Source organism: Phalacrocorax carbo, chromosome 5 (genome assembly GCF_963921805.1).
Source record: "Phalacrocorax carbo chromosome 5, bPhaCar2.1, whole genome shotgun sequence".
NCBI lineage: Eukaryota > Metazoa > Chordata > Aves > Suliformes > Phalacrocoracidae > Phalacrocorax > Phalacrocorax carbo.
The window spans coordinates 59,063,238-59,207,222 of NC_087517.1; the positions used below are offsets into that span (position 1 = coordinate 59,063,238).

General features: G+C 38.9%; 4 protein-coding genes, 1 long non-coding RNA gene and 1 other non-coding gene across 13 annotated transcripts; 5 read left to right on the forward strand and 1 right to left on the reverse strand.

Annotated features, from left to right (window-relative positions):
• Positions 1-859: 859 nt before the first annotated feature.
• TMEM41B (transmembrane protein 41B) lies at positions 860-12,369 on the reverse strand. Of its 2 annotated transcripts, none has more exons than XM_064452685.1 (7): positions 12,230-12,369; positions 10,476-10,593; positions 9,210-9,338; positions 7,358-7,451; positions 6,389-6,493; positions 4,628-4,766; positions 860-3,786 (listed from the first exon to the last, which is right to left on the reverse strand). In XM_064452685.1, exons 1-7 carry the CDS (start codon positions 12,306-12,308, stop codon positions 3,617-3,619), a joined length of 834 nt encoding a protein of 277 aa, XP_064308755.1. In that variant the 5' UTR covers positions 12,309-12,369; the 3' UTR covers positions 860-3,616. The 2 variants fall into 2 exon arrangements, with proteins under 2 accessions (XP_064308755.1, XP_064308756.1); XM_064452686.1 differs by having other exon boundaries at positions 3,768-3,834.
• Positions 12,370-16,023: 3,654 nt separating this feature from the next.
• LOC135313503 (uncharacterized) lies at positions 16,024-27,621 on the forward strand. The gene is made up of 2 exons (XR_010373137.1): positions 16,024-16,180; positions 24,809-27,621. It is a non-coding gene; the product is annotated as an uncharacterized LOC135313503 (long non-coding RNA).
• Positions 27,622-34,535: 6,914 nt separating this feature from the next.
• IPO7 (importin 7) lies at positions 34,536-72,320 on the forward strand. Its single transcript, XM_064452687.1, has 25 exons — positions 34,536-34,793; positions 43,824-43,905; positions 45,551-45,704; positions 46,040-46,198; positions 48,332-48,488; positions 49,114-49,203; positions 49,625-49,719; positions 49,820-49,904; positions 53,573-53,707; positions 54,261-54,360; positions 55,457-55,533; positions 55,907-56,023; positions 56,811-56,900; positions 57,423-57,588; positions 58,299-58,459; positions 59,372-59,500; positions 61,074-61,140; positions 61,224-61,349; positions 61,663-61,760; positions 63,245-63,340; positions 64,332-64,552; positions 64,658-64,863; positions 66,013-66,219; positions 66,577-66,693; positions 69,393-72,320. Exons 1-25 carry the CDS (start codon positions 34,710-34,712, stop codon positions 69,488-69,490), a joined length of 3,117 nt encoding a protein of 1,038 aa, XP_064308757.1. The 5' UTR covers positions 34,536-34,709; the 3' UTR covers positions 69,491-72,320.
• Positions 57,091-57,272, forward strand: LOC135313722 (small nucleolar RNA SNORA23). Its single transcript, XR_010373251.1, has one exon. It is a non-coding gene; the product is annotated as a small nucleolar RNA SNORA23 (small nucleolar RNA).
• A 2,635-nt stretch (positions 72,321-74,955) lies between the features above and the next one.
• ZNF143 (zinc finger protein 143) lies at positions 74,956-117,180 on the forward strand. 6 transcript variants are annotated; one of them, XM_064452694.1, is made up of 17 exons: positions 75,009-75,077; positions 84,837-84,981; positions 88,652-88,770; positions 89,568-89,660; positions 90,119-90,202; positions 90,429-90,509; positions 91,627-91,823; positions 95,764-95,838; positions 100,184-100,303; positions 102,452-102,527; positions 104,452-104,577; positions 107,493-107,672; positions 108,809-109,036; positions 110,285-110,433; positions 111,825-111,986; positions 112,812-112,958; positions 115,188-117,180. In XM_064452694.1, the coding sequence occupies exons 3-17, from the start codon at positions 88,659-88,661 to the stop codon at positions 115,269-115,271; spliced, it is 1,914 nt and encodes a 637-aa protein (XP_064308764.1). In that variant the 5' UTR covers positions 75,009-75,077; positions 84,837-84,981; positions 88,652-88,658; the 3' UTR covers positions 115,272-117,180. The 6 variants fall into 6 exon arrangements, with proteins under 6 accessions (XP_064308763.1, XP_064308764.1, XP_064308765.1 ...); XM_064452690.1 differs by lacking the exon at positions 75,009-75,077 and adding an exon at positions 75,451-83,973; XM_064452691.1 differs by lacking the exon at positions 75,009-75,077 and adding an exon at positions 75,451-80,188 and having other exon boundaries at positions 83,811-84,981.
• Positions 117,181-124,500: 7,320 nt separating this feature from the next.
• WEE1 (WEE1 G2 checkpoint kinase) lies at positions 124,501-135,354 on the forward strand. 2 transcript variants are annotated; one of them, XM_064452688.1, is made up of 11 exons: positions 124,501-125,303; positions 127,355-127,563; positions 128,066-128,132; positions 128,216-128,388; positions 129,332-129,453; positions 130,139-130,285; positions 130,654-130,749; positions 130,831-130,916; positions 131,169-131,339; positions 131,432-131,577; positions 134,042-135,354. In XM_064452688.1, exons 1-11 carry the CDS (start codon positions 124,746-124,748, stop codon positions 134,190-134,192), a joined length of 1,926 nt encoding a protein of 641 aa, XP_064308758.1. In that variant the 5' UTR covers positions 124,501-124,745; the 3' UTR covers positions 134,193-135,354. The 2 variants fall into 2 exon arrangements, with proteins under 2 accessions (XP_064308758.1, XP_064308759.1); XM_064452689.1 differs by lacking the exon at positions 124,501-125,303 and adding an exon at positions 127,223-127,243.
• Positions 135,355-143,985: the final 8,631 nt, after the last annotated feature.

Consider the following 143,985-nt stretch of genomic DNA (forward strand, 5'->3'; position numbering starts at 1 on the left):
ACTGTTATTACCTACAAGAATGAAAGAAAGAAAAAGTGACTAAAAAAGAAAGAAATGGATTTCCTGTTTTGTTCCTTTTTAATGTATTTCTAGTGCAGAACACTAGAGGTATGAATTTCATTCCTGTAGCAACAGCTCTCACAAAGGCGTCTATTTCAGTTAGTCTTTACATTTGTAAAAATGTACCTGCAGTAGCTGCTGGGTGTTTCAGTCCTTGATCAGCTACATGGCTGAGTCGATTCTGCTGGTTGTCCAGCTTAATCCAGAGTAAACTGCACAGTATGAGACAGGCAGCATACTTCGGTTCTAATGCAAAGCAGAGCAATCCACACTGTATTTCAGTTACTCTCATAAAACTGGGTTATCACAGAAAATATACATGACGAATATTCTCGGGAACAACACGCAAAAATCTTCTAAGTTACCTGACAACAAAAACCATCCTTTGACTTTGCATAATAGTATACTTGACTAACATTATAAACTTATCTTTTTAACTTTTACTTCGTCTTAACCTTTCAGTGAACTTTCAACATCAGTTTTCTATACAAGGAAAAAAAAGATTTCCATGAACTGGACATAGCAGAACATTAAGGGAAGGTGAACGAAGCTGTAATAACTTGAGCGCAAAAGCCTTCCATCAGGAATTCATTTAAAAAAACAAAACCAGCAAATCAGGCAAATGGTTCTATCTGAGGAGATAAAACAAGTTAGACCCAACTGCCTTCTACTGCAAAACACAAAACTTTTCAAAGTTACTATTGTACATAAGAAATTAATCTCAGATGGATAAGGAAGTTAGTTTACTTAAGTGTTCTGAAGTAAAGGTAGAACAGAATGAATCTCATCTACAGATGTAGTCAGTTCAGTTTAATTTTTAATTAGTCATTAAAAATACCATTTAAGAAGAACTTATCCCTTTTAAACAGATTAATAAAAATTAAGCTTAGTGGGAAGTTCAGCATGCTTCATTGTACTCAAACATACAATGTTTCTTATTTTGTATAATAGCTTTATTACCAAATGGCAAGAGACATTTAGTAATGATGTCACACAGGTATCACAAAAAAAATCCAAAAGATAAACAGGTCACCTAACAGCTCAAAACTCCTTGCAATTAAAAATCCAAATCTCTATCTTCCTGATTTCTCACTTTGTTTCATGGTAGACACTGTTTTTCTGTTAAAACGTTATGGCTATCTCTTGGATCACTTGCTGCATTCCCAAAAGGCAAGGGTAGGCTAGCACAGCATTCTACAGCACAGGGCTTTTTTGCCTTTTTCATGAGGCCTTCCTTACTCTCCATAGCCCTCAGAAGCAGCCCTCATAGGGCAGGAAACCGGCTGAGGCCATCAGCAGCTGAAGTGACACATTTAAAAACCACTAAGGTTTTACAAAGGGAAAGAAACATATTTTCAACCTTCTTAAGGTCTTAAGGCTTTTAGCTACTGTGATGGGAACCCAGTCTATGGCTGAAACAACAGATTTTCAATTAACGTAGCCTGATCCCATCCACACAGTGAAATATAATGCAGTGAAAATGTTAAGTGATAGCACGATTCACATTAAATTAAAACATAGTTCAGTTCCTTCTCTAGTGTCAAGGTTCCACCAAAGTATTGGCTTTACACAGAATAGAAGGGACTTTACAACAGTATGTTATCGACCAGAAACTGAGAAGTTTTGAGAAAAGCCACTGCACAATAAGTAGTAGGTAATTTATTCTGAGATTCCATCTGCATGAAAAATTAACTATGTAAAACAGCAAGCTGTAAATCTACAGCAGCTTCACACCCAACAGCCCAGGGGACACTTGCTCACAACAGCTAAATTCACACTGAAGTTTACTATGGAATAAGTCCCCTGGGTATATCACCTCTGAGATTAGAACTGCAGCAATTAAAATAATCACTGTTCAGTTTTAAATGCCAATAAAGTACACTTTTAGAGTAAATTCTAAATAACAACTGCTGAAGCTAAATGATCTTAGCATAAACTTGCAAACAGAAGTGATATGAATTCCTTTATATACCTACGTAAGAAATACCATTTACTGTGCAGCCCAGATTTAAATGAAAGACAAACAGCATATCAGTAATATTTACTATATAATTTACATGTAATACTGTGATGAAACAAAGGAGTCAATTAACATTATGTTACAAAAAGAAGAAAACTCTTTAAAGGTACCAGTACCTTTCACATCATCACATTTATGTTCTCTTACATCTCAAATGATCTATCATACAATGAGTTAACATGAGGATACGGACAAATAAACCCTTAAACTGGAGCACAGGCTAATGTGTCAACTCCCATTTCAGCAAGATATTTCAGGGCACAAACTTAAAGCATATAAGCAGCATTGGTTTCAGCAGGATAAAACTTAAATATGCCCCCCGTTCCTTGCTGATCAGGGCCTCATTTTATGGGATTCCACTGACAGTACAACAAACTACAACAGTTTTAAGTATACAAGGGGAGGTATCATATACCTTATTGAGTGAATAGATATACTTTTACTTAAAGGTGAATCACAGCTGGTTGCCCATTGCCAGTTCCTGACTTACCAGACAATGGAATCATCCTTTCAATTTTATATATACTGACACATGAGCCTTCTGTTACGTGATGCTTTGAACATTATTTAGAATCAGCTCCGCACCAGTTTGTGTACCTGACATTTCTAGCTAATGGAGCTGCAACAGAAAATTTTATACTCTTTACATATAGCTTGAGAAATGGCAATATTACACTGCTTAAAGTTATACATTTTTAAAATCACTTGAGAACTGAGACTTTTATATAATCATACGATCATTTTCTTAAATTGGCAGGATAAATATATGCAAGTGAAATATTGGCAAAATAATCAACATTCAAAAATTAAAATTAGAGCTCCAAAATCATCAGCCAGCCACAATAAAAATTCTAACCTGCTCTCTCCCTTCCTATATCCTCGCCCAGTATAAAACTTTACAGAGGACAAGAGGGAATGATGTGACACTTAGCCTTTGTTAATCCAGTTAGTAAAGCAGATGTAGGTTCAAGTATTTAAATCCACACAGCGCTAATAAATAGAAGTAAACAATCAGGATGAGAATATCAGTGTAGTTAAAGTACTGCAAAAAAACCTTTGTTTGAGTGAGCACCATTATTATATTATGCTCGTATTTTGGAACTCCAAACAGAAAAAAATATTGTTGATGGGAAATGTACTCAGACCATGTCACATGCAAGCCCACAGAGAACATTACAAAGTTGGACTGAATAATTAAGGGTTAGAAAGCATTATCTGTAGTATATGTCTACACTACAATTTTTGCTCTGCAGATAATCAGAGCAAAATGTTACATCTGTGTTTTCACTTCCCTCATCCTGAGGGCCCCACAGCCCCCTCCCAAAGTAAAACACTGATGGTTTGGTTACAAAACTAGATGCAGTACGTTTCTGAACACAGTTCCTTCTATTTAGGCCATGTGTTCATTTAAAGACATTCTTATCAATTACAAGCCTCCCCTTCAACTGCTTAAGATCCAATAGAAAAGCAAATATACAAGTATCAGAAGTGCTGATCCTGAGATGAAGAATGAGAAATTCTGGTCCAGTTTGATCCTTATTCAAACTTCTGTTTTAGTTTCTTCTGGAAGACAGCTGGTAAGATGGAGAGGATGGCTAGAATCATGAGAACAAAAACAGAGTTCCAGGAAACAGCTTCCCCTGCTGTTGTAAGTTGGTACAGCGTTGTTCCTGCCTTAATGGCTACAAAAGATGGCGGTGCCACACCTGGAGTGGAGAATTAGAAGGGTAGGATAGCACAGGAAGAAAAAACAGCTTGTTAGGGTGGGGTGGGGAAAAAAAAAAAAAGGAAAACCCACAGAAATTAGTCTTCCAACTTTTAATACCAAAATTCATACTTTGCTGCCTTGTACTTTGTTTTAAAAAAAGGTGTGTAAATACAAAATTCAAAGACAAAAAACCCTTATCAAAAGAACAGTTTTGATGCCATTTTTAATATTTTAACACCAACAGCTCAAACAGAAGACTAAGAAAACAATCTCTGCTCTTTAGACTCTGCAATTTCAAGTTGTCTCTCTACAAAGAGATTTTAAATTCATAAAAGTAGGGATTGTTTACTAACCAGATTAAAAAGTATTTGCAAAAATATGTCAATTACAGAACTAAAGTGATTAGCACTACATTAGTTAAGTTATTAATTCACTCCTAGGAATATATATTATGATGAACAAAATGGAGTGGGAAGGGGAGAAACAATCCTTCAGGTCAAAGCCACATACATCCTCAAACAATTATGCTGAGCTCAAAATAGGAGCTTATAGAACTTCACAGAAGTATTACAGTCATGGAACGGAACAGAAAGTTGCTTAAGCAAGTAATTAGCCTGGGCTGGTTACCTCTCATCCAGTACATCAGAATAGTCCTGACTACTAACATCTTTTGATGCATTAAGTTCCACAAATCGAGAAGTACAAAAACAATATTCTTGTGTAATCTTTCAGTTGTCCAGTAGGTGGTGATCTCTGCTGAACAATGCATAACAGAGACACAAGTAATATCCCTTTTCCTGCCTACCTCCAAACTGCAGTTCACTAGCCAGAATTCTTACCTAGAAAAGTGCCAATGAAAAATACTTTCAATGGCACATTAATTACAGGAGACGTTATATTGATAAACCAGTTGGGAAGAAAAGGTGTTATTCTCAAAAATATTATGTAGTTAATGAGGTGTTCTCTGTGTCGTTCAACCTGCCAAAACAAAAACAAAAAATTCAGTAAAAAAAATCCTTGCCTTGAAAGTACAAAATTATTTTACTACTAGAGGTTTAGTTAGGGAGTTTTTTGTGTATCTTTTGTAGAAATTTAAACGTTGCAAACATAAAAATCAGTTAAAACATAAGTGACTCAAGGAAGAGGCATCAATGAATCACCTGTTAAGTAGTACTGAAGTTAATCTGGAAATACGAGTCTGTATGAACATAGTGATGATGCGTCTGAATCAGCCAACTTAAACAGCAAACAAGTAATTCGACACAGCAACAGGCCTAACCCTAACTTTAGTGCAGCGACCTCTGCTTGTCTAACTGTAGCCCAATCAACACAGCCAGCTCATCATCCTATTCCTAAAGCTTTTGCAGGAACTAGGAATGAGGTTTATTCCTCAACCCATTCTGTCTTAACTCACAACCAAACTTGAAACATAGCTGTACTCCTCACTTGGAAATTTACCCAGGTCTTGCCCCTGGAGCCCATCAGGTAGCTGCTGCCAGCACAGTTGCAAAACCTACCAACCCATACATTACTCATTACCACAACAGCCCCAACTTTATTTACAGTCTTAATTATAAGCTCAAGTCTAGCCCAGCTCCTTACACTAGTACTACCTCAACACCTCTTCTCCTTCCAGCCTGGCTTTAGCACACCAGGCCTTTCAAAGAAGAACTGTAACCTCAAACCAAATTATAATGATAGCAAAGCATCCACCACTTCTGGCTTATCTTGGCAGACCTTCACTAAGCCTAAGCCTAAACACGGTCATCTGGCTCAAACAGTTGAAATCAAACCTGCTCCCATTGCAATTCCATCCGAAATCTCATGTAGCAACTCACCCCAGACACAACCCTGTTTTTTCCCCCCCAACTTTAGCTTTAACTGCAACACTAAAGTCAGTAACCCCACTATTGTTCAGTAATACCACTGTGGGTTTTTTTTAATCTTAGTGTATCCTAGTGAAGGACAAATATTTAAGCATTGATTAATCCTGTGTATAATATGTCTCAGCCCTCAAAATGCAAGCATGGTATAGTCCAATTAACCTGAAAACTGAGATATGAGCTGCACATGTAATTACAAAATTTTAGATCACATATCCAGTTCTACTAATGGAAATAGTACCATTTGTAATTCATAGAATAACCTCACTATTATACTGCAATATTAATATTTGCTTGGGTCAAAATACTACTATATTATTTAGTAAGGTCAATTGTGCAGGACACAGTTCCACATCTTACCTTATGAGGAACAAGTTTAAAATATTTTGTATGATTCAAACACCTTCAACAGAGTATGGTAGTAAGTTGTGCTTCATACTTGCCAACAAAAAAAACCTGTCTGAACATGTTTCAGAGTATCAAAGCAAGAGACACGAGGTCAAATACTAGTCACACTATGATTTTGTACTGCATAATCTTTAACTTCGTCTGATGATTAACACTTGCTGAAACCAACGTCACCAGACAGTGTAAGAGAAAGTTTCTAAATGTTCCAACCACAACATCATCTTCAAATTAAGGTTTTGCAATCAGACATACAGCTATAATTTTTATATACATTTTTATCACAGATTTCAGCATCTCTAGAAACTTTACCTGTTCTGACCATTTTACTGCTTTTTCTGTTAAATATCTGTATACAACAGGACGTCCCACTAGGTATGAAAGCATATAGCAGAATGATGCTCCAAGTCCTGAGCACTGGAAAGGGAAAAAAAAAAGACACCAAACAAATGAGCAGAAACTCTATAATCTTAGCCTTATATCCCTATTGACTACACTGGCTGGATAGAGTCTGCTTCTATGCGGCCCTCCATTGAGGCTGAAGGGCTCTCCTTCAGCAGTATGTACACACTTCCTAAGAACAGTGTTCACCCAAACCAGTTCCTTTATTTCCAAGGCATTCAGATCAGTCTTAACATTCAAAGTAGACAATGTTGATTACTTATCAGTTAATACTGAGGGCTTCTGCAGTTTTATTTTAAGATTTTGAACAGTGAAAGCTTTACAAATAAGGGGCATAATGACATTAAAGAGATTCAAACCTGAAAATTCATCAACTTTGTCCTCCATACCTACTCAATTATCTCATTCGTAAATATTAAGGCTCATTATGACTACATCTTTTGTAAATTACTTTACTTGAAGCTTGTCAATAACATACATTTCGTATCTTAAATTAAGCTTCTTGGGTATTTGAGCCATTTAAAAACAGATGTGTTTTGCAGTGTGATAATAAAAACGTAGTAATCGTGTTCCGAAATTACAGTCAGGTTCTGGTGGATGCCAGACAATTTTAAAGTAAAGGAAACTCTGGCTGATTCACACCCAGCTGCCTCCATTATTAAGGAAACTTGGATAACAGTTTCAGCTTTTGGTTCATCACCCAATGCTACAGTGCATTTTGTGGGCAACGCCATTCTCACAACAGAGCTGAATGACAACTCATTCATACCCCTATTTCACTCAGATTCTGATCATTTCAAACAGGAAGCTGTTTAGATGTTTGGCTGCATTCCAAATGCATATAAAAATATGCCCTCACAAACTATTTTCCATACCTACCAGACAAACAAGAAATAAGGCCAGTGGAAAGGGATAAAGAAACCCTGAAAGGATACTGAGAAATATAGACCCAGGGATAGCAAATGTTTGCAAGCTGGATGCATCTTAGTTAAGAAAAAACACCCACATTTTAAGAATTGGGTAGCTTTCTAAATTTCAAAAGCAGTCAGGATACATATTGCAATCTGAAAAAGCATACATATAAATAGGCATAGCCTCTAAAGATCTTAACTTCCAAATTTATTTGCAGAGTAGCACAAGAAGCCCAACAGAGAAACAAGGGGTCAATTCATCACTACACGTACAAAAATAAGTCACTAAATAATAAAAGCTGTACTGTATTTTTCTCTTTATCTGTGCTACAATTGACATTGAGTATTTATTGCGACAATACAGGAAACACGTACTTCTGATTCTACACTGCTGACTAGAGAAATGCAGATTTCAGCCATTCTCTCGGAAAAGTTCACAGAACTTCTGTCCAAGCCCATAACAACTACGAGTTTCATGGAAGACTGACATGTATGAAGGCAACTACTACCTCCTTACAAATAGACATGGTGCAATCACTAGATCACTAGGATATACGATCATTAGTTTCGGTCAGAATTTTTCAAAAAGTCAAAAAATCCATTTCTGCAGCATAGGGATGTTGAGCTTAAGGCTTGCTAGGCATACCTGAGACTATGATGTATTTGCCCACTTTGGACAGAAATCTTACAGAGTAAAAAAAAAAATTAACACACTATTTTATCCGAGTTGAACTGACTGAAATAAAACAAAGGAAGATTATTTGGCTTTTTCTAAGTGTATTAAAACTAGTACAGCTTTTTCTACGCAAGTGTCAAGGTTCCAAGGCAACTGTAACATGCTTGTCAGCTGATCACAGTCTACTGCTGAGACAGTAAGTGTCGTCACATCAGCTGCTACAATAGTTCAATGAACAGCCAATTCTGTTCTACTTCCTGTTAATATATAAACTAACACTCTAATCTTCTTCATAAATCTATTATTTGTGAGCTACACTTAGAAAGAATGAGCTAAATTATAATTACTAATGGCACATGCAGCGCTGATTTTTTTCTGAGTTATGAAAGCCTCCTGCACTAACCTATGATACAGACCTCTCATAGAGCTTTTAAAAGTTATTAACCTTTAGTTAAGTGTTCCAGTTAAGAGTGTGTTTAATGATTAATTAATATAATCAGCACTCAGGAAAAAAGTTAACACAGAATACAGGTAGCCTTTGTGTCTCCCTAGGCAGAAACTACTTCAGAAATTTAGCACTCTCTAAAACAAAAGAGATTTGGTTTTCGAATGTGGGCACTGCAGAGGTGAAAGAAGGCTCAAAGCACTTTCCTCAAGAAATGCTGTAAAATATTCCATGAATTACCCTTATACAGCACTTTTCAATGTCTCAAGGAAGAGCAGTGCAGTAGTCTGTTTTTCTTTAGAATGAACACTAATTGCTAACTGACAATTCAGTCTGTAATTTTAAAAGTTAGCATAACTATAAAATGAAACCAAGTCTAATATCAAAGCTAATAATATTGTCCATAACAGACAGTCAAGGTGAAGCTTCATGCAAATCCCCAACAGCATTTACTACTGTACATGCATGCATCCATTTCCTTCTACTCAATCCCTTCTTACAGTCCAAAAAGCATACTAAAACACATAAGAAATGCTTTTAAGTTCAAAGATTTTGGAATATCTGTGCCTATTTAGAAACACACCTAAATATGTTAGCACCCTCACCCACGATCAAGAATTTATAAGTTTGGATTTTTCATTTCTTTTTCAGAGACATGTGACCATATCAAAATAGCCATTTATATCAGAAAAAGGATACAAAACATATGTGGCAAAATAAGCCACTAATACTTGAACATAAAATGTGTCCTTATATTTGGACAGGACTTTTCCCAAGGCCTTTGCGTCACCCATATCTCTAGGAACCTTTATATATTCTCTTTCTTCTCTGGAAAGAAAACAAAAACAAAAATGCAGGAATGGTGATATATATAATCCAACAGTATAGTAAAATTACTTACTGAATATATAGATGAGATACACTACCACCTCAAACAAGCCACATGATTATTGTTGTGATAACCTTCTCAGACGAACACTTAAATACTAACAGCATGTTTTGTATTAGAAAATCCTCAATTTTAGGTATTTGCAAACCATAGTTTTTTATTCATTACAATAATCAGCTTCATTTCTAGGGCTCTGGGATATTATCTTACCAAGCACTGATCAAAAAGAAATAATTGCTCAAACCAAACCTTGGCAACTGAACAGCAGCCAACATTTCAGCCAAAAACAACTGTAACTGCCTCAACACTAGGGTCATAACATTTGAAGTGAAGCAAGAGTGGCAGAGCTTTACCTCACAAACAAACAAAGCTTTAAGAGCAAAATCTCATGTCACACCTTAATCTGGTGCAACCTTGGGCAGCACAGTTGAGTGTCCTCTCTTCCTCTGTATCAGACTTAGTGATTGGACTGTTGCAAACTGAACTTGTTGAGCAAGTTAATCAGACAGAAAATTAACTACTAAAAGAAAAAAAGAAAACTGTCAGACAAGCAGGCTTCCATCTTGTCAAAACCATCTACCCTCCCAGCATGAGTACTAGACGCAACACAAAGCAGAGAAAGAGAATGTGAAGCTTCACTATGAAGGAAGAAGTATGTCCCCTTTTGATGACAGCCTGCAGTTACACCAGTGCACAAGGGATTTTAAAAGAAGCCTAGCCATAACCAAGCATGTTTTGACTCTCAACTGAAGATGGTTAAGAACATAGTGAGTTACCATTGTTAATGTGACAGGGCGTAACTTTTCAAAACATGGTATCTCAACTGTCCAACAGAAACCCTAGCTCAAGTACAACTCTGTTTACACAGGTCCTGTGGGTTAGTATTTGAATATTAAGCTTTGTACCTTGACATTCTAGGCTACACTCTCAAATTCCTTTTAAAAAAAAAAAAAGGTTCTATCTATTATTAACTCATGTCATTTAAAAAAAAAAAAAGCACTTAACCCCATGTAGGCTCTTCTACAACTTGATCCTGAATGAAAAGCAAATAAAATAATCTTTCCTGACATACTTACTCACTAAGTTGCGGGAAATTTTTATATACCAGGAACATAAGGAAAGCAGCTGATAAGAAGATTGACACTAAAATAAGAAGTGATGTCCGAGCTGATCCACCTTCTGCCTGAGCTTTCCCTGAAGTTAAACAAAAACAAAGTTAGAAACAAAACAACAGCAAAACCCCCTCATCTCTTAAAACAGATTTCAGACTTATACTTTAAGGAAATGTTAAGGTAAGCTCTTTGTGGGCATAATCTTCCCACCGATATTTTCAATATCCCATACAACACGTTGCTTACATTCCCTGAAAGCTTTCAAACAAATCCGAAGCTCTTACACTGCCAAACATCCCACAGAAGCCAACTTTAATTATCTGTAGTAATTTAAGCCTCAATTAATAAATGTGTAAAGAGAAAAATAGAGCAAAACAAAGTAGGCCATATATATTTTTCCCTTTCTGTCAGAAGCCTTCTGCCACTCTAGTTAACCAGAGCTTTAACTTGAAGTTAAACCTTCAGTATGTACAATGCAACTTTGAAACAACGTCATGAGCAGCTTTGTAATTTTTCTGCCTCCTAAGAATGAACACCGAGCACAGGCCCTAGCCAAATAGGCAAGACACACTTAACAGGGGAAAAATCCATAAACATGCACACACCCACCATCTGGGATATAAAGATCACAGTTCTCAGACTGGTGAATTAGACATATTTTACACTCACATTAAAAAAAAGACTCCTCTTGGATAGGTCCATGTAAGTTTTTATTAGCTTTTTAATTCTTGTGTAAAGAAAGTAATGGGTGTGCAATAAGTGATACAATTACATTTTAGGCTTCTTCTATACTTTAGATTTTTACCAATACAACCATGCGTATACAATACTCTGATCAGCACAAATGCAGCTATGCGCACGGAGAATTTTGAACAGAGAAATAAACAGCAAGAACTCTCTGTATCCGCGCTAGGGTGCATGTGTATGCGTGCATGTATTAGAACTCCCTCTCCTCATACACTGCTAGGCTAGCACAACTTCGCAGGGAGCGCCAGCCTCAGTCACCTGAGCAACACAAAAAACGCCAAGGCTCTATTTTCATTTGTAGATGCCGGTGGCATGACTACAATGCCAACGCGCAACATTCAAGCGGCTCGTACTGCCACCTCACTGTTGTGAAACGCAGCGAAAGGATGACGAAACCCACGGAAGAAACAGCCGGCAGGACAAGCTGGCATTTTTACTCGCTTTAACGTTTTTTTGCTTTCAGGTCAGGGTGATCCCACTGGTGTGCAGGGGCTGTGCGAAGGCCGCAGGGGCAGAAGGCAGCATCCGTGTAGCAGTTACAAGCACGAATACCTCACTGGTGGTTATTTTAATAACATATGCTCCAGAGAGAAAATAAAGAGCAAAAAAAACCCAACAACCTAGAAGACGAAAACGGAACATCCAGCGAACTTGTCTTTCTGCCACTGCCTGCTTTTTGTACTACTGCCACCACCACACCCCCCCACACACCCGTGTTTCCTCGTTAAGAGCGCGCGTGGGGCGGGCCACTGCCCCATGTCGGCCCCCCGCCCTGAGGTAGGTAGCGGCTTACAGGCCCCACACGCACCGCCCCCCCCCCCCCCCCCCCCCCCGCCCGAGAGGCGACGGCGCTGCTGCTCTCCCGCCCAACCGTCCGCGCGCGACGGGGACGTTGCGCGGGGACGGTTGGGCGGGCTGTTGACCGTTGGCAGGACGAGGTCGCGCGCTCCCGCCGCCCCAACCCCCGGCACCTTCTAGAAGCTGCCTCTGATGCCTGGCGCTCTCCGCCGCTTGGCAAGGCCCGCGCTCCGCCGCCCTCCGCTGCGCCATGGCTCCCCACTAAACCCCGGGGCCTCCCGGGCGGCAAATCGACGCCAAGGCAGGCCCCGCCGGTACCGAGAGCCGCGGGAAGGAGGCGGGACCAGCCGCTCCTCCTCACCCCACCGGGTCGCGGTCGCGGTCGCGCTCCCGCCCCTGTGGCCACACAGCGCATGCGCTATTCCAGCGTGCCGCGTTTATGAAGAGCGTTACGGGCTTGCGCTTCTGCGCTATGATATACGGGAGCACGTGTTGGGCTTACACGTCTTGAAAGGCGGCGGTGGGTTAGTGACTGTAAATACGGTAGCGGCGTATGGGTGTATATATGGTAACTGGGCGTGCACTCAATGGGGTAAATGCGGTGCGGTGGCGTCTCCTCAGCGCCCGGCCCGGCCTTCTCGGCTAGAAATAAAGGCCGATCGTGCCCGCGGGAAGCGGGACAAAACCTGGCTGCGGGGTCTTTCTACCTCGGGGACGGCTTCACATCTCGGGGGGGGGGCCTCCCTCAGAGAGAGGGCGGCGAGAGCCCCGGGGCGGGGGCGGGGGGGTCTCGCTGGCGCCCCGCCGCGGCGGCTCTGGCGGGGTCCGAGCGGCTCCGGAGCAGAGCAGAGCGCACCGAGGGGCTGGAACAGCAGTGGGCTTTGAGGAGAAGGGGAGCTCTTATTAGATTTATACAGTTAGGTTTTTAAGGTTTTCGAGACAGTTTGTACCTATCTTTTAGAGAAGAAAGCTTCAGTGCGCTGTTTCAAGGGAGCCGGATTGCTCTTTCCCGGGAGGAAAGAAAACCCTGTGTCAGGATTTTCTTCACGTCTCTTCCTGTCAGTACGAAGGTTTGAAATCCCTCAGAAAAGCTAGAGCGTCATGTCCCAGTGTTCACAGATTGCTTGGCATTCAAGCCGCAGCTGACCTCGAAGCACCTATTTCCTCACACAGTCTTTTGGCAATAGGACGTCTCTTAACCTTTCAACTCTCCCCACCAGCGAGGAGCATTACAGTAAGTGTCCTCCAAAGAGAACACTCTGAAACTGTGCAGATGACACACGTTGCATAAATTTCTGGGCAGACTTGTTGGCTGAGAGAGATAGCATGTCACCCTCTCTCCCCTTTTTCCAGCTGTATCTACTTACATGTCTCTAGCCCTTCTTCAGGGTCTTTTTTTCTAGAAAGGAACGCTCGTGAGAGAGCTGGGCACCATTCTAAGATTTAACTTCAGCCTCATCTATCTGAATGCTCTGGCTGCAACTAACTTTATACCATGACTAAACATATCTTTTAAAACTGCTTGTACAGATTACAACAGATAACTAATTTTATAGCAGTAGAATTTTACAGATTGTATTTCCTGAGATCATAGATCTTTATAAAGCAGTGAGGAAGATGCAGTTCAGCACACAGCAGACCTCTTAAAAGCATTGCTTTATTGCTACACTGTACAAAAAACACTTGTGTTACAGTATAAGTGTCTGCAGGAAGTTGATGATTCATTTAAGATCTAAAGTCTAATATGCTATTATACAAGTACAGCCCCTGCCAAATCCAGTGGGAGGAAATAATCCAAAATATAAATTGTGATCAGATTGCAAATAAAACTTCAACTCATGAGCAGATTCCACATGAAGCTTTAATTTACTCAGAATTTCTTAATGTTTAGAATCAAATTATCTAAAATTATTTAATTAAATCATGTAATTCACTATTTTAATATTTTAAATTGATATTTCAGAAATGCTAGTGCCCTGAGGAGCCAGTCAGGTCTATGAACTTGTTGCTCTGGGCATTGGTGCCAGATGACAGAATCCTTTGTTTTTTCAAACCCTTTCTCTAGAAAATTGTACATACTAGCAAGATAGGAATTGCTGACACCGTAGCAGACAGAATTTTTCTTCCCCTATTGTAAATGCACATCATATTTGTCATCTCTCTTTGATTATCCCATTGCTTCTGGTACTCCAGGTAAAATGATTCAAACACTGGGACTTCTTTCTTGTCTGGATAACTTCTGAAGAAACATCAAATAGGTACTAAACTGAAGAATATTGGAAGTAAAATTGTAGATCGGATTATTATGCAGAAAAATGTTTACCAAGTCATCCTGAAACAGAGGAGAAAAAACATGTAAGCAATGAAAGATGCAAATAAAATATGTACCACAATTTAAAAGCTGTAGGGTAGATTCTGAATGCTGCCAGGGCTATCTCTTGTTATGGTGCAGCGGTTTGTACGGTGGGGCATGAATCCCAGTTTGGCATGTTTGTCGTTCAGTAATCACTCAGAGCCTGCTTCAGTGGATGTTTGACTTCTAATTAACCTGCTTTGTATCCTGTAGCCCCTCTGTGTTACCCAAATGCACGTAACCTGACAGCACATTAGGCTAACATCTGACTCTTGCTCAATTCTCTACAGTTCCCACTGTCCAAGACGCCACTGTAAGACATACAACAAACAATCGCAGCAATACAAATTTGCTCCATGTTTCCCCTTCTATTTAGTACAAGCACATGGCCTGCAGATGGTTCCCAGGACAGTGACTCTGCTGTAAACTCCCAGCATTGGTGTATGTCTCATTAAAAATAGAGACGATAACTCTAATCAGCTGAGTGTTACAGCGCTCCAGCTTTCTGAATCACTGCCAGAGTGAAATTTAAGGATTCATTAACTGGATCACTTTGAAGGTGAATTATACTGTGTGATATTGTTAGACTAGATTATCAGAAGATTTTTAGACTGTCTGCTTTATGATGTTCTTGGTTCCCCTTGGAGGGGACACCATTGTTGTGAGTGTGTTGGCTATTTTACTAAATGTTGAAACTGTCAGTGGTGTTTAGTATCTGCTGACAATTTAGTCGCCTCCAAAGATGTCCATACCTTACATATCAGCAGAACCTCTTCATTCACTCAGGAAAAAAAGGGGACATGTCTGGGGAATGTTCCTTAGGACTCACTCTGTAAAGAAAATAACTCAGAACCTCTTCTTAAAACATTAAATTAGATTAATTTACTGGAAAGAAAGCAAAGAATGAAAAACACCACCATAAGCCAAATCCCTTATGTGTTCAGAGGAGAGAGAGTTTTGGTAACTGGAGCTCAGTGAGTGATCAAGGAAACTTTTGACACATGGTTGAGATCAGCACTGCCGGAAACAGCTTCACTCCACAGCATACTGAGAATGATGGCTGTGGACTGAAAATAGATTTACTCTCTTCATGTATGAAGTATCCCCTATACATAACGTATAACTTCATAAACAACGTAAAACCTCCTTTGTCTTTGGAGCTTCTTTCTAAGCCCCTCCTGATACAGATCATAGGCTGCACAATACTTTGTTCAGCAGAGGGGGAATGGTAGAAGTGCTCTGGTTTCCAGCTGGAGTTTGCTCGGTGGCTTTACCAGTGGGAGCAGCACTCTGTACATAGAGGCTATACACTGAATGAGGCATTAACCCACAAGCTTTATATGAATTGTTTTTTGGAAAATATACCTTAAACTCAGAATATAAGTTCTTTCAAATTATATGTGAACCAAAAGGAAAAATGCTTTTTTGACCCTCTGGAAAGAAACAAATATATTTACAATTACTAGGCTGGCAGCTAAGTGGTCAGCAAAATGAAGTCACTTCCTTCTGTGGGTGGTTGGATGGAATGTTTTATTTTTATCAAATTGAAAAAGCTGTCTTCCCACAGCACAAAAACTTGTATTTGCTTCTTTTTAAAATCATGCCTAGGTGGACTGATAGAGCACATGTCACATGGCTGAGTCATTGACACTGCCATGCTTTGTAGACTGAGTCATACTAATTGTCAGCAAGAGGAAGGAGGAAGAAAGACTGAGAGTGATCCTACTCCTGAGAGGTTCTAGCTGAAAATTATCCAAACCAGTATTAATCAGTAAGTAAATCATACGTATGATTTCTTAAGGAGGAGAAGTGCAGATTTAAAACCACTTTCTCCTGCTTTCCCCCATTGTTGTCTTCTTTCTGACCACCAGAAAGAAAACTGCATTGTTTTAACATTTTTATTATGTATAAATATGGCAAGAAATTACTCTAGTCCAACTAACAGTTTAAACTTTAGAATAAAGCAGCTGATTTTGCTTTACACAGAACAGGGAGCTACTTTGCTGGCATCTCAGAGAGGCAGTAGCTTGCAAAAAGCAGTTGTACCAACCTGAAAGGCAGGGAGCTCACTCCCTGCCTGAGACCGTTCCCAGGAAAGTGATGGAGGGCCCAGCTGTACCATTTAGCTGGGCAACCTCCCAGGTTCAGAGTGCTTGCTGTTGCCCGTGCCCCCTCCTAAGCCATCAGAGAGCCCGAACGCTGTTCCAGCAGAAACATGTGTAGAGATGGCATGATGGGCCACATCATTCCTTATATTTCCTGAAAAGGACTTTGCACAGATGCATTTTTCCTGATTCTTCCTCCCTGGCCTGGTTAGGATTGGGGTGGAGAAAGCCTGAAGTTTATGAGCACTCAGCACATTGCCTCTGGTTGGTTTTGTCTGTCATGGCTCAGTGATGGTGTCAAGTTGTCTCTCAGCACGGGTGCTGGGTGTTGCGTGCAGAGGTAATGGTGACTTCCCAAATATAACAGTGATCCCAATGAAAGAGAAAGTACAGTGCTTGAACCAATTCAGAAAGGAGGTTAGCCAGAGGCCTTGCTCTTGGAGCACAGATGTGGAAAGAAGCTGGCAAAGAAGAGTCTGATACAGTCATTCTGAGGTAACTAGAAGAGGTCTGTAGTACAGCAGTACATACATGCAATACCCAGGAGTCTGCTGGACTGAGGTTGCCTTTTCAGAAGTTTTGAACAAAATTATACCAGCAGATCCATTTTTATTCAACAAAGGAATTTGTATTCTGTGACAGATGCATTTTTTTAATTCCGCCTTTGCCTTAAAAAAAAGATTTACAGTCCTATGAAACCTGTATCTGGGGTGTAAGTGTTAACCAATGGAGTTACATCATTGTAATTCTCCAAGCTGTGCACATGTTCTTTTTATATTAGAGAAAGATCTTTGCTCAGCTTCATTTATATCACTTGGGAAGGAAATCAAGACAACAAAATCAAATACACAAGTACATTGATGGAACTGGTAAACTAATCTGCAGTACAGTTGGCCTTAGTGATTTTTTTAACTTTTTTTTACCAACTTCAATTAATTTGTTTAAAGATACTATCAGTATGGTATATGGGCATTGTTCCAAGAAGTTGCCATTAGTGTAATTAACGGACATATAAATTAATTTAGCTATATGGACACTATGTTTGTATATAAACAAGTAACAGAGATAACATTTTTTTAAAAGTCCACTTCTCAGTGCTCCGAAGTCTGGTTTTGCTGGAGCACAATTAAAATGCTTGAGTACTGTGTAAACTAAGCAATACCTGTCAGAAATTAAACCTCTAACATTTATATTTTGTCATTTTATCCAAATTCTAATTTAAACCAAATAAAACCTTTGCAAGGAATAGGGTTTTTATGTTTTGACGAGTTCATATTTTCATTAGTTACAACAAAGAGTTTGAGGATGTAACTGGTGAATAAGCATCTGCACAAAAGACAAGTTAGGATGGAATGCAAAGATTAAAATTAATAGAAAATGTCACCAACAAGTGAGATAAATAGAAATAAGCACATATTTGAAGCTGGATAGCTCTGTTTGTGTGAATGAAGGATTAAAAATGTCTTGGAGCCAGAAGGAGAGTTCATGAAAGGTTTTTTAACAAAAGTCAGCGCTCAAGGACAGAAGCTGCAAAATTAATTGACCAGCAAGCAAGAGCAAAACTTGTAAGTATTAAAATGAGTTGAATCTGAACTCAGGAATCATAAGTGTTCAGATCCATTTCTCTCCTGGTATTTTTTTTATAGAAGGTATGTTTCTTAACTCCTATTGTCCGTTTTATGTGTAATTGTACATTATATTATATATATGTGTTATGCATTACATTTTATATATAATACACTATGCATATTTATGTACAAGTGTCCAAAATACACATTTTTAATAGTGTGTACCTATTTTCATTGCTGCTTAATTAATTAGAAACCCAGTAAAATAGATAGCTATGAAGTTTCTGTCCTGAAAGGTAAAAATAAAAGCCAGATACTTAGTTCTGATGCAGCTCTTGTTCCTAATTAATAGTTCATAGATCACCTTAAATAGCCAGCTACATTTATTTTTCCTATTGCACGTACCAATGGCATGCATGAAATGGGGAAAGAAACTTCTGGTTAATCTGCTCATATCTTGTATTTGAATGCAAGAAGACAAGAATTAAAGGTTATTTTGTCTTGCTGCAAATTAAGAGTGAAACATACCCTGTAATAAGCTTCTGCTATCCCAACTAAGGGTCATGAAAGCTCCATCAGATTCCTTAAATGTAGTCCAACCTTCATGAGCCTTACTTCTGATTCTTTGGTATTTTTTCCCCAGACTCATAAAGCACTTTCTCTAAAAAGTTAAAGCTCCAACTAAAAATACCAGGAAAAGAGGGAGTTCTCATCACAGTACAGGGAATCTCAACTGTCCTCCCGACAGAAATAACTAATTTACTGCTTGTAACAGGAAGAGGGCTGAACACTGTCAATTACCTCATCCCAGCTCTTAGTCTAGCCTACAGCATCTGAGTTCTGGGAACAGGGTTAGGCAGAAAATATGTTAAACAGTTCAGCCAATGTCAGTTCTTTAAGACAGATAGTAAGGGAAGTAAAACTGTTTCCAAAGCAAGAAAATCTTCCTGGCACATTATTCTTGCTCAGTGTCTCCTTCTTCAGAGGTCTCTGCAGGCACCTGTGAAGCACAGCACAACCACACATAATGGAGCGCACTGTGGTAGGGGGAGACCACCATGAGCAGCAGTCCAAATTGCAGACAGATAAAGAGGGAGGCAGCACAAGAGGAGAGTGAGTATGCAGAGCTGCAAGGACAGTCCTTGCTTGACTCAGAAACAGCTGCACAAGACTTCAGCTATGGAACACTTGTCTGCAGGTGAGGTATTTATAATCTGGCACTTATCTCCTGTGATAACTATCACATTTGTAACTTTCTGTAGAGGATGTATATGCCCTTATTCTGGAATACACCCATTAGTCATGATTCATATTTAATACCAGGTTAGGATTGAATGTAATGATCAAATTTATACCCTGTCTGCAGCTGAGTTTACACTGACATAGCTGAAAATGCAAATATTCCTTCTAAGGAGGAATGTGTTCCTTCAAGGATTCCTTCCAATTTATAGCAATAAGATAGCTGGACATACCTGTCTGCAGGGCAAAAGTTCGTAAATCTAAGTTATTCCATGCTGATAAGAACACTGTATTTAATCTGATCAAAGACCCGTTTTAATTTCTCTTTAAGAGCCATTGCATGCTTTTCAGACTGTTTTTACAGATTCTGCCTCTACAAATGTGGAATTGGAGTTTCAGCTCAGTTAAACTGAGACTTAGGATATATATTGGGGTGTTGGCAGAAGTTTCTGTCTTTTGATTCTTGTTCTTGGGCACACAAATTCAAGAGGGACGGGGTGAATAGTGAATCTGAGCAGGGACTGAATAATACTCTGTGGGATTTTTTTTGCTGGTTTATTCTTTGTTGGACTAGTTCCTGAACTGCCTCACTGCATAGCCACAAAGTTGTTAAAAAGTAACACTGGGAATGGTATACTAGCAGGAAAAAAAAAAAACAAGCGGAGATTTCCAGTGCCCATTTAAACAGCCTGTGTCTCAGGCTTGTTCTATCCAGTCTCAATCCCATCATTTACTGTCACCTTTTTGTGGGCCAGGTCACTGTTCCTGTTGCAACCACATTGCGCTGTCTGGCCACATGAGCCCATAACATGCCTTATTAGGAAAGCTGGGGGCTCATGTGAAGGTAGCTCACAACCATCATTGGTCTAGACAGACAGCTTCAGGCCACCTCCCAGTGTTGAACACATACTGGGGTGTGTAGCTTTGACAGCGTCTAATCTGCTGGAGTAATGACAGGAGTTAATGCTGCAGAGTGCAATCAAGTTTTTTTAAGCTGCTTTTTCCACTATCCTCACAGAGGCCCAAATGGAACCACCCGCTGGAACTCACTAGGACCTGAGTGATCTCGTTTTGCTGCCAGGTTCTTAAAAAGCAGACAAGGGGTCAGATCATTGTAGCTGTCTATTGACATTTCCTTTCTGCATTTTGCTTTCTCACTCTAAGTAGGCTAAGCAGGTTATGCTATCACAAAAGAAGCTTCCTTTTATTCTAATTTGTCCTGAACGGAGTTCCTAGCTAGTCCCTAATGCTAAGAAAGAAGCTAGAAGAGAAAATGGGTTTATAAAAAATAACTGAAACTAAAAAGATACAAAGCAGCGAGTAAATACTGTGAAACATAAAAAATGAGAACTTCACAGAATCACAGAATCACAGGTTGGAAGGGACCTCAGGGATCATCTAGTCCAACCTTTCTAGGAAGAGCAGTCTAGACAAGATGGCCCAGCACCCTGTCCAGATGACTCTTGAAGGTGCCCAACGTGGCCGAGTCAACCACTTCCCTGGGGAGATTATTCCAGTGGTGACTGTCCTCAGTGTGAAAAATTTCCCTCTGGTGTCCAATCGGAATCTTCCCAAGAGCAATTTGTGTCCATTCCCCCTTGTCCTCTCCATGTGTCTCCATGTAAAAAGGAAGTCTCCATCTTCTTTGTAACTACCCCTTAAGTACTGGCACATTGTGATGAGATCCCCTCTGAGCCTCCTTTTCTCAAGGCTGAGCAAACCCAGTTCTTCCAGACTATCCTCATATGGCAGCTTCCCAGTCATTTGATCATCTTGGTGGCCCTTCTCTGGACCCCTTCCAGCCTGTCCAAATCCTTTTTGTATAGCGGGGACCAGAACTGTACACAGTACTCCAGGTGTGGCCTGACAGGCGCTGAGTAGAGCGGGATGATGACTTCTTTATCTCTGCTGGTGATGCCCTTTTTGATGCAACCCAGCATCCTGTTGGCCACCTTGGCTGCAGCAGCACGCTGCTCGCTCATGTTGAGCTTTCCGTGCACCAGGACCCCCAGGTCCCTTTCCACAGAGCTGCTCTCCAGCCAGGTGGATCCCAGTCTGTGCTGCGCTCCCAGATTATGTTTTCCCAGGTGCAAGACCTTACACTTGTCCTTGTTGAACTTCATAAGGTTCTTGCTGGCCCACTCTTCCAGCCTATCCAGATCTCCCTGCAGAGCAGCTCTCTTTTCTGGAGTGTCTACTTCCCCACTCAACTTGGTGTCATCAGCAAACTTCATCAGGCTACACTTGATGCCGTTATCCAGATCACTTATAAAGATGTTGAATAACATTGGGCCCAATATCCATCCCTGGGGGACTCCACTAGTGACAGGTTGCCAGTTTGAGGAGGAGCTATTTACCACCACCCTTTGGGTGCGGCCTGTCAGCCAGCTCCCCACCCACTGCACAGACCACTTGTCTAGGCCATAACACATTAATTTCTTCAGGAGGAGACTGGGGGGGACCATATCAAAGGCCTTGGAGAAGTCCAGGTAGACAGTGTCCACCGCCTGCCCCATGTCAACCAGGCAAGTCACTTTGTCATAGAAGGCCACCAGGTTTCTTGCTAAGATCTGAACCGAAACCAGTTCAGCTTCCTCATTTATTCTACAGCTGTCTTGGAATGTGGTCTTTGCACAACACGCCACTTGGTTACCTGAACTGGGTTACCAGCAGAAAGAGTACGTCAATAGCCAATTGCCTAATGGTACTGCAGAGTCAAATGGTTAAATTATCAGCAATATTCTTCCATGTTGTGCTCTGAGTGCAGTTTTAATCATCCTTTGGGGTTAAGTGGTAAATGCACGTGGCTTGGAAAAGGAGCAAATCAGCAGCACTGGCACATAGCATTGAAAAACAGACCAACAAAGCATAGAATTAACACCTGCTTCAGTGTTAGAAAGGTTTTGCATGTATTCTCATTTATTACCTAAATAAGAGAATGACCTTAAGCAATGTGACCCAGATTTTGGTGAGCATGCCTGGCAAAGGAGAAATTATGAAGATGGAGCTTTCCAGAAATGCTATCTGACTTCTGACCTCAGCTTCTCTGAAATTCAGGCCCAGAATGTCTCAATGTAGAACTGAGTCATATGACACTGTGTTCCTAGGGCTTTATGTTCCAGGAATACATTTCTCTCTTACCTACAGAACTTGGTAATCAATGTTGTGTCGCACAGGGGGAACACGGTTCTGGTCTGAAGGCAGAAGCAGCCTTTTTTATGTGACACAAGGCCTTACACACCGTACTAGGTAGTGCTGTGAGTGACAGGGTCACTAGTTTACTCATCCTTCTTGCAACCCCCATGAAAAAATTAGCTTGAAGTTCTGCTGCTTTTAGTGTTGCTTCTGAATCTGTTCTCATCACCAATGAACCCACAAATTGTAGCAGGTTGGATGATCAAAGCCATTCACTGCTCATGCTCTGAGACAATGTTGTTTTCATTGCTGAAGAGGATTGTTGCAGAGACATTATCCTGGAAAGTAAGCGTGTATATGTGTGGGATAAGAAGGGAAGAATATGCTCTTTCTCTGGATCACAACAGGCTGTTTCTCACAGCACTGATGCACAACATACAGAGTGATCAAAAATGGCTGAAAATGGAGGCAAGGCCCCTACTCAGGGGAGAAAGTGGGTCATCTCAGAGTCTGTCAGAAAGCACCTGCTGAACAGAAATACTGCAGGATAGCAGTATGGTCAGGTAGCTGGAGGTTTATTTCTGCAGTTTTTCCCAATTTGCAATGGAAACCTGAATGAAGATTTTAAAAATTAAATGTACCTTACTTTTCAGAATTAATACTTTTCAGATTTAAATAGCCTGACCAGCAGTTATTTACAGTCGTTAATGAACTGTTCGCTGGTGGCCGCAGGCAAAAGACTGCAGGTTAGACTGATCCTTTCCTTTATTTCCAGGTGTTGCTCAGGCGTCCCAGAAGATCTGAAGAGAGAGGTCAGAGTTTCTAGTTTGATTGCAAATTTCTTCTCTCTTAGAGGAGGAAGAGAGGAAGAATCAGGGATCTTTGAATGTGGAGACCAGGCAGACAAAGATTTGCAAAAGTTTTATAGTGGTTAGACACAAGATTCAGGAAGAAAATGTGGCACAACAATTCTCATAGGGGAAGGAAGATGGAGAAGTGTGTTAAGGTAATATGGGAGTGTAAAGCAGATTGTAGAAGAAAGAAGGATAAGAAAAAAGGAAAAGTAGGAAACATGGTATTCCTTTTTCAAAAAAGAAAAAAGCAAAACTTCCAATGAAAAAGTTTAGAAATTCTGCATATTTCCCGTGTTGTAAGGAGTCCCTGCAACCTTCAGGTAAAATGCATGAATTGCATTTGAGATTAGGAGGGGGAAAATTAATACGATTTTTTTTTCCTGCTACAATGTGTTTCACAATTTAAGAATGCATGGTCTAATCAGAATACGTGCAAATGTCATGCCATATTTTCTTCTGGTTTGCTTTTTCTGTGAGATACAAAATGTCTGCAGTGACAGTCCCTAGTATTTCTCCTGATCTGGCCTCTAAGGTCTAAGTTCTTCCAGAACCTAACTGTTCATAATGAGTGGGCTGATAACCAATCCACATGGAACAAACCTTTCACCCTTGCTATATGCATCCACACATGTAGTTAGTTTTTAAGGAATATATTCAGGTCATCATTAAAAGAGTATTCTGCAATGGAAAATAATTAAAAATCAGAGCAACATCAGAGGGGTCAGAATGTGTTTAACTGAAACATTTCAGAAAAGCTGCCAACGTTCTGAGAAATTAATTGCTGTACATGTATTCCTATGGGAAATTATTAAATTAATTGAAAAAGCTATATGACTGATAGCACTTACTATCATAATAAATGAGCATCCCAGAGTCAGTTGTTAATCAGGATTACAGATTAAATGGGGACAGTCTGATAAGTATAGACTGTTTTCAGTTAAGGCAGTTCTGTGAAGGAAACCTCTTCATTTCAATCTTGAACATTATGCACCCGGTCCTAGACAAGTTTCCTATCAAATAGCTCTTCTGAATGCAGAAATCCAGATCTACAAATATCTGCAATAAGGAAATTCACACACTTTTTCTACAGCACACAGTAGTAGTTTCCTTTTGCCTGTGGACAGACTTACAGGATCAGCTTTTTGGTCCGCTTCCCGCAACAAAATAGGCTAAAGCTAATGACTGCAGAAAAGAAATGTCAGATGCTTGTGTAAGACATTATTAATTAATATGATGTAATAATTTCTGAAAAAGCAAGGCTAGTCCAGAGAAAATAAAAGGAATCCACAGGAAGACTGATAAGTGGTTTTATAAGAACTGAAAAAAGCTGGTATGCCATTATTCTGTAGAAAACCTTATTGCAGCTGAACCGGCATGTTTGCTTTTTTATGTGGAATTACTTGCTGTACTAGTGCTACAATTTCATGCAAATACTTTAATAAACTTTCAGCTTGATTTAGCTGCAGCAATTCATTATTTTATCTTGTCAACCCTGCAGAAACATGAATGAAAATTCATTTCACATTCCAAAGCAAGGAATCCTGCTTTGGAAAGGCTGAATGCTGGCAAGCAGGAACCAAGGTGTACGAGGAGAGCCCAGGGAGGAAGCTGACACAGCTCTCCGTTATCCTGAGAACACGATGTGGCCCTGCATGCATCATTCACTTGCCTTCAAAAGGTGAAATGAGGGGCAAGTGTTTTCCACTTTGTTACTTCACAAAACACATGGAAAAGACACAGTCTTGTTCAGCCAAAGACATGGGCTTTGGCAGTATGGTTCTCTTGTTTCCACACACGCTCCCTGCCTCACTGTGGCAGCCACTAGAATTAGCATGCAGAAATCATGGGGGTGTTTGTCCCACAGGCCAGGCTAACTGACCTAATTTTAATCTAGCTGTTGGCTACCGAGAGCCTGGAAGCCACAGAGTGTGAATTTGTGGGCCAGCCCTGTACTAACTCAGCTCACCTCAGTTAAAGATAATGCTGATACATCTGGGCTGCTGCCTATGCAGTAGCTAAGACAAAGCTGTGTCCCCTGTATATTTGTATGTCATAGGCAGATACCCAACTGCAGCACGTATACACCCCAGCTCACCCACCTATTATTCCACATAAACAGTTAGTGGTGCACCGACAGTCATCAAAAAACATACCTGCGCCCACAGGTACAGTATAAAGTTGAATAATACCAATTTCATAGCTTGTTTTAATATCCATATTTCTTTAGCAATTTACATAGAGGTCAGAATGGGTCCTATGTTTACCCTTCCTCAGCATTAGAACCGCTTTTGCTAAATAAGAAAACACTAGTATTTAAAACAACATAACCTGATAGAAAACATCTTCATCCCATCTGGGCAGCAATACCGAATTGTAAAGACTTGCAAAGAATAAAAACTATGACTCACTAATATAAGTACAAATCAGATAACATCTAAAATGCAAGTAAAAGAAGGAAATTAAAATAATTTGGTTGTGGAAAAAAAAGTACTTTTAATACACCCAGATTCTGATATTTATCTTTGCTCTATCTAGGAAATACAATCACTTTTCAACCCTAATTTTGTTATTTTTCACTCTTTTAACATAATCAGCTATCTAAGGCTTAAGATCTATAGAACTATTTCTAATACAAAAGTAATTTGGTGAAGGAGTAAAGTACCATTGTGAAATATTATGTATTTTAAAAATATGTATCAAAAGTTGTGTTTCACTTAGTGCAGCAGGAGTCGAACAGAGAGGTAATATGTTTCTTTTAGTACTTGCAAGTAAACTTTCCAGCTTATTTGCTGTTCACAAGCTCTGTATCTAATCTTAGTTTTTCTCCCAGCCAGCTGTAAGCACTTCCCTGCCTGCCTCTGGGTATTTCTTTGATGCCTTTATTATGCTTCCTGTCAAACAGACAGGGAATTCACCAAGCAACAGTCAGAATCCTTTTGTAGTCAGACCCAAAGAAATGCACTTGGCCACGTAGCTCCAATTCTTCACCTGCCCTGCGTTTAACACAGCTCTGATTATTTCAGCTATATATTCTACAAAGGAACAGAACTGTTTTTACGGTTTTCTGGCATAAAAGGCTCCTTCTCTATCTACATGCTCCCCCTGTATTATGCAGAAATCTGGTAATTGTACTCTCCACTTACTTTACTTTTCTAAAAGAAAAACTGTTTATATATCAAATGGGAAAGAGCATAGAGACTATGCCTAATCACCTGGCCTAAATTTTAATCTTAAAATTTTGGCATAGATTGGATTTTAATGGTATCTATTTGGCATTGGACAACTGTCATCTTGAACTTGCTATTTATGAAAATGAAACAGAAAAGTTTTAAAAGGTTCAATTTAGTCTTTTATTTAAAGATAAACTGTTGTTCATTATATTGACTTAGTAGTCTACATAACTGTCTCAAGTTTAGAAAGGGAAGAGGGAAAAGTAGATCCGAAAAGCTGGAAAAGTAAGAAAAAGGAATACTGTACCATGCCAGCAAAAACAAAATATGTTTTCTTTTTTAAAATAAATATACAGTAAATCCCAAATGTGCAATTAAGACTGTGGTCATCACTAAAGGCCAATTATATTTACTGATTTCTCATCCTTGGATGAATGTTACCACAGCCATCTGATGTTACTCATATTGCATAATGGTCATAATAGACTTCTTTCTTTATCAACTTTATCCATTTAACCTCTACCTCTTTTCTTATTCCTTCTTTCCTATATCACTTCCTTCTTTTCCACCTCTGATGTTCTTTCCCTCTCTTTTCTCCTTTTGCTGCTTCCATATTCTTCTCTCCCCTCCCATATACATCCTCACTGCTACTGATGATATCCATGCTGCTCACTATCTGTGGAAAACTGCATAGTCTAAATACCTACTGGCAATTTAAGGTGCTTGAAGGAAACCGAACTTCCCAGAGTACTGGCTGGTGGCATCACCTCACAAAACACTAGGACCGGACGGCCAAGGGTGTGGGCAGCCCTGAGCACACCAGAGGCTCCTCACCATGACCTTGGCCACCCCTGGCTGCCGCACAGCCTCCCTGGCTGCCAGGACTCTAGAAATGCTTCACAGGCAATTACGTCTGCTGCTGAGAAGCCACGCTGGCACACTTTCTAGACACAGATCTTTCATGGAAGGAACTGCCTAGAATTGTACAGACTGCAAGGAGTTAATAAACTGAATGCTATGCTACTAGATTACTAAAATTCTTAAGGTGTGTATGTAGTTACTTGCAAATGAAAAGCTTTTCCTAAGTGTTGAGAAAGTACTCTGAGTGAAATTTTGATATAATAAAATCCTAGTCCTCTTCTACTGTACTCATTGTTATTTAATAAATGTAAATGGAAACAGGATTAGATTGTAAAGACTAAAATTATTCTAAACAGGACAGAGACTAACTCTGTCTTATTAAACAGAAAGAAATATTATATTTTGATAAATGTACATATAGCTTGCATAAGTCTCACTTGAACACATATTTAATAATATGGCTAAAGTTACAGCTTAAATGTACTTTTTTACTCTTAGGAAGTTTCAGAAATTTTTGCCTGTTCCCCAGCTTGAACATTTTCACAGCTACTTCTGAACAATTTCAGTTTATTGCTGTGTCTTGGCTGTAAAACTGCATTAGAAAGCTTGTGTTTTAAAAATCAGCATCTGCTTGAACATAATAAATTATGGATGCACATTCCTCATACTTAGATTTTCTATAAATTTGCTTCCTCAAAATCTCAAGTCCACCTTACATTTGATCCACAGGTGTCCATTTTAGGAACAATCATAAAAATAAGATGAGCTTGGGGTCCTACTTAAGAAAGGGTAAGGAAAGGATATACTTGTTTTCTTGCAAAAAACAAAAAAAACCAGGCCCATAATGCACATAAATAGAAAACATTAGTGGAGAACACAGTGATCACAGTCATTATTCTGCGGACATGTTGTATTCACTTGCAGCAATTCTGTGACCTTCAGCATGCGTTTTCATTTCACAATAATGCAACACATTCCATTCAACACATTTGCTAACTTCTGTGGATATGCAACTGAATTAAAAACATGAGGAGCATAAACCGTTAGTGCCATCTTAGTGCCACAAGTACCAGTTACTGTCTCCTGTTTATCTCCCCAGTGTGTCACAGATCCACTATTCTGCAGCTTTGTAAGTTTGGCATTTTCCTGAAGGACCAGGAAATTAAAAGTTTTTGCACACAGAATTCACTGCTTTCTAGTGTCTGACATTCATTGTCTGCACCTATGTGCCACTGAGGCTTATCTGAAACTGCCTCTTTGTGTTTCATTTTTCCTGCACGTAATTATGTTTCTTGCACAGGTTGGCAGGGGGTGGTTACAGAGCTGGAGAGGACCCTGTATCACGATAAGGGAAAGCTGAAAGTATAGATGTGTATACAAATACAAACATACAGGCTGTAAAAACAGTGCATCACGTAGGAGGAGATACTGCTGTAGCTACAGACACTCTTGCTCCACCACTGCCTTGTCGCACAGAGCCTGAGCAGGTTCTGGGCTGGGTTAACTGGACTTACACATTGTGGCAACTGAGCCTTCAGGAGCAGATACATCTAACTTGAAAGCAAACAGCAAAACCCAAACCAAAACCCAAACCATTGTGCAGTTCACGATCACATCATCTAGTCCAACATCCTGTATAGTACTGGCAATTCCAGTTTTATGCATGTATTTTTTATTAAAGCCCTAATCTTGTCAGTTTGACTGAAGCACAGCTTGTGTTTTTACTAAAACGTGTCTTCCAGAACAGCATCCAGTCTCAGTTGGAAGCCCGCGAAAGACAGAGTACTGATTACTGCCACTGGGAATCTGTTTCAGTGATTCTCTAGTTTCATCTGTTAGGTATTTGATCCTGTTACATCTTTCTTCCCTAAAGAGCTGTTCAGCACCCAGTATTTTCTTCTTGAGGAGATACCGTCGCTCTTTTCTCCCAGCTTGCTGCCCAGAGTTAACTGTTAAAAGTAAGGATTGATGAGAGAATCCTGTACCTTTGAAGAGATGTTTATTAAAAAAATACTCCAGTTTTTCCATACTCAGATCATGCATCAGACCTTTTCCTTTATTTTCACACTCCTCAAGCTCTTTTTTTTTTTATTTTTTTTTTTTGAGGCCATTGGTCCCAAAGCTCTATAAAAGCTCAAGCTCTATCTCCTTGGCATCTACTACAGTGAATGTTTCTTTGCTGCTTCATCTCAGCATTTCTACTCCTGCTGTTCCATGTGCATACACTTCCGCCAGCTGATGACCAAATCTTGTTTTCAGCCTCTGTCCCCTGGGAATCCTGTCTGAATACCAGGTTTAGCATCTGCTCAAGCCTTGCCACCTGGCTGGAGGGGGTGGAGGGTGACTTGTGCTTTTTTTTTATCAGGATAGAGTGACTGTTGAGCTCATGGCTACATAAAGGGGCTTAGCGGCTTCTTTACATCCACCCTGAACAAAATTTCAGAAAAGTTTACCTTGGGGGTGAAGCCAACTCCCAGGTGAGATGGGGGGATTAAAGGGAGCTGTGCAACCACAGGATGGGCATGCTCTAGCATCTTGCTCACTTGGCTAGAGCCAACCTCAGAGCAGGGACTCCGTAACAAACCTCCCTTATGCTGCCCACTAAATCTCTGCTTTATCTCATCATTATAGTAGTAAGATACAGTAATCAAGACTCCTCACAACTTTTGTCTTAAACCTAACTTGGACATTTCAAATAGGTCTCTCACATGTGTCTATTTTATACAATCCAGTTTGCAAATACTCAGAAAATGTAAATGCTAGAGGTATTCTCTGGCAATGTAGTATCTGTCTCTCCAGCACCAGAGGAAGAGACAATCACTTCCCTACTCCCCCCTTCAGGCCTCTGTTTTCAACTCGAAAATTGTACCAAGTCTTTTGCCACAATGTCCTATTGGGAGCTCCTGTCAACCTGTGTGCCCACAGTATCCCTGACAATCCTTTCAGCCTACAGAAACCCGCCTGCATCTTCTGTTTTTAAATGTATAACTTTACATTTGGCTACATCAAAGTGCATTTCTGTTTGCTGTTCAGGTTACTGGCTTGTCCCATCCATGCAGGATTGTTTTGCTAATCTTATGGGACCTGCAGTGATTTTTATATTTATTTCAAAACTGCTTAAAGTATCAAATAGCAAACAGTCAGCCAATGGTATCAGTAGAAATCCAATAGAAACCTGTCCCTTAAATAATCACTCTTCACTTATCACCATTTTACCAAGAACTGTAATTTAGCCAGTCCTCAATCCCTTCAATGTCAGCTCAGGGTTACAGCCTACTATGATATTTTAAACCAAAGGAGTCTATTTATTCTACACCATTTCCCCAGCCAAATGAGAGAACTCCTCAACAATAACATTTTTGATTATTTTATACCAAATCCTCTTGACTATCATTAGTTTCGTTTTATAGCTTCATATCTGAATCCCATTTGAGCTTTTTCTTTAAAGACTAATATAAATAGTTACTTGAAAACTTTGCATATTGAAACAATATTTCTGTGCATATGTTTTCCTTCCTATTGCCATCTTTGATTTAGCAGCAGTAGCTCCAGGGTAGCTTTGGGTGCTGGAGATTCATCCACTCACTCCATGTCCAAACTCCCTTGGGATTTGTAGGGTAGGTAGATACCTTCATATGGAAGTATTTTTTTCTTAATTCTGGATTGATATTTTGAACGCTGTTGATGCAGGAATACACTGTCTTTGCATAGCTGGAGTCAATCTGGCTGCTGACAAATCTGCTCCAGCACAGAACAGCTGATAGCAGCATTTATCAGTTACTACGTTTTTTGGAATATGTAGGTGGCATAAACAATTCTGCAAAATTTTTTAGAAAGATCTGGTAAAAGCACCCAAACATGATGACACTCAAGAATGATCTTCAGTATCTGTGCTCCCTTTATACACAATTTTTGGCTTCTAGCTTTTCATTCACCGTAAAGAGAATGGTACCCCAGAAAGGCATACGTGCTAAGCAGTGCTCTGCAGTCAGCTCCAAGGGAGTATACTACTTCATTAAAGCTGACAAATATTGTCTTTGTTATTGTTCCAACTTTCCAGAGAAACTATATGTGGCTGTTAAACCCAAGACAGTCTATGAGAGCATGTTTATCTTCAGGATTAATTGCAACTGATTTGTATCCAATGTTTGAGGCCTGCGCAATACCACATCTGCCGTTTATGAGATAATTTGAGAAGCTCAGTTCTCCCACAGCGGCCTGAGGTTGTCTATAAATGTTCACATACAACAGAGAACATTATCGGGCAGCTAACCTCTGCAGCACGTGTACATTTTTTTCTGTTCTGAGACCAAGGATTTGGTGACGCTTACCTGGCAAAGGGCCACATCTCTCTACAACATTAATTCCTGTGATTTGAAATTTGACTTAAAAATTAAATTCTTACATCATCTCATCTTTGCATCTTGCAAGATATTTATTTATGCTTTGGTAGGATATTTTTCACCTCCTTTGTTTGCTAAACACTTTCAGCCAAAGTCCTCGCCAATTGCTGTGCTGTAATAGCTAGGGTTAAGTCTCTTTTGTCCTGCTAATACTCTTCAAAGAAAGTATCTGACAAAAGCAGGAATATTTATTTAATCCTGACAAAATTTCAGAGTTTGAGATACCACAGCTCACCACTCCCTTGTACTTCAATACCAGTTGTCATCTGTTAGGCTGCTCAACTCAAACTGCTAGTATGTCTGTTTTCTTTGGTCTTCACTATTTCATCTCCCTCTTTAACACTAAACTACACATGGCAAATGTAATCCACCAACATATTGCTCAGATTTGTGATAAATTCTTTTTTAACCTAATGGATGTTTCTTCTTTGTGTACATGAAATGTCCACCTTGACTGAATTTTGCATTTATTCTTTCCTGTGAATCATTTATGCAATTAATCCTGCTCTGAGGTTAGCTATTGTTATTACTTCTTGGTAAGCAAAGATGTGAATGTGAACATCCCTGTGAATGCAAATATTCCTTGACGTACAATGTTTTTTCTTTTTCAGAGTACTCAAGATTCTGGACAATCGCTTACATGTTCTCCTGCAAAACTTTTTTTTTTGTATACAAATGGTAACAGCTCTAGTGATAAGCTTTAGCCCCTGCACCTCTGCTGACAATCGTTCGCATCCTGTTGTGCTTTTCTTTGCAGCCTTTTGCATCTATATATCTGACAAAGAGTATTATGTATAAGGGCACATTGTGATCCCTTTGTCCTTTAAAGTACTTATTTTTCTTTTTAGAGAAGATATATTCTGTTTCATAAGTTGTTGGATCAGCTTAGTATCCATGTTCTCTCTGGTAGAGGCATTATTGCTTTGCTCCTTTGATAAAAAGAGCATTGAGATTTGGTCATATTATCTGTGCTGAGACACAAAAGCACCAAAAATATTTTGTTGTAGTGTTTTTTAATGGTATTGCATCTAGAGTATTTCACCTTCTTTTACATTTTGGGCAACATCTACAATTGGAGTGTGACTGCAGATCTGGGCAACTTATAGAAAAACATCCTATCACATCATGTCCTGAAATTATGCTGCATTGCCACTTGGCTCTGTATGTCTCCTGGGCTTGTTTAGGAAACCAGCCATTCATTGCTGCTTCACTGTTTAGTTTTATGAAGTACTCATTTTCATACTTGCAATAATAAAAACAAACAAACAAAAAAGCTATGTAGAGTAAATCACAGTTTTTAGCATTATGTAAAAAAACCCCACCAACAAAGCAGTAGCAAGAGGAACTGAGAAATCTGGTTTTCAGTCCAGCAACAATTATGGAAAAGTTACTCATTTGGAAAATTTATATACAAAAGCAAGTCTGTAAAGCTGTTTCATAGATGAAAAGACACTCTGGATAAACCTGCCTAGTGCAGATTTTGCCAGCCGAGATGGTACTGGTTAGCCTGCCTTAGGCCATTCTCCGGGACAGCAGACAACTGAGAGAGGGTGGCCTTCAAAACCAAGCTGGTTCCATCCAGGTTACATGCTGGGAATGGCCTGTGGCCCACGCCAACTCCATGTATGGGCAACATCTGTAAGACCACTACACTGTGGGGTGGTAAACGGAATCAAGTTTTAATGTGGCATTTCCTAAAGCTGTTTTAACTTAACTAGTAAAGAGATAGTGTCCTTTATCAATTTTTTGAACTGCATCACTTTGTTATTTTCTGTATGTATTTGCATTTCTGCTTTTCTATTTGACATGCAGTTTCTTTGCTAATGTGCCTTCATTTCAGAGTTGTTGCAGGATGGGCTATTTGTGAAACTTCTTTTCTTGACTGTATTATCTGTTTGATGAACTCTCACAAAAATAACTCTCAAAAATAACTCTCAAAATTTCAAATCACCCCCCAAATGAAGACACGACAGTGAACGACTCTGTATACTACCAATTAAATTATACAAATCACTATGTACCTAACTCATAAATAGCATTGCTTATTTTATGACTACTCACACTGAAATGACTTCAGTGCCTAAACGCTTGTAGGATAAAGCCTGCTGAAGCGACTTATATAGAGGACTGACTTAAGCAGTCCAGTTCTGATTTTGTGACAGAGCCAACCCCTCCGGAAATGCCAGCTCTTCGTATTGATTTTCTGACAAATCTCTGACACATCTTCGAGACTTTTTTTCTTCTTTTTTGCTAAAACTAGCAGAAGAAAACGCTGGATTATCCCAAATTCTTAAGAAATGTTTGCCCCCGAGCCCATTATAAAGCAAGCGCCTTTAAAGGAAACCCATGCGTCCACGAATCCCTCCTTCCTCACCACTCATCCGAGTCACTCCGAAAACGGACAGCGTACGTGGTGAAAGGAGGGAATTTCGGTAAAACAGCGGATTCCACTTGACTTTAAGGCGGCCGATGAATTCGGGGCAGCGCGCCTGCCGGCCTACCCCGCCCTCAGGCCCTCTCTGCAGGCCGCCGCCGCTCCCCCGAGCACCACACGCCCCCGGGGTGGCGGGCCAGGCACCGAGCTCTCACAGGAAGCAGGAGCCAGGCAGCGGACACCCCTCCGGCCATCCCTGCCATCCCACCCTTCCCCTCCCCTGCCCTCCGCCTGCTTCGGGGCTCGGCGGGGCGGGGGGTAGTTGGGCGCGCGCCGGCGACCGTTGGGGCAGCCGTTAGACTACAGGTCCCGTGGCGCCCCGCGGCGCGAAGGCGGGGCGCGAGCGGCGGAAGGGGCGCCGCTCGGTGGTGGTGGCGGGGGGCAGCTCTATCCGGGCCTTTGGCGCTTTCCCTTCCTTTCGCGCCGGCGGCCGCTGCGAGGCGGCGGGTCCATGTGCGCACGGCGCGGCGCGGCCCCGGCCCCGGCCCCGGCCCCTGCCCTCCGCCTCCTCCTCCTCTTCCCCCCGCCGCCATGGACCCCAACACCATCATCGAGGCCCTGCGGGGTACCATGGATCCGGCCTTGCGGGAAGCCGCCGAGAGGCAGCTTAACGAGGTGAGGGCGCCGGCGGGGCCTGGGCCGGGGCCGCAGCGATACTGGAAGGCGGCGACGGGGGGGACGACGGGGCGGGCGGTGGGGTTGAGGCAGGCCTGTGTGAGGGGGAAGCGGGGCGGGGGTGGCGGGAGGGGGTCTCGGACGCGGGGAGACGGGGCCGGGGGGTGCGTGTCTGTACCCTCGTCGTTCCCCCCCGCTCCCTCAGCCCCGTCTCCCCGCGTCCCTCGGCCCGTTCCCGCCGCCGAGCCCCGCCTGGTGTCACGGCGGCCTCAGGCCGGGCCCGGCCGCCCGACTCGCATTGTCCCCGCACATGGCAGCGGGGCCTCCGGCCGGGGCCGGGCCAGGCCATGCCATGCCGTACCGGGCGGGGCTGCTTAAGGAGAGCGGAGCCGGGGTATTTAGCGGGAGAAAGCGGTCGGCGTTGGGGAGGAGGCCCCCATTGCCTTTCCTGTCGGTAACAAATTGCCTCCATTGTCTTTCTGCTCAGCCGGGGAAAGGGTGATCTATAGAGGGGTGTTTAAAATCCTCGGTGGCGCAGGCCTCCGGCGGCTCAGAGGCTGGACCCGGTCCTGCCTAGGACTATCTAAGGGCAGTCTTTGGATGTGGAAGGCAGTAATTTGTCAGAAGGAAAGGAGGTAGCAAGACCCCCATCACTTCATAAGTAGTGCAGCCTATTAGCGTAAGAGTGGCCTTGTCTGAGTTCAGAAATAAATCTGATGGCCTGGCGTTATTTGCTGTTCATACAAACTCTTTGGACTCCGGGTTCGGCAGCGCTATTGAGGTAGGTGTGCTTTCTGGGTGTAGTATCGACACGTTCCCAAGAAACAGGGGAAGGCAGGGTTACCAACCCAGATATGTCATCCACTTAGACTACACTCATGTGTCATATTGGGATATAACGAAACTAGCAGGTCCTAGTTCCACAGGTTTCAAATTTGGAAGAAAGTTGTAGTTTTGTTCCACTTAACTCCACCCGGTAGGTGAAAACTTTTATTTATGGATGAGACACAGCCACGGGACTTTTAGGTATTTGGAAGAAAAGCTGTTCTAGTGTTTGACTTGGAGAAAAGGTGATAGCTTGATGAAGGAGGTAAAGGGTAAGCCTGTATGGTGGCTCTCGTGGTGCCTTTTAGTTGGCCTTTTCCACAAATGTTTTTCTTTGTTACTCTTAAGCAGACTTTAGGCCTGACAAAATACATCTAATGCAACAGATGTTTAGTAGAGCTTAGATAAAGGTGGGCCAAATGTTATGCTGGCGGTAGAGGAACTTTCAAAAACTAGAGGTATAGCTTCTCAAATTATATTAAAAAAAGTAATTAAGCTGAATTCCTGTGTAATTTAGTAAGTGAATGGCAAATTAATAATTAATATTAGGTACATTTAAAGTAGCTGTAAAACTACTTAGTGTTTAATTGAGTGTACGAAGTGATTGGCTATCTACCATATATTTCAGTAAAAAGTATTTTAGTGTTTTGTCTTTAAACCAAGTGAAAATAATGTAGTTGTCTATAAAGACAGTAATACATATGAAATCTTAAGCTGGCTCCAAAATGCAATTTTTAATGTTCTATGCATGTCAATATATATAGTAACTTGCTTGAAATCTATTTTAGCTGTTTTCTGCAGGTATTGAGTTGCTGAACATGCAGGAAATGGCGTTCTCTGCCAATTTGGGTCTTCAGCAAGTGGCTAACTTTGTTGCATGAAGGATCGTGCTCACCGGCAACTGGCTTTTGTTCACGATTTTGAATCAAAACATCATGGCCTATCATGTACTACACAAGTATTAAATTAGTATAAAATCCAAATATCTATGCCCCTTTAAAAACACCAGACATGATTGAACTAGTGCACAAGAGTTCTTTGTTATTGGAAATGTAGCTTCACTGATCTTTCACAGACCTTTTGTGATAAAAATAATTGTTAAACCCTAAATCTGCAAATACTCATATGTATATGTAGTTTTAGTTGCATGGTCTTGGTTTTGCATAGGTTTATTGAAGTCAGTTTTGGATTTGCTTGCAGGATACTGGTATAAATTTGTTAACTGTTAGGGCAATTCTGTTACCTGTTAATATAGTATTTCAGGTATGGGGTTCTCTTTATCTGTAAAGATGAAGTCATACATCAGCAAACACTATTCTTGCATGTGGCCAGGCATGCCAAGTGTTCTTATAATTTAAGTTAAAGAGTTGTCCTTGGTTGACCTTTTAGTTTACCTTTAATTTTTCTGAAGTGCCTCTGTTGAGCTGATGAGACTGATTTTCAGTAGAATGGTCATTTTACCTTCTTAGAAAAGAACATGCTTCAGTCAGTAATTGATATTCCTTATTAATAGAATAGTTAAGTATCTAGATCTGTCTTCATCATAATCAACAAAGTTTCCATTGACTGGAGCGGGGAACCAGGGTGTATTATTATTGGTTTGTCCAGGCTTTGTTATTTTTCCTTTGACCTTGGCTAAGTAATGAATTCTTTGCTTTATTTCTTCTTTCACAAAGTTTATCAGGTTGTACTGCCTGCACTTAAAGTACTGTGAGAACTTTTAGAGTTGAGATATGCTTTAAAAACAACAAAAAAAAGGCATATATCTCTGTCTCTTTGTCTTTACTTTCCTCACTGTGAAAATAAGTTACAGAGAATGATACCACTAGCTCTTGTGTCTGACAGCTTCTCATGTAATTCCCAGCTGATGATGTACTCTGAGGTGTTTGCCTGCCTCTATCCCTGTATTACATGGGAAAGCTGTGTTTTACAAGGACTTTGAACCAGGCACTTGAAGCAGGCTACTGGAAAGCAGCAAGAAGATGTTGTTGCCTTTTGAAACAGTCTTCGTACTGTGTGTATAAAGTGTTTCCCAGAAATGGTGATGAAAATAGATATTTTTAACTATGCAGCTATGGAATGACACTCTGAAAATAATACACAGTATTGTTTCATCTTTTAATATCAACATATTTATAAAGGCGCAGTTGCTAGATAATACTTTCCATGCAGGTTTCTTCTTTGTAATTCTGGGGAATTCATAACTGTTACGTATGTCTTGTAAGTAGCAGAGATTAACTCCAGTACATATGAGCTACCAAGACATCTTTTTAGACTAACAACCCAATTTTTGTGTGTGAGAATGTTTTTTTAAAAAAAAAAGGAAAACCAATCCCCAGTAACTCAAATTTTTTTTTTGTTTCAAGTCAAAGCTTAACAGAGTTTGTTTAGGAAAATGTTATTCTGTTGCTCTACTGAGAAAGTTCCTTTCGGAAGTTATGTTTAAGCTTTTTCACGTTCTTATATAAGTGAAAGGGGAGAAAAAATGCTGTAGCTTGTTGACTAGTTGCCATAGCGCATCATCAGTTTAACGGAATACAGTAGGGCCTAGTTCAGTGTCTTTCATTGCCTACTTAATAGATACAAATGTCAGAATGATGGAGTGATTAAATTAAATTATTGGACTCTTAACTACTGGGAGCTTTAGAGTGGAAGGTTGTCAAAGGGGGAAAAGCAAGCTGCTTATTACCTGGTGCCTTTCACCCAGGAATTTACAAGTGCTGAAATACTGTGTTTTGGATACTTTGGGTAGGTATTTATAGCGCTACCCCATCTTTAATTTTTTTAACCTTTTCTAACATGGTCTTCATTTATAACACCTACAGCTATATGTTGTAGTGTGAGTAAGAACAAGAACATAGCATGAGTTTCCTGGCTCTGGTTATCAGATAATGGGTTCTCTTTTAAAGTTACCAAAATTTTACCAGAAGTTCTTAATTATTTCACTTCTCTTACCTTCTGTCTATAAATTTTGGTGTGTGCTAGATGAGGGATGCTTTGGGAAAGGATGGTTTTAAGTTTTATGTATGAAGGCTGGCCGAACCCAGAAGTCCCCTTGCAGGCAGTAAGGAACCAAGGAGCTTTGTCTTCATTGGGAAGAAGTTACATTCTTGATGCATGTTAATCAGTACAAGGTAAAATCCTAGCAGACAAGGGTGACTTGCCACTTTCTCATGACGTGGCAAATAGTTACTGTGTGTGCTTAGCTAGCCTATGTTAAGAGCAGATTCCTTTTTCCTCTGAACAGAAGAGCAAATAGGCTTCAGAACTTGCAGACAGTATTCTGATGAAATGAGCATCAAGGATGTTTGCAAGATCTGATAAGTGTGCATATATTTTTTGTGGACCTTAAACTGGATTTATATATACATTGTAGCTGCATAAGAGGTGGCAGAACTAGCTTGCAAAACCTGAGGTCAGAATGACTTCCACACCTGCTGAGTTCTTAAAAAAGAATTGAAAGAGTGCTACACGGCAGTTTGCTGATTCAGCATGGCCTAATGGTTCCTGACCTTACCTTTCTATAAAAAAACCAAGCTGTTTCATCTCAGTGTAATAGTTGTGTTCACTCTAGTCCTGTTATGGTCTAGATCAAAATTGCATGTAGAATTTTAAAAAAATTGGAATGGGGTATATGCATTGTATTTGTGTTTTTTTCAGCTCCTTTAAAAATAAATTTTAGCCTTTAGTAAACTGTGTGCTACTCCGAATAACTATATAAATAACCTAGGTTCTAGTTCAGCAACATATAGTAAGTACTGTTTTGCTTTTTTGGTAACAGTAAAGGAGGTACCTATAGTAGTGTGACTGTTATGGTACGTTAAATTCTTAACGTTGAAGAAGAATGCACAGAGGTCTTTTTATCTGAGATGAAGCTTGTTGTTTTTATCATTTAGTAGCATGCAGGCTTTGTGTGAGAGATGAATAATTCTAGTATTAAAGATTAATGTAACTGACTTTATCGAGTATCGCTACTGAGGAGAAAGTGCTTTTCTGTATCATAATTAACTGTTGATAGTTCATATGCCATGAACTGGTCTCTTTAATGTTAACTTCAAACTTTGTTTATGTTTCGGATTATGCAGCTGGCATGACAGCTTTTCTCAAAAGTGTGTTTTAGCACATGGCTAACAAACCAACTCTGGCAGGAAAAACTGCAATGAAATATGCAAAAAGATTGTGTGTTCTGGAACAGTGATTGATATTAACGGACAGTGGTGCAATGTTTGTGGTCTGATAGAATACATTCCTCAGCTAGCAAGGCTGCATAGCAAAGATTGCTCTTGGGAAAAGTCCCTGAATTGTTTGGCTCTTAGACAACGAAGTCATACCAGTGACACGGCATGTTGGAGGGTTTGTAAGGGGGAAGAGCTTGAGATCAGTTTTGGTTTTGTTTTTTTCAAATGTTGAGTTACATGTTGGGAAACAGACTTTGACAGAGCCTTTTTTTTCAGTTATTGTAGTTCTCTGAATTTAATGTTTCTTTAAAAGTAGTATTTGTAAACAAGGAGCAAGAGAATAAAAGACAAAGTTTTATGGATGTCAAAACTTTAAAGTCATAGAAATTGTTTCTATTCTCCATGCAGTTTAGCGTATGTGATAGCAACCATTCTGAAATCCTGATCTTGATTCTTGCGTGCTGGAGCTGTGGGACTTCTGTGTAGAATGACGCTACTGCCAGTGGCTTTTCCTGAAGTGGCATCAGTGCACCCAATTCGTCTGGAGATTGGGGCACGCACGGGCCAGCAGAATCCTCTACATTCAGATAGTTCCCTGACTGACCTTTAATGAATCTTTGCAGCTTGCCTTTTGTATAGTGAAGTATTCTGGTTAATTACATGCACTAAAATAAAAAGCTAGTATTTATATAGAATATGTACCTAAAATAGGTGTGTTCTTTCTGGATGGGTTTTTTTAGCAGTGCTGTCAGTGAAGAGGAGCAAGATGTCCTGAGAGGAAGCCATCTTTGGCAAGTAAAAATACTAAAGATTAAAGTAGCTGAAATGGATGTGTCCAGTATTTTTTAATCCTGTAGATACAAAATTGGCACCTACGTTGTGTCTTATATTAAGTGTAGTTGTTTCTTCTGGGTGCCAATAAAACGTTGAATGTTCTTCTTAATAGTAAAGCCAAACAAGGGAGCAAGTGACAGGTTATTGTAGTACCTGGATTTTGGTTTGACTATTCAGTACATACATGCTTTCACGTAGCTGTCCTTAATCCTCCCCACACTTCAGTTTCTCTAGGATCACTTTCCTTTCAGTGGCATGGGAAGGGGGTCATTGTAAAGAATTTGGAAGTCCTTTATATTCCATATAGAACGTGTAGAAGTGGTAATGTAGTTATGAACTGAATGGATTAAGAGGAGGCTTTGTTTGGAAAGTACAAGGTATTTTACTTATGCTACCTTGTGTTAAAAGCACAAATTATTTCTAGTCTGAATCTCTGCTTTGAATCACTAAAAGTGATAAAGTAGCACATCGTCATGGTTGGTTGGTGTCTGATGCTTGAGATGTTAATAAGGATGAACCTGTAGATTTTTAAAAAGAGCAAGGTAATGGTATAGATGTTTTGGTCCTATCCTTTAAAACTTGTTATAGTTCAAAGAATCCAGTGAAAATATATTAATCCCACTTACGAATAGAGTTGACATTTCTAGGGAGCTTCTGTAGCTTGCTATAGGCTCAGACCTGGTTTATTTAATGAAGAAAAGATCATTCTTTGGTATTTTATTGAATTTCAGTGTGTGGCAGTTTTGTACACTGCTGTCTATTTTTATTGCTTTTTGCTTTAAAGCCACAACATTTTTGTATTAAATTTGTTTTGTTATTCCTATTAGTTCCTTGATAGTTCTTGAGCACTTTCCATATTTTTATTAGAAGGGTAGTTGTCACTTATCATGAAAAAGGCAAAGTAATCCTTCATTTTTAAAATTCTAGGATTAAATGCTTTTCAATTTCCAAATATGAAATACATTGCAAATTTTTACTATTGAAAAGGTAGCTGTTAAGTTTATCATAGTCATTGTGGAAAGACATCAGTTTACACTTCTAAGTCCATTTTATGCAGACTGCAATATGGCCTTACTTGTAGGTGAATCAAAGCTTATTGAAACTGAAAGCTTTCTTCAGCAAGTTCATAATAACACATTTAAGTACAGGAGTACTTCCATGGACATTAATATTAGGCATATAATTGAATACTGTGCTGAATTAGGGTCTAATGTCAGTAGGTATGTGGTGCAGGCGAAGTATGTCTATTAATGTTACTTAAGAAAAGAAGGAACTTAACGGACTTGGAACTTTAGAAATTAATACCAACAAGTGAATTTTATTTTAAATGTATTTATTCAACCATTACTTGACAGTTGACAACAAAACCTTTTTTTCATTTGAAAGTGTATTTGCTTCTTCAGGACTTTGGGGATATCAGAGGGACATTTCAGTTGGACCAGATACGAGTGTTGCTTCTGTGGTGTTTCTGTAGCCTGTAGGCTTTTAGTGCACTGGATGAATATGTACAATGATGCTGTAATGTTTTGGGGAGACTTTAAGTTCATTCTTCAGTTAAAATCAGTTTTAAGTAAGAGGAGATAGAAAACAAGCTACAATAATCAAATCTTAGTACAAATGTGTGAGCAAATGTCATGTCCCAGGCTGTCCCTTTTACACATGTTTATACTAGAATGTGTAGGAGATATTTGGTAGGGAAAGTTGAAGTTGGAGAGAAGAACCTGTTGCTGTAGGAGTGAGCTGGGTGGTGTAACACACTTAGAAGGAATGTTGATGTCGTTTCATACCACTTTTGCTCATACTGAAAGAATAGAAAGATAATTTCTGATTATTTCCCGTTATGATATTAATTTGCTCTACCACAGTAACTGAGACAATCGCTTGGTTTTGATAAATGAATAGTGTAATTTCAATGGTTTTTCAAAGTATTAATATATTTGCTTTATGTAGGGAGTAATAAACTGAGTAACAAGTAGATAAGAGGTTTTCCTAGGAGCTTAGTAGGTTAAGTTATGTAGATCTATGCAGATGTTTTTGATGGAATTGCTGCAAAGGACATATGAAACAATATTGATGTGTTGGTGAAGATAAAGCAGAAATATATCATGGTAATTTGAATTATGGAGTAATTAGGTTAGAAGGGACCTCTGTGGGTCATCTGGTCCAGCCCCCAGAAGCAAAGGTAGGTTGGGATTTGTCCAACTGATTTCTGAATATCTCAAAGGATGAGGTCCCACAGCCTCTGTGGGCAGACTGTTCCAGACCTTGGCTGCCCCTATGAATTTTTTTTTTTCCCTTTTGTAAAATAGGAATTTCCCTCACTGCAGCTCATGTGCATTGGCTCTTGACCATGAGGAAAATTATGGGTTTTTCCAGTTGTAAAAGGTAGAGTTCATTTTTTAAGGATCGCAATTCACTCTTCCCAGGGAAGTTAACATCTCAAGCTTTTGATATTTAGCAAAGGCAGGTAAAAGACACTAATAAGGTTAGTTTCCTCGTATTGAAAACACAATATAGCATTTGGTGTACAAATGACATTTCTCTTACTATTGTAAGGAAAACCATGTTTTGTTTTGCTTGTATGTCAACTCTTGGAAAGTTGTTCCTCTGTGGATGTCACTCCATTTAGGTCTCCGTATTGTTGGTTTGCTCTTGTACAGGTACAGGTATGCTGACAGTTGTGGTGGTAATGCATAAATGGTCACTTGAAGCTGTTTTTTTAGAAAGAGGAACTATGAGCTGGACAGGCTTGCTCAAGGCTGGGCTTAGTTTTAAAACATAACTGCATCTGTTTCTTATACTATTATATAATGAATTCATACCTTCTTAAAGGTCACTGTAAACTTGCTGCACTTGGGTTTTTCTGGCTATTTAGATATTCTTCTTTCAAGTAAGTTTTTGTTCTGAATCAAGAACATGTTTGGTGACTGCAAAAGGCTGATTCCTGAAGCCTGTTTAATGGTTTCTTCAACTCTATTACCTTAACAGTAGGGTTTTTTCTCCCCCATGCTGTCTTCAGAATACACCGAGCATGAAACTTTGGAATGATTTGGCTGGTTAACTGACTACTGTGAAACTGTCTGAATTGCTTGTGTTCTATTGATTGCATTATATCATTATAAAGATATTGTAAAACCTAATGGGAATATTCTAAAACTATGACTAAATAATATTCTTTTTTTCTCCTCTACAGGCTCATAAGTCAGTGAACTTTGTTTCAACTCTGCTTCAAATCACTATGTCCGAGCAACTGGATTTACCAGTGAGACAGGCGGGCAAGTTTTCAAATCTTTTTTCATTGTGTCTACTTTAATGGTGCATACACACAAGCATATATGCAGATACTGTTAACAAATTCTAATGTTTTTAATCTCAAATAATCAAAGTTGTGAGTCACTCGAATTACAGTCTTCATGAGCTATATCTGGCATCATACACTGAATAGGGAAGAGAGAAAGAAAGGATGGCTGCTCTTCAGTGATTGCTCCCCTTTATCTCTAGTGAATAATGATCTTTGGGCAAACAGAATGGTTTATGATGCTAGTGCACTTGGTCCAAGGAGGTAATTTAACCTTGTACTAGTAATGCTAATATTTCTAAACATTTTACATAGAAGAAAACAAATTGTCTTTTGGAGCCCTGCTGATGTGCATGAGCCATCAGTAAAATTGAATATTGAATATTAGCAACTCCAAACATCACCTTAAAGCTCCTATGATTACTTGATAGAGGTTTCCAATACAATACTTCAGTGGTTTTTCTGACACTTCAGGAAGTGTGATCTTGATCACCTATTTGGATCTTCCACATAGTGGACTATTCTAAGTTGTAGCATAAACCTAACTTGCATTTTTATTTTATTGCTTGGGGGTACCATTCAGATAATGAATCAAAAAAGTTACTGCTTAACATGTATAACATGCAAAAAAAAAGGGGAAGGTTTGAAAATAACCTCTGAAAATTCACCGTCTGTGTAAGCTCATTAAAAACCAAAGCAGTCTGTAGAGAGTGGACACAATTCATACGATCATAGCTTACAAACAGTACACGTTTTGCATAGCAATTAATGGCATGATAAATCCTACTGAGGACAGACTGAAGTCTGCATCACTTCATTCATGTAATAGCACGTATCTGCTGAGTGTTTCTTACCCTTGCAGACCCCTTCAGAAACCCTTTGGTTTCTGAATCTTCAGAAGGTGCATATGAAATTTGGGAAGAGAAGTTGCTTTATAGATTTGCACATAGAATTAGATTAATAGTAACTTTGCTATTAGTTTGTCATTTCAGATTTCCTGTTGCATTTTGTAAGTCCTTTTCTTTCCCAGTGCTGTAATCTATGTTCTGCCACATAAGCAGTTTGGATTTCGTTGTCAAATGGTAAATGCAGGCATTTGTGCCAGCAGCCTGATTGCTACAAAGTGTTGTGGCCCATAACCTTTGTATAAAGGAGCTCTGTTTCTCTTTATCATTCACTCCTGTATCACAAACTTAATTAGATTTTTTTTTTTTTTGCTTACAAGGGACATTTTAGATAGTCATTAGTATTGATTAGCTCTGTTTTAATGAAAATACTGAGAAAGTTCTAAAGGATTTTTCAGAGGTGTATTGCTAAAATGTTCCACAACTATTTATCTGTAGCACAGATAAAAGTAATACATTTTGTGCTTTTATATGAAAACACATTCTTTGCAGAACTAAAAATGCAGACATCCAAATAAATGGGTAAAAGAGTATCAGCCTAGCCAATTATTGGGTTAATAATTTGCATGGCTTATGTATTTTCATTTACCTACTCAGAAGTGGTCAATGAATTAGTCATTTCAATCAGTTTTGTTCTAAAATAGATTTGTTTGCAAGATGTGTGTTTGTTTTGTAGTTTGAATGGCTATCTGCTGATTTGCCACTTCTGTCTCACAGGGGTTATCTACTTGAAAAATATGATAACTCAGTATTGGCCAGATCGTGAAACTGCACCAGGAGAGATTCCACCTTACTCCATCCCAGAAGAAGATAGACACTGTATTCGTGAAAATATTGTAGAAGCCATTATTCACTCTCCTGAGCTGATTAGGTATGCAGTTTTAACCTGTTTGTGAATTGGCTGTGGTTTCTGACTTTTGTTTGTTTTCATAACTAAGATCACCTGTGTGGTAAGCATTGTTGTCATACACTGCATCCTAAGCATAGAATTAGTGTAGATGGCAAAACGGTTTTCAGCTTGTGCAGCATGTAGAATTTTCAAGTTCCTCAAATGGAGAATATTAAGCAGAAAGTACAGAACCTAAACCTTTTAAACCACACTTGAAATAAGTCAAAGTTTGGGCAATATTAGCTGTTTCAAAACCAGAAGAATATTATTAAAATAATAGTAGTAACTTACTTAATCATTGTGCATTTCATTTCTAGAGTACAGCTTACTACTTGCATTCACCATATTATCAAGCACGACTACCCTAGTCGCTGGACTGCAGTTGTGGAGAAAATTGGGTTTTATCTTCAGTCTGACAACAGTGCTTGTTGGCTTGGAATTCTTCTTTGTCTTTATCAACTTGTGAAAAACTATGAGTAAGTTTGTTTTTTTTTTCTACTATATGAAACAGCAGAATTGATATATTTGTATTTTTTCTATTCTGTGTGTATATTGTAACCATGTAGAATTGTGTGTGGGATTGCACAAAGGTGATAGAAATCTAATTTTAGAATATATTCTTGAATACTTGCTGTACAGATGTTAGCTCGTATATCTTCTCCACTAAAATTACAGAAAAACTGCCTTTGCAAAAGGTTTGAGATCAGAAAAAAGTGGATGTTTTAAAGCCTTAATTTGGTGGTAGTTTTTAATGGATTGATAGCAGTAAAAAAAGTCTGCTCAAAATAATGACTTTCGCACAAAATTATTATTTATTTAAACCAGGTTTAACAACAACAAATTGTACTCTAGGTGTCAGTGGCAGTAAACATATAAAGGTTTCAAAGTGTGAAATCTTGAATGTTAGGAAGTTCAGAATTAGTTGATTGACTTTGATATGATAATTTTGATAGCCTCATCCAACCTGTTGTAAGAAATCTTTATCAAAGGCCACTGTTCTCCTATATGTAAGGCACTGGGCTAGGATACAGGTGAATGTTCTTTGCTCTGTATCTGGTGTTATGCTCAGAGCTTTACAGTTCAGGTTGCACTCTGAGAAGTTATGTGGAGCTTAGCGGCTGCTGCTGATGTGTAGGAAGCTCATTTGAGCTGGATCAGAGGAAAGTGCAGTCCTGGAGTCAGGGAATTGCAGTGGTGGAACTGATGGAATCCACAACTTATTCTTTCAAAGCACTGTCGTGCATAACACTTATATTTCAGGTACTTGATTTAAAATGTTGCATTGAAAAAATGTCCTTTGCACAAATCAGAAACTGAGTTTTCCTGAGCAGCATTTAATCCTTATATTTTTAGGTTTCTATTTCAGAAAATACACGGAAGTTATATAATTGGTCAGGATTTTGGAGCTTAGTGTTATGTAGTAGTTTTTTACAGAACATGCCATCTGGCAGCAGATTGAGTAGGCTTTATATTATATTTCTGCAAAATGGCACTGTTTGAGAGGCTGAGCATTGATCTTTAATATTAGTGAAAAGTCTTCCAAAATGTATTTAAAACAAACAAACAAAACCCCCCAAACAAACAAAAAAACCCACAACAACAACAAAAAACCCCACAAAACCCCGAAAGAACAGCAAACCGAACCAAAACCCAATCTCCTAACCCAGAATCTCCCACAGGAGTCCAAGAGTGTGATAGTATTAATTGCTTAATCAAAAAATAAAGCTGTACAGTCTTAAAGTGGTATTTTTACTTTGTTCTTATTGTCATCACCAGCATGGACAAGATCCTCTTCTCCTGTGATAACTCTTGAGTCAATAATAATGTCTTTAGTCTTTGTAAGTCAAAAGTGGGGGGGAAGATTTCAAAATGCGGCTTCACTTCCCTTCAGGAATTTTGAAATATTTTGAGAAAGGGAATGGAGCCTTGTTTTCAGTATAAGCAAATAGGTAGACTGTCACCAGCGTGGAAAGGTCTGAGGCACTATTTCAAGGGGTGTTGCAATCAAGGCCTGCTCAGAGTCCACCACATAGCCTTGAAGCATACATTCTCTATCAAGTTAGATTTGGGAAAACTAAATGGTAAGATGTGAGAGACGTCAGTGGTAAACTGAGAGAGACTTCACAGTTTGCTTTCTTGAATGTCAGTGACGTAACCTAGCTTCTGGAGGTACTTTGATAAATTGGAAACTTGAATAATTTACTCACTAGCCCAGCACCTACCATTCTTGGCAATAAATGTGTACCTTTTGCTTGCGATTTCTGTAGTGCTCTGATAGCTTTTTGCTGTAGTAATGGTGTGGCTGAACATGATGTAGTAGTATTCAGTGAGTAAGTTGGCAGGAGTGCATTACCAGCAGAAAACTAATGTGGATATATATTGGAGTAATGGACACTCAGCGGTTTTCTAACTTGCCTTTTAACTGTAATGTTGTCTGGCTATGGCTTTATTTCAGATTCTGTAACAAGAAACGGCTAGGGATTTTTTAAAATCACATGTTGTTATGAACTGTAATATAACCTATTGGTGTCTACACCGGGGAAAGATGGACTTCTAAAATTCAAAAGCTACCTGAAAGGTCTACAAAACTTGTTTGTTCTTATCTAAAGGTACAAGAAACCAGAGGAGCGGAGTCCTTTGATAGCTGCAATGCAACATTTTCTACCAGTTCTCAAGGATAGTTTCATTCAGCTCTTGAATGATCCATCTGATCAGTCTGTCCTCATCCAGAAACAAATCTTCAAAATCTTTTATGCCCTTGTCCAGGTAAAAAATATGCTTTGTGTATACTTGATCAGTAATTTAAAGTGTTATGCTTTTGCTTAAAATAGTAAATAACAGAAATACTAACAATATTAGATTTCATCTGCATCATTTCCCCTACTACTGAATCGGTGCTCTGAATTGCAGGGTTTTGGAACGCTTGATTGAGCTGTACTTCTACTTTTGTACAGTGCTATTCCTGGTTGGCATTATATAGAACTTATGCATGCCGTCCTCTAAGGTAGAATGTTTGCTAGAAAACCAATTAGAAAATCAGTTTTCTAATGACAGGTTTAGAGGACAGCCTTCATAGAATTGCCAGTGTAAATACAGCAGCTTGGAATGAGTGTGTTAATTGCTTCAGAAATTAGTGTAACATCCATTTAAGCAGTGTCTTAGCATTGCATAAATGGAATGGAGTAAAGACCTCTAGCACCTTTGAAGATACTGGGGACATAGACTAGGTTGGTTTAAGTTCTTTAGCCTGGTTTTCAGAGTCATTTGCTAATCTTTCTTGGTAGCTAAATGTAGACAAAGATTTGAAAGAGCTAGAATTCAAACTGTGAAAGTAACACTATTTTCAAATTGCTTTATAATAAACTTATTTCCCCCCCTTTCTTTTTTTAAGTACACCTTACCTTTGGAGTTGATAAATCAGCAAAACCTGACTGAATGGATAGAAATCTTGAAGACTGTTGTTGATAGGGATGTACCAGCTGTAAGTGGCTTTTGGCTGTTTGTCTTTAGGCTTAAATACTTTTAATTCATTCAAATATTGAAAAGTTTACCTTTTATTTCTGCAATCTTTTTTTCTCAATAGGTGCCAAGAAAACAATTTTTTAAGCTAAATAGGGTGTTATAAACAGACTAGACACATTTTGAAAATATATAGCTTTTATGGAAGGAGTTCTGTTTTCAAATTATAGCACAACTTATTTTGGTTTGTTTCAAGAATTTGTTGACCATTTATGCAGCATGTATTATGGGATTTATTTGTAGATATGCTGTACTTTTAATAAGATAGAAGTACAAATGGCTGGTTAAAAGCAAAATATGCTATATAGTTGTTCAAAAGACACATAGTTTGAACTCTTTGGGAGTAAGTGGTAAATAAACTTTTTTTTTCCCCCTCCATAAAGGAAACCCTTCAAGTTGATGAAGATGACAGACCTGAGTTGCCGTGGTGGAAATGCAAGAAGTGGGCTTTGCATATCTTAGCTAGACTTTTTGAGAGGTATTTTCTTCTGCGTTATTACTTTTTAAAAATCCAAACAAATATTCAAGTTGATAATATTGCTGCACCCTTGAATTTGCATACTTGTTTCTAATTCTAGGTATGGAAGCCCTGGTAATGTTTCCAAGGAGTACAACGAGTTTGCTGAAGTGTTCCTGAAGGCATTTGCTGTTGGTGTTCAGCAAGTAAGAAACGCTGAATGTGGGGGGTGTTAGGATAAATTTAGTTAGTAGTGTTTTCTTATTTCATTGGTTTTTTTGAAAAGGCTGCTTCTTTACAATTGGGGTTTTTAAAGCACATTGGTATGGAAAGCACTGACATCTGTGGGTTAAGTGAAAAGAATGATTTAAAAAATGATTCGTTTTCTGCATAGGACAATCCACTGAAAATAGCCTATGCAGCATTGATAATCTGTAAACAGAGTAAATACTCTCATATAACAAGCCCTCAGATGAGCCTCAGATAAATGCTATCAGTTTTTCTCTTTCTGGAAGAGATAGGTATAATATTTACGTGGTGTAGCTGACCTTCTTACCTACCCTTTTAACTCTGATGTTATAGTAGTTCTTTGACTCAAAGTCAGTAAATATTGAGCATTCTAGTCTTCTGGAAAAGCCTGATCAAACAGAGGCTCTCTTACAAACAGGTGAGTCTGGTCACTTTCCACTCAACTCCCTGCCTGGGAGTTGCCACTTAAACAAAGCACCTTCTGAACTATAGCAGTTTCTAACCTGACATATTAATGTTATGCCAAACTATCCTTGATTTACCTTTATTGGAGTAACTTAATGATTCAGGTAGTCCTACCACATGGCAGCAACCTACAGGTTTTCCTGAAGGGACAGAATGGATTGGTGGGGCAGAAATTGTCATCTGTTTGTCTTATACTGCGCATGTTTAAAGTCAGTAATTTGAAATTTTTGAACTAGCAAGAAAATTCACATGAATATTGGGAAATATTTTGATCTGATTCTCAGCACCAGGCTTTACTGCTGACTTCTGTTCTTTTGAAACAAATTTGTTTATAAACAAACTTCAAGTAGCTTTTTGTAAAACTTCATGTATTGGCTCATAAATCCCTTTATATTAACGTGAATAGGCTGTAAATGTAAGTAGACTAGTCATTGATGAAAATCTCAGGGAGCGGAATGTTTTCTCCGAAGCCTTTGTTTTAATCAGGAGAAGAACAGTTCTTAGTTCAATTTCAGTTTTCTTAGTTTTCATTCCTAATGAAATTATAATTAATTACAGGACTTTAAAAGAGGAAAAGTAGGGAAAGTATCTCTTAAATACATGATTTTTTGAAGGTCACCTGAAGTATTAAAAAGGAAAGAGCATTTGTCACAATGGGTGTTAGGAAATAAATCCCAACATTCTACTCGGATAAGTGGAGTCAGCTTCACCTTCTGAGGTGCTCATCTGTCACCTGTAGGTGATATCAGATGTATATCATTTGTGTCGTCGTCTCCTCCCACTCCCTCCCCCCTCCCCCCCCCCCCCCCCAAAAAAAAAAAAAAAAGAAAGAAAGAAAAAATCCAGTACATTTAACATTAGTTTTTGCTAAACTTTCTTAACATTCACCAAAACAGGCTGGACTGCCTAGGTGGAATACCTTGATTCTTATCCCTTGCGTTAGGAGCTGTTTTGCTCAAGATATATCTCATTTTGAAAGACCTGATGAACCAGAACTAAGCCCTGGTCGAACACTAATGCCTGGTTGTTCCTTGGCACAGTAGCGCAATTTTCTTTATTTGCCCTGGAGCCTCCATCCCACTTCCTGCTTTTCCTCACTGCAACTCTTAAACCTTTTTTTAATCTTCTTGATTTCTTTACTTATTGCATCTGAATCATGAAACTCCTTAGATTTGTGAAAAGGCAAGACCAAAATACTTGTCCTAAGTAGCGTGGCTGCAAAGACCATTTGTTAGACCTCAGCTTTGTCCTCATTCCCAAAGACTATTCCCCATCTCTTCACTGACTATTGATGAATTTAGGCTTTTCTGTGTGCTGTCCTGTTACATTGGAAAATCTCTCTTTCAAAGAAAAAAAAAAACCCCAAACTTCAGATCCTTCTAAAATTCAACTACACCAGCAAAGTGGACCTTCTTGTGTAAGCTTTTCCCCAGAGAAGATTATATTTGTTAAGTTCCAGTTCGCTGAAGATCCAGGATTACTACTTTTGCCTAGAACGAAGGACCCCTAATTTATATTTTTTAAATCTTTCCTGAGCTGCTGTCATGGTGTGACGTAGGCCATAGAGCCAGTCTCAGATCCATGGATTCTAAATGTTCAGTATATAATACAGTGATGGTTGTTTCTTTGTTGCTTGTGTTGAAATTTATAAAGGAAGCCAATCTTTAGATTGTCATGTACTCTGTAAAACTGCAAGAAATCCCAGTCTTAATTAGTTTCCTAATTACTTCTGGAAGGACTGTATTTAAAGCATACCATCAAGGAAGTAATATATGTTGCAGAGTTTAATCAATTTTTTTACCAGTTTCTTAGACTCTTTTTAATGATTAACATTCTTATTAATTGTTCTAACTTCAAGAAGCATGTTAGTCTTACCACGTAGTCATGTTTTACTGATTTTTGGAAGTTACAAACATCTGTCGCTTAAGGCATGGTTTTTGTAAAGAATAATTTTCTATTTTAGTTAGTTCACAAGAGACTAAAAAGGAATTTTGACATATGTATTCTTGGATAATCCTTGAAACAGCTGCAAGTCTGAACATTTGCTCTCTTTTCCTTTCCTATCCTAAGTCAATACCAAATGCCATCAAAGCCTTTTACTCAGGTGAGGGTAATAACCAGTAATTTCTTAAGTCCAAGAGGCTTTTAGACATGAGCAGTTAAACTTTTGAGGACTGATAATGCATCTAAACCATAAAATAATTTGTAAAGCTATCAATTTCATGGTGAATTAATGCATCCTCTTTAAACTCAAGTGCAAGGCGTCTCCTTTGGGAGAAATGCTTCAGTGCTTGTGTAATAAGTGTTATCAATGGAATTACTTTTCAAAATAATTAATCTCATTTTCCCAGAATGTTTTCTTGGTGATATTACAGATTGATAGATATATCTTCAGTTTCTTCAGTTCTGGAATTTTTTTTTTAACGTTATATGAAGAATTAAATGAAACCCTGGAAATGGGATTTGTCATTTCTCTCCAGTTGGTGCTGCTGCTCTTGAAGGTGCAGTGTTGCCACTGGGCTACAAAGAAACCCCCTTGCATTACCGATACCAAACTTTCCAGTGAGCTGGAATTCAATTACTAGTAACTGTCCTATGTGCCTTTAATGTCCTTATTTGTGGAGAGCCATGGACTTTAAAAACGTAAATCCCTGTCAATAGTTCTGAATGCCACCTCAGGAAAAGAATTGAGGCCACAAAGCCAAGGTTCATAATTCTTCATACACATACATTCTTCATAGAGCATCACTGCCATAAGACAAGGATCAGTAGACTGCATGAGTAGAGTATTTCACCAACCCTAGTGTTTGGGCATGAATTTCAGCTCTCAGAGGGGCAATATGGAATAATAAACCTTGGAGGGAAATGTGCCCTGGGCTATGTTGGTGATGAATTAGCATGTATGTTTTGTCTTATTAAAGGATTGTATTTTTGAAAGACACGCAGCACCTGGTATGAGCTGCAAACTGCCTTATAAAATTAACAGTGACATTTAGTGGAAGGATTACTCGGTATCCATTTTAGTCTAATAAATAAACAGGTTGGTTTTTTGGTTGGATTAGGAGGGGTTCTTACATAGGATTACGAGGGAGAGTAGAATTCTTCTGGTTAAAATGGTCTGTGCCCAGTATAAGCTATTGATGAGACCTGTTTTTTCTAGGTGTTGCTGAAGGTGTTGTATCAATACAAGGAAAAGCAGTACATGGCTCCTAGAGTTCTGCAGCAAACGCTGAATTACATCAATCAAGGAGTGTCACATGCAGTCACCTGGAAGAACCTGAAACCGCATATTCAAGTAAACTATTTTCAGGGTTTAATACTTATATGACTTGGTAGTACATAAAGTCAGTCTGTTGTATGGTATTTCTAGCCTTGGTTGAATTCAGGATTTAGGGACCTCTGTTATCAGTTGCTGGTAGAAAGAGTTTAAGCCTTTTTGGTGAAGGTTATCTTGATACATGAGCAAAGCTAGCTAATTGCTTTTTGCTGTCAGTCCTTTGTGCTGTAATATATTAAGGATTACAGTGTAACACAGCAACACGGATATTGGTACTGTGTTACTACATGTTAGATGGTGTTAACTACTGAATTTATGGCATTGAATTGTCTCCACATACAGTTATCCAAAGCAGGTCTAATAGCTTGCACTATATTGTAGCTCTACCTTAAGTTAAAAGATCTCTTTTTTTGTAAGGTACAACATAAAATCTGCTATATCCATATAGTTTTAGAACGTTACCATTTTACATGAGAAGTGGCAGGATGGACAAAATCTGTGAAATACAGGACAGAATAGAGAGATTGATTTAGTAGTGCTAGCCTGTTTTCAACTTTTTTTTTTATTGCAGGGAATTATCCAAGATGTTATTTTTCCATTGATGTGCTATACAGATGCTGATGAAGAACTTTGGCAAGAAGACCCATATGAATATATTCGCATGAAATTTGGTGAGAATTTGAAATATAGTCACGTTAAAATATGACTTCACACAAAGACAGGATTTCTCTAGTTTTTTCTGAAAATTGAGATGGCTTTAGTCTTTAAAAGAAAAAGAGAAACAGTTTGTATTATCCAAATAATATAACTTCATACAGTTAACTCTTGCATATACTGGTGGAAATGACTGAAAACATATGACAGTATCAGTCAACAATGACACAAGTGTTTCTGCACTTAAGGAAGTAGCTGATTTTGACAGTTAGAAAGGCTTTGTTGCTAGTCAAATAGTCCAGGTCTTGCTAACAATAATCACATAAGTTTAATGTTAATAAAAGTTTATGCTTTACAATGGCTAATATTTCAGGCCCTCAAGTTTTGATGATCTTAAGGAATTTCACACAGGGCACAGTTCACAACAGACTTACCGTAATGGTAAATGAAACATTATGAAGTAATCCTAGCATTCCAGACTTGTTTGATTTCACCTCCTGTGTCTTGCTGCTTTGTTGTTGGGGTTTGCTATAAGTCTATGCAGTCCTTTCAGGCTGGGGAAAAGAGAAGATACGTCAGACTTCCTGAAGAAATTCTTCCCTCCACTAGGACTTTTATGTGGCTAGAACAAGGAATCTTGATGGATTTGAGAGTTTCTTATCCCTCAAGTCAGAGGCAGAACTGTAAACAGTACAGGTATTATACAAGGCTCAGATAATCCTCTTCTGCAGAGAAACAAGAAACTGAGCATTTTAAACTAGAATCAGCTGTGTGCTTGCCTGTACAGCAAATAACATAATTGTCAAAAATTGTCCGCTATGTCTGCTTCTACTGTTAAAAAAGATTTATCTTAAAAATAAGAAAGACATACAACTTCAAATTAGACATGTAGAGCCAGTGGTCATGAAAAAGGTGAAACATATGTATCAGGAGTCTCCAACCATGTGTTAGTGTTGTTTGGTCTTGGAATATGTGTAGTAAGAAAGTATGATTAACCACCTGGAAGGGGAAAAAAAAAAGAAAAAATTGTTCTTTTGTTTCATATTAGATTACATTAGGATCATGAACTGTAGTAAAGGAGCAAAATTTATAGCTGTTATGTTTACTTAACAGATGTATTTGAAGATTTCATTTCTCCAACAACTGCTGCTCAGACATTATTGTTTACATCATGTAGTAAAAGGAAAGAGGTAAGCTATTCAAGAATTTTACTTAAATACACCGTTAGCTAGGTTTAGTTTATAGTTTCCTTTTGCTGAAAGAACTACTAATAAAAGTTTTACTTCTCTGCTCTCTATTGTATCATAGAACGCTAAAATTTATCATTTTTCTCAAATTAATTTTGCACTGACCTATTAGTAATTTTTGTATTTGCCAATTCCTCTAGGACCTATCTATCAAGAATGTTGTATGTTCATAAGAGAGACATAAAACATTATTCAAATAAACATCCATATTCCAGGCTTGGAGCAGATTATTAGAGATTTAAGCGTTTCAGAGCACTGACAATGGTACCTGAGACGACTGATTGAAAAACCTTGACTAACCTTACCTGTAATCTAGGTTTTGCAGAAGACAATGGGCTTTTGTTATCAGATCCTTACGGAGCCAAATGCTGACCCTCGTAAGAAAGATGGTGCTTTACATATGATTGGTTCCTTGGCTGAAATTCTCCTAAAAGTAAGCCTAACAAATCTGGTGCTGCTTCTTCCCCTCCCCCCCCCCCATCTGCCTTTCCTTTCTTTCACATATAGTGTCTTAGAAGAAATGAGAATAGCTCTCTGAGTTTGAGTTTATAAGTTTTTGAATCACTGCCAGTTTATTTAAAGCTGTTGGACCTTTTTGGGGGGGTTTGTTGTCAGATTAATTACACAAGTCTTATTAGGTCATGTTCAAGTTCAGATTATTGTTTTAAGTTCTCTGCTTCTAGTAAGAATTGGTACACCATTTCCTGTGCTACGCTTAACTACGTTTCTTTTTTTTGTGGGGGGAAGGAAAAAAATTTCATCCAGTGAGAGGCTGTTGATTTAATGCTGTCTTTTCTGTGTATAGAAGAGAGGAAATAAAGTGAAATTAGCAACCTTGCTGAATTAGAATGGTAGCAAAAAAGATGCAGGGCCTGGCTTGTATTTAGACCATGGCTCTGAGAAGTTTCCCTGACCACTTTTGCTTTTGATACTAGAGTAATGTACGGCCAAGCAAAAGGAGTCTCTAGGAGTCAAAAAATGACAGGGGAAAAGTGTCACTATTTTGACTGAAAATTATAAAAGTCCATGTAGGATCCAAGTTTAATTACTAATATGGGATTTCATTGCTCCTTAATGGACTTTTATTAAAGGGCAAATTAAAAATATGAGGGTTTTGTTATGCCGTTCACACTTCTATATGTAGCATTTTTTTAACTGGATTATATATGCATTTTTATTTAAAGTTTTAAATTGATGTGTTTCTATTCATATTCTGACAGAAGAAGATATATAAAGATCAGATGGAATATATGCTGCAGAATCATGTGTTCCCTCTCTTCAGTAGTGAGCTGGGTTACATGAGAGCACGGGTAAGAAAGTGTAAGATCTACTATTAAGATACACTGTTCCAACTGAAGAGTTTGGGAATATTCTTCAATATTTTCCCTCTAATATCTCATTTCTGCACCTTTTCTGTAATAAATTGTATGCTTATTTCAGAGATTAATATCAGTCTTTATGTGTGATTATAGATAACTACTGTGTAGTTTTAAAATGGCTGCAGAACTGTGTGCATAGTTTTCCATCTGTGTCTGGTGGTGCGGTCTATTTGTGTTTTGCATTTAGACTGTACTGCTCACACAAAACCTGTGGCCAAAGATGAACTTGAGATCATAGTACTGGTCTAGTGATGTCTGAATGACAAGCCTCCCACTGGCCAGCCTCCACACTCTCAAACATCTTCATCTGTTAAGAAGTTTTACAGTATCTTTATTCAACAGTAATTGTACTTCAGATTTTAAAATTTGTATAGGTTATGGGTATATGAGTAGTTGATAATCCTGTCCGTAGGTTTTGTAACTCTGAATTTGTTCAATGTCTCTTTTTTTCAGGCTTGTTGGGTTCTTCATTACTTTTGTGAAGTCAAATTTAAGAGTGACCAGAATCTCCAGACAGCCTTAGAACTGACAAGACGGTGTCTGATAGATGATAGGGAAATGCCTGTGAAAGTGGAAGCTGCGATAGCGCTTCAAGTTCTGATCAGTAATCAAGAGAAAGGTAGCCGTCTTCTCTTAAAGCTACACCAAGCTTCAATGAAATAGGCATTAATATTGCAATGTTCGGGGAGACTTGTTCTCTTCTTTCCTGATGTTAATTTACTTCTTGCAACTGTAATTTTTAATCACTTATTGTAATTTTACAGCTGGAAAATGTTACATTTTTAGAAATAACATTATCACAATTTCATGGTACAATAAATCCAGTTTTACAGCACCTAATCATTGAATCAGAAATACAGTGGCAATGTAAGCGTATCTGTCTCTGCATACATTCATTCATGTCAAAATTTATTCTATTTTTTAAAAAGTCATCTTTATCCTGACAGGTTTTACATTGCTTAGTATTCCTGAAGCTGGCATAAAAGCCACAAAGTAAACGTAAATTCTATATCAAATACTTCGGCTAATTTGACAAAAATGCATACATTCCCATTCCTGTTCAATTAAAATTTGCATTGATAAGTAATCTTGCATTCCATAAAGACCATAGAACTCTGGTTTTCATACTTCAGTTGTCATCCTCTTGGTATACAATTTTATTTAAAAATTGTTCTGAATGTTGATATTGCTATATTGATTTATACTACCCATGGTTTTGGCATATTAAAGCAAAAGCACTAAGTATTAATGAAGTATATCTTGACTTTCTTATACTGATACTGTAGTTTTGTAAGAATGTAAATTCAAATAATTCCACTTGTTTTACAGCTAAAGAATATATTACTCCATTCATTAGACCTGTAATGCAAGCTTTACTTCATATTATAAGAGAAACTGAAAATGATGATCTTACTAATGTGATTCAGAAGATGATCTGTGAATACAGTGAAGAAGTAACCCCAATTGCAGTAGAAATGACACAGCATTTGGTAAGACTTTCTGGTGACTTGATATTTAATATGTGAAAGACTGGTATTTAAGATAGTTGTCCATCAATCAATAGCTGTTGTTACTCCAGTCTGTGTAAATGCCTTGATACAAGTAATTTTCTTCTGCATTTAGGCTGTGGGTTGTTTTTTTTGTGTTTTGGTTTTTTTTTTCCCCTCAAAAGTGGCTTCATAACTGGAACTGAGTAGAAATCTTTAAGGGTGATTGTAGAAATGTTTGAGAAATCTTCGTGTGTATTTTCTCCTGATAGTGTTAATAATCAATTTTGGAGCACGTTTTAGGTAGTCTCTACAGTGTGACATTGGTTTTCTGTTTTAAAATGGGAAATTAAAGAGCAGATTTTTAATAAAAAATTTGGTGTGAAAATAATGTTATGTTGTATGTAATGTGAAAATAAAATTGAATCTGCAGGAGAAATTCAGCATTCATATGGCCATATCTGGCAAGTTGTATTAATAGTTTCAAAAGCAGAGCTCAGCTCAGTGCTTCCCTGTTAAAGGTCTTTGCCTTGGAGTTAACACTAAATTGTTTGCATGTCATCTCTGGGAATGCCTGCGTAGTAGTCCAGTCTAGTTCAGCTATCAATTAAACCTTCTGTCAGAAAAACTTATTCATAGAAAATGTATTCTTTTGCATGGAAAGTAATGCGATGTCTATCTTTTTATTCATGAATGGGTAAAGGATGACAGCTCAAATGGCTTAATATGCAAATTTTATCTATCTTGAAAACAGACTCTGGAATGGAGCAGACACCTTCTAATATTCATACACATCTTCTTAGCAGAATTCCTCCTTAAATTGTATGGAATACCAGACTTGCACATTTGTTCTTCATCTCCAAGTGTGCCCTCATTAAATGACACATTTATGGGTTGTTTTGCTACTACATGCAGGCAATGACATTTAACCAGGTGATTCAGACTGGACCAGATGAAGAAGGCAGTGATGACAAAGCAGTGACAGCAATGGGAATCTTGAATACTATTGATACACTTCTCAGTGTAGTTGAAGATCACAAGGAAGTAAGTAAAAATTACTTTAAAGCTAATGTGTTGTCTAAGACACTGCAAGTCTTCCGTAGTTCCAGGGTTGCTGACAGTGTTATCTGAAGAACTGTCCTTTCAGCCAAAAAATATCTTAAAAGCAGACAACAATGAAGTACTTACCATGAAACAAAGTTGTAACAGAGTGGGTCACATTTCTAACACAGTATGTGTAGTAATAGAGCAAAAATGTTGCCACAGTATTTCCCATAAGAATTGAGGTTCTTGTTCAAATAGGTCGAAGCAACTTCTCTAACAGATGGAACTGTCAGCTCAGCTGGAAAAACCCATCTGACTTGATGAGGTCTGCCCTTCAAAGAAAATAGATAAAACTTCACTTAGCTTTGAACATTGACTCTGCTGACTTAGTTTGCTCTCTGCAACAGAATCAATGTCTGTAAACACAGCTGTTGTGGCTATGCTAAATGGCAGGGTTTTTACCTGCCTAATCTGCACGGTAGAATTCTCCAGTGTGATGAAAACCTTAGTTCTTTAGTTTTGTACTGAATGGACTGACTTCCATCCAGAGTACAGCTTGTTCAAAAGATGCTATTGCTGATTAAAATCCTTCTTGACAAAGTCAGCTACTGTTTTTTGATAATATATCAGTTTTCTAGTAACTAAACAGTTGTACTCTCAAGGCTCTGAGGCCTTCACTAAGGGAACAGCATAACACAAATCCTGAACGCCCAAGGGCAGAATCCAGTGCTGCCATGCAATAAGCCAAGGACCAGTCTGGCTCATTTGCTTGTTGCTAAAGCTGCTCAGCAAGCTTTTCATGTAGTTGTTTTTGTCAGCAAATTCTTGCTGTCTAAATGAAAAGTTTGTGTTAACAATATTCTAGTCTTGAGGAACTGACTTGTAAAACATTGATCAGTAAACATTTATATTTAAAGACATCTCACACAGGATGACTAGTGTTCCAAGAGGTAAGGTATTTAGCTGGTTAGTTTCAAATCCAGTTCTGCATAGCTAAGACTAGAAATTCAACGCTTATTTGTCCCTATGCAAGGTAAGTGCCCTAAACAGGTTAATGACTGTTTTGTTAGCTATTCCATGGACTAATTGAAAAGAGCGTCTGAATCTACAGACCAGCATTTAGACTGATTGTCCACATACCATATGAACATCCTAAGCTAGGTTTGGGGGGCGGTTTGGTATTTGTTTGGTTTCGGTTTTGCTTTTGAAATTTCTCTTTTATGGAACAGCAAATATTTCCTGCAACTTCCATTGCTTGCTTACTGTGTTTTAATAGGACTGAACTGTTGCATAGGGTTACTGTCAGGCTTTTTTAAAGGATACCCACCCTATAATGAGATTCTTCCAGTATTCAAAGAATATTTCAAAACACCTTGTATTAATAGCTATCTTACAAATCCTTAGCTAAGATTGCTGCTCTTATACATTTAGTGCTCTAAAATGTGAAAAATACTAAATTTTTTTAGAAGATTATAATGTATAAATAGAAACTGCTTTGAATAATTTTATTTTAAAATGTGTGTAATTTCAACTCCGAAGTATTGAAAACAGTCATAAATCTCCTTTTTTTCAGATTACCCAGCAGCTGGAAGGGATCTGTTTGCAAGTGATTGGAACAGTTTTGCAGCAGCACGTATTAGGTAGGTATCTGTACTTTTGTTGGCTTATTTTTTTTAAGTGTATGGGATTGGCATTAAATTTACCTAGATTCTGTTTGTTTTAGAGTTCTATGAGGAGATCTTTTCCTTGGCTCATAGTCTGACCTGTCAACAAGTTTCTGCACAAATGTGGCAGCTTCTTCCTCTTGTTTTTGAAGTCTTTCAGCAGGATGGCTTTGATTATTTTACTGGTATGTAATACAAATAAATCAGCCAAATTGTTTCATATATATGACTTCAACCATACAATAACTTGCATCTTGATTGAAATGTTAGGAGAACACTGAAGTGAGGTTAAAATTGAAGTATTTTATTCTGCAGTTGCCGCAACCAGACTTGTTTTACTAAGGCATCTGTGACTAGATACATGCTCATCTTGACAAACACTAAGCAAGAAATGTAGTTATCTTATTAATACATAGATTTCAACCTGATTTTAACAGCTCATCTAATAAAACATGTAAACCGTATCTTCTCTTAATCATCATTCTTCTCTTAATACAGACATGATGCCTCTCTTGCATAATTATGTTACTGTTGATACAGATACACTTCTGTCAGACACAAAATACCTTGAAATGATCTACAGTATGTGCAAGAAGGTAAGTAGATTCCTTTGTGATAACAAAACCTGTGATCTCCAAAGTAATAGGCCGTTACACTGGGTACTTTTTTCCACAACAGCAGACTGAAACTGAAGAGGTTTTGTCTGCTCTTAAAGCATTATGCTATTTAACACCCTCTGTGGTACCACAGATTATTAAGTTATTGCAGAGAAATTTAAAGAAGTCGCATCAGATTTCAGATCTAAGCTTTTGCTAAAACAGAAAAATTAATCTGCTTTTGTTGTGTATGATTTAACAACCCAGGCTTTTGTGCACACATGTTTTGTGTAATATACTCTGCATACAGGCGTACAAAACCCATGTATGTGTATTGCAAAGGTAGATGGTTTCTTTTATCTGAGATTTGTAGCCTCGCTATGGCTAGGATACCACATACCATACATATGTTAAAGGTCTTAAATCTATTAGCTAAAAGAAGAGTAGGGATGGAAAGTAGAGGGATAGGAATAGGATGTTATCTTCCCAAGTTCATGCCAAGTCAGTGATGAAAGCTGGAAGCAGAATGTAGCTATTCTGACTCAGTCCAGTTGCTTTTGGGCAGTCTTTCTGTATTAGCTTCTCAGCTCCTGTGTATTATAGGTAGCTGCCAACAGGGCTGTCTTTATCCAATCAATATGTAGAATACAAAGCTTTCCAGATAGTTAGCCCTATCTGAAGAAATTAATACTACTTTGCAAGATGGTGTTAATATTTTATAATCTCTAATAGAAATCTGGAGACTTCTGCTTTTCACTGCTGGATGTCATGTGTTCTGTCCATATAAGAACTATGGTGAACTGTCAAATGTCCTGCCCATGGTTTGGTTTTTTTTGAGTAATTCTTACATAGATGTTTAAATAACATAGTGAATAACTCTTGACAGCCTTTATTTGAAAACAAGTTGCAGCCAGGCTGGTCGTAAATACTTGAATGTTTCACATCTCTCTATCTATATCTCTCTCTCTCTCTCTCTATCTCTCTCTCTATCTCTATCTCTCTATCTACCTATCTAAAAGAAAATTAGCCTGTTATAACCGCTTAGTGGTTAGTGGTTTATTGGCTGAGCACAGTGAATCTTCAACACAGAAGGTTTAGGTATTACGTAGTCTCCCACTGGATATCCCAGATTTGTAAATATAATTTTTACAAAATTCAGTACATAAATGTGTAAGAAAAATTTTTGTGTATGGAAATAAACCTTTGCAAAATGGCAGCTGATGCTTATACAGTTACTTTTGTAAGCTCTGCATCCATAGAATTATTGAATACTTTCATGGGTAGATTAGTTCTACCTGCATTCAGCAATGTTTCGGTTTCTAGTTGTGATACTGAGCCATTGCTGTAGATTTGGCTGCTGCACAGATGGATATTTGTGCTAGCATTGTAATAGTGGGTAGACTCACATCAGCTTTTCAAAGCAAATCAGTGTACAGAAAATACTTCCTGAAGGGGTATCATTAACAATAATTGTTATTTTTCAGGTCCTCACAGGAGTTGCTGGAGAAGATGCAGAATGTCATGCAGCAAAGCTGTTAGAAGTAATTATTCTTCAGTGTAAAGGGCGTGGCATTGATCAGGTTGGTAATAACTCTGGTTGCTATAACATTTAAAAAATATTTTATTCTCAAATATGAATTGATGATATGTTAACATGAGTTCTGAGAAGTTTGCATAGTGTGACTAATAATCCTGTCTTCTACTTCAGTGTTACTCAGTTAACAGCACTGCAGAGATAGTTATTACACACTTTGTCTCCAGAATTTAGGACACTGCAAAAATCAAGTGTTTTTGTGAATCTGGAAGAGTACTGTTTTAGGGGCTTCTTGGTTCTAAAAGTTGGTTAATTATATTCTAAGTTAATTCTAGTAAATATTTCATTAAAATTATTCAATCTGTCAAGTTAATAGCCTTGAAATAAATATGAATGAAAATGAAGTTCCTAGAATCCCAATTAAATTCATCGAGGAACCAGGGACTTCATTATGCATGTATGGAAGTTGGAATTTGAGAGATGAATTTGTGTGCTTCAGCTGTGTATATAACAGGCCCTGTATAATAGCTGTTTAAACATTTTTTGCAAGCTTTTTAGTATTTCGGTATATAGTCCCTGGAAACTTTCATTTTAAATTTATTTGAAAGAAAATCTACAGTGAATTTTTTTCAGCGTGGCATCTCTGAAGAGATACTCTTTTGAATAGCTGTTTTCTTGGAATGTTAGTAATATCTTTTGACTTTGTTGTGAATATTAAAAAAGACTAAGTTGATTTTTCTCAACTTCCTAGTGGTATACACATTTTGTCTGTTTTTTCATTAGAGATTATAGAACCAGGAGTTGCATCTACTGTGTATGATGTCACAAAATCCATGTGCTTGGAGTAGATGAAATCTTTTCAGATTTTCATTTCATCTTTGTATGTGACTTCTGCTGGCAATTAAAAATTATTCCTATTTTATGCCCTCTGTATTTCTGTGCCAGAATTTTTATGCCATTTCTCTACTTTAGTGTGAAATACAGAACTACAAAGTTTATTTTTGATCACTAAATTTGTAATGGTTCTCGCTCATCAGTGCATACCCTTATTTGTGGAAGCTGCATTAGAGAGGTTGACCAGAGAAGTGAAAACAAGTGAACTGCGAACAATGTGCCTCCAGGTTGCCATAGCTGCTTTGTATTACAATCCTCATTTACTATTAAACACATTGGAAAATCTTCGCTTTCCCAATAATGTGGAGCCTGTCACCAACCACTTCATAACGCAGTGGCTTAATGACGTGGACTGTTTCTTGGGGTAAGTGTTTCTAATTTTGCAGATTATTTTCTGTGATACACCTCTGTATTACCTGCTTGTAAATCATAACAAAACTGGCAACTGTTTTACTCTTTTGTTTTGTAGACTTCATGATAGAAAGATGTGTGTGCTTGGCTTGTGTGCTCTTATTGATCTGGAGCAAATACCACAGGTTTTAAATCAAGTTGCTGGCCAGATCCTGCCAGCTTTTATCCTTTTATTTAATGGATTGAAAAGAGCATATGCCTGTCATGCAGAGCATGAAAATGACAGTGATGATGATGATGAAGCTGAAGAAGATGAAGAAACAGGTATGGAAACTAAAACATCACTATTACTTTGTATTTTTCTTTTTTTTCTGATGGAGATGCTGAGTTCCTTTGTGGAATTTTTCAGAGTTCCCTAATTCCAAAAATCAAAAGCTGTGGTAGAACACTGGACATCTTTTAAGAGGGACCAGAAAGTCAGATATAGTTGAAGAGACTCAGCCTAGGAAGTTAGTTTTTAATGACTCTCAAAATCACATCAAGCTAGCTTTTGTGTGTGGATGCTGTCATTGCTGAAAGGAATTTTTACTGGGGCATGTTTTCCATTTGAGTGAGGAGTAAGAGTCAATAGGAGTTTCCAGGAATCCTTCTGTATACTACAAACTGTCCCATGAGCTCCTGGTGTTTTAGCTGTGTATTGAAAATGAAAGTTCTTGTGATACTCTCCCCCCCGCCCCGCAGCCCCTGCTTTTCTGGACTAATGTAATCTCAACTTGATCAGCCTTTATAGCCTTTCTTCTTGATAAAGTAATTTCACAAACTTTGACATCTTTTGCCATCTTCTTTATATGAAGTTTAAAATTACCTACAACTTCCCCGTCCTCCTTTCTTCCACCTTTCCCTGTAATCTGCGTAAGCTTTTAGTTCTTGTTGCCTGCCTTTGTGAGTGATGGTTTGGAACAGTTTTCTACACTCACAGGAGTGTCTGTTGGTTTTCAGCTATCTAGTTAAAGCCCAGTTTCTTTTTGATCTCTGCTGTTGAATTCTGGACTCTCCAGACTGTTGTCATTACACATCATTCATACTACTACATCTTGTATTTCTCAAGCCTTTTTGAATGTGCCTTTAATGGCATTTTCATCAAATTATTTCAAACCTTCTTTGGAGCACAAATTTTGCTCTGCTTAAAGTTTTTTTTCGAGTGCTAGTCCAAACTATCTGTATATACATTTTTTCTATATATGTTTTTGTGACAATAAAATTTTCTCACTTACATGGTTGGTTTAAGTGAGGGAAGAGTGTCAGGGGGGAAGACCATGGCTCTGGGGGAGGAGTTGAATGAGCTTCCACCTTTCTAGTCTGCACTATACTTATCAGTTCCATTGCCTGTTTTGCATAATTGGCCATCTGTCTGAAGAGTTGTTCTTGCTATTCCTGAGATAAACTTTTTTGTGTGTGTAATATTTAACTCAGAGGAACTGGGGAGTGATGAAGATGACATTGACGAAGATGGTCAAGAATATCTAGAAATTCTAGCAAAACAGGCAGGTGAAGATGGAGATGATGAAGACTGGGAAGAAGATGATGCTGAAGAGACTGCTTTGGAAGGTTATTCCACAATTATTGATGATGAAGACAACCCTATTGATGAATATCAGATATTTAAAACAATTTTTCAGAGTAAGTAACTCTTATTTCTTTTCCTGCCCAACAAGTTATATTGTAACTTAATTTTAGTGTACACCATTGTAAACTCAAACCTGTTGAAAGCTTCCAAACAGCCTTTCCAATATGTGCTTTGAACAAGTTCTTTCTTTGGAAAAGGGAAACCAACATTAAACTTTCAGAGCAGGGGAGACATTTGAATGAATTTATGGTGGGAGGGAGGAGGTCAGAGGCTGTGTTTTTTAAATGTCCTGAATTATGTAACCGTAACAGAATATTATTCTCATTAAAATGGTAGTGAGTTAGCAAGCTTTGAGTTATGGAACGTTTAATGAACACTTTCCTTTTGCTTATGTTTTCTTTCTCTTACAGCAATTCAGAATCGTAACCCTGTTTGGTACCAAGCTTTGACACAGGGTCTTAATGAAGAACAAAGAAAACAACTGCAGGACATAGCAACTCTGGCAGATCAGAGGCGGGCAGCACATGGTATTTTTCCCCCTTTATACCACTAATTGCTTCTTTCACTGTTCAAACGCTGTTTATGTGCTCAAGAAGCATAATACAGAAAATGCCTATAGTTCAAGGTTGATAATGTCTTCATCAAAGCAAGGTTGCTTTACACTCCAGAGATATGTTTGAAATCTCTTTTAGATTGTCAGGTCACAAAGCCTCAATGCACAAAATGTATGGCATACCACAGGTGTAAGGAATGACAGAAACATCTTAATCACAGAATCAGAATCACAGGAGCATAGGGTTGGAAGGGACCTCTGGAGATCATCTTGTCCAACCCCCCTGTTTGAGCAGGCACACGCAGAGCAGGGGGCACAGGAACACATCCAGGTGGGTTTTGAATGTCTCCAGGGAAGGAGACTCCACAACCTCTCTGGGCAGCCTGTTCCACTGCTCTGTCACCCTCAAAGTGAAGAAGTTTTCTCTCATGTTTAGCTGGAACTTCCTTTGTTCCAACTTGTGCCCATTGCCCCTTGTCCTGTCACTGGGCACTATCGAAAAAAGTCTAGTCCCATCATCCTGACACCCACCCTTTAGATATTTATAGGTATTGATGAAATCCCCCCTCAGTCTTTTCTTCTCCAGGCTGAACAAACCCAAGTCTTTCAGCCTTTCCTCTTAAGGGAGATGCTCCAGTCCCTGATCATCTTTGTATTAATGAAGTAGTCAAGGAAATAAAAGCAAAAAATAATTTGTCATGATTGCTTAGATCTGAAAACAGTTCATTTGATTACCTGGAGGTGGGTGAACTCTAGGAATGCTAACAGACACACTAAGCGGCTGTCAGAAATTTTCCTGATGTGACCTTGTCCAGCTGGGATAGACAACGATTCTGTAGGTGGGAAAATACCAACTTATGGAATTAGTATCCATCTGTAAAGCTACATTATTAAGCCTATTAAATATTTTAGATTGTTATTCTTCAATACAGATAATACAGATTTAAAAATATAGGAAGTGGGCAGATCTTCATTTTTCTTTTTTTTTAAAGTTTTCCCAGGTGTTTGAGAGTAAGTCAAGATATCTCAATCTCTAAAGTCAAGGCTGAAGTTTGAGTGATCTGTTCAGTCTCATATCCTGCATCTTACTGAGCAATTACTACAAGATGTTTCACAATAGAAGTTCAGAAATCTTTCAGTAAAAAGATTGGTAGTAAGAATGCACATTTTTAAGTAGTTTTTCTCAGAGAACAGCCTAAATTACCTCACAAAGCTTCTAAGTGTCCCGAATGGTCCACTTTTAGTGGTTATAAAATATAGTTTCACTGTGACCACTGTCAAGCACTAGACATCATACTGATGAGTTTATGTACTACTTGTGCATTTTATGAAAAAGAATGTTCTTCTGCATTTTTTCCAGCTGCTTAAACCAAGTAAGGTTCAGATTTTGAAGTTTAACTTAAGCAACTAGATCCTTAGAGGAAATTCTTGCGTCCTGTTGGAGCATACTGATACTCCATTTAGGCTACCTACCACACATGGGGACATCCTGTTAGAAGGATTTGTAACATAATTATCTCTCATTAATGTAGCTAAGAATTTCCATAAGCCAAGAGATTTGTCTTTTGTGCATTATGGAGCTGGGAAGGAAGAAAGCAATGCTCCCTGGGTCATGTTCTCTTTCATCAGCCATGGCAAAATTTTTCTGGCCTGTTTCCAAAGAAACAGACAAAATGCGGATCCTCTGTATAATAGGAGCTGTCCTGTATTCTCAGAAAAGGGAGAGATTGCAACTATTCTGAGGTAGGAGACAGCTCTTAGACTGGAAGTAAGGCATGAATAAGCATTGTTATCTTGAGCTGGGAATAATATAAACCTTCTTCTGCATTGTCTAGATTGTAGTATTGTAGAAATGTATATTTCTATCTACCTTTACTATATGCTCTTTAGCAACGAAATTTTCAGATGTCTGTGTATTACAGTTTGTAAAAACCAGTCTCACAGTAATCTTCAAAGGACAGAATATGCAGCTAGTAGAACCAGACAGCTTAACTATCACTGTTAGTTACAGCGATGGTTATGTGGACCTCAGATACCTAAAGATCTTAAGATTTGGCTGAAAATGGAAAGTGATCAACTTTACATTTTCTCTCAGAATTATATTATATGATGTAGAAAGCTAAACTCCACATTATCTGCTTGGGTACGGGGGAGAAATGCGTATATACTAAAAAGTCTGTTTCTGGTGCTTCGGTAGCTATTTCTGCTTATAATTGAGATAGGAACACTGAAAATGTAGTGAATATCTGTGTACTGCTTTTTTGTATGTGTGCTCTGTTATTGATTTGGCTGAGAAGTTTATTAATGTTAATCAGAACAAATCAGGTGTCTGTTAGCTAGTTCAGAAGTCCAGCATTCATTTAGGTCTTTTTTCTGAAATATGAAAATAACATACTCATGTCCAAAAATTGAAGTATGGGCTTTTAAAAATATAAATTCATTTAAGCATAGCTATAACAATATTGAGAAATTAAAATAAAGAAATAATCAGTCCATCTGTTGTTTGGGGCCTGGCACATTTCCACGTTGTGGGTGCTGATTACTTGCTTGGGTAACCCCAGGTTAAGCCTGTTTCTCTGAGAGACTCAGAATGGTCAGTCACAAAATCTTAATCTGTCTTTCCCCCCCTACACATGCACTAAAATACCTTCCTTCTGTTTTGTTTTGTTTTAGAATCCAAAATGATTGAAAAGCATGGAGGATACAAATTCAATGCTCCAGTTGTGCCAACTTCATTTAATTTTGGAGGGCCTGCCCCAGGAATGAATTGAATTTATCACTTTTCCTGCTACTGTGTGATTGTAGTGAAGAGCTTGTGTTCCTCCCAATAGTGGTTCCAGAACTGGTTCATGTTATCTACAACTCACTCTAAACTAATTGATAAATAGATTGGACAAAAGCCCCAGAAGTGGGACCTGATCATGCAACCTAATACTGGAAAGCAAACCAGAGTTTTTTTGAAGATAGGAAGAATCTGAATTTAAAGCTTCAAATGACACACTTTGGAAATCGGAAATCAAGAGGGGATGTCATGAAGGCAGCTTTTCTTTTTCTGAGGAAAAAAAAATAGGCATGGGCTGCAGGACTATTTAAAACTTCTCATTTACAGGACAAGCTAGAAGGCAGACTTAATTTTTACACCTATGGCGGTATGAGTATTTGCCCAATTTATTTCCCTTTTCTCTCTCCTATTGGGTGTCTATTCTTTTAATGTAAATAAGATAAGGTAATCAGATAGCCTTACTTAATCTTCATCATTACCATTTATCAAGATTGTTCATATGTAGAATATTGGACACTTAATGTAGCACTACATAACTGATAAATCTGTAAATGAATTAGCACTTTCATATTGAAACAAGCCTGCTAGCCTATGTACAAAAATAGCAAAATGTTTGCTGTTTATAAAAAATAAGGGATGTATTGGGGAAAATAATTTCAAGTTATTAATTTAAAACAAACTAGCAGTTTTGTACCTGGTGACTTTGTGGTGCAGTCACCTCTGGTTGTGACTTGAATTCGGTTATGTAAAAAGGGGTTAGTGATATTTCATTGCTGCTAAAAAAAAAGAAAACCACCCTCCGTGTCCTTTGTTTTTCTTAAAGATCTCACTGTACAAGGTGAAATTTGGATACAGTTGTATACTGTAAGCACTGAGGAAAAAGTTACCTTCTCTAAAGCAGGTAAATGTGAAGTTCTGCTCTTAAGAGTTGATTGAAGGGTGTGGATGAAACATCTATATATGCAGTCTATTAAAAACACAACAGTTGAATTTGGCTAATCTGGGCTATGATCTATGAATGCAATTTCCCCCCCTAATTTTGCAAAATATTCCTTTTCCAGCACATGGTAGTGCAGGCGCACTACATTTGCGTTTCATTCCCCCTCTTTTTGCACTCCCAGCATTAATGTGTGCTGTCGTCTGCCTGATCCAGACAGTGTATTTGAAGTTTTGCCAATCTTTCATTTTTGAAGCCACAATTTTCTTCCTTCAAAGTTGCTATAGTAACTAGTATTTTAGCTACAGAGGCAAAATACAGTTCCCTCTGGGACCACTATCAAAACCACTGTATGAAGAAGCCAGCAGGGAGATGCTGTGAATGGGATGGCTTAAATGCCCCCTTTTTCTTTTCTAAAAGCGAAAATCCATAGGTTTTTGATCTTGCCTTGAGATCGTTGGTGTCAGGTCTTTTAAATCAAATGTTTGGGTTTTTTTTTTGGCTGTTTTTATATAAAAATGTCACCTGCTGTTACAATTGATATTAAACAAGCTACCTTAATTTAATGTAAGCCTCCAAAATTTAAATACAGTTTAAAAATAAACTGAGTTTATATCTGTAAAAATGAAATGCACATATATATATTATGATACTCAAAATGCAGTCTTCAGAAAATTGGTTTGTGTGGTGTGTTTTTTTGCATCAGCAGAGTAGCAGGAATTCGTGGTTTGGGGTTTCCTTGACGAGGTGACCAGCACCATGCTCTGCCTTCCATTTGTTGCACAACCGCTAGCGCTTCTCTGGGCAGGTGTAATGAATTTTCCAGTCACTCCTCTCTGGTCTGCCTTTCTTCGGCCAATACAATTCCCTGCACACAGAGTGCAAATGTGAGAGACTGAGCCAGGACTATAATGCCATGTTGCCCTAGCCGAATACCAAAGGGATACTTTAAAAGCAAGTCGTGGACTTAAAAGGATGGATGTTGCACCTGATGTGAAAAAGCCTAAAAAAATTATGCCTTGAATCAGAGTATCCATTACAGTAGTGGTATGAGAACCACAATAGTACTTTTGAATCTTTAGCTGACTGGCCAAGTATGTATAGCAGAACTGGTTTTTTTGTAGATGTGTAACTCATGAGCGCATTCAGGTGTACTCCGGCCTCAAGATAATCTCTAGACAAGGTTTTATTTTTGTAGAAAAAGGTGACACGCATAATTACAGCATGCCTTTTCCTGTGCATTCCTTGACCTTGAAAAATGCCCAGTTTGACATCAATAATTTCTGAACATCTGCTTATCTTGTTATGAATCCCCAAAAATGTAAGAGAACCTTTTAGAACAGGTGAGATGGTTTTGCCTCATGGCAGAAGATCCGACAGAGCGGCAGTGAGGAGGTTCAATATACAAAGCAGATGGAAAAAAAATTAGTGCAAAATCACCAATTTAGTGCCATTGTCATTTCTGGAACAGCTATATTTTTCAAGTCACAAGTCAAGGGAAAAAATTTATCTTGGTGTGAGGAATACAGTCTTACTTCAAGGGTGCTTTTATGTATTGCTAGACTGGTTAGCAAGGAGCATCTTTTTTAAGAATGGATCTAGAACTTTGCTTTCCTTTGCTCCAAGAAATGTATTTATATAAATTGCAAAACAATTTTGCATTGTTGTTGGTGGTGATAGTGCATTTTGTGATGCAATATATCAATTTCAGTGATACACTTATGTCAAATTTAAAATTGATCTTCCTCTTAGAACTTGCATTTATCCTTTCCATTTTCAGGGATAATGCAACTCTAAAGGAAGAGCTGGGAAATTTAAAGCCTCTGTTTTTTCTATTATGGAAGATCTCCTTGGATTAATAAACATCTAAAGCAAATCCTTATCTTCACTTATTTCAGTGTGGTGTTTTGAATGTAGCTGTATTCTTAGAGTACTTGGGAATCCTGTTCTAGTTATATAGCTCTAAGGTTTATATTTTTCTCTCAAAAATGTTTCTTCAGAGAGCTGTGGTTGTGCCTAACACTTCAGCGTGAACTGTTAAATACAAAAGGCTTGTCATACACTTTTTTTTAATTTTGACATACTGGATAAATTTAATACACTTTTTTCCTGTATCACTATCTTAGAAGAATTAATAGGTGTCAGCATAGTACAGCAAAGTGCAGTTCAAATCCCTTGTGGCCTAGAAATACTAATGCAAGATTCAAGAAGTCTGCAGTGGATTAATTACAGAATACCCAATAACAAACATGCAGGTGGCTTTAATTGTGCCTAGTAATTGAAACCTGGTAAGTTTTATGGGTTAAGCGGTATTTCTCTAAAGGAAATTTCTTCCTCTCATGAATATCAGTTCTCAGAGTAGAAACATCCTGAAGTTTGATATCACACTTTATCTTTGCACATTTCTGTCTGGTTCCCTTTTAGTCCTTCCTCATCCATACTTTCTCTTGCTAACCATTTTCACTGCCTGGACCTGAATTTGTCCCCCTGTAACTCCCTTGAGATGCTGCTCAGAAACTATAAGCACTTTGTACTCAAGCAGTTCATACTGTAGGCAATCATACCCTTGCTGACGCTCTGTGTGTGTATCCAACACCAAGATACACGGCTGCAGCCTTCACTGGAGTTCCAGCAAGTGGGCTGATGCTCACTGATGGCTCGGAGCAATACAGCCAAGGGGATGGCTCTTCAGTGGGTGCTGCAGGCTCCCAGGGGGGGAGGACATGGTTCCAAAGTCAGTGGTAGACCCAACATTGTCTACGTATGGGTTTTGATTTAACAGATGTGGCCAAGTTCTGCTAACATTGGTCTAAACTTGGTATGTTGAATAAGACTACCAGTCTTTGATGGCTTGGGCTACTAATTAAGTTTTTATCTTTGATATACTATAAGCAGTGGATGAACACTGCTTCTGAAAATCTGTGCAGAAGTAGGCAGCTGGCTTATTTTTAAAAATGTACAGTTCTGCATTTCTGCTCAAGCCACTATTCCAGTTTTAAGCTGCAGTTGTTAAAAAAAAAAATTTTTATAAAAATTTGAGAAAAGCTTGGAAGGCCCAAGGCTCTATGTATGGTGCTGTTATGGACTATAAAAGCCAGAGTTGAGTCACCTGAGCTGATTTCTCTCCCTGGTACTCAGTGGGGCCTTCCACAGACTCAGAACCAGGAATGTGGAAAAGCTTTGTCTAGTGTTGTAGCACTGACTATAAATGACTTTGCAATCAATATGTAGCTTGTTTAACTTTAAATGGTGTGTCATTGGTTTGCATATTTCTGCTTTTTATAACCAGACATTTTCAGATGTTAATGCTAGAAAGCACTTGAATGGGAAATACTGAGTTGCAGGATTTGACAGAGACATTAACAAGTAATCTATTGTAAACATTAAGGATTTGGTAAATCCATAACAGGATTTTATTGTGGGTATTTCAGTTACTGCACCTCAAATCAAACTGATGGCTCTAATTTGTATTTTGGGTGAAAGTTTCCAATTAAGAAACAGGAAGGAAGACTTGAAACTAAGAAGGGAAAATTGCTTTGCATTAGGCCTATTCAAGAATAAGCTATTTTCATCTGTTTGTATGACAAAGAGTTTACAATTATTATTCTGCAGTTTCAGGCAAAAGGTCTTAAATGCTTTTGTATGTCATGTTCAGACACCTCAAAGAAGCCCTACAAGGCTGGGCACATTGTCCTGTCAGTGGTGATAGCTCACGGTAATTGCAGTTGGGTTTTCTTGAAAAATCGTCTACCGAAATAATTGTAATACCCTCTAATTGCATGTGGACCTGTACTTCGACTATTATAAGAACAGAGTCCTTATGCACAAGAGCTGGGCCGAAATGGCAGCAGGAGCTCAGTGGGCTGGGGTAGGGCACGCTGCTCGCTCCCCACTGCCGTGCTCCGAGCAGGCCCACCGCGAAGCCACCACGCCCCGGCACCCTTCCAACGGCCTTCCTCCCTCCGGCAGCAAGGGACGGAGCCCCGGGGCCCAGCCGGATGCGCCGGGGCCGCCCGCGCGAACCCGGCTACGGCGCCGGAGCATGAGTGCGGGCTACGGCCAAGCCAGCAGTCCCTGCCCAGTGGTGCATCTCCATGCGCCCGCCTCCTCGGGCCGGGCCGCGCTGCGCCATGCCATTCCGTCCCGTCCCCAGCACAGGGGGGCCGGTCGCGCTCTCTTCCCTCGCTTCCTTCCTTCCTTCCTCCCTCCCTACGGCCCCCGCCGAGGAACCCGCGGCCTCCCTGGACGCCGCCGCCACCGGCGATCCCTCTCCCCGCGGCAGGAAATGGCGCCTCCTCTCCTGCTCCCCCGCTGGCTCACAATCACTTCACTCCCCGCGGTACAAAATGGCGGCGACGGCGGCCCCGAACCCAGCATAAACCGAGACGCCATGAAGCCGCGGGGCGGGGCCCTGGGCGCCTAGCCAATGGGTATTGGCGCGGGGCCTGGAGGCGCCCAATGGCGAGCGGAGACGGTGACGTGCCGCGCGGCTCGCCCAATGGGAGCGGCGGTAGAGCGGGCGCGAGGCCCGCCCGCGGGGCTTGGGGCGGTGCTGAGGCGGGCGGGCGCTGAGGCGGCCGTTTCCTGTCCTGGTGCATGGTGGTCGGACGGAGGAATTGTTGGAAAATTTCTCGGCGAGGTTAGTATATAAATGTGTTTTTACCCAGTGTGCCTTATTCTAACCACCGCCATCTCCGGCTGGGGCTGCCGCGCTGGGCCGCCGCGCCGGGCCTGGCCCCCCGCCCTGCGCGCAGGGAGGTGGCGCGGGGCAGCGAGTGTGGGCAGCCGGGCAGCGCCGGCACCGACCGGCACGAATAAAGCCGCGGCTCCGTCGCCCGCTCCACGCCGTGCCGCTCCGCCCGGCCCCTCCCCTCCCCCTCCTCCCGCTGGGCCTGCCCGCCGGCATCCCACGCTGCGGGGCGCGCTGGGCTGCCCGCGGCCCCCCGCCGGCCGCCCCTCGGCGGGCCCGGGCGCGGGGGTGTCGGCCGCTGCGTCACGGGCGGGGGCTGCCGGCGGCGGGTGTGATCGCCGCGCGGGCAGGCGGGGGAGGGGACGGGGGGGCGGCGGCGGGGGGATGGGGTGGTCCCGGCGCCCTCCGTTCCCGCTTCCGCCGCGGGCCGTCGACGTGCATTAATTTTTTATTTTTCCTAACGTGATACTTAAATTTTGACGGAGGGCAAGCTCGCAAAACGGCTCTAAAACAATTTCCTGCAGAGCTCTCTCGGCCTAACGTGCGGCTCGGTGCGCGCGCGTTTGGGAAGGAGTCATTAACTGTTCTCGCCCGAAGTTGCTTATTTTTAACGTTGCCGTATCTTGGTTCCGTGAACGGGGCTGTTGCCGTGCTAATGCAGGAGAAGGTCCTTGCGCGGAGCTTGTGAAATCATCTTATTTTAGTTCGTCTCTTTCGGCTCGCCAAAATACCGTACAAAATAATTTTGAGCATTTTACAGCCTGTTCTCTTGTCGTTTCCGTCAGCTTTTCTTGTCTAGAACTTTGAATAGAACAGGATAATGAGAAGCTACTCCTCTAGAAAACATACCTGCAATAACGCAAAGGTTTTATTTTCTGATTGGGTCTTATTTGCAGTGCTGGTTCATCAAGAAAAAATGGCATGACACTTATGGAAGTTAAATTTTCTGTTAAAACAAGCCTACGGTTGAGCAGCTCCAGTTTTGTGAGAATTCTCTTAAGAGTTTGTTTTGAACTACCAAAGCGTTGCATTTGACATTATATGCACTGATACCAGTACTGCAAGGAACGTTATAACTGCTTTCAGTGATACAGAGACTTCCACCTTAACAGTCTTTTAAAGGAAACATTTTCTCTTGTCATAGAGTTTTCTCAAGATTCTGCTTCAGGTGTTGTAAATCTGCTACACCTTAGAGGACTGTATGCCAGATATTTCTGTTGTAGCTTCAAGGTACCTGAAAAATTAAATTTGTTTGCCCTTAACTAGTAGCTTCTTAAGTGGTATGTGCATAGTATATTTTAGCTCTTTTGTGTGTCTTTGCCATACAGCTTTAGAATGGCAGAGCACAACGTGACTGTTTTCATGGCTTGTTTCTTTGTATTTCATGCATTAAAGTCTTGACCTTTCAAGCTGTATATATGTCAGAAGCTGTTCATCTGAATCACTGCAGAAAATGAAATTTGGGAATACGTAATCAAATAATATGCGATTGTTTTGGTAATGATTGCAGCTTAAATGAGATGTAAAAACAAACATTTTGAACAGTTTTGAGAAATTTATTTCAAATTGCATCATTTATATAAACTATTTTCATTACTGTAATGAAATAATGTTTCGTTTCTGGTATCCTGTCTAAGGAAGGGTTGTTTTGCCTTATATTAAAGGCTTAAACAAAGCAAATGCTTAAGCAAGTGTAAAAGTTTCTTTAGCTAGGAAGTCACAGGCTTCACTCTGTTTTCATGCCTTTGTAGTATTTGATGCTTAAACATGAAAATAATTTCTGTCATGAGCTGGCAATCCCTCTTCTCAGAGGAGATGGGCACAATGATAATCAAGTGATGAATATTCCCTTGTAATGTGTGCCAAAATTACACTGTAAATCTTTTTTTTTTTTTCTCTAGAATATCTCAAATTACGTACTGCTTCAGCTCAGCAGGCTGCTGCTGGCCCATGTTTTTCTTTCCTGTGCTATGCAGGAGAAGGGAATGGGTAGGAGTTTGAGCAGTGAACAGGTCTGAACAGCAGGCTGCTGCTGTTGTGCCTGCTCATAGCCGAGCTTCTGGTGCGCGGGCTGCCTTCTCACCTACAGTTCTGTTGGTTGTGCCAGGGGGATTACTATGAGGGTTCTTCAGTTTAAGATTAGTAGTGGTAATGGTCTCTCCCTGGACACCCATCTCTTCTGGGCATTCCTTAAAACGTTGCATGTGCATGTGTCTGTATTCTTGCAGTCTTATGTATTGGCCTGAATGCAATGTATGGGGTTTTTTTTAAAATAAAGCTAAAAAGACAACAGTTTTGAACTGGATTGCTTGTCTTACAGTGTAATTGGGTTGTATTTAAAGTGTGGGATGTTGATCTTTCTCTGCTGTTACATTTAAGTTTTGGCCTTAAGAGTTTTGGGTTAAAACATGCTCAGCATAGGCGGAGCCTTTGAGAAACACTGTTATTAAATTACGAGGAGTCTTTAGCTGGCATGTATGAAACTATTTGTTTTCCAAAGCATAGGGCTCAGCCGAACGTGGATGAGTTTCTACACACAAAGCAAACAGCACGTTCCTGATGATCAGGAGTGAATCTTCCAGTTTCAAGCATTGCAGTGGATGGAATGCAAATACTCAGGAGGAAGATCTAACTTGTCTCAGTGCTTTTGTAGTCAGATTCCTTCATTACTCTTTTCCTGTCTGCATTTTGATGTGCACTCTCATCCTTGATCATCACTGTGATTTCTGCTTCATGTGCTGTCTTTTGTAACTCATGCTGCCTCTGATGTGTATATACGTACCATAGCATCCCAGGCCAACCTTTGCTTGCCTTTCCTGGGCACTGGCTTTTTTCCTGTATTGTCACATCTCTTGCACATTTCTACAGCTCAGCAGCATTCTTTCTGCATTAATAGGTGGGCAGTTTGTTTTTTCATCTCTTCTGTGCTGCAAGGAAATCGGTGCACCTGGGAAAGAGAGCATGAACTGGATAGCCTATTCCTGTGCCTTGTGCCACAAAAGATCCCAAAAGATTGAAGGAAGGTTTATGCTTAGCTTATGGATCCTTGAGATGGATCATGATCCTAAGAGATGGATCCTCTTCTGGAATCTGAGAATTCAGCTCTGAAATGCTAAGTTCCTGTAAATAGAGGTGTGCATAGGTGTTGTTCTGAGGATGGAGTGAAGAATCTGAGGGAGGTGCCTGTCCATCGATGCCACATTTCTGGGGGAGGAGGGGAAGGAACCCTTACGACCCATCATGTTACAATGGGGTTTATGGGGTTCTGCCTGTACCTTAGGTTGGTAACTTGATCTGCTCTTAGTTGTATTTACTTACAGGAATACGGTTTTTATCCTCTCACTCTGTGCTCTACGCACCAGGAATCAAATGTTGATCAGTTACTCAAAACCAAAAATGGACTAAATTAGTGAATACTTCTAGTGACTTAGTTTGCTAAAATTTTCTGGATTATACTGCTTTTTTTTAAATGTATAGTGGGATTGCACTTTGCTCCAGCAAGATAACACTTGTTAAATAAATGAAGTTCTGACACTTGAAGGGAATTTACATTTCTAGCAAGTTCTGCGATATTCAAAGTTGACATCAGAGTTCCAACTACTTAGCGCTTCCCTCAGTCTGTGTTTTATTGTCTGCTGAATGTTTTCCTCTGTGTACACTTCTTGAGGCAGAAATTGTGTTATCTGCTTAATGCTTTTGAACTTCATTTCTGATGACAGGCTTCTCTAGAGTTGCAAGATGGGTCTGTATTTGCAAGTTAGTTGGTGTTGCCCATATCTTAAGTATATCTGTAGTGAGCTAACGTGGTATTACACAGAGTTTCTTAGAATATATTTAAATGTACTGTTTTTCAATTTACATTTGTAATCTGTTTTTTTTTTTCTTTTCAATTCAGGGTAAAGGTTGGCAATTCAGTAGGCTGTCCGTTTACTTCCTGAAATACAAGCATAGACTAAAACACTGCTGTTAGCTGCCATGGCTAATGCTGATACGTCTGTAATGTAGTTATCAGATTACTAATTAACTCATAACCACACAAAACAACCCACTCAAAATTCCCCTTTTTGTTGGCAGTCTCAGCAGATTTGGAGGATTTGAAGGGGCACAGCCAGGATTAATTGTTTTTGTGATGTAAATTAGACACTTGTGATTTCTTGACAATTAAGAGAGCTAGAGGTCTGATGCAACAGTAAACCATTGGTAGAAATAGTGGATCTCAGTTTCTTTCAGTTTTTTAGTCCTTAAGTATTCACCTGTTCATCAAATGGTGTTTTATTTAAAATGCTCACCAATATAACTGGAGGCTTCTATGGTTTAAGGATTAAGTAGTCTCCTGAAGTGCTTCAGAAGTTAACTATCTTTTTTTTCCCCCTTTTTACTGCAGATAGGCATTATTGCTTATTTCTAGGAGTAATTTGAATACAATTCCAATGTGCATCATCTGGATGCCTTCTTTATAGCCAGTATTTTTTTGTATATATACTTGATGGTAGAAAACAAACCCCAAAAGCCAGTAGTTTTAAAAACACATAGTTTTTGTTGGTTACATGCTTTAAGTCTGTTTCTCACTTTGTGACTTCTGGGTGAAAATCTACTTGGAATGAAATCTAGTGCTTTATCTCACTAACATGTATGCCGAAAGTATTTAAATTTTGGGTTTTTTTTTTTTTTGCTTTGTTAATCATGTTCTAAGTTTTTCAAGTATAAAACAGAAAATCAAATGACCTACCATAGGTTCAGATTTTTTCTGATCTCAGGCCCAACATTCAGTTTGAGTGTGCACATGATAATTATTTATCCTTTTTTTTTACTATTTTTAAAAAATAATTTATTACCTCTCAGTCTGCAATAAAGAAATGGGGTGGTTTGTGGGTTTTTTGTGGGGTTTTTTGTTTTTTTTTTTTTTGTTCATTGGGGTGGTAGATTTTTTTTTTTTAAGAGAAGGAGGTATGCCTGAGAATTGATAATGCAAGTGTGGCTGGGAGAGAAGAAATATGTCTTAACTTTGAGCATGGAATACCATCTGAGTTGAGGAAAAACTTGCTGGCTCATTTTGGTAGGTGAGTTACATTGTTCCTGTTGCAGTGTGCCTCCAAGCCATTCTGTGCAAGCACACAAGTATTCTGAATGATGCATAGGTGTCATATTTGAATTTGATGATTTGGTACAGATGATATGGCCGTTTCTCACACTAAACCTATATGGCAGTGTACTAAGAATAACTGTCTCATCAGTGCATTGATCATTGACCAGGTGCATTAGTATACCTTTTTGTACTTTAATAAAGCTTTCAGAATCCTAGTTCTCTGAACTTCTGCAAACAGTGCTGTATGGATCTCAATTGCTTGTTACCTTCCATGCAGGATTTTTGGATTTGGATCTCTCAGAAGATTCCCAAATCTGTGTCAAAACATCTGGCTTAGGAAGCCATGCTGGTCATTGGGGCAGTTACGTAGAAGCAGTGCTGTTGTAGTAGCACTGCCCAATGCAAATGTGATCATTGAACTAAGCATTTGCTGGTGAGGTGCTTGTCCCAGAGCTGCAGCATGAATTTAATTAGCTTTCTGTCAGCACTGCCAACAGTATGCTGATGGAACTACTCTGACCTCCATTGATTAACCAGTAATTTCTTCTCTAATATGTTAAGGAAACATGTGAAGTTAGCAGTCATATTTGGGATCAACCTGAGTCTTACCCATGTGTGTAGGACTTATTGGTGGATAGCTTTCTGATCTGCCTGCATTTTTTAAAGTACCATACATTTGAAAATCATAGCATCCTTAGCACTCCCACAGTGTGAAGTTACGCATATATGCATAATCTCCTAATATTATTCAGATTAAGGATTTGTAAACATTCTTGATTTGCACTGGTTAATCCATTTTTATTCTTTATATAAAATGCAAACATTCATCTCAGATAATGCTTCTAATACAATTTGTAGATGGGATTCGTAATGTAAGCTGAATGTATGGTGGTGACTTTGGGAGAGAAAGACTGCTGGAACGTGAAGTAATTATGGGAGGCTAAATGTGGTTCTCACTGCTTGCACTGAAGGCAGAAGAGTTGTGCTTGGTTATGCAAGTGATAAATTTGGTCTTGCATTTAGCTGTTATTTCTGAAGAGTTAAACTCTGGCAGTGAATTAGTCTTGAACTGCATTATAATCAGGATATATCTCTGGTGGAACAGAAAAGCATAAATACTGCAAAAAGAGTAAAAAGGAGCCTTGGGTTTCACTGCAGACCTCTGCTTTGGGCAACACGAGTCTCTGCAGGTTAGTTGTGCTGCCACTCAGAGTGTGTACATCGTGCTTCTGCAGTTGGCAGTGCTGTCAGTCTTGATTAGATTCTTCTCCAGGGCCAGGGTTAGAGCCTGTGGTTCATAATCTGCAACGCTTCTTTGCTATCTAGATAATAATTATGTAATATGCTATTAAATTGTGTATCTCACCCCTCTATCTGCATCCAGCTATTGTTACCAGATTATTTAGTAGCCGTTTTTGTTCTGTATTTCAGCCTTGTTTCCATTTTATACAGTGGATGATTAATGTGGTGGAAATTCCTCTTTAATTATGTTTTGCAAGAGACAGGAAAAATACAGTAAAATAAGATTATAGGAGAAAGCACGTAGAGATTTAGAAATTCCTAACATTAAGTAGTTTGTTACGTTTATTAACTAAAAGTCAATCTAGCCAATTATAGCATGAAACAATGTTTCAGTGCAATGGTAAAATACTGAAAAAGGTATGGGCTGTTGATGAAGAAAAAAATTAATGTCTCAACTATTGAAGCATTTGATCAAAGCATCCACAGGATCTAGATTTCATTTCTGACCCTGCTACAGGTTTCTAATGTAATACTGGAAAAGATAATCATACATGTACATATGAGGACAGAAGTAAGATTTTAGAGAGCCTTAGTTCTGCTATGTCTTTATTTCTGAACTTAGAGCTGTCAAATGACTTTATGTAATTAGTAAGCTCTGCCCTTGGGTCCTCTAAATAAACTTTGCCCAGACTAGGCAGTTTTTCAGCCTGTTAGTCATTTTTTGCACTGACACCCAGAAGGCTGTAATGCATATTAGTTATCAGTTGGAGTGTATTTAAGGAGATTGTTAATTGTAGGTATGAATTTTGATTTTTCACAAATATTTGCTAATCAGATTAGCTTTGGGAAATCACTGATACTTGCAATCATACCAGTTGTTAAGGTCCCTAACACAGCCAGTATTTAATAAGTTTTTTCTGAATGTTACTGTGCTGACATAGTTGAACTGATTTTGGGATCCAGCTTTCCCAAACGTGGGAATGAAGTTTCCTAAAATTCATTAATGAGAGTTTCAGTACTATGGGGTTATGTGTCATTTGCCATTTTACTTTTCTGGATTGGTTTTTATTTGTTGTTTTTACAAATTTTATAAAATGACAGCGGTTTTGTACATTATTTAGATGTGTATTTAAAATAAAGGTGATGGTTTCTTTTCAAATGAAATAAGTGGATATTATTTCAAACTTCTCAGTGCTGTCCGCACAAGGAGGGTGAACAATCACAAGGTTGCTGAATGTCTGGAGCTTTTTTCTTTTATTTCTTTCCTAGTTCTTTCTTCCTGCACATTCTAGATTGCATTAGATTGCATTTTATAACCATAAGTTTTCTTCCATGACTGCTATTACAAACTTTATTCTATTTCTTGTTAATCATCCTCTAAACATCATCTCTTTTCCTCAAAGGAGTTTCTGCTACTTTCACTTTAGTTTTTTCCTTTGTCCAGCAATACAGTGGTATAGTAATTCTTTACATGACAAATTCCTGCTATTTTCCAGCTGTTTGCCACATTCTCAACTACATGGGGTCTCCTCATGCTGTCCTCCTCTGAGGTGCTGGAGTTCGCAAGTGCCCCAAACCCACTTTCTGCTCTGTGGCAGCATGCCCTCTACTACCTCTTGCTTTGTCTTTCAGCTGCCTAAATCCTACCAGCTGTTTCTTAGTTGTTTGATTTCTAGTTTTTGGCAGAGATGCCTGTTTCCAGTTGCTAGATTGATGTTTACGTAAAATTTTTTCTTAACATTGCATATTTTCTCCAAAACAAGTGACAGCACCCAAAAGGTTCTGTGTGTTTGAGTATTAATGGAGGGAAAATACAGGAGGTGCTCTCTAGATAGTCAGCTTGATGAAATCTTAGTGAAAAATCCTTTGTTTTCAACCAATCTCTCTATTCCCCCCTTCCCCCCTGCATCCCTCTGGTTTCTGTGTTGAGAATACTTGAGTTCACAGTTTTTTCTATTCAGAGAATTTGGAGGAGGGGGAGCGGTGGTGGTTGTTGGTGGTGTTTGGGTTTTCTGCTTTTTGTGGTTTGTTTTTTTTTTTTTTTTTCTGATAAAAATTTGCACCTCTGTACCCTGCTGGATAACATATTTTATCTATCAGTGTTATACTGGGGGTTTACATTGCTGGTACAGCTTTTGTCAAAAAGCATAATAAAGTCAGCAGTCTGCATCAGTAACTCACTGCTTTTGCTTTGCACCTAACAGTGTGAGACTTGTTTCAGCATCACTTCTTGTGGCTGTTGCTTCCTTTTATAAGATGCTGTTTTCAGTTCAGGGATTTTTCAGATTTTTCTTGTGGAAAGTATTTTAGCCATCTTAAAGAATGGTAAAATTTTCTCTGCATGAATACCATAGGAGTGTTTTGGTGACTAACGATTTCGGGATGCAGCATGCATTACTGTCCTTGTGAAAGTCTTCCCAAGTATCATCATTAACGTGCCTTTGAAAATTGCAACTTATATATGATCTGTGAAGACTGGCAAGAGTTTACAAAGTCAAGTCTCAAGTTTTCACTTCAGTGAGTACTTCAAGACTAATCCTGTACTTCTGTAGGGCAGGTCTTGAGATTAAGCAGTATCCATGTGCATCAATCTTGTTAAGTGGCCATGCAGGCCCCACCTGTTTTCCTAAAAATGGATGCTTTCAGCTGCTTTTTAACTAATGAGGTGCAATATTTGAAGTGGGTAAAAGAAATATTTCCCAGGTTTTTGCTGACAAAATTCCTGGCAGACAGGAGGTTTAAAGAAAAAGCTTAGTGATGCAAATGCAGAGAAATAAAAGCAATGAGGTGGATTAGGGAAAGAAGCTGGTGAGATTCGGACTGGAAGAAGGATGAAGACAAATTTGCTGGAAGCTGAGAATGCAGCATCTGAGGCAGTTAGCGGGGGGGGGGGGGGGCGGGGAAGAGAGTGACTAAAGCTGAGGTAAGGGAAGAGGCTTGAGTTTGACAAAACCAGAATGATTTCAAAAAACCAAGGCAAATGAATAAAAATACAATAGGAGACTAGATTTGCAGGGTGGATGATGTACAAACAGCATGGTGATACTGTTTTAAGTGTATGCAATATCAACATGATTTTAGATATCATTAAACAGTTTAAGTTGGAAGGGAACTCCAGAGGTTATTGAGTACAGTCCTGATCAAAGTAGGTCTGATAAGACCAGGTTGTCCAGGGCTGTGTCAAGTTGGGTCTTGAATGCCTACAAGGATGGAGAGTCCATAACCTTTCTTGGCAATTTGTTCCTGTATTTGACTACTCTTATACTAAAGAAAACAAAAAGTAACACTGTAGCAGCAACATCTCTGTGATAGCCTGACCCATTTCTCTACAAGGTGGGGCAATGTTATGTCTTCAGTTCTCTCCCTGTCCTCTTCCTCAGACCTTGTAGCCCTGTCTGGTGACCCTGTCTTCTCCACTGGGGAGGAAAAAGAGAGGCTGAAAGTGAGCAGCACATCCACTTTTGGCTGAGGGTGCTCCTCCCTGCACAGCGGAGTAACAGAGCAAAACTGCTGCATCACCAAAGAGTGAGTGAAAGCTGGGGTTTTGCTGTTTGGGAGGGTCCCAGTGCTACAACCTCCATTACAGGAGCTGTACTTCTAAGATGAGTCTGATTATGAACCATCTTGAGACAAAGAGGCAGGAAGGTGATAGACAGTGGTGTGATGGACAGACTAGCAGTAAGAAGATACTTGGGGACTAGTTGCAGAACGAGTTGGTGTGGATGTTCAAGTATTTTAGATTATTTTGACAAGAAGGATTGGATTATATTTGGGAAGAGGGATGTGTTGGAAATTTGGTGATAAGAAGCTAGTGGAAGGAGGGAGGATTGTGAAGAGGATATATTGGAAGGGATAATTTTAAAGAAGTCGAACTGGGAGAAAACAGCAACACAGTCTAAGTTATAGCACATGATCATCCAGATCATCTGGAACAGAGGAAAGTAGTGAACGTTGTTCTGCTGTCTTGCAGCATTTTGCTCTGATTTTTTTTTAGTGCGTAATAACTATTAATCAGCCACAGTACAATAACAAACACTGTAAAATAATTTAAACAAATACTTTTGTTCCTTTGGCCCTTGAATTTGTCTTGCATTAGATTTCTTTTTCTTCCAAAATAGCCATTGACCCATTAAGCGATTGGTTCTGCTCTGACTCTTTCAGGACTTCACAGTTGTCTGCACTGACTAGCTTTCTCTCTACTTCCCCAAAGTTGAGAGAAGAACCATAAGCTCTGGAGGAAGGACATTATTCTATTTTAAAGACAGATAGTACGTTAAAGATGCTGGGAGCTTAAAAGATACTTTGTCTAAGAGGGGGAATACTCTAAAATAGACCTGAGCTGAAAGGCCTTTGAGATGCATTCCCTGCTGGAACTGTTTCAGAATATAGTATTAGTCAAAACCAGTGGCTAAGTAGCCTTTCTTCTCCAATATGTGAAATGGTCTAGCTGCTTTGCAGCCTGCTTCCATGAGGTGTCCTGAAAATTGAGTGAATGGAAAATATTGACAGTACAGAACGCAGTTCTGTAACAGCAGTTAAGATGACAGATAACCTCTGTGCACCACTAGCATCTAATACCATAATTACTTAATTTAACTTGCCACAAGCTGGCAGTCCCTCCAGAGAAGCAGTCCTTGCAAACTGGTCTGGAATAAAAGTTTTTTTTGGTGCTAGTTTATTTTTTTAACTGCATCAGTTTTCTGATTGTATTTTCTGCACAGTACATGCATGCTGAGGATAGGGCCACTTCAGTGTTGGTTTAAGCTGATCCTGTAGCTACAGAGTGTTGTCCCATTTTTGGTTTATGAGCAAAGTGCTTTCTAAGTGTTTTGTCCCTATTTTGAGATAGGGGGGATAAATGAGTAATAGGCAAAGAAGTTACTAGTCCAAAGCTGTTAATGTGGAGATGGTAGAGGAAGGAGTTTAACTCAGGATCTCCTGTGCCCTTGTATAATTCCTTGTCCCTTAGATTACAGCATCAAAAAAACCCCTGTAGCTATTTAATTTTCTTCAAAAATATTTGGTATAAATGTAATTTAGTCTGGATGGCTTCTCTGCACTGGCTCTTTTTCTGTTGTGTTACATCTCTTCTAGAGACCTCGTTTTCTATAAAAGCTTATTTTCTTGAAAAGGGTGCTGAGAACAAGAATTTCCCATCTTCCCTTGGATGTAAAAAAAATAATCTTTCACACCTCTTTTGAACTATATTCTGGTTTCTGTTGTAACTATATTTTCTTTTTGATGTTCAGAGTTGTTTAAGGTTTAAATTCTCTACTACGAGTCTATAGTTTAATCTCCTTAATGTTCCAGATAGGTACTGGGTAGGATTTTAATCTTGGAAGGCATATTTCTTACTGAATTGTAAACTGATCGTTAGTAGTGTTTTTTCCTTACATGCTTTTCAACACAGTGCATGAAAAAACTTGCTTTTTTTACAGGAGGCTTAAGACCTTCCTAAAGCTACCCCTTCCCCTTTCTTTATTAAGCTGTATCTATTCCATTAACTGGGCTCTTAACAGTTAACCAAACTGTAAATAATATTCTTATAAGTGCAGAGGTGATTTAGACTCCAGGTGCAATTTCAGGAGGTAATGTGGGTACCTGGTATAACACCATATTAAAAGTTAGAAGGGCATGGATTGTAGCGACACATTTGCTTTGCGGACAGCACTTGGGTTAAAGCACTTCAGACAGCAAAAGCAGCAGAGCTGCAGCAGCTGGGTGTGGGTTGGTTTTTTTTCCTGCTGAAACTAAAACTTCTGTAGCTGCCTGCCTCTCTAGGAAGTAGAGTGTGGTTCAAATTAATTTGGATGTATTTGGAAAATATTACTTGGCTATAATTTTCAACTACTAAATTAGTGTACCAAATCTTTTAAATACTGCAGGCATGCTAGAGTGCCTGAATGGTCTAATTTTGCTTTTGTTATTTAGTTTTGACATAAGCATGAGTTTTTTGTGGTCTTTGAGATCGTTGATGAGTTGCTCATTCAAGGGCATATTTCTGGATTGTAGATGTAAAATTACTTCAGTTATTTGGAAACGTAATCACAAGTAGGTTAAAAGCCCTAGATCATTCCTCTCAGTCTTGAATTATAAGATAGCAGGTCATAGAACCATGCTAAGATTAAAAGCTTTGACTGTTTATCTGAAACCCTTTTGTGAGATTATCTAACTGCTGCTTATTGTAAGAAAAACTCTTGACTATCAAGAGATTGGGGTGTGGGGAAAGTTGCTTTAATGCTGTGTATCCCAGATTGCAGTTCCATGCGGATCCCGCCCCCCCACCGGGCTTGCAGAACTCAGTGACTCTTTTTGGTTGGTTTTTTTTGTTTGTTTGTTTTTTTTTGGTTTTTTTTTTTTTGTGGTGAAAGCCAACATCTGAGTTAGTAGAATTAAATGTGTATTTCCTGTATAGCTTCTTAATCTTATGAAAATTAGTAAAAGCCTTTCAGATTCAGTAGACTACTTAATCTCCCATATTGAAACATGCCTGGGTAAAAAATTAGTATCCAAAGGGATGGCTATATCTGGTTCTATGACACACATGCAGAGTTGGGACTGTCACTCACTAACCACTATCCTGTTGTCTTATTAATACATTTTACCATGAGATATTTTATTATTTTCAAGGAGGGATATTTTTTTTTTAAATAGAAACCTTCCTGGAAGGTTTAAGGAAATTGTTGGACCATTCAGTCAGACGTACTAATAAACTGTGTATTGCCCAATATGTGACAGATTATAAACCTCTTACTGGCACTGGAGAGATATTTAATTTATATACTTAAAGCTCTGCTGTTGTTATGGGTGACCATAGGTGAATGTCAGCTTTATTGTAATTCTGGGAACAAAAAGATATCATTACTTCTACAGTCATCGACACCATTATTCTTTATACATTGGTTGAATAATTCATATTCAACTGGAATCTAAATATGGGTGATGCACTTCAATCTAGTAACTGCTACCTGAAGTTCTTAACAGCTTGGTTAACTGAGGTAATAATATTTACCTATTTCAAATAACTTTTTTTCCTCTGAAGTATATTCCAGGTAAGTCAGTCATTCATTGCATCTTCTTTATGTTGACGGTAACATAAAATAGTTGTAGCAGCTGTATAAAAATCTAATTAAACTTTGATTGTCTTTAGTTCTGGTTCTGTATTTAAATTTTCTGTTTTGTGAATACTTTCTAGGTAGACAATGTTATTAGCTCAGATAAATCGAGACTCTCAGGGAATGACTGAATTTTCTGGAGGAGGAATGGAGGCCCAGCATGTGACTCTTTGTCTAACAGAAGCTGTAGCTGTGCAAGGTGAGCCTTCAGGTTAAAATACCTCTACATGATTGTGTCTCTTCTGTTTGAAATTCAGATAAAACTCTAAAACGCATGTAGTGTATTGTAAATGAAAGATCTAAGGAATTATTCTTTGTTAACTGAGATTGATTAAATTCACTCAGATCACTTCCTCTCAGAATTAAATCTTAATTAAGGTAACAGGAGTATAAATGTGCTACAAAAGGAAATACAAAATCTGACTTCATTCTCACTATAGTTTTACTGGTTTATACTTTGTACCTTCAGTTCATATCTAAGTATGTATTAAACAAGGCGAGTTTTTAAAAAGATCAGTGTTCTAGGATTGGTTTAAATGTAATGTTTTCTGACAGCTTCATTACGATTTTATGTAATTAAAAACTTTTTCCTAAATCTGTGTTTCACTCTAAGGAAATTTGTATATATTAATGACAGGTAGTAGTATACAAAACAAAATTATCAATACAAGTATATATATTGTTATTTCACTCTTGACACTCATGACCTAATTAATATTTCTCCTAAAACCTCCACTTTGTAGTTATTTTTTCAGTGACATAGTAACTTCTTAGTTATGGAAAATAACTTTCTAGCTGTCGTGTTTACAGAGCAAAATCTTGAACATATAACCCTAGTATATGTTCAAGGTTCAAAAACTAGGAAGAACTATTTCCTATTACTATTTCTGAAATCATTATGGTTTAATGGGATATAATCATTTATGGAGATGGTTAAGTTGTGATCTTTAGGGTTTAATGCTGGTAATAGTGAATATGAACTTTTTTCCTTGCTAGATGGTGACAACTTGGAAAACATGGAAGGTGTAAGTTTGCAAGCAGTTACCCTTGCTGATGGCTCCACTGCTTACATACAGCACAATTCTAAAGGTATGTAAATGACTAGAAATTATTTGGTATTGAAATCATATTCCCTTTTTTAACCCTGTCTTTGTATTGTAAACCCCTTTGGGTTGTAAAGTCAGGCAAAATCTGTACAAAGTTCTATGAAGTTCCAGTTCCAGCTGGGAATTACAGGTGTTAGAGTAGTACTATAAAATAAATATTTATTTCTGCTACTAATAAGATGCAGGCATCAAATGCAGAACACAAGATCATCTCACTCTTGTTTGACTTTATGCTTCAAACCCAAGTATCAACATTCTGCCTACTGGATAGGACATCAGGAATTTTAAAACCTCTGTATAGTCATATTGTGCTTACTCTTTATCAATCATTATTTCTCAGTGATATTTTATTTATATTTTAATCCAGAAAGTATCAACTGTGTGTTTAAACTGTGATGTGTCACACAGAATATTTTTAAGAATTCTAATTGTGTATTTCAGATGGTAAATTAATGGATGGACAAGTGATTCAGTTAGAAGATGGTTCTGCTGCTTATGTTCAACATGTACCCATGCCTAAAAGCAGTAAGTGTAATAATACAAGAAGTAGATTCTAAAATAATGTGTTACTGACAAATGTTGATATTAAATAATTAACGGTAATTATAATAGCTTGATTTCTTATTTTAATGGAAACAGTCATGAAGAGACCTGAGGTAATTTGTACTCCTAGGTATTTAGTGTTTAATCTTTCCAACTAACAGATCTCTGAAACTACAGTTGAAGCATTACAACTCTTTCTTCTGAACAGGGGACAGTTTGCGTCTGGAAGATGGACAAGCAGTTCAGCTGGAAGACGGAACTACTGCATTTATTCATCACACCTCAAAAGGTAATTTTTCTTTGAAGTGTGATTTATTACATTAGAGTTCAACAGAACTTCAGCAGTATAAAATAAGGTACTCTTTTTAGACTATGACATCATTTAGTGTAATTCCCAATGTAGATTGCTTGTTGCTTTTACTTTGTGACACCTGGAAATTGCTGAAATGAGACTGGTTCAATTCCTTATTTTGGCCTCATATAACATCTATAAACAGAACCAAAACAATCATATCTCACCTTTTTTTTTGCCCAGGATCACATTAAAGTAAGTATTTATCATGTTAGTAGAGAATGTAAGCCCTTATACAGATTTCAGCAATAACTGCATGTGAAAATGAGACGAGAAAGCAAGTAAGAATCAATCAGTCCCTCTTGAGCTAAAGAATGTAGAGATTGACTTAAATTCAAAGATCATGCTATTGATGATTTTGCCATTAGGAAGAAGGGCAGAAAATGTGACAGCTAACAGTAAAGAATGCAAATGTATTTATTTCAAATGATAACTTCGGTTTCTGCAGAAGATGATTACGCTAGTCTTGGAAATAGTACCACTTCTCAACAAAAAGTGAACAAGTAGATATTTTAAGTCAGTTTAAACTAGTGTGACAAGAATTACATTCTACCGTCAGCAATACTAAGCAGAGAGAATATAATAAAGAATTTCTTCCTTAAAAGTCATCCTAATTTTATGTGTTTCTTTTGCATATTTGCATGATTCTGTTCTTAAAAATTATCAGATTTATGAATTCTAAAATCTGGAGTATTGAAATCAGTAGATGTGCTAAATGATTTTTATTTTCAGTAGATACGAAATGCAAAGCATGGTTGTGTTCCTGGTTTCCTTTGCAAATAAAGCTAGACCAAAATAAAATTGGTGTTTCACTTGTATAAGTGAGCAGAAATAAAGCTATGGGAGATGTTGCCTTGAAAAAAATTTCGTAAGTGTTAGTCATAGCAATATTTTAAGTGTTTGTTTTTCTCCTGCACTAGTTTTTATATCTCTCATGTATTTCATATGTATATGTGACTTTAGGAGACATTTGCTAAAGAGCAGTATTTGTTGTGTAACATGAAGACATGGCTATTCCTTTTCTTTCATGACATTTCTTAATATTATTTCTCAGACAGTTATGACCAGAGTGCATTACAAGCAGTCCAGCTGGAGGATGGAACTACTGCCTACATTCACCACACGGTGCAAATGCCACAGTCAGATACCATTTTAGCCATTCAAGCTGATGGCACAGTGGCAGGTCTTCATACAGGAGATGCTGCCATTGACCCAGATACCATCAGTGCTTTGGAGCAATATGCAGCCAAGGTATATTGAAAGACATTTTCTCTATCCATAACATTTTAATGTAGCATTACAAGATATTTGGCAGTAAAAGCCAATTGTGATCCAAGAATTAAAATAATTGAGAGTGTATTCAGGCTCTTAAAAGAGAGAACACCAAATTGTCATGATAGTGCTTCACTATCATGAGTAGCTCCAGTGTGTAGCGTTGCATAAAAAGAACAAAAGATTGAATGCTGAGATGTGGAGTCAGACTGATTTGGAAAGTGATTTAGACAACTAAATAATAATTTTCTTCAAAATGTATGTTGGAAAGGAGCCTCTTGAGAGGACGCTGCTTGGAAAGAAGGGCAAAGGTAAATTATTCTGGTTCAGGCACTATTGCTGGATTTTATTATTTTCTTTCATTTTTTTTCTTGCATTGGGAAGAGTAGGGCCTGGTGTACTGGACAAGGACAGCACACGATATGAAGTGTAAAACAGACACTTAGAGAGTTACTGAGTTTGGAAGAAACTTCTTTGATCCATGCTTTCAATAGTAAAACGTAGTATGATGCTCAAAATTCATGTTGGCCACTTTACTGGACTTCTGTAAAGCATGCTGTAAGTATAGTAATGAGCGGTGCAACTTCCATGACTTCATAGTTTAGCAGTGTCCCAGTTGCTGGATGATTACCATCAGTGCTTGTATGGCTCTGGAAAAAGAGTAGAATAAATTTTAAATCTGTCCTTTAGTGTCACTGAGAGTTGTCAAATTCTGGGAGAAGGCCAGTTAGGATAATTAAATGCCTTTTATACTATTATTTCCATTATGCTTCTGTCTATTATGATTGAGAGATCCTAAAAGAACCAGTCAGATTGTGATGTGTTTGACTATGCCTTAACATTTCATAAAATAAAAGGTAATTCAAGGTTAGTCAAGTTGTAGTGACAAGCTTTTACGCATTCCCTAGCTACTATTTAATTTAGGTTGAAATCAATCATAACTTTGTCCTTCTTAACAAGAAGCTATATTAATAATAGTTTGTTATAGGTTTCTGTTTTAAGTGAAGAAGAAACAGAAGAAATGCAAATAAATTTCCATTTTTGTTCCATTTATCTCAAATGTGTTTTTTAATTCTGTAATGTGAATTTGTTTTCTGTAGTGTACTTGTGTGTGTCTAGGAAAAATTATATTTACTTAAAGCTTTCATCTGAGAACCTTATTCTGAAAGATACTGCTAGAAGCTGTCAGGGAAAGTCAGAAGTGAGTTTCCATGTACTGCACCTGTTTTGTGTACCAAGACAAATAATAGCTTAATTGTCACAACCCTGTCTTTCTCTTAAAAGGAGAAATGTGGTTTTGTGATTCTACTCCATGTCCATGTATGCTTCATAGTGAGGCAATGTATGCTTTTCATAGCAGCTGGTATAGGAACATTGAAAAAGGTACAGGAAGGGGCAACTATGATGACCAAACATATGAAATACAGGAGGTAAGTATATGATAGAATTTTATAAAATTTTAAGTGGCACAAATAATGGTGACTTGTCACTGTCTGTACCAGTGTGAGAACTGGGAGACATCATATGAAAATCTTGGGTGACAGGTTCAAGAAAAACAAGGGAAGAATATATTTTCAAACAGTGCAAAGTTAAGCTGTGGCACTGCTTGTAGAATATTGTGGATGCTAATATGGCCCTGGATTCCAAGAGTAATTAGATAAATACATAAAGGAAAAAATGTAGCCAGGGCTATTAGGCAGAAACATGTGACTTCTAGATCAGGAAGTTCCTAAGCCATGAATTGCTTGGAAGTCAGGAGAATATTTCTGGTAATGTGTCACTATGTGCTTGGCCTGTTTCTGTAGTCTTGTCTAGTGTCTGCCACTGGCTGCTGGTGGAAACAAAATGGTGCACTAGATTGACCTTTACGTTGGCTCAGTATAGGTGGTGTTTTGTTCTTAATTGAAGGCAGATTAAATCTTTCTTTAGAATCTAAGATACTCTTTTAGGAGAAACTCAAGAATCTTCCTTGGAATCCTTCCAGAATTCTCCCAATACTGTGAAAGAGGTTTAAAATTGGATGTCTTGCTTTTTTTGTTAACTCTGAAGGTTTTCCTCTTCAAAACTTTAAATGGCAAAGAAAATTTTAAAGGTGGATTTGGAGAATGGTGGTTCTTCTCTGTTCCCCTGTCCTATGTAACAGGTAGAAATAGCAAAGATGAGTAGGCTGCCCAAAATCAGTGTAGAAACTCCGCAAGAAAGTTGATACAAAGAGATCTAAGACGACTACAGAGAAGCTCACTGGAAGTGGTGGAACACATACATTTTTCACTGTCTCTTGCTTCTCCTTTAGGCATAGTACTACTTCCCCATGTCTTGCAGAGCCCATGCAAAGACTTAACTAGAATCCTTTTAATTTTGGGCTAAGTCAATGCCACTTTCTTCCCAAAGCAACCAGGGAAAAAGGTCATTGCTCTCAGTGAACACGAAGTCAGAAGATATGTAATGGAACTGTGAAGAGTTACAACAGTTACAACAGCTGCTGGAAACATAGGGTTCCTGGGATTTGTGAATGTCTACACACACGTTCCATTTGGATCATTTGTTTCCAGTGGTATTGATGAACTTTTAATTTCATGTCAGCAGTTTCTGTCTCAACCAAAAAGAGGAAGTTCAGGATTAAGCAATTCAAGTCTCCTTTCTGTGCAGGTTCTCTCCCACCCCTTCAAAAATTCTGCAGGATAAGATCCCCAAATGGCTATTGTTTCCTTAAAAAACAAACAAACAAACAAAAACAACAAACACCAAAACCAAGAGTGACATGCTTGCAGATTCTCTTTGCAGTCTCTCTGTAATGTAAAACTGCCTCTGCTTGGGCGCTTTCCTCTTCATTGTTTTAGGTCAAAGTGGCCAAAAGTATAGTGCTCACAATCATCTAATTTAGAAAGATAGTACAGTCTGAAAAGCTCTTATGGGACAATTTCATCTTCAGTGTCCAAGGGAAATGTTGGTAGCTGATGCTTAGGCCAAGGTACTTTATACAACCATTAACATTCTCAGGAGCCTGCTATGACCTCTTTAGTGAATGGGCATAAGCATACTGGCTGAGGTAGGGTTCCTGCCAAACTATTTTAGAGAAGAAAAAAATGACTTAGACTAGGTTTAGGTGCATCGGTCTTGGCCTAGAGTGTAGTGGATGCAGAGAGTATTGTGTGCTCAATATAGAGGCAATTAAGGAATGGGAAACCATGTAAAGTATACTTCTAATTAGTTTTTTCTACAGCAACTAGTAAGATGCTGTTCTTTGATGTATGTGAGAGAGTTTGTGGTTTGGGGTTTTTTTCCTTAAACTGGGAAACTATGTTTTTATTTAAATAAAAATTTCAAATTAACATCTAATACTCTTTCAGATATTTTATAAGCTCCTTGGAAAGCTGCAATACCTTTCTCCTCCTGTAGCCTCTTTTTAAAAATAAGCCTACGGAGCAATACAGAAGTCTTTGCTTAGCTGTTGTAATTTGACTATTTTGGATTTACATGTAACACGTTGTCTTTGGTATTTTGATTCCGAAGGAGTTGCACTGTTCAAAACAAGTAACTTCTGCTTAACAGGGAGTGAGAGGTGTTATCCCTATTATAAATTAAGTAAATGGGGTTTTTTTGTCAGAACTCAGTATTGTTAAATTTATCAATTAATTGTAATACTTTTGTCAGTCTATTAATTTAGCATACTTGGTTCTTGCAGTCTTTCTTACTCTCTTCTAAGACAACTTTGAGATGCTCACTTTACCTATGCTATAATGCAGGTGCTACAAGTGATGATTTTCATGTAAGCTGATGTACTGTAGGATAACCATGTTTCAAGAGGGAGCTAAAGAGCTATGAAATAATAAGCCCTAAGGAACTGTCTAACCCTCTGTTTTTCAGATGAATAAAAATAACCTGTAAATGTTTTTCCCATTTCAACTTCATTTTTCAGGTGTCTATTGATGGAAACGACAGTGTTAGTGGCACAGGAATGGTAGGTGAAAATGAACAAGATAAAAAAATGCAGGTATGTAGCCCAATACAAAATAATTAAATATATCTATTTCTTCTGTCTTTGCTGTCCAGCAGTATGTATGATAGGTAGCCCTAGGTAGCCATGAACTAGGGTCTACTGCTACCTTTCAGGAATTTTAGATCTCAGACCTATACAGATCAGTCATATTTCTCACTTTTTACAAGATCCTTTCACAGGATTTAAAAGAGATCATCTAATACTTACTGTTTTCTTTTTTTTTTTTTCTGTTACAAGGTAATTAAAAATTATGTTGGTTTTCTAAGATTTTTCAAGCTGACCTGAGTATTTAATCAGTAAGGGTGTAAGTATTTCAGAAGTTCTTTGTCAGAGAATGAACTGACTTTTTACAGTCCTCAAAGTGGAAGGAATGCTGACTTAATTAATGAATTGTTTTCTTCTCAAGAGAGACTATTCCAGGCACATGTCTGGAACTGTTCTCCCTTTGGTGACTTATTTTGATTCTGTTTGCCCTGTTAGAGCCCCTGACTTTTATTGTGAGTTTTTTTAAGTAAGCAGTAAATAAGTGTTGCTCCTGGTGAATGCCTAAAGAAGCAGAAAAACAATTTCTTTTTCTGTATTCATGTTGTTACTATATAGAAATATAAAAACCTTTTCAGTGTGAAAATATTAAAAGTTCAAAGGGCAATGGAAAATACAGGTGCAACTTAACTATCAAGCTTTTTTTATGTGGGATCCATAAAATTATGTAAGAATAATGGTATCTGTTATTATAACATACTTCGTTAAAGGAAAAGACAAAGCAAAATGTATTCTGGGCTTCAAAGAATTATGAACAATGACAACAATAAAACCCTTATACCCTCACATGTCCAAACGACAAAATGAAAAACTGAGAAGTCATTGCATTGAGAAGGGTTTGGTCAGAGAAGGCCTGTTTTTCCTTTTCCTTTAAGAGATAATGAACTAAATAAGGAGGAAAAATACAGTATCTGTGAAGGGAGGAATTACAGGCTCACCTCTGACAGTTACCTCAAAATTATCTATTCTTAATTTTTTTAAAAGCTAGGTCCTACAATATTTAAAGCCACAGATGCTCCACAGTTGCCTGTCTGGCATGACTGAGAAAGGAGACAATAGCTAATACATTATTTACTGTATTGAAATATATTCCATAAAATGAAATTAAGACATTTAGAGGTTTTGCACACTTGTAGATTGGAATAAGGATACAATTCCAACAAAATGCAAAATTCAAGGAAGAGTAAGATAAGATCTTGGTTGGTTTTACCTGGAGGTAAGAGCCTGTTAAGCAAAATGACCTGTAACCAATATCCAGTTACATGTTGATTTCAGCCTTAGCCCCAAAACAAACTGAATCTAGAGGTTGTTTTATCTTATACATGTATGGCAACATATATGCCATATGGGAACGTGCCAATTTTATGGAGCATTATGTGTTCCAAACAACAAAAGATCTGATATTTCAAAAGGGTATTGAGGATTAGTCTCAAATTCTGGTCCCTATAAGGTGACTTCAGTTGGCCAACTGGAGGGTCCCAAAGCTATCAGTTATCTATGAAAATCTTAATCATGTTTATATCTTGATTTAAGTGGATAGCTGCTTGTAACTCATTCTGAAATAATATATTACTTGGGATAAAATAGTCTCATATTTAGACATAGTATTAAATAAGTGTATATTTATAAACTTTAAGTCCACAGGTAACACAAGAACAGAACAGATGTCATGCTGCTAAGCAATCATTCAGACTTGCAAGTAGTTAGGTTTTTCAGCAAAGAAAAAAGCATAAAACCTCTTTGATTTCTACATGTGAAGACAAAAGACTACGTGTGCCTAAATAGGTATCACACTATATCTGTTCAAACCTGTTAAACCCATCTGTTCATAATAAAAGCAGAATCATGTATCTGAAGTTTGTATGTGTACAATGTAAAAATCTTACCTGAAATCTTTGTTACCTTTGTTCTCTTTTTACCTGTCTGAACTCAGGATGCATTTGCAATTTCTTTTAAAATTAGGGTTTTTTTAAATTTTGTCTATTTAAAAGTATTTTGAAGGACAAAATCCCTCTCAACAAGTTTCATATTATTATAAAGGTGCTTTATTTGCTATATTCTGATTTTTATGCCTCCTAACACTTGAATTTTTTAGTTTAAGTGTATTATCTTTTAAGAACCGTAATTTTAATACTATATCTGTCCTTGTTGAATGATATTAACTGAATCCTTAATAATCCTCAAGTCATAACAACTAATGTATTGTGAAAGAAACACGTACTTCTGCATATAGTTGTTTGAATAAACAAATGTTCATGGTGTTCAACTGATTTTTTCCTAAGTGGTGTTCTGTTTTTTTTTTTTTTCCCACTCTTTGTCTTAATATAGGTAAAATTATGTCTGGTTAATTTATTATAGATATTAGCACATTGATTATAGAACTGTTTTTATTTTCTTTTGAACTTTGGCATACTTCAGCTTTATAGCAGGTCTTAGCAGCTATATACATATTTTTATATGCTGAAACAACAAGGAAATACTAGCAGGTTTACTGATAGAAAAAAAAAAAATCAATGCTTAAGTGTGAAGGTGCTCAACCAAGCATCTTATTCATGATTCTTAATGTATTAAAGTGACTCTCTGATTCATGATATCATAGGATAAACAATAGTGTTAGTAATGGGTTTCTTGATTCATGAGGCTATGTTTTTTCCATGGTTCCAGAGAGTGTTTTCTGAAGTGGCGGAGTTGTACATTTCAGTTGATTAAAAATTCCATGTTCAACTTTGTATCTTCAGCCTTAAGAACAGTCTGAAGGTAACAGGGGATATCGTCCCTGAAGAATCTGTAGGAAAGTTGTTCTCAATCAAATTTCTGATCTATCTGAATGAGGAATTAGAGGTCTATGTGCAGTTGCAGGCCTATAGCCTTGTTGGGATGAGGGAGATGTGGTGGGATAGTTCAGATGACTGGAGTGCTGTGATGGATGGATACAGGCTCTTTAATAAGGCTAGGTGGGGAAGGAGAGGAAGGGGAGCTGCCCTTCATGTGAGAACAGCAGGACTGCCCAAGGTTCTCCTTGGGGATTGGTGATGAGCCAGTCAAGAGCTAACGGGTCAGAATTAGCTGGTAGACCAGTGTGGGTGGCATTGTGGTGTCTGGCTGCTACAGAGTGCCTGATCAGGAAGAAAAGGCCTTCTTCAGACAGCTGGAAGAAGGCTCATGTTCAAAGGCCCAGGTCCTTATAGGGGAATTTAAACCACCTTGGTATCTGCTGGAAGAGCATTGCAACAGGGCACATGAAATCCAGAAGGTTTCTGGAGTTCAGGGATAGTAACTAGCAATCTAAAGCAGGTTATGGAGCAGCTGGCAAGGTGGGACACTTTGCTGGACCTCATACTTAAGAAGAAGAATTAGTTGGGAGTGTGAAGGCTGGGGGCAGCCTTCAGGAGTATACCTCCTTAGAGATACTCAGAAGCCATCTGGATACTGTCGTGAGCAACATGCTGCAGCTGACCCTGCTTTGAGCAGGGGGTGTTGGACTAGATCTCCAGAGGTGCCTGCCTAACTCATCCATTCTGTGAAATGTTCTTTTGACAATTCAGAATAGAATTGAATCCATAAGAAAAGGGGAGTGGTTTAAAAGACCTTTTAAAATAGTCTTGATTACTTTGCATACTGTTGTATCAAAATGTTTACATTTGGGCTTCTGCCTCTTTCTTCAGCCTGTATGAATGTTTCTTGTATATTAGTTTATGAAGAAGCCTTTAAAAGGGGTTTAAGTTGCATTGCAAAGCTATTCTATACATTTTCTTGTTGTTTCATGCAAGAAAGGAGAGTAGAACCTAGCTCAAATGGCTCCAATTAGTTTGATCAAAACACATGCATCACTGACGAAGTACAAAATGCTTTCCTCATTTTCAATAAGTGCTCATAAGTGCATTTAATTATTGCTTGGCCTTTGCATGAACTTATCTTTGAAGGTGGTCTGATTTATGGCTAATCTTGCTTAAGAAAGGATCCAGGGCCTTAGATGTAATCTAAGCCTCTTCTGTCTACACATTTGGTTGTCTTACCACTGGTCTTATATTTCAAATTATTTTGTCTTTGTTGTTTGTCTAATTAACACATGCATTTAAATTTGCTAGCTACAAGTAAATGTTTTACAGTTTCTCTTTTTCCTTTCATCAGAACTTATGCTTTTTAGTTTATTGAGGACTATGAAATACATGGCATGGCAAAGAGAGATAAAAGAAACCTGTCAGAATCAGCTCTGGCTTGATAGGAAAATGAAGCATATGACTTTTCTGATCCATTGTGGTGGGATATTTTAATTTATTTTTTTTTTTAACTTAAGATTGTCTTGCAAGGACATGGAACAAGAGTGACTGCAAAATCTCAGCAGAGTGGAGAGAAAGCCTTTCGCTGTGATTACGATGGCTGTGGAAAACTGTACACAACAGCTCACCATCTTAAGGTAATGAGATATAATGTAAAATGAGTGTTGTTACTTGGCAGGCATGATTTTTTTGACAGATTATGTGGTTAAAGTAATAGAAATTAACAGAGAGCCAGTTGCAATGGTGCTATTTTGTCAAATGTTTATTGGCTTGATTTTGCAATAACTGGTTGTCCTAGTTGCTCAGCTGATTTCACTTAGTGTTCTGGATAGGTACAGGTGTGGGATCATGTTATGCTCCTATATTGCCAGCATGTAAGAAATCTCTTGTTGAGATAGTTTCTACCAGCAGTGTCAGAAATTCTTAAATCCAGTGTTCACTTATCTACTTTACATGTATGCATAATCATGTAAAAATTCCAATTTTGAAAGATTTTACCATTATAATACAAAGTCTAACTCTTAAAAAACAACATTCAAAGTGAAAAGCTGGAACATGTTTTCTTTACAGATGGCAACTCCTTAATTGTTTTCTTTTTTTAAATTTAGTTAAGGAAGTAAGGGTGTAAAGCTGTTCACATTCCAGTTTAGGCTGAAATAATCCCTTCCCGATTAGGTGAACTTCTTGCAGTTCTGCCTTGTCTCTGACAAAACGCTCTGGAGTCAGTGAGTAATTGGCTCTAAGGATCATGGGTTAAAATGGTGTCCTTGCTGTAGAGGTTTCATGCAATTAAATGGATGTTGTTTACCTCGACTTCAGCAAGGCTTTTGACACTGTCTCCCATAGCATCCTCATAGACAAGCTAAGGAAGTGTGGGTTAGATGAGAGGACGATGAGGTGGATTGAGAACTGGCTGAAGGGCAGAGCTCAGAGGGTCGTGATCAACAGGGCAGAATCTGGTTGGAGGCCTGTCACTAGTGGTGTTCCCCAGGAGTCTGTACTTGGTCTGGTCCTGTTCAATATATTCATCAGTGACCTGGATGATGGGACAGAGTGTAACCTCAGCAAGTTTGCTGATGATACCAAACTGGGAGGAGTGGCCAATACACCAGAAGGCTGTGCTGCCATCCAACGAGACCTGGACAGGCTGGAGAGCTGGGCTGAGGGGAACCTCATGAAATTCAACAAGAACAAGTGTAAGGTCCTGCACCTGGGGAGGAACAACCCCATGCACCAGTACAGGTTGGGGATTGACCTGCTGAGAAGGACCTAGGAGTGCTGGTGGACAGCAAGCTGACCCTGAGCCAGCACTGTGCCCTTGCAGCCAAGAAGGCCAACGGTATCCTGGTGTGCATTAAAAGGAGTGTGGCCAGCAGGCTGAGGGAGGTTATCCTCCGCCTCTACTCTGCCCTAGTGAGGCCACATTTGGAGTACTGTGTCCAGTTTTGGGTCCCCCGGTTTAAGAAAAACTGGGAACTACTGGAGAGAGTCTAGTGGAGAGCTACGAAGGTGATCGAGGACTGGAGCATCTCTATTAGGAGGAAAGGCTGAGACACTTGGTGGTTTGTTTAGCCTGGAGAAGAGAAGACTGAGGGGGATCTTATCAATGTTTATAAACTATATCTAAAGGGTGGGAGTCAAGAGGATGGGACTGGGCTCCTTTTAGTGCTGCCCAACGACAGGACAAGGGGCAATGGGCACAAGTTGGAACAAAGGAAGTTCCAGCTAAGCATGAGAGAAACCTTCTTCACTTTGAGGGTGAAAGAGCAGTGGAAGAGGCTGCCCAGAGAGGTTGTGGAGTCTCCTTCCCTGGAGACATTCAAAACCCACCTGGACGTGGTCATGTTCATCCTGCTCTACGTGTGCCTGCTGAAGCAGAGGGGTTGGGCAAGATGATCTCCAGAGGTCCCTTCCAACCCCTACCATTCTTTCAATATAAGAGGATCATTAGAAGCACGCAGTGGAGTCAAAAATCAGATACAGAGTGGGCTCTGAGGCATGTTTGCGTACTGTCTTTAATGTAGTTCTGTGATGCCAACTCTGTGTATTTACAGAAATGCTCTTTGCAAAACTGAGTGCAAGAATCAGGTTAGACCTTGGAAAGAGACATCTTTAGTTTTAGGGAAATCACCGTTACCATACTTAATTTTTTTAATCACTGATGTAAAAGAAGACACCTGAATGTGAATCTTAAGAAGAGATATGCTGTCTTTGAGAATGAACTGTTTCTGTGAAGTATTGAGATACAATGTTTCATTAAGTCAGTGTCTTGGATGTCTTGACAGGTGCATGAAAGGTCACACACAGGAGATAGACCGTATCAGTGTGAACATCCTGGATGTGGCAAAGCCTTTGCAACAGGTAACTTTTGTAGACTAGCTCCTCCTGCTTGTTAGTGCTTGTCTCTGTATGAAGTAAGTTTTAAATATTGTCTTTTTTAAACTGCTAAGTAAAGAACTTGGGAGAACGGCAAAAAAAGTAAGTCATTTCAGCTACTGTAGCATATAGAAAGGACAGAGGATTTAACTCTTAGTTACTGGAGGAGGAATGAGGGGAAACACTTGACACTTTGTCTGACTCATCACCTGTTATGTTGTGAATGTGTATGACTGTATGCTACAGTCAGATTTTATGTTGAAAAATAGGTCTTTCTTAACATGAAACTAACAGTATAAGTTAATTGAGGTAACAGTAAGAAGCTGAACCTGTTGGCTAGAGGTAAATACCTGATCTTCTGTTCCAAATTTGAAAGGAACTTCAATAGAAGATGCTGTTTTAAGCGTTCTTTATTGAATTTGTATCAGAGTGTGACATTTCTCATGAAGTGAACTCTATATTTTGTACAGACTACTCTGTTCACAAATTGTGCTCTCCCTGAAATTGAATTTGATCATGCAAAATGCAATTATGAAGAATTAAACATGGAAAGTGAAAGAGCAAAACTTGTTTCAAAATCTATTCTTTTACTTTGAATGTAAATCAGTATGATGCTTAGAAAAGTTAGGCTCTATTTTAGAAAAAAAAAGTAAGGTGTTTTTAAAGCAACTTTATCTGATCTAATAAGTTTAATACTGTTTCTTTGAATAGAAACAAGCAAAAGAAATGCTGATAAGAAAGGTCAGAATAGAAACAGCCACACATAAAGGGTTGCACCTAATTTTAATTGCGTAGTGTTTGTAAAGGGATTTCAAAACTACATAATGAAATATTCTCTTCCCTTGCAACAGACTGGTCTATGGCTATAAGCAGCTGTTTGTCTATTAATACCATATTTTTGGTCCGAGCTGTTTTGCCACTGTAGTTCAGCAATCCTGGCCTGTGATACAGCTCATTTAAAGTACCAAATACTCTTGGTTTAAATATTAAGAACTCTCCTGGGTTGGATCATGAAATTGAGTTCATTTTAGATGTAAGAATGAATTGATGCTCAGCTTGGTAGACATGCTCTGTTCTTTTAAAAACATCAAGAACAGGAATTTCAGCTGTTTGTGAAACTAAAACAGGTGCCGTCGTCTTACACACTTTTACTTCATTTTTGTAGAAAGATATACATCACTTGTGGACAAAAGTAAAATTCAAGTTCATCTTCTAAAACGGCTGTTTCAGGGTTCTTTAGTCATGATCTTTGCAGGGAAGTGCAGAAAGGAAAATGTTGGTAAAATGCTCTTTGCAAAATAATTTACAGAAAAGGCCTGATCCAAAGCTCACTTTAGACAGGTGGAGTTTTTGATGATAATGAATTCCTAGAAGTAATCTTAAAGGGAGTGAGTGTTCGTGACTGCTATCAGTTGACACCTATATATGTCATGATGTTAATAATATGTTTAAAATAATTATGAGTTTAGAGCCTGGATAGCAGTAGGGCTTTTACCCCTGACTTCATTAATTGTACTGATTTTTGTATGAGTGAATAATTAAATGTCATTTTGATGACAGTAGTGGTAAGAGATAAAAAGTAGATGGAATACAGAGCATACAGCCTCCTCAGAAGACGAATAACTATTTGTCCACCTTATAATCATTACAGTTTATAATTTTGAAGGGGAGGAGAAGCATTATAGAAGTGTACTTTCTTCATAAATGAAGGATGAAAGAATTCCTAAACTGTATCTAGAGTTCTGCAGCTCTGTATGGTAGAATGAAGAACTTTTGAAGAGGGAAAGAGCGTATTTTACTCATCAGGGAGCTTTCTGATTGGAATGGCAAGTGCAGCTTTTGATGGTGATGATTTATGACTACCCTAATTTTGTGTTTATACTATTATAACATCCTTTCGGATCTTCAGGGTATGGGTTAAAAAGTCATGTCCGAACACACACTGGTGAAAAGCCTTATCGGTGCACAGAAGAAAATTGCACCAAATCATTCAAGACTTCAGGAGACCTGCAGAAACATATCCGAACCCACACAGGTACTATTATCACTCTTTTTTTTTTTTTTCTTTGTTAATTCACTTAGTTGGATTTTTTCTTCTCTTTGATAATTTTGTGACTTTATACTTATGAAATCAGCCTGTGTATATTCTCTTTCTGAAGCCCAGTGAGCTCAACAGCATTTCAGCATGGTAAGCCTTTACTGCAAATCCAGCATGCTTTTCTTGGAAGAAGTGCTTAACACTGCTATTGCAAATGCACTAACTTTTAGCAATGCATCACTTATATTGTCACTGAGTCACTTGGTGCCTTTACAGTTTCATTTGGAGCTGTAACAGAACAGGGAACTTTTCCTTAGTAATATGGCTTGCCTTTTAGAAATGGCATCAATGTTCTTACGTTTTGGTGTTTTAAGATAACTTGCATGCCAGCTTCCAGAAGGTTGATAGTTCTGACCTTGTTGTTATCCTGATTTCCCTTCTCTTCTTGCAGCAGAAAAATGAACAAAAGTATCATAGAAAACCAATTGTTATTAAAAATCCCAAATGCATAAAAAATAAAATCTTATGTTTTGTCTAAAAAAAAGATTAATTTGAAAGCCAAAACACAAATTCTAGACAGCGTACACTACACTCCGCAAAACTCTACAGGTGCACATATGTGCACAATGTCTCCTTTGCTCCTGAGATCTCAAAAAAAAAAACCCCAAACCCTTTAATGTAGGAAGAATAATCTGTCACTTTAACCTATTCCATTAAGTATATTTACTTGCATGCTAGAACACTAAGTTTTTCCACTGAACTTCCTGAATCTTATAGAGTAAAAAAAGGTTTTCCTCATATTAAAAAGAACAATGCAGAGGGGAAATAAAAGCAGGCAATAGAAGTGATAAAAACTCAAGATTATATTGAGATAATTCTGCTTTCCTGGACTTCTGTATCCAAAGACAGTTTGCTAGGATTAGTGCTGTCTTGATGTTAAATTGGTCATCAGGAGGGAGACATAAGTGTCATCTGTGTTCAGTTCTAGAAGAGAACTGTTTGACGTCATGTAGTACACCAATTACAGACTATGAACTGAAATATTTCTGTAGTATGGACAACAACTCGACTAGCTGTAGACTGCTTTCTTCTTTATGGCCGTAGAAGTTGTATGGTAATTTAATCACATTAATCTAATTTAGCAGTTGAGACAAAAGACTTGAGCCAGTCCTGTGTAACCATTTGCCCATAATACAGTCATAGACTCCCAGCAGTTTTACAGGGTGTCTTTTTTTAGATTTATGAGTAGTTGCAGGAAGCCAAAGAATGAGAAGAAAATTGCACAAAGTCCTTTATGCAGATGGATGGAGTAGTGTATGCTCACCCTACACAAGCTGCAACAGTGCACCTGATGGAGGCAAGTCTGGGGTCTGCCTGCACTCTCCCATGGTTCTGAAATGGTTTTATCCCTTTATCACGAAAGGCAGGGTTGGCGCTTTCTTCATTTGCTGCCTTTTTTTAGCCAAAAGTGTTCCCCTCTCTTTCAGTGGCAGTCCAGTCTCACTTTATGTTGCCATCAATTGCTTGCCTCAAGTCCCTCCATGACTTCCCTAGACATACTGTTCTGGTATCAGAAAAGCTGGTGTGGACAGGTCTTATAGCTGCTGTGGGTAGAGCTTGAAGGCTTCTGGCTTGCTTTGCATTTCTAGTGCTAGAAATCTCAGTCACCTGGAAACAGGTCGCTTTTCTAACCAGTACTTTAGAAACTTAAAAGGCTGGCTTCACCAACCGGTCAGATGACATTCTTGCGGGCATTCTTTAAGAGTAATGTGTTTTGGTTTCTAATGCAGGGTCTGTTGTTGGGCGGGGTTGACTCTGCAACCCTGCTTTTTTCAGGCATGATTTGAGGTCCTGTGCTGAAGCAAGGATTAGGGGAACCATGGTAACACAACATTGAGGCGTGTATGCTTAATACACACACGCTGGCTTGGCAGGAAGCTGAAAAACCTTCCCGAAAAAGCTGCCCTAAGGAGTGAATTAGTTTCCTCTGCCAAGGAGCTAACTACTTTGGAGTTTTCTGGTATTGATATCTCTATCAGGACTTCGTTTTTCATTTCTGTCTCTAAGTACTTGATGTTGTATCTGTAGTGGTAATCTGCCCTCTCTTGCTCTCAGATTCTTCTCTTCGGTAAGCAGTACAGTGGGTGGAATGTACTTAGCTCTAGGAAGTGTGAAATTACAACAGGACAGCACGTCAGGTGGCTTGCACTTCTCCGAAGTTAACCTCCTTCACTCTTCCCCTCTGTGTGCTTTGATAGATCTGAAAGGTCAGGGGTATTGGGGTATTAGACAGGGGTTGGCCTTAACTAGTGTTCATGGTGAAATGTTTTGATGCATTGATGTAAGTTATTGTATTTAAATAGATTTACTTTAAAAAGAACCTATATTTGTGATTGCTTTGGTTTTGGGGTTTAAAACTCGAGTTTCTCTTTACAAAGTTGGTTCTTCTCGTGTACGGTTAAGTGCTTTCTATAATGAGTTTTACTAATCCGTTTGTATCTTGGTTATATGCTAAATCATAACGGTTTTTTTTATTTTATGAATTAAAATTGACAAATGTACAAATGGTATGTTAGACTTGTTTTGGATAATGTATATACGAATTGGGGGGTTGTTAAATGTTAGAATATGGACAATGTAGAAGCTAATCCAAGCAACTGAGTCTTTTATACATTTTAAAGTACTAATCTAAATGCTTCACAACTTAGCTTACAGATCGTATGATTTTCCTGAATTTTGCCAGTTTTGGCTAAACAGTAGAGCACTCGCAGTGGCATGTTCATGCTATTTCTGACTGAGGGTCTCAAAGAGAGAATTAGGTAGCTTTAGATTCCTACATTCAGTCTAAGTGTAATTTAGGATTTTTGTTCTTTTAACTTTTGCACGTGTACCTTTTTTTTTTCCCCCTCCAGGTGAAAGGCCCTTTAAGTGTCCATTTGAAGGATGTGGCAGGTCATTCACAACGTCTAATATTAGAAAGGTTCACATCAGGACACATACAGGCGAAAGGCCTTATTACTGTACAGAGCCAGGATGTGGGAGAGCTTTTGCCAGTGCAACTAATTATAAGAATCATGTGAGAATACACACAGGTATATGAGCTATGTTTTATATTTTGAACTGAAATCTGCTTGGGAGAGGCTGTGTCATTCTTGTGAATGTTGTTATGGTGCGCTGTAATTGGGTATAGGCATGTTTACATGACCTGGCTTGGTACTTGAGTTTAGGCTTTGTCTTCCCTCAGCTGAGAATAGTTAAGGAGTTAGGTTTCCCACCTTGCTGTCAAGGCAGAAGAACTTTTTTTGGATACAAAGTTCTTTAGAACAAATGCAAAACCCTGTCTTCAGTGGACATTGGGCTAAATTCAAATGTGGTTCTGGGACTTGTTTCCGTTGTGAGCTCTTAACTAACAGTAAAGCACAAGTCTGAGCTTGACTTTGGCTCACTGTTGTGAGTCACCCTTTCATCCCAGCTGTATTTTCCTTGCTACTGGAGTGGTCAAAATATTTTTTCTTTTTTTTTTTTAATAGCCCAGAGGTGAAAGTATTTATCCGACTTGATTATCAGGGTTAGTCAGAAATAACCAGCACAAATTCAAAGGTTCTAAAACGTAAAAGCCATATCCTGTTGGTAGCCTTATATATTTTATAGAAGTGCAGACAAGTTTCATAGAGGTACGTTTTGTATCTCAGATTATCTTTTTAGTTTATAATGTAACTTGGACATCTGTTTCATTGATTTTTTTTTTTTAAATGAAAGGTGTTTTTACATGAAACCATAATTGTTTAAACATACGCTTCCTATAGATTTCTTCAGAGCATAAAAACTCAAAAGTGAGATATACGAGTGTATCAACATACCTGATCATTGAGGAAAAGTATGGGGCTTAGAGTAATAAAAGAACATAATTCTCAATAAAATGCCATACTGATATCGCAGCTTTCAGCCTGTCTCATTGCCTTCATCAGAAGGATGTTTTAGATGGAATGATAGGGAGAAAAAAGGGCCCAACTTTTACTGGCTGTAGTGTTTTGTGTTTTGTTTTTTTTTAAAAAAAAAGACAGTTGAGAAGCTGCATTGATAAACTTTGTGAGCTTGAGCTTCCCTGTTGCCTTTGAAATTGAAGTATGGTTGGTAATGAAGGTGTGTTGCTAAATATCATATGTTGACAATATTTTCTGTGCATCCTGGATAAAGTTCTTTTTATCCCTTTCATTTTCCCATACAGGGGAGAAGCCCTATGTCTGTACAGTTCCTGGTTGTGATAAACGTTTTACAGAGTATTCCAGTTTATACAAACATCATGTTGTACATACTCATTCCAAACCATATAACTGTAATCACTGTGGGAAAACATACAAGCAGATTTCTACTCTTGCTATGCACAAGCGAACAGCACACAATGACACAGAACCCATTGAAGAAGAACAAGAGGCTTTTTTTGAGCCACCTCCAGGTTAGAGTTTCAGTCTTTGAACCTCTTGCTGTAAACAAACAAAAAAAAAAAGCTGGATAATATTTTGCTGTTTTTTTATAACTGAGGAAATGAAAGCAGAGATAAAAATCTGAGGTACTTAATGAAGTTATTTAACTTCTTTGTAGGACTTTTTAGTGTGGTAGGCAACTTGTAAACAGAAACTGAGAGAGTAATTGACCAGATCATAAAGTCATTTATAGCAGTCCTGGTGATAAGAGAGAAATTTGAGTTACAGTCCCAGCAAACCTGCTATAAACACAAATGTGGGAAGGGACCCGTGAGAATCTAAAAATTTTTTTTTTTTTTGCAACCTACTGGATTTTTCTTTAGGATTCTTCTAAGAGTATGTGTAACACCATGGTTGGTGACAGTCTGTGCAGGAGTAAAGGCACTGCCTGGAGAAAAGGAAAATCTGTCTTTGCAGCACCCAGATACAGTGCTCGTTTTGCTGTGGTTAATAGCAGTTTCTGTAAACTGTCCTAGAGGCAGGCTGCAGTACTCCTTAGAACGTTTTTCATGTTATGAGTATTGAATCCCATGACTATAAAACATCAGACTGAAGGAAGCACTGTGATAGGACAAATATCACTTGTCAAATTGTGACTTTTAGATGTGACTGAAGATAGGAAATACATGTCTAGACTGTTGTGGTCAGAAAAGTTGTTTTGCTACATGTATGTGGGAAACTGCACCGAATGCCACAAGCAGATTTGGTGTAGTCTAATTCCTTCTTTTAAGGGAATGATAAGATTCATTTGCTGAGGTTAAACATTTATTAAGATCATGAACTTACTTAAATCTTCACACAAAGGCATCACTGTGTTCTTCTGTATGTTTGTTAATTAATAACTTTTTTTAAAAAACTGCCAGTTGTGTTTGCTTGGAGCCTCTTCTATGGAGAGGTTAACATTTGATGAATGAATTAGAAATGTTTGTCACTACTTTAATATTTGCTTATAAACTAAATGTATATTTTCTTTATGTGTAGTATTTATATGTGTTAAAATTCATTGCTAAAAGATTATACTCCATGTTTCCAAAACAACAGACTTTCTGACTTGCTTTTGGTATAGTTTCTTCTTTTATTGTTCTCATCTTTCCACTACAATTTTCCCATCAAATTGTTTAAAACCTTCAACCCAGGCTGGCACTTAATCCTTATAATTTGCTTTCGTGGCAGCATTTAGAGTATGTAAACTATCCTCTTGCCTTCTTTATACCAAATAGGTCAAGGTGAAGATGTTCTCAAAGGCTCCCAGATAACCTATGTGACAGGTGTAGAGGGAGAAGATGTAATTTCTGCACAGGTTGCTACGGTTACTCAATCAGGATTAGGTCAACAAGTAGCACTAATATCCCAGGACGGAACCCAACATGTAAGTAACCACAGCATTAAAGAGCTGACAAAGAACATGTTGAGAATTGAGGCAGGTGTTCGCAGATACTCCGTGTGCGTTGTAAAATCAGCAAGGATTCCTGATAAATATGTACATGGGTTTCTTAAGGAAAGAATCTTCTTTGAAGCTGAATCAGGATATGTTTAGGGTTGGGCCTGCTGTGGAATACGTAAATTAAACCACATATTCTGACATCTGAAACTGTATTAATACAAAGCTAGATTTATTGCCTATCCTTGTTGTCTTTGTCACTCTTAAAGTAGGCATGGGCTATTTTAACTGTTGTTATATATACTGCCTAGTTTCTGAGGTTTCTCCAAATTCCGTGATTATTCAGTTAATATCTGATGGGCATCTTCACTGTTGTCTTGTCTGCACACACTGGCGGGTGGGAAATCTTTCTAGCCCAGGTGCTTGCTTTACAAGCTGTTTGGTAGTGTTCAGTTCTTACCATTTCTAACATAAACAAGAGGATAAGGAATGCTTTGATACTACCTCCACTTGAAAATTCCTGTGGATATATTTTTTTAAGGATTTCATATGAAATTTCATTGGGAGGGGATTTCAGCACAACTCCTTTGTTTAGCCATGGCAATATATCAAAGGCATATAAGGAAGAGTTTATATCCCAGCTGGAAAGGTACCTGAAATGCCAGGAGCATATGAAAGATATCTTCTAAATTCAAATTGGAAATTAAATATTAAAGGGGGCTGTTAAATGGCCAGCCCTAAAAAATGCAGTGATACTAAGTAACTGGCATTTTTACCCTCTAAAATGAAGGCCTGCAGAAGCCTTGACATGGAGTTCCAGTATTTATTTAAATTATCCTTCAGCTTGACTTTAGTCCTGGGGTGTTTTATTACCTTGTAAATCAGACATCAAATCACGTATCTGATGCCCTAATGCATTTATACTGGAGACATCAGTAATTTATATCATCAATTTTTTAATGAATTGTTTATTTGTGGTTTAAATTCTAAGCCCTCTAGTACTTCCATTAAGATAAAAATGTCAGGTGGTACTACCTTGAGTCACATTGTCTCTTGTGTAAGACACAGGCATAGATAACCTACCATGCAGTTATCATGGCTTAAAATACTTTTTCCCTGCTATTATCAACAAGTTGCCTTTTTGTTCTGCATTACTGCATGTTTCAGATGAAGAAGCGGAACTAGCGGGAGTATTTCTGCTGAACCAATTAGCAGGAATTTGTTTGATAAATGCTGTTACACTTCAAATGCATATTATTGGTTTTTTTCAAACCGTACTTAAAAACATATGTTATGTTGCCAAATGCTAAGACTCAGGTATGTCTTGAGCAGCAATCAAAACTTTTTTTTTTTACTTCAGGAATAATTTTTTGTTTCAGGTCAACATATCCCAGGCAGATATGCAGGCCATTGGCAATACTATCACTATGGTAACACAAGATGGCACCACCATCACAGTTCCTGCCCACGATGCTGTGATCTCTTCTGCAGGCACACATTCTGTAGCAATGGTTACTGCAGAAGGCACTGAAGGACAGCAGGTGAGATACTATCCTGCATATATTTTTAATGTTCCTTTATAAGATCATATAAAATAGGCACCTAAGCCATCACAGTTCTGTCATTCACATAGATCTGTCAAAATAAAGCAGCTTTCAACACCTAGCCATAACTTTCCCCTCATAAGAGTATGATGTGTTCTACTCCAGTGCTATATATCTACATATGGCAGAATGTTTTAAAAACAGTTGGGCATCAAGAAAAAATTCTGAGGTATCAGTCCAGCAATTCAATTAGGTGTATGTAAAATAAGACCTAGAAATGCTAAGTATTTTCCCCAAAGTCACATAGTAAATGAGTGGCAGAGCTAAAAATAGATTCCAGTGTGAACTGTAAATTTATCATTTAATATTATGGGACTGTAAGTTATTTCGCAGATAGGAAATATGTGGGTAAGTATGTATTTGTGGTTTTCTTTTTAATATACAAATACAATAGGTAACTTTTTTAGTAGAAATATAGTGATGTCGTTTTTAATCTTTAAGTTAAAATGAATTCCACTGTTCTAAAAATGCGCCTTGTGAAAATGAAGGTACTTATTAATCACCATGCTCTGTATGTATAAATAATCACAGGCTTATAGGCCACTGAACTTCCGTGGAGTTCTAAGGATATTTATATTTTGAGAGGTAACAGATAACTTTGAGAACACAGTGATGGCAACCTTTCTTAAATGTATCATTTGCTCAATAAAATTATGCTAAATAATCACAGCTTTGAATGTAACTGTGAGGATTACCATTGTATGAGGTCAGTAACGCTAATGGATCTGTCATCCAGCTGATTCTCTTCCTTTGGTCTTGAAGGTTGCTATTGTGGCTCAAGACTTAGCAGCATTTCATAGTGCCTCATCAGAAATGGGCCATCAGCAACATGGGCACCATTTAGTAACTACAGAAACTAGACCTGTTACATTGTTGGCTACATCCAATGGGACACAAATTGCAGTACAGGTAAGATGGCGATAAATGTTTTTTGGAGTGTTTCTTATTTCTAGAGCTAGAAGTTCCTAGTCATGTAACAAAATTATTCAGATAAGCTTGGCTCCCCTGAAAAAATAGTCCATAACCATGTGGTCTCATATTTCAAATAATACATAGGGTTAGGAAGAGGAATAATAAGCACCTGACTTTCCAAATCTACTTGTAGGACTTCGAAAAAAGAGGGAGGTTAGGGGAGGGCCAAACTTCAGGTCAACTGAACTGGTCAGAGTCACAGGTTTCCAGTGGAAAAGTGCTTTCATTCATCCTTCAGCATACAGAGCTGATATGTATAAAGCCAAACTCTCAAGGAACCATACTTTCTGAAAGTGCATACAATTAGGAGGAGGATAATTTTAATGGATGTGATACACCCTATGAACTTCAAAGGGAAATGAGAACATGTAACTGCCTTGAGTATGGTTTGTGTGATGGGTCTTAGCTCTGACAAATACCAATATAAAAACATCAGTGTGGCTGTGCAGAGAGGAGATGCTCAAAAGAATTTCTAAACAAATCAGTATTAAGCAGTGTAAGTTAATATGCATCCTTGGAAGATTCTTGGAAATAGCTTCAAATAGAAGAAGAAATGCAGAAAATGTGCTCACAAATTTCTTTTCTGGGGTAAAATATACTTTGCATGTAGACATAATGGCCGTTTAAGCCTGGTTCCTTCAAACTGTTTGTATTTGCTGAAACTAATATGAGATCAAAACCTTTGGGCATTGAATCGCAGGATTAATGCTGCAGTCTAAGTGTATGTATGCACAGTACTCACTTAAGAGCTCAGATTGAAAGGAATTGTGTTAATACCTTCAAGCAGAAATGCGAGACTGTTATTTTCCCCTTTGTTAAATGGAAAATAGCACGCCAGATCCTGATTGAAGAGCAATGAAAGTCAAGAAGCTCTTAATTCTGAACTCCTGTCTTTTGAGCCAAGTTGGCTGTAATCAAAACTGCGTGTAAGAGAAGGCATATCAGAAGGCAATTGTTGGCATGAGAGGAATACCCTTAGCAGTGTGTCCTGTGGATGAAAGGAAAACAGAGACACTCTCTGCACATGTCCCTCTTTTGTTACCAGCAGAGAAGCTTTTGGTGAAGTATCTTTATATTAATTAAATTTAAAATACACAATACAAATAGAAGGGAGAGAATTCAAAATTAAAATATTATTCCTGAGCTCTTGATGGCTTCTCTTTTGTACTTGGACACTAATAAATGGATCCATTTGGTTTCTAAATACTGATAAAGCCAGTAACCTGATAGCCAGATTGAAGTCCTAAGGAGGTGGTAACAGAGCTCTTCTTGATTTGAGTGGCTCCAGAATGTGATATTCAGTGACTGTAAAACAAGTTACAAGCGATATTTAGAAAAGTCTCTTTAGGTCTATCTGTCAAATCATCTAGTTTTACTTTTCACGATCTCATACATCTTTCTCCTGAGCCAAAAGATAAAGTCCAGCTTTACCTTTTTTTAGGTTGAGCTTGTCTTCAGGATTTACATCACTGGATGTACGTGCATGGTGTACATATTATAAAACTTCATGGGTTCTTTCCCAGAATTGTGTCCAGTTGTCTTTATGCAGGGTCAGTTGATTTTGCTTCTGACAATGCCAGATACACTGATGACCCTGTAGTTGCAACTACAAGATAATTTCCTCTCCTGTAGAATCGAGCAGTGTCATCATGACTGCTCTTTCATCCAGTCAGGATTCTGCAATAAATATACAGTTTTTATATACGTCACTGTCATATGGTGTTCCAAAGAGCTGACTTTGTGCAGGACAGTTAAGAAAACATTGAAGATGTTTATTTGCTTTACCAGTGTTAAAATGTAATTCAACAGCCACGATGACTTTTGAAAGCCTAATCTTAGCTTTGTTATATCTGCAAAGCTGAAATACCTACTTTGTGTGTCATTAAGTGTGTTTACCATGCAGCAGTTCTTTGAAGAAAATTTATTTGGCAGATACATAGAATCTCAGTTTAATGCGCTATCAGAAGCGATCTTAATTGTCATGCTGATTAGATAGCTGCTAGTATACATTACCAATAAGAGGTGTGACAATATTGATCACACTTATTTGTGCTGAAGTATTGATCCATATCTAAATCTTGGGTTTCATCTTTAATTATTTTTTTTACACATTTATATCCATGTATAACATTGGGATTTATTTATCTTTAAATGCATTTGTTTCAGCTTGGAGAACAACAGTCTCTGGAAGAAGCCATTAGAATAGCCTCCAGAATACAACAGGGTGAAACACCAGGGATTGATGATTAACTTCTAAAACTGCTACTAGAACAATAGAGTGAAAGGTATTCTATTTTCAGTCAACAAAGGTCCATGCCAGCAGCAACCCATAAAAACTTTGAAGTTCCCCGCTCGTTGATACTGTGTACACATTTTATGCAAGAGTGAAGAACATTTTGTAAGTTTTGTGTACATAACCCTTGGAATGGACTGACATCATCTACTTCCAACTGTTGTATATTCAGGAATATGGAATTAGGATTATATAGTAAATTTCCTTGTTATCCTTTCATCAGATTTCAGACTGGTCTACAAGCAAGTGAAAAATTAAATAGAAGCATTGGAATTAATTTTTAATGTCATGTACAAATAATGAAGGCATTACTGAAGATTTCATGTTTAACATACTATTAGAAATCATCATTTCAGGAACCCTTACAAGTAATAAAGACAACAAAGCCTTTTAAATTGCATTCCATAAATGGAAATGTCTTGGAGTTTGAGCCTACTGCAAATCTTCCTATTTTGATTTGTTTCATACAGCTTTGAATAATCTTCAGATTATCCACCCCATCTCATTCATTGTAAATACAGACTGTTAATGCTGGAAGTGCTAATTATATTATCTTTAAATTGGATTATGTACAAAGGAGAAACTTGGGTTGTTCAATATTAAAGGAAGTAAATTTAATGATTTTGTTTCTTTACATATTTTACTTAAGTTACTCTCAAATTATTATGCGATAAAATATAGCAAGATTGTATTGTCTAGCTAGGATGATATTGTCAAGTGACATACTGTTTTACTTTCTAATGAGACTGAAGTTCAAGTTATTTATTTACGGCCTTGTATAAATTTTTCCAAAGTTTATTTATCATAAATTGAAATCTTTGACATATTAATTTTGATCATAACCCACTATAGTGTATTAAGTAATTAGTGTTAATAGTTATTTTAAACATTCTAAAACACTACAAGAATGGTTAAAATAGTAATTAGTCAACCAATTTTGATTTAAAAAATCAACTACCTGTTTTCAAGAGGAATATTTTCAAACAGTGCATTTGCGGCATAAGTACTAATAGTCTATTTTCAACAGTTCTGAGTGCCTGCTGCTACCATTCAGTACCTAGGATATGCTGATAATCAGTGCTTTTGAAAATCAGGACACAAGTTACTAGAAAAAAGGGATTAATGAATGATGATGTAAGTACAATGCTCCCCTCCATCTATCATTCTGTGAAGGAAAAAAAACCATTGTAGATATGGCTAACATACAGTAAAATGTAACTTCAATTTTTTTTAATATGAAAACGTGTCTTTACTCTTGTCTTGTTAGTAAGCTTGTTAAGCAAGTTAAAATTTTTTGGCTTTGTGTAAGATTCAGCGCTTATTTTAGATGAGTGTTGAGTGCTTCTGAAACTGAAGCCTCACCTTCTCAAGGGAAGGATTAAACATCTTCTGGATGAAGTGTTAATCAAGTAATCATTTGATAAGTATTGTGAGGTACACATTTTACAAAAAAAAAGTCCGTAACTACGTTCCTTGAGGTATTTGACCTCAAAAAGGCCAAGTTTGAACAGAATTAAGCTAATCTAATGTGAATTACTCTATCAGTGTGGGTTGCAGCCTTTGATGTTTTTCATACAGATGGTCAACTGAAAAGTGCAGTGAAAGCATACAGTACTGTGGGATAGATGTGGACAAAGCAAAGAATATTCTCTGGATCCATTACAAAGTAAAACTTGGAAACATTGAGGTTGTCTAACTTTTACAGGATTGAGACTGCTTGCTCACTTAGATGCCCATTTTCCTGATGTTTTAATTCTTGATACCCCATGGAGATAAATGTACTATGCAAGGAAGATTAATTGCTTGTCAACTAGATCAGTTTCTTAGTACTTATCACTTTTTAGAAATTAAAGATGTATCATTTGACATGAATGTTCAAGGGTTTTTTTCTTAAATTTCATTGCTAATAGTTTCTGGAAACAGTGGCTGGAATTGTGGCTTTGACTTAGCAAAGAAATAACTTCAGGTCTTGCTGCTTCTCATTTCCCAGGACATTTTCTGATCTCTGTACAAATGTGAGTATTCTTTCCTCTTTCATACTAGTTGGTTTGCTGCAGAGTATTCAGAACTAGCTCAGTCAGGAAAAGCTGCAGTATTTTAAAAATATTTAATCTTACTGGTATCCTACCAGTTGTTCTTGCAAAACTCCCAAGTCAAAGGTTGTGCTTCCATATTGTGCTAACTACCCCAGTAAAGCCCAAAAAAGGAAAACATACTTACTGAATAAATAAGCCAGACTGACTTAGACTGCTTAGTGTTTAAAGAGAAGAGCAGAGGTGATTATGTGTCTTAGCTGTGAGGTCTGTATTCATAATAGGCTTGTTTTCAGAGTAGAGGCATCTCTGTGTTTTGGTTTGGTTCTTTGGTTTGGTTTTTTTTCCCTTGCCCTCCTTCCATTCAGACCAGAGTGGAAGGAGCTGTTTTGGTAAGCTGATGCTGCATGTTGGTGTCGGAAGGACCTGTAGTGGAGATCAGAGAGGACGAAATCAGGTTAGACAGGAATATTGGTGAAAAGGATTTCAGGAGGAAGAAACGGAGAGTATGAAAAAAAGGATTGAGCGTTTGGCAGTAGAAATCTCTATCCATTCCCCATAGATTTTACTCCTCTTTTTGAAAGTTCTGTCTCAAAGGGAATTCTTGGCGCTGTAGAAGGAAATAATTCATAAAAGAGGAATCTTATAAAGTAAAGCAACTCAGTGTGTATCACTTCCTCATACAAACTGGCTCCCACATTTCCAGCATTCCCAGTCGCTTCTTTCAGATCTGAATTTTAGGCCTACACCAACTCCTCCCTTAAGGAATAAAAATAAAATCTCTCTGGACTTTGCAACTTTTCCCTTTTAAATGTTTCTACAGTTTTTCACCACTGTGGGCTTTGCTTTTCTTTACTGTAGTTCAGTGCCTCTCCTGGTAGTAAAAAGAGAGAGGCAATTATTTTTGGTGCTCCAGGCTGATGACGTATTGTGCCAGACACACTAACATAACAATAGGACAGTTTTTACCCTAAAGAGCTAATGCCAAAGCACACATGAATAGGCTGATGCTGGAAGAATGTGTTTTTTATAAGTGTAAATCCTGAAGCCTGACAACGAAGTTGTAACAGCCATAATCCTCACGGTGTAATTAAGCTCAGCAACCCATCAGCTGACTGATACCAGAGATATTCAGGCACAGTGCGGGAGAAAAGGCATGTGGTGTCTGCTTAGCACACAGGAGGACAGAGCTGATAGTCCAGATAAACAAAATGTCTGACCTTGCAAGGCAGTTCTTCATAAACTTTACTCTAGTTCTACTGCTGGAGTAATTTGTTTTGACTTGGATGCTCTGGTTTCTGTGATGATCATGCTGTACTAGAATGTGGGAAGATCACTCTGCATGCTGTGTACTTCTCAGAGTGCAGAGGCAGCGAGCCTTCCCCAGGGACAGGAAGCTATTTAATTGGTATTTAGACACCAGGAAAAGATGGTATGGGGTAAGGATGTGATCAGGAGTGTTCCTGAATCTGGCAACTTCAGCATTATTAAGTCAACAGCTGTTGAAGTTAGTCAGATTACACACCTCAGGTTGACCATAGCTTCTACTTACAAAGATGCAGAAATACCCTATAACAAACCTATTCCAGCCACTCTTAGTTTGGCATTGAATTAAAACAACTAAATGTTTTGTAAAATTTTCGGTGTAATTTTCAAATACAGCACAGATTAAATTTCACTAGTAGTTGGGTGGGAAGCAAATTGTTTTTCTTAAGCATTAAGGTGTTAAGATGCTGGAAATGAAGGGTAACTTGTGTTCTCTTCAGCTATTACTTTACAGTTGTTTGGAACTTTAAAGATCTACTTATTCAGCCTGCATCATTTTTATCTTGAAAAAGAAAGTAACTAGTACATGCTTTGCCTTTGCAGATGCATAAATTCAAAATCCAGCTGGTTGTTGATAGTAAGGTACTCTTTTTTTTTTTTTTCCCCTCTTGCAAAGCAGTATATATTTGAACACCAGATCCCCCAACAGTACTTTTTGCTCCATTGATTAAAACCTTCCAAATCTTGGACCCCTATGACAAGAGACCAAAAAAACCAAGAGCCACTTTAAATTCTTGTGTTATAAGTAGTAAACTACATAGGAATAAGCATTTTTCCGTGTTGTGTTATGTGTATTTTAAAATGTAGCTTAGGTGTTGCCAGCAGTTTGACATTCCTTTGATGCTGTTTTTCATTCTGCTAGTAAAGTTCAGTTGGCAAAATCTAACAATCTGATTACACCATCACCGCTAGCAATAAATGGTTGACACCTAACCCTATCAGGAATGTGATACCAGACTTTTTCAATGGAGGGTTGTATTCAAAGCAGATAATTATCCCAATAAACATACAAGCTTATATCAACAAAAAAGCATTTTGTCCTACAGTCTTTGTATTTATCTCTAATGGAAATGTGACCCCCTTAAATCCCATCTGTCTCAGGTTCTGAAGCAGTAAAAGATTTTCATGTTCCCTGAAGGAGAAAAATAAAAAAAAAGCTAGTTAGTGATACTGGTAAATTAGTAGTCACTATTTAGTTTCTGTGCATTAGACATTTTCAGGGTTTTAACTGCAGTTACAAAATATTTACTTCTGATCACTTCAGCACAGGAATGGGGCATTCTAATTGTACCTGGTTTCAGTCATGGCAGTCATTCTGTCTCTTCAATTTTTAGGATATTTTGGAGGAAATTTCTGATCCAAATACAGCTCTTGGGAACAGGTTTTCGCCATTTTCTTTGGAAGCAGAGATTTCAAATGTTAAAAGGCAAACACGCAGGCAAAAAGGGAGTCACAAAAAACTGCTAAGCATGAGTGCTCTCGTAGTCACAGAGAAATATTGAATTGTACGTGACTGCTTGGCAAGACCTGTGCTTTTTTTATGTACCTTGTACATTAAAACTCCTACATATCTTCAGATCTTCCCTTGAATTCCCAGATTTTGAGCCCAGAAGCTGCTCTCTACTTTGGGAGGCATCCTTACATGCTGTCAAATTTCCCCCCATTCTAGTCTCCACCTTGTTCTCTTGCTCTTCTTATTTATGCCTCCTGGGTGAATACATCCTTAAGGGATGCTCTATCTGTGTGCAGACTATAGGCTAAAAACAGTAAAAGGACTGGCAGCATCAACTACAGGCATGCCTTTGACGGTTCACCTTTGATGGAAAACCCATTCAACTCTGGACCTTGTAATGAAGAAAAAAAGGTTGCCAGCTAACAGCAGCTGTTAGCAGTGCAACCCCTGATAAAATAATACTTAAATTGTTCACCTTTAAGCTGTCAGTGACCTGGAGACAACATGACCCAGTTGGCACACTACCACTGAGACCTGTTAGCCCTGTATCAAGCTGAGTTTTGTGTGAACACTGGTGCCATCACTGGCACCAATGACAAGCACACTGGTCCCTGAGTACCTGCTGGAACCCAAGAGAAAAGCCGGGAACAGCACGGATCTGTTGCTGCTCTCAGTTCTCTGGCAACAGCCTTGGCACAAGTGGCTGTAGCGTTTGTCATATAAGTAACTTGACCTTCCTCTTCTGCTTTTTTGCTCCATTTACCCTTTTCATAATAAGATGAACTCATGGCTTCACGACTATGCTGGCTGATGTAGAATGGGTTTCATCTAGTTTTTGGCAAAACTTTTCCAATTTGATCAAAGTGGTTTTGGGGGACTGCAGATACACTTGTAAGTGCAGGAAATCCTGACAAGATGGCAGTGTACCCACTTCTGTGGCAGTTTCCTCTGACAGCTAGACAAATTGGCCATTGTTCCATTTCTTCCCCATTCGTCATTATTTGGGTTCCCCTGCTACCCACAAAAGAGGGAACAACAGTTTCCCTTAAGCTTGAAAACTCCTAGTTAAAAGTAGCTGTTTGTCAGTGAGCATGTGCTTCCCCAGATAAGTTTTTATGGTACCAAAATCTTCAGTGCACCAGGCTGATATAGTAATTTTTTAAATTTAAAAGCCAGCATTAAAGAAAACCAGTAGCCAATTTTGCAAATATATCCTGAAAACCCTTAAACCACTCAAATTTGTAGGAATATCAGTCAAGCACTGCCTGGACATCAGGTTATGTGCTGTTACATCTATTTGGAGGATCAGGGCTTTAGTTTGCAAGATCGACAGAGGCTCAAAGGTACAATTTAATCAGCTTCAGAGAATTTGGGATTAATTTGGCTCAGAAAGCAGGGCACAGTGGAAGCCTGCGGATCTTTTCCGTGCTCACCTCTCCCTGTGATGATGTCCATCGCTAATGTGCCTCTCTAAGGGAACTGGCTATGTGGTGCTTTTTAGTTGGGCTGTTTATATGTCTCCTAACAATAGTTGCAGTGGTTGTCATGGTGGACAGGATAGCAGAGTTGCCACACTCAAGTCTGGGGGAAAGCAATCTCTTCAACACAACTGTTTGTGGTCCCATCAAACTACAGCAAAAGAACCACACATATGGAGAGCCTATGAATGCAGTCCGTATATAGCAACTATGCATTCTATAGTAACATATTTATTTAGTAGTTCCCTTCCTTATTTGCTCTCAGATTGTAAATAAACTTTCTTTTAAAATAGTTGTGTTACTGCTGTTTTTTCTTTCTCTATTCCTTTTCTCCTTTCCTCTCATATCTTTGTTTTCAGAAATACTCCGTACAAACTCCAAATTGTTCCATTTGACTTTTTCCCACTTAAACTGTTCTAGAGCTTAGCAGCAATTCATTAGTTAAAGTCTTTACAATAGGGCTTCTGAATTTCAGTTTGCCACTTACCCTCACTAAATACCTGTCTCCAGACTCCAGAAAGCAATGCAGCAGCAGTTATATTTAGGTTGAGTTTGGAAAGGAAACTGCAGCTTTGACATTTCAGGGGGAGGGATTTATTCAAAGTTTTAAAGGCTTTACATTGTTTTAAAGAAAAGGAAACTTCATATATGACTGAAGCAAGCCACAGCTAGTGGCTGGGTTGTTTTACTTACTAGGAACTGCTTTGCATCTCCCTCTGTGGGCTATTAATTGAGAAAGAGATGGAGGATGTATTTTTGATAGCCCTCTCTTACATCATCTGTTCTAAAACTCAAATGCTTCAGTTAGTATGTGCTATACAATGCATTTCAGTTTTAAAACTCAGTATTTTTAATGGGACATTATTGTGGTTCTAAACTACTGCACACCAAGCATGTTTACAGGACTTGGCTCGATGTAGCTGTACCTCTCTAAATGCTGCCCAGTCCTGGTTTCATAGGTTATGTTGGCTCCTTTCAGTTTTCTGAAACTAGTTTTCAGGTTCCATAATCTCAGAAATTGTGTTCTTGTGGCTTACCACTGCTTGTCCTGAAAACAAAAACTGTCTTGAGCTTTCAGGTCATCGGAAGTGTGAGAAATACATAAGGATGTGATACCCAAGCAGAAATGTTTCTATGTAGGCCTTACAAAAGAAAAGGGTAGTGACCCACGTGCCTTGAGGCGACAGAGCTCCAAGCAAAACCATTTTATTGTGCGGTCATGGGGAGTGTGTGTAAGTACAGAGTTATGTTAGCCAAACTAATTTAAAAAGCTCTTATGTTCATGCAATGCTGGTGGCAGAGGCATTCTCCCTGCCGTGCACGCTGCTGGTTCAGTCCCTGCAGGCTATCACCAAGAGCTGTTGGGGACAGCTATGCCACCCTGCGTGGCAGCTCTCTGCAAAGAAATGGGTATTTTCAGACAGCAAATGTTAAAAAAGGAGGAATCACTAGCAGAAGTGGAGTATGGGATACTGGTATCCCTGTGGCGTTTTCTTACATACCAGAAGCACATACACTTGGAGAGCAGCAGTTGTGTGAACAGTACTGGTGTGAAAAGAGGAAAGAAAAAAGTATCCTGGTATTTTTTGTTGGGGCCTCAATAGAAAATCTGTCTGAAAATAATTCTCTGTTGGAGATGCAGGTGTCCCATTTCAGCAGGCAGCAGCCAACAGCCCCACTGTTGACCACAGCCCTTCCTTCAGCAGCGGGAATGTCTGAGCCTGGCTGTGGGACCTGGAACCATGTCTGAAGTTGCTTCTGAGTTGCTTCTGCCCATGGACATGGAGGCCCAGTGACAGGAGATTTGCAACCAGTGGAAACATGGTTAAGTACAAACTTCTATTTTCTGTTGACTGGGCCCGAAGTGTTTCAGTTGGTTGACTTTGGAGCTTTCAGACTGGCAGTCAGACTGTGCTGCTCTCTGCAGAGATGTCCCATTTGCAGATGAGGTTTTTGTCCTCTGGGCGAGGAGGGGCAGGCTCTGGGGAGGTGGCTGGCTGGGGGGAACTGGCTGACAGAAGAGGGGCCGTGTTGCAGGGCCCGAGCATCCCTCAGCTCTCAGGGAAGCAAACCCATTGTACCACCTGTACATCCAGGGGATGGTGTGCCTGCCTGGGGAGACTGGGGAAGCAGCGAGAAACTCAACGGAGACACATACATGGCTTTATGCAGGTTGTTCGGGGCTCCTGTGGCTGGAAAAACCTGATTTTTTTCAGGACCTTTGTTGCCCAAGGGATTCACTTTACAGTGATTTGGTACAGGAGAGAGATTGGTGGGTTTATTTGTTGGGTTACATTTAATCATGGTGGTACGAGATGGAAAATGAAACCGAGAGGCCAAGCTGTGGCAGCTGTAGGGAGACAGCCTGTCTGATAAATGGCATCTGCTGTAAATCATTTTGATTCTTTTGAAAGTGTCATGTAGGAGTTATTGTTACCAGCATGGGGTGCGTGCTTAAGGCTCCTGTGTTTCTGACTGCATTTAAAATCGTGTATCATTGGAATGTATTAGATTTTTGGTTTAGCTGAAAAAGGAGTTAGCTAAAAAAACCGGCCAAAGAGGAGTTATTGTTTTTGGACACGTGAAATGGGACATTTTTGCGCACTCCTCCAGCAACCAAACGGCAGCAAAATAACCTTGCTGTGAAGCAGGAGGGCGCGCCCGCGGAACGGCGGCGGGGCAGCTCGGGATCCCCACTCCCCCGCCCGGCCCGGCCCAGCCAGGCCGCGCCCCCGGGCCAAGATGGCGCCGGGCCCGCGCCTCGTTCGGGCGGACACGTACGTGCCGCCGCCTCAGGGTCGGTTTCGGGTGCAGAGCCCCGCCCCCTCCGCTCTCGGCCTTCGCGCCAAAGCACCCCGTGACGCGGCCGTGTGTAGGCCCGGCCCCTCCCTCTGTGTTTTCAAACCGAGTGGGTGGGCGTGATTGGCTGGCGTGCGCGCCACGTGACTAACGGTCGCGGGAAAGCCGCGGAGTCCGAACAGCGCGAGGCGAGCCGTGCCGTGCACGGGAGCAGCGCCGTGTGGAGCCGGACCCGCCGCCGCACCCAGGGGCGTACCGCGCCGAGGGGGCGCGGGGCAGCGCAGCGACAGCGGGCGCGGCCCGGTCGGCTCCGGCCGTGAGCGGGGCTCGCAGCCAGCCGCCATGAGCTTTCTGAGCTTGCAGCAGGCGGCGCCGCCGCGGCGGGTCTCGGCCCGGCGGGCGGCCGCCCCGATCCGGCAGAAGCTGCTGTTCCTGAGCGGCAACAGCGATTGCGAAGAGGAGGAGGAGGACGAAGAGGAGGAAGGCGGCAGCAGCGGCAACAGCACCGGGGAGGACTCGGCCTTTCAGGAGGCGGACTCGCCGCTCTCGGCGGCTCGCACCCCGGCGCGGGGCGACCCGCCCCTGCTGGAGGAGGAGGAGGAGGAGGAGATGGAGCCCGCGGCGGCGGCGCTGCCGGACGAGGGGGACTCGTGGGAGGAGGAGGGGTTCGGCTCCTCGCCGGTAAAGTCGCCTGGAGCCTATTTCATGGCCGGTTCGCCCTCGCCGCCGCCACCCCACAAGGGCCGCCGCTACTGCGGGCGCTCTCCGCCGCACCCGGCGGCGAGCGGGTACCGGGTGCGGAGCGAGGAGCCCAGCTCGCCGCTGCCCGACTACCCCGGCACCCCGCCTCACAAGACCTTCCGCAAGCTGCGCCTCTTCGACACGCCGCACACTCCCAAGGTGAGGCACCGGCCACGGAGCGCCGCGGGGCCCCCCACCCGCCCGGGGAGAGGGCGTGGGGGGGGGGCGCTGGGCAGGGCTTGGCGGCTGCCCCGCCCCCGGTGAGCTTTGGTGGGGGGGCGGGGGCGGCGAGAGGCACTGCGCCGTGGCCGGCGGTTGAACGGCGCGGACCCGGGTGGTGCCGGCGGGGTCGCCCCTCGCACCGCCCCGTCTGCCCGCCACGGCGAGTTGGCGTCTGACCCGGAGTCTGCCCACAGCCCGGCCGTTACGGTTATGTAACCCGCGGGGGGGGCGAAGCGCCCCCGCCCCGCTGCCTGGCCGGCCGCGGCCGCTCCGGTGGGCCCGACGGGAGGTCCGGGAGGCGCCGCCCCCCCCCCGCGTGGCTGCCTCGGCCCCGCCGGGGCCCCTTGGATCCCTCCGCACCGCAGCCCGGCTGCCCCAGAGGGGAGGCCAGCCGCAGGGTGACCGGGGGCGTGCTGCGGTCCCCCCTGGTCTGCGTGACACACATACTGATAAATATCTTTCTACATTTATGTATATGTTACTTATCTACATAAATATGCAAGTACCCTGCTTTTGCTGTTTTGTGGAAAAGAGTTTTGAAGAGATGAAAGTAGAATATTAAACTCTTAAATATTTTAGTTTCGCGTGGTCTTCTGTACCATTATAACCGGAAAGTTAAAGGTTCAATCGGAATTCGCTCCTGCGAGCTGTAAGTTGGTATGAGCAGTAATGTTGATGTGCCTTGTGCCAGTGCAAGTTCAGTGCCTGCGCTCTTTTGCCTGAAATGTAAAAGGCTGAGTAGGCGATGCTGTTAAACTGAAGGATTTGAAAGCTTAAAGGGATAGGTAGCTCTTAACTCTGTCAATAACAGTCTTTTGGTCGGCATTTCAACTTTTGAACTCGACACTCATGTAAAACAGCGTATAGTGAATTTAAATCTACTGCTAATAGGCTTGCTTTCTTCATTACTTTTCATATAGCCCTTTAGAAGTAATCCAGGGATAATCCCCGGGGATAATCTCCCAGGGGTCTATAGGCTGTAGATTGAAAACAACTGACTTAAGGTGCGAGGAAGGCAGCCTTGTTCATTGGTTTTCGACAGTTTCCATCTACAGTGAGGTTTCACTGGTAGAAATCAGTGGTACGTGTTTGGAAATAGTAAAGTTGGTGATGGTCTTGCACCGAGTCAGGAGCAGATGCTTTATAGAGATGCAAGAGGCCTGTGGCTTGTAACCCTAAAAACAAGGTTTTAATACTGCTGTTCAGTGGGATTCATACTTTAGGTGCCCAAATTCTACACGGGTTATCTTGGAGGGGTTATCTTTGGAATCTGGAAGAATCGGTTAAGGTATCCAGTGGGAGTACTGAAATGCGTGTTGAGATGCACAGTGCCTTAAAGGTCTTCACCTAGTCCAGATTTGGGGAATGCGGTTGAGATTCCTGAGTATTGTGCTTCTTCCTTGTGGTGGTTTAGGCTTTAGTAATGTCAGTTCTTTATTTTGCAAGGTGTTGCTAGGGGTAAGGCAATATACTCCTGCTTGTGATCCAATAGGTCAGTGGTTGGCATCCTCACCAGGATTTAGGAGACTCGGGTGCAAACTTCCCTGCGTAATGGGGAGATGTTTCATCATGTGCCTGGAAAATACCTGGTCCGACAAATTACCACACAAAAGATCTGTTTTGAATTTTGAACTGACGGCATAACAGTGCTGTGAATTCTTGAGCAATTCTTTAGGTTCATGATGGGGCATCTGTGCATCAGTACTTAAATCTTTTATTTACATGTTTAGCTCTGGGTTAGTTCCATGGGCAAAGAATTGTCTGACAAGTTTAGGTGATTAAATGATTAAAGACAGAAAAAAACTGCTCTTGTAATCTTTTTGTGTAGAGTATGAAGCCTAATAGCTTCTCTGGAATTATTTTTGATGGAAAAGCAGGTACTTAAACAACTTGTGCTAATGTTGAATAGACAGTATAGTAATAATAGCTTTCAAGCAACGTTGAGGCTATAAATGTCCCTTTTTTTTGGTCTTTTTTTTTTAATACAGAGTTTGCTTTCTAAAGCACAAGGAATAGGCTCCAGCTCAGTCAAACTTCGAGGGGGCTCTCTATTTATGAATGTTGGAAAATCAGAAAAGCAAGATGATGATATTCGACAAACACCTCATGTGAACATTAATCCTTTCACTCCTGATTCCATGTTTCTTCACAACTCTGAAGGAAAATGTCGTAGGAGGAAGAGAACGCACTGGAATGAGTGAGTAACTTGTGTCTTCCTCTGTTAAGCTTATCTTTAGAACTACTTTTAGCTGTAAAAGTTGTGTTACAAATGGTTTGTATGGAAGTATTTTTCCTTGCAAATCTGTTAGTGATAGATAATGTAGATCTTAAAGTATCTGCTTTGAGATGCATGACACTATGAAATAAACATTTAGCACTAGATCTTTTGAATAGTGTACAGAGAGGATAGACTAGACTGTGCATAGCTCATTTGGTCACAAGGCCGTAGGACACAGCCATTTCCTGGGGAGGGAAAACACATTGAATACTAGTATGAAACATGAAGAAAGAAATTACAAAGGCCACGATACCTTTATTTTATGAGTTTGTGCTTACAAATGTCTAGCGTTCAATTAGTTAAACTAAGGTAGAATGGGACAACTAGATCTCAGAAAAATCAACAGCTTAAAGTTGACTTAACAGTTTTAGTTTTACTTAAGCCATATTACTTCTGAAAAAGTAACTGGTGTGAATTTCAGTTCTTGTGGAGAGGACATGGAAGCAAGTGATGGAGAGCCTGAAGATGAAACTATCAGACCTGCTAAGGTAATTAATCTTTAGAACTTGATAGTAAGTTTGGCAGTTTGTCTGTCTGCAGATCTAAGTATTTTCCTTTCTAATCTTTGCAGAGGATAACAATAACAGAAAGTAATATGAAGTCACGGTATGCAACTGAATTTCATGAGTTAGAGAAGATTGGATCTGGTGAATTCGGTTCAGTGTTTAAATGTGTGAAGAGACTTGATGGCTGTATTTACGCAATAAAGCGATCCAAGAAACCCTTAGCTGGCTCAGTAGATGAGTGAGTATTTCCTGCTATTAAAAGTTAAAAGTCACCTCTTGATGCTTTTCCTTCTATGTCTCTTTGTATTGGTGTTTAGAGTAGGCATTTAACAGAAAAAGTATAAATATACAATAATTAAATGTAGAACACAATTTTGAAGTCACTTTACTCTCCCCCCCTGCCCCGCCCCCGGAATGCACAGCACAGGAGAGGAAAGGCTACATGGCCTCTCTTCTAGCAGGTGTTTGTCCCAATATTCTGTCTGGAAACAGATTGTTCTCATCTGGAAAGTAAGAATAACGCTTACTTGCATTAATGGTAGGAGGGACTATATGAATAAACTGCAGTGATGATCCTTTGGAATATGAAAGGAAAGCAGTATTCCCAACTAGGTCCTCATCCTTGTCAACTTGAGTGACATGCAGATTAATTCAGTCAGTTTTGCGGTATTTTTTGGCATTTATGAAAGAGCCTGTGATTCATTACTTTTTTCCACCCACTGTTCTAATAGTTATCATATAAAACTCCACAAGTTTGAGTTGCTCAGAATTGCATACCATACTTACACACAAGGAGTTAGGAATGTTGAGTTCAGTCATACTCTTGGCTTATGACTGTCAGTAGTTTTTTCCTAAAACTTATGCTATGCACAGCTTGCTGCTGCTGCTGGTTGGAAAGTATGTAATGGAAGCAGCAGCTCCCTCAGGAATTATCTGCAACAAAACCTGTTTTTTTTACATTCAATATACTTAGTCTTTTAATACAGTGTAAATTATTCTAGCTGTTTGGAAATAAATACAAATCCACTTTAAGGTGCCACAGAACTCATTATGAAGATTTTTAATTAGAAACCTGAGCTGGCAAAGGGGCATGCTATTGTAAGTGTTTCTATCAAGCTGAAATTGGACTAATTTCACCTCATAATATTCTTGTGTGCTGTTGTTTTTTGTGACTGTAACAGGCAAAATGCTTTAAGAGAGGTCTACGCACACGCAGTTCTGGGACAGCATTCTCACGTAGTAAGATACTACTCTGCATGGGCAGAAGATGATCACATGCTTATACAGAATGAATATTGCAATGGTAAGTGAAGTTTATCGGTTTTTCTGAAGTTGCTTTCAAAAAACCTAATTTTTGAAGATACACAGATATCTCTACAAATCTCTAGCACTAGTTCAGAATTGATTGCCCTACATATACCTCACGCCATCATTGTCTCAAATGTGTCTGATGTTCCTTTCTGTCTGAAAAGCCATGTCAGATACATGAAGCAAAAACTATACAAAATTGCAGACAGTCTTAAGTGTTCGAGAATATTGGAAGTACAGTGAGGCATTTGTGAGCAGCAAAACTGTTCTTTCTTCTGTACAATAGTACAGGCTGAAACAGAGGAAGTTACCAGAGAGTTGCCTTTGAAAAGGGAGGTGGACCTGATTTCTGAAGATTTTTCTTATGTTTGAAACCCTGCCAGAGATTTGGGGGGTGGGGGTGTGTGTGGAGAGAGAGGTCTCTTCCCTTGTGTTGGTATCCTTGTGTTAATTTGCACAGCAACTACAGCAGAAAAATAATTTTATTATATTACATGGATATAAAGTGGGCATACAGCACTACATTTTACGCTTCCTTTGTATCATCATCAGCAAGGTCTTGGTGATACGTTCACTGTTACTTTTGGAAGTCAGTTGTGCTTGTTTTGGAAGCAGGTTGTCATTGCTTTGTCAACTGTTTGATGTAAAATAATTAGTTGTTTTCTTTGATGTTGTTTTAGGCGGCAGTTTAGCAGATGCAATAAGTGAAAATTACAGGAATATGCGATATTTTACTGAACCAGAACTGAAGGACCTGCTACTTCAGGTGGCTCGAGGCTTAAAGTACATTCATTCAATGTCACTGGTACACATGGATATCAAACCTAGTGAGTTTGTAAACTGCTTTACTCTGTATTGACAACTTAATTTAATCTGCTGTAGAAAAATGAGCAGTTAGCCACACCCTACTAACTGTAAATTCTTCACTGAAGTTCTAAATGGCAGTACAAAGATGTCAGTTAAAAAATTGGCTAGCAAACTTGAAGTGTTGTTGAGTTTATCTTGGGTCCTTTTTGTGTAATTGACTCTACTTGCATAACACTTGGCTCTCCTCCCAGCAGAGTAGCCAGAGCAAGTAGGTTATAGTTTCTTGCTCTACAAACTGGGTACTGTGTGGCTCAAGCAAACTGTAGTGAAACTAAATGAAGTAGAAATTGGACAAAAATGTTTTTTTAACAATTCCACTCTTTTTCAGGTAATATTTTCATATCTAGGACATCAGTCCCGAGTACAACTTCAGAAGAAGGTGATGATGATGACTGGTCGTCTGATAGAGTCATATTTAAAATAGGTGAGAAGCAGCACTCTTATGCTTAAGAGAATTGCATTGTCTATTTGTCTTGTGAAAAATAACCTTATTTTCTTTTTGCAGGTGACCTTGGTCATGTAACTCGAGTATCTAGTCCACAAGTGGAGGAAGGTGACAGCCGTTTTCTTGCAAATGAAGTCCTACAAGAGGTAACTGTTCTGTTTGTGCAAAATAGTGCTCCTCAGTCTTCATGCTGTTTTCTTTGGAGTAATGAGTTACTGTCTGCTGCATCCTTGCTGGAGAAGAAGCTTCCTAAATGGGTATCCCCTTGAACACTGGTAGTACTTAACAGGGATGAGGTATTGTGGATGTGTTCAGTGCTGAATAGTTTAGTTGTCTGTTAGATCTCCTCTTACGCTGGGTGGTATGTGCAGTAAATTTATTTTTCTTTGTTTTTCAAGAACTACACTCATTTGCCAAAAGCAGATATTTTTGCTCTTGCTCTGACTGTTGTCTGTGCTGCTGGGGCTGAACCACTTCCAACTAACGGGGACCAATGGCATGAAATTCGGCAAGGAAAACTACCTAGAATACCACAAGTGCTTTCTCAAGAATTACTAGACTTACTAAAAGTAAGAACTCTTGTACTGGTGGCTCACTGATTTGTGTAATTTACTGTATTACTGGCCTTAACTATAGAGTGTCTTATTTTCTTTTTTCCAAGGTTATGATTAATCCTGATCCAGAGAAAAGGCCTTCAGCTGTGGCACTAGTTAAGCATTCAGTGCTTCTCTCTGCTGCAAAAAAGAGTGCAGAGCAGCTCCGGATAGAACTGAATGCTGAAAAATTCAAAAACTCGCTCTTGCAGAAGTAAGTAGTTCCTTGGGGTCCTTACATAAAACTTAATTTCTAATGGGTTTTCATATGATGGTAGAGTGATGATAAAACAGGACTGTCCTTGTTTCTGCATGAGGTCCACAAATCTGTATGCATGTACATACCTGAGAGTACAAAGTGAGTTACGTAACTTTAAAAGGAGCTTTCTGCATAGAAGGAACTTCTTGAATACTCTAAGGGAATCTCAACTACGCTATTAGTATTCAAGGCATACAAAACATTGTAGTTTTTTTTAAAAAAAATGTTTCAAGCATTTGTGACAAGTATAATGGAACTTAAATCTATATTATTCTAGTCGGTGTTTTCCTAGGTTATCTGTACTTTGAAACATGTTGGAAAACCTGACTTAAATGAGCTGTTTTGAATTTAAATAAAACGGCGCATCACAAATGTTTTTGGGCTAATTTGAGTTTTACACAGCAGTATTATTAGGTTACCAGAGAATTGTTTGTATTGGGAGGTCATCTTGTCCTACCCCTTGTCCAAACACTCAACTCTGAATTCAAGCTTTGAAGAAGAGATTTCCCTTAGGAAAGTCTGATTTCTTCTTAAGTTTTGGAGAAAAAGTAAGTTAAGAAGCAATCGCCTGAATCTTTCACTGCAGTTAACTTTACAGGTATTAGAGGCAGGCTTTTATGAGGGAATGTAGAACACTGATTACTTTCTGCCTGGCTCGTTTTGAGTAAAGATGTTAACTTTGCGTTTGGATTCTCTCCACTGCTGCCTGCATATCCTACCATTGCCACAGTCTGAGTGAAGCTAGGCTTGCCATTTTAGATGGTGATCTTTATAATAATCTTATGAATTACACTGACTGCAGAAAGAATGATTTGACAGTTTGCGCAGGTTATTCAAGGACAGATTTGCTGAGGTAACTTGCTTGCTTATATAAAGACAACACATTTTTGTACTATGTGAAAGGGGAAGTTGGCAAAGGTACTACTTCGTGAAGATTACTACTGTCCCAGCAACAAGTAGGGTACATCCTTAGAAAATAACTGTAAATCCAAGAATGATTTAAAAAGAACACTTATCCACAATAATTTTTAAAGTTGTGGGGGTAGTGTTCCATAAAATAGTTCAGGTAGCTAGTTTTGGTTTATTTTGTTTTCTTGGGGTTTTTTAATGCTCCTGCGTTTGACCCATTTTAAGATACCATTTGTGTTTGAAGTTATGAGTGAAAGCAATCCACGTAAGGAAAATCGGCTCTTCTGTCTACTGTGTCGCCTTTTCAGAGGAAGGAAGAATTGAAGATTAGACTTCTAGGGAAGAATGGAAGTATATTGTAAAAATCTAACTTCCTGGTAATGGTGTGGTGGGTGTGTGTGCACATGTGTGCGCATTTGTGACAGATGTTCAGTCTTTAAGGAAGATGACTAAAAATTGATTACAATCTCTTGCAGTGAACTGACACAGTGATAATGTGGGGATGATTAGATGGGGCACAGGTGTTAATGAATAATACTTTGGCGTACAAGAATGGGAGTAGCTTATTAAAACTAAAAAATGTCGCTTAAAACTAAATATGTCCACACCAATATGCAGCAAGCTTTTAAAATTTGATCTTGTTTTGGAGTCCATATATGAAGCAAGATTACCAATACTAGTTTTTATGGTAGAGAAAATTCTTCAAGGGATAGTTTGGGTTAGGGGAGGAGAAAAAAATTACAGGGGCATCCTTACACTTAGCTATATGCCAGCATTTAAGGACAGGAGAAAAGGGGTGTGTGTGGGAAACTCTTGATAAAGCTAACTTTGCTCTTTAGTCAGACTATTTCATAGGTTTATCCTGATTTTTAACTTCATCCTCAGACCGAGTACTGGTAATTCTCTGAAACAGAATAGTTGATGGAATGTTGCATGGGGTCAATGGTCTATGCTGCCTCCACTGACTCAGCCTTGCAGTTTTGGGCTCAGATTTTTATGTTGGGCAAAAAAGATTTAGGTGGTGATAAGCTTTTGATGTGGGTATGCAAAAGGAAAAGGATGGTTGCTGAGTTGTCTGCCGCCAGTTATGTTCATCTGTGTTCATTTAAGTGTGTGTCTGAATCTTCCACAGAAGTTCAGTTGTGGCTGAATGCTTCATTTGGGCAAACCTCAGTAATTAGCTATTGAGTGATTTATCATATGGCTTGTACTAGAAAGTAAAGAGCATCCTACTGTGTTCTGGTAATTAAAGTGTTGAGCTGCTTATAAAAGGCTGGATTTCAAAATCAGGCTGAGTTGTGTGAGTTTGTCATTTCCCTCCCTTGTTGTTTGAAAGAAAGAACATCTAGATAAATATTGTAAACAGGTGGATGCAAATGATAATGGTCTTAGTATGACTTAAATTGATGGCAAGCCTTAAGTTCTGAACTGCTGTAATTTGTTTGAAACGCTCTTGCTGTGATATGCTGTGATACCATTGTGGAAGTGTGACTCTCTCAATGTCTTGCAGAGAGCTGAAGAAGGCACAGATGGCAAAGGCTGCAGCTGAGGAGCGAGCACTGTTCACTGACAGAATGACGACTAGATCTACAACACAAAATAGACCATCTCGACTCATTGGAAAGAAGATGAACCGCTCAGTTAGTCTTACTATATACTAACTATGAAGTCTAAAAGAACTACTGAGGATGGCTATAGTATCTCTGCTGGACTGAGGCCTAAGGAATTGAAGGAAGCATTCAATTCCTGGTTTCTTGTCCCGTCTTTGATCAGTGTCACTAGTTTCACAGGAATTGCTTCTGGGTTTTGACTTGTACAATATGGCTGATGAGCTGTATTAACCATTTGAGTTAACGGACTCAGTTACTGTCTTGTCTATAGAGGATCCTGGATGTTAATCCATAAGCCTTTCAGTTACACTGTTAGATGTTACATCGTCCCAGGGTTAACCACTATAGTGGTGTGCTGCTTTGTAGTGTTACGGCATTGTAATAAGACGTAATATCCCTGATGATCTTTAAGAGGGAGGGAGGGGGGCCTTGCTTTGATAGTTACTGATTTATTTTTTGGAGTAGAGGGGAATGAATTCTGAAAGACAGGCTTTAAGGCCACCTACACTCAATGTACCTGATGTCAGGTAGACTTTTATTGTGAATTTTAATTGTATATTCAACTGGGAGCACTTTGTAGGCATTGCATAAACCACGGTTTAGAAACCTGTGGAATTAAGTGCCATGTGGAACTGCTGCTATTTTTAGTTTGTCCTTGCTGTAAACTGTAGCATTAAAACAATCATTATTGTGTTAATAGGCTTCTTGTTAAAACAATTACGTGAAACAAATCTAAGCTGCATTTTAGTGAAGGCAACATTTTTCTCTCAAAGCTAGTGCATTGTGAAATAATGCACCAATTTAATATTTGGACTCTGTATTAGTGTAGTGCAATTGTTAATGTCTTGGCTATTGATGTTTTGTATTTCTTTCTAATAAGGTTCTCTAAATGTTGGTATTCTCTTCAGTTGTCCATTCTTGAGGCTATTGTATATTTTTTTTTTATGTTGGAGTACTTGTAAATAATTGTTTAGTGTGTTCAGTTTGTTCTTCATTGTTTATGTACATAAGTTTGATCGTGCTTATAGTATACTGTACTGAAACCACAGTCCGAGATGCTGGACCTAGGCTGATGGATGTTGCTAAAAAATGAACAGTTCTAATTACTGGCTTGTGTCTTCATTAATTTTAGTTTAAACAATGTTTCCCACTTGTGCTCTATTTGTTCTTACTAGTGTTGAATTTGAATATTAAAGTCAAAAGTTTTGTTTAATATTGTCTAACACTTATTTAACTCTATAGTTGTAGAAATAAAATATTGAGTAAGGAATATACTATGGCAAGTCCTGATTAGATCTTCCTTCTGCTCCTGCGTGTAATGCTTGTGGCTCCCTCTCATGAGAGCGGGGCTGAGATAATGTACTCACTGATAGTTATGTTAGGAGAGGAACACCACTGTCTGTGCATTGGTATCTATAGCAGTCTGTCTCTACAGCTTCAGAAATGGTCCTGCATGTTGGAAAGATGAAGCCCCTGGAAGATTTCAAGGGGAACCCACGACTGTGAAGATGGGAGGACTAGATGAAACTATGTGAAGAAAGACCTGGATCTGAGGTAAGGAGGAAAATTCATGAATTGCTGAGAATGGGAAGAGAACTACTTATTTAGAAGTTGGGAAGAAAACAGTGGGAGGAACTGGAATAGTCCAGGGAACACAGTAACAGCATATTCTGTTATGCATTTGTATTCTACCTCACGTGAAGAGAAGAGAGACAGTAAAATTAATAAGGGCTTAATAGATCAGTCTATTGGGGAAGCTTTTACATAACTGTATTAAAGAGCCACAGGTGACTATCAGAAGCTGTATGTGAATTGAATGGGCTGTGATAATATTTAACTTTGCAATTAACATTTGTCAAGAGGTCTCAATGCTAGTCATGTATGACTGAAATTCAGAGGCTTGGTTTTAGGTAACTTTTGAATATGCAATTCTCATCAGTAAAAATTGATAGAGTGGAATACTTTAAGTTTTTACTTTGATAGTTCTCTCCTGTTTGTGAAAGAACTTAGACTATCTCATATGGTTTTGTTGCAGTATTTTAATGTTCATCTACACTAAATGAGACTTCTCATAAAGCATACTTCTGAACAGTCATAAATATCAATTGGTGGAGGATCAACAAAGTAGTAAGCGTTTCTTCCCTTAGTGTAAATAAATTTGATCTACCTATGATAATTATGTGCTCTTGCATCACGCATTTTCAGAGGCATGTAACATCAGTACAGGTATTGCTGCGCAAACAAACTGTACATAGTAGCTATGCAGGCTTTTAGAGGTGTACTCTGCTGGATAAAAAACTGGCTATATGGCTGGGTCCAAAGAGTTGTGGTGAAGGTAGTTAAATCTAGTTGGTGGCCAGTTACAAGTGGTGTTCCCCAGGGCTCAGTGTTGGGGCCAGTTCTGTTTAGTACTTTTATCAAATGTCTGGATGAGGGGATCAAGTGCACCCTCAGTAAGTTTGCAGATGACACCAAATTGGGCAGGAGTGCTAATCTTCTTGAGGGTAGAAAGGCTCCACAGAGGGATCTGGACAGGCTGGATTGATGGGCTGAGGCCGATTGCATGAGGTTCAACAAGGCTCAGTGTCAGCTCTTGCACTTAGGTCACAACAACCCCATGTAATGCTACAGGCTTGGGGAAGAGTGGCTGGAGAGCTGTTGGTGGAAAAGGACCTGGGGTTGTAGGTTGACAGCTGGCTGAATATGAGCCAGCAGGACTAGGGGAGTGATTGTCCCCCTGTACTCAAGCGCTGGTGAGGCCATGCTTTGAACACTGTGTTCAGTTTTGGGCCCCTCAGTATAAGACAGACATGGAGGTGCTGGAGTGTGTCCAGAGAAGGGCAACAGAGCTAGTGAAGGGTCTGGAGAATAAGGCTTATGAGGAGCGGATGAAGGAACTGGGGTTGTTTAGCCTGGAGAATAGGAAGCTGAGGGGAGACCTTATTGCTCTCTACAGCTACCTGAAAGGAGGTTGTAGCGATGTGGGTGTTGATCTCTTCTCCCAAGTAAGAAGTGATAGGATGAGAGGAAATGGCCTCAAGTTGTGCCAGGGGAGGTTTAGATTGGATATTAGGAAAAATGTCTTCACTAAAAGGGGTTATGGAGCACTAGAACAGGCTGCCCAGGGAAATGGAGTCACCATCCCTGGAGGTATTTAAAAGATGTGCAGATGCAGTGCTTAGGGACATAGTTTAGTGGTGGAATTGATAATCTGAAGGGTCTCTTCCAACCTAAATGATTCTATGGTTCTATTCTATTCTGTTGCTGGTCACAGGTTTTGTATCTGCCATGGAAGGGATGCCCAGCCTAAACCATGCAACTGAAGTGGCTTTGGATGTTTTAACTTTCTCCTGTGTGGCAAGGAGAATGTTTAAGAATGAGCTTTAGGGGTTTTAAGTAGTTTATGGGAACAGTAAGAATGCTGAAATTTTATCTAAAATTTTTATAAGTTTTCCTGAGGCCAGTGGTGAGGCTGAGAATCCTGGCCCCAACAGTGGCCAGTGGGAAGGGGCAGAGAATTTGGAAAGTGTGCATTAATGCTTCCCATGAATACTCCCAGCATCCAGTGATTCATGATTCAGATGCTTGCTGAGTGAGAAGTAATACCTATTTTTACTGACATTGAAGGCTTTTTCTTTTTTACTAGAAACAATCTTACAGTAATTCTGGTAGCTTCCAAATTTATTGCAAAAACAACTGGGCAAAACTTATATGTAATTAAGCAAGCCACCATTTCAGGTGGAGGAAGCTATTAACCTCTCACAAAATGTAGGAAGTCAGATATCAGTTGAAGAAATTCTACCAGGCCTAGTGTAACAAGGTGAGCTTCAGCACTTTAAGAAGAAAGCTTTATCTCAATTTGAGAAGCAAGCATTAGAGTTTGGTGGCAAAGGTGTTATTCAAAATAGCTACATTTAATGTTTAACCATTTTTCTTTTGAATTAATCTAGCTTAATTTTCCAACACAGAGGTAGCATAGTACCTTTACTTTTTTGATCAGAGTACCTGACCTCTTGAAGAACTACATAGAAAGAGAATGTAAAAATAACTGAAACCAGATATTTCATATCCCCACCTCTAGGTGTTTGTCTGCTGCTTTGTCTTGTCTTTGAATGTAAATCCAGTGTCTGTAATCTGCCTTCTAATGATATGCTACTGGACAGCACGAGCTGTCAAGTGTTGCTTAGTCTTGCTGCATCTTGTGCTCAAAGAATGGGTGGTATGGTGGACTAAATCTCTTACAGAATTAGTTTCTTGTAAAGACATGACACCACTTAACACTGACAAATGCTGCTTTCCAAAATAATGTTCTGAAATTTTTCTGTCTAAATGATTTATTTGTGGATGAATTGTATTCTGTTTGACTAGCACAAAACTAGTTCTCATTGGAAACAAACTAAACAAAAGTATTAACGCCCCAACTTCTTAATTTGAATTTCAAGTCTCAAGGATTGGTTCACTTCTTAGATAATTCATCATGTGAATCAGACCTTTCCATGGACTACCTGTAGAAATATTGATGGTCCTTAGTTTTTCATTGTTTTGCAGCCTAAACTGTTAAATCATAAGTGCTATATTTTTAAAAATAGTCACATGGTATTCAAATACTATATAAAATTTAATTTATGCCATTACTATTGAAACAAGATTAGATTTGCTTGGAGATTTTTTTTCCAGAAAACAGTACTGTAATAGTCATGCATACTACTGGTCCATTATAGCTGTGAAGGCCAACAGATGGGCAAGGAGTATGTCTGTGAAGAGAAGCTAGCACCTTCCACATGGAAACTGTAGCAGAACTAGAAATTATTGTTCTAGTTCCATAGATTGCATATCAAACTCCCAACAATTTTTGCCATGAATTCACACAGGGTTAAACAGCTAGAATTACTAAGGTCATCTTAGCATCTTTGTTTTGGTTTGGTTTTGTTAAGTTATTGATACACAGCATTTGTCTAGGGTGATTTTGTGTGGAGTTTGGTTTTCTATTTTTTTCTGTTTCCAAGTGTCACAGAATCATAGAATGGTTTAGGTTGGAAGGGACCTTTTAAAGGTCATCTAGGCCAGCCCTCTTGCAATGATAGGGACATCTTTAACTACACCAGGTTGCTCAGAGTCCCTTCCAGCCTGACCTTGACCTATCAGCTCACCAATTTCCTGCCCTCAGCTCTCCCCCTCCCCCCCTAAGCTGTTGATTTCCACAGACCTAAAAACATATTTTATTTTAGTTGAGATGGATCTGAATAAGATGCAGAACCTGAAAGACTTACTACTTGGCTTTTTTTATGAAGCTATAGTCGAGCTTTACCTCCACCTAGAAATGGAGGTAGGCACTGCTTTTATATTTGAAAATAGGATTTCAATTTCATAGACTGCATTACTTAAGGCTGTAACTTTTAAAAGTTTCAGGAATAAAAGTATACTTAGTCACCCTATTCTTTTGTTGAACTGGGAAGAGGAAGGACCATGCACTGTTTGACCCCCTACCAAAGGCTGACTAGCTTGCCCGTGTTTTTTATGTGTTTTGTAGTCTCCAGCAACACCTGCTGGACAAAATAGTCAACTGTACACTAAATTTTTGTCTTCCACGTGTTTTGTGTGCTAGTATGTCACCCGACCCTGAATGTTAGAAATCATTATCTTGTTCAACAGTAGTGACTGAGCATTCTTGCCAGCAGTAGTTCAGGTAAGCGTTGACTTTTATTTTTCCATCTTTACCCACCCCCTCAGTTCTGTAGGCTTGGGAAAGGCACCCTCATGATTTTACCGTCTGTGTTATTTGGTATATAACATACATGCTTATTCTGTCTGTGCATGTGTGCTACCTACGAATACCACTGCAATAGCCGTGCTTGAGGACTCCAGTCTAAAGCAATAGCTAGCAAGACCCAAAAGCAGGGCTGTTTTCCTGCCTGAACCTTTACTCAGTGAACCGTGGAAACCACTGGAGAGAGCTGTGAGCTCCCCTGTTTGGAGGCTGCTGAGCTGACAAAGCTTTTTGTCTCAAGAAACACTGCAGAGAGAGCAGGAAGAAGCAGTGACTGGGCAGGACAGCACACAGGAAATTAAGGTCCTGCTTCTGTTTAAACAGTTGGAATTGGATGAAGATGCTATCTTCCCTAAGTATAATGGGATTGGGGTAGAGGAAAAGGAGGTGCCCCGAGCAGAGAATATTGCTGTGCCTAATTAAACAGGAAGCAATTTATTACTGTTGCTCAGAGATCTGAGGTTGTACATGCTTAAAAATTATCTGAGATTCTGGATATTCTTGAAAAATCTGAAGAACTGGTTTCAAACATCTTTTGCCAGTCACTTGACCTCCTAATATTCAGCATCAATATTTAGCATGACATTTGAATAATCATGCTGGTCTAAACTGATTTCTCTGTTTGACTCAGGATGAAAGCAGAATAACTGGCCTAATTCTAAATAATGATCTTCTATGTATCCCTAGGGGTACTGTCAGATAGGTGGGCTAATGGACAAAATTACTGAATTACCATTTATCAACAGGAAAAGATTCTGCTTGTTCAGCCTGAATTCTGATGGAGATCTTGTCCATCTGTTGACTTACAGACAACAGAATGCACTACCAATGAAAGTATTTTAGGCAAGGTGTTCTTCAGGGTAGGGATGGGGGGGCAGGAGAAATACCTCCTATTCCCAACCTTTAGTAGTCTCACCAACCTTGGGTGATCTTCGTACCTCTGCAGCTGTTTTCTCTTGCCTCCTCGCTTTTGGCTACTTAGGCGTTAAGATGTTGAGGGTAGAATCTCCCCTTATACTTGTTCTGCAGGTAAGGTATCTGTGGTATTCTGTTCTATGGTGAGTTTTGTAACTTGGTGAGAAATGCCTTATCAGCTACAAGTGTAGGGTAAGATGTGTGTTACTAGGGAGGAACTGAAAGGTAACTTAATGCTCTGTGTCTTACCTCTTCATTACGTTTCTTTTGTCAAGTTTGAATAGAAACGCATGTGTTGTGCATATGTGTGGCAGTAGCAGAAAACTACAGTAAAGTAGGCGTGCTATGATGGAATCACTTTAAAGATTGCTCTAGAAGTCTTAGAAGTGAATGGAAAATTAACTGGGTTTTTTTGTAGGAGAGACTGAGCTGCCATTCTGATTCAGCATCTAATGCTGCTTCCTATTTCACCTAAAATAATTTTCATGCTTAATTTCTACATAGTTTCAGTGGAAATATTCAAGGCATGTCTATAAGGCCGGAGATAAAACTTTTAAAAGTATTTAAAAATAATAGAAAAAACCAAATTCCTCAACTGGCTTGAGGACTGGGTTACAGAATAATGTCAGATATACTTACTGTTTTTTACACTGTCCCCCCACTACTTCGATGTTTCCTTGATGTTTTATGGTGGGACTAGTCTGTTCAGAAACTATTCATTGATCACAAACACTGGCATTTGCTTTAGTTTTATTTTCTACTGAAACATTGCTGTGAAATGGCAGGTACTAGAAACACAGTTTGCTACAAAGTTGGCTTAATGGTCTTCAAATTCTGTTTGCTTCAATTTAGTCTTCCTGTGGAGAATGAAAATGACTGGTCTAGCCACAGTTCAGGAAGATTTTTCTCTTGCCTAACAATGAGCAGAAAACTGTGAGTTGCTGATGTGTCTGAATTCTTTCCTTGATGGAAGTTTAACTGACTCAGTGGCAAAGAACAGAATTAGTAACAGTTCAAATGCGTAATCTTTCCTCTGGTTAGAACCTCCCTGAGAAATACTTATTATTTGGCTAACACGGAGTAATTAAGCTTCTGCAGGGAGGAGGAAGAGAAAAGCGATTGACCTCTTAAGGCTGAGCCTCAGCGGGGTCTAACTAAAGCTTCTTCCTGAAAGTGAGTCACTCCATGAGACTGTGAGCCAGGTTTCCCTCCCTGATCTCAGCACCCTTCAGTCATGTTTTTAACTATGTGAGCAAACAACATTAGAAGAAGCACAGATTTAAAATAATTTTAGATCTCAGACAACTTTCAAGAAAATAGTACAATAAGTCGCAGCAGAACTTGTACCATGAAAGCAATTTAGAGTTTATATAGTGCTACCAAGGACTTCCTGGTTAAGTGTGATCATTGTTAATTAATGTTCTATGGATGTTATGTCAATCTTATCTTCAAAGGTTTAGAATGTAAAGTCTTGGATATGCAAAGATCACAACTAGCACATTGAAACAGAAGAGCTGCTTAAAATAACTCCAGTTTGGGTGTGGATGCAGTTAGTCCTGTAACTTTGTTAAAGCTATTTTGGGTAAATATAAAAAACAAAGGGTTTGTTCAACAGCAAGTTTATGTCTGCATATGAACGTCAGTTTGACTGGTTTTGCTCAATTAGTTTTTACAAGATTGAACTATTTTAAATATGAGTGTCTATATAAAATAATGTCCTAGTTTTGTGCACAACTTGTAAGCATCCTTTTGATTAACTTACCAAAAGCTGGAGCAGCTGAGGCTTGTAAAACTTACTAATTTCAATGAAACATTTAAGCATGGACTGTTAACCCATTGACCTGAATGGAACTATTTATGTTCTTAGTGGAAAACAAGTCCTGTCCTGGCAAAGGATTTTAGCATGTCATTTAAATCAGGAGTAACAGACGCCAGCAAAAAGAATGAAGAGAAGCACAAAGAAGCTGTGATGAAGAGAAGCAAAAAAAAGTTTACGATTACTTTGTGGGGCATTTTGGTTTAATTTCATTTTTCCACTCTATTGTTTTTATAAAACTGAGCTGCCAAAAACCACTGAACTCTGTTCAAAACAGACATTAAGTCCCTGCCATGAGGAGACTCATGTGTGAACTACATTAATCGCTTTTCCTCAGTGACATTTCACAGAACCTAACTGTATTTTAATGCACTTCAATAGGGATGTTCTGTATTTACTTGTGACCTTGTGGTTGCTCAGCTACCAAATAAAGTAAGTTTGTTAAGTTATCTGCATATACAAAAGTTGCCTCCTTCCTCCTTAAGTGGAATAGCTGTGGTCAAATTGGAGAAATGCTGATGTATTTCAAGATGATAGGTATTTGTGGTAATGTTAACACCTATAATGTTAGCAAATCAGGTTTATTAGGAAATTTAATCCAATTAATTGTTGATGTTAACTGTATAGTTCACACCATCCATCTTGAGGAAAGAGCATAAATAATTGTGGATTCCAAAGTCCTGAATAAACTATGGAGGAAAAGGTTAAGAAAAATGAGGGGGAAAAGGCTGCTAGGATACGCCTCATGAATAAAATAGGTTGTGTTGCTACTGAGAGACTATGCCATTTCTGCATTGCTAGAGTATTTTTGTTGCTTGCTGTAAGCTAGAGAGGACACTAAAGAACAAAAATCACTGTAAATCTCTGCATGATTCCAGTCTCCAATTTCCCACATATAGAAAACTCACTTTATGAATTATCACATATGAGAATTAAAAGTACTTCCTACAGTGGACTTTGTAGTGATCCTGACCAGACCATTGTACAGTGAGGATTAGTATCCACATAAATTAAGCCTGTGCCTACTCAGCTTGTGCTGCATGGTGCTGCCTGTCTGGGCCTCCAGGTCAAGTTCAAAAAAAATTTTTTTCCCCTTGTTTGTTCTATGTCTTCAATTTGGGATCTTAATGGTTCTGCTTAAAACCCATGTAACTGAAACCTTACCTTGATCATGAGCTGTGTACTGTGAATTATCTCAGATACAGTATTCAAAGCAATATATGTTAACAGCAGCATCTTCTTGCCACTTCTGGCCTAGAAGCAACTAACCATATTGTTAGGAGAGAAATACCACTCAGGGATCCACTACAAAGCACGAGGAGCAAGGAGACATCTGCAGTCCTCAC

Excerpts from the sequence above, each read along its gene's own strand:
- ZNF143 (XM_064452693.1), top strand. The coding sequence starts at position 88,659 with ATGTTATTAGCTCAGATAAATCGAGACTCTCAGGGAATGACTGAATTT. Across the intron at positions 90,203-90,428 it reads TGTACCCATGCCTAAAAGCA|GGGACAGTTTGCGTCTGGAA; the intron begins GTAAGTGTAATA and ends TCTTCTGAACAG. Across the intron at positions 100,304-102,451 it reads CAACAGCTCACCATCTTAAG|GTGCATGAAAGGTCACACAC; the intron begins GTAATGAGATAT and ends ATGTCTTGACAG.
- IPO7 (XM_064452687.1), top strand. The coding sequence starts at position 34,710 with ATGGACCCCAACACCATCATCGAGGCCCTGCGGGGTACCATGGATCCG. Across the intron at positions 64,864-66,012 it reads TGAAGAAGATGAAGAAACAG|AGGAACTGGGGAGTGATGAA; the intron begins GTATGGAAACTA and ends TATTTAACTCAG. Across the intron at positions 66,220-66,576 it reads ATTTAAAACAATTTTTCAGA|CAATTCAGAATCGTAACCCT; the intron begins GTAAGTAACTCT and ends TTTCTCTTACAG.
- TMEM41B (XM_064452685.1), bottom strand. The coding sequence starts at position 12,308 with ATGGCGCAGCGGAGGGCGGCGGAGCGCGGGCCTTGCCAAGCGGCGGAG. Across the intron at positions 7,452-9,209 it reads TATTTTGCCACATATGTTTT|CTTGCAAACATTTGCTATCC; the intron begins GTATCCTTTTTC and ends AGATGCATCCAG. Across the intron at positions 6,494-7,357 it reads CCTTATTTCTTGTTTGTCTG|TGCTCAGGACTTGGAGCATC; the intron begins GTAGGTATGGAA and ends TTCCCTTTCCAG.
- WEE1 (XM_064452688.1), top strand. The coding sequence starts at position 124,746 with ATGAGCTTTCTGAGCTTGCAGCAGGCGGCGCCGCCGCGGCGGGTCTCG. Across the intron at positions 129,454-130,138 it reads ACAGAATGAATATTGCAATG|GCGGCAGTTTAGCAGATGCA; the intron begins GTAAGTGAAGTT and ends ATGTTGTTTTAG. Across the intron at positions 130,917-131,168 it reads CAAATGAAGTCCTACAAGAG|AACTACACTCATTTGCCAAA; the intron begins GTAACTGTTCTG and ends TTGTTTTTCAAG.